This window comes from Nelumbo lutea, chromosome 2 (genome assembly GCF_056320005.1).
Source record: "Nelumbo lutea isolate HS-2025 chromosome 2, American lotus-T2T, whole genome shotgun sequence".
Taxonomy (NCBI): domain Eukaryota; kingdom Viridiplantae; phylum Streptophyta; class Magnoliopsida; order Proteales; family Nelumbonaceae; genus Nelumbo; species Nelumbo lutea.
The window spans coordinates 83188707-83332885 of NC_142685.1; the positions used below are offsets into that span (position 1 = coordinate 83188707).

The window sequence follows — 144179 nt, forward strand, 5'->3', positions numbered from 1 at the left end:
CTCTACTATTCTCCCTCAAGCTCTTTCCATCTCTCTCATTATCATCCTCCACCATGAAACCCCCATGAAAAACCAAATGAACGTACCAACACTCATCTCCTCCCTCTCATCTTCTTCCTCCTCTAATCCCCTAACCTCCATGATGGAGAGCTTCCTCCTCTTCCCTCTCACATTTTTAACTTGAACCCAATAAGCATCAAACTCCGGCCATCCTCCATCCCATTCAATCTCCAACCCAAAAATTAAAGAGAAAAGAAGACAAACAAGAAGAAGAAAGAAGAAGAACAAAGAAGAATGAGGGAAGACACTCTAAGGTCTCCACCATATTCAGCCAAGAAGGAAGAGGGGACGTCCTACCTCAGTCCGTCCATCAAAAGCATTCTCATAAAAGTCCTAGTAGCAGGAGAGAAAAGCCACAAATAAAAGGTATTCGGTCCTAACCTCTCTAACTAGTTTTATAATAGTATTTTCTACATTATATTTTTTTTTCATATTTACACATAGATGAAATGCTAGAATGAACTTCTGCGATCTATGTTTTCTTTTTTTTTTTTAATTTTTTTGTTGTTCTCTATTTTGTTCCAGGATGGATGAAGTTGATAGGTAGAATTCGGTTTTCCTATATTTGTTTAGTGTGGATTCTTTTTGTTTTTTTTATTTATCAAATTAATGCTTGTTGAGTGGAGTTAGTTCTAATTGGATTTTGTTGGGTTTCTTGTGGGTAGTTATGGTTAGCTTTTGTTTAAGTAATGATAGCATTGTCTTAAATCTGATTTAGAGGGAAGCTTGTGGAGTTTTGTGCTCCTCATAGTCCCTTCTCTCTCTACCTCAAGTAGGATTGTAGGAGGCCTTGGATAAAGAGGGGGAAGGTGTGTGGACACCCGCCCCTTTGCTTCTCTGAGGGCTTCTCACACCTAGAATGAGGGAAAGAAGAGATTGAACCATGTGAGAGAACACTATCTCCATGTTAACATTCTTGTTGAATTAGAGGAAGCCTTTTGTATATTGATTTAGTTATGAATTTTATCATTGATGTTTTGGAATTGGCATTCACAAGACAAAAGTGAGAGAGGGGTGCTTCATACCTTCCCTCTCCCTCCCTTGCATGTCTAGAATCATGTCTTAATCCTGGTTTAGGAGTCAAATAACTCATTATCTTTTGTTTCTACTTGGGAGGTCCATCACTCCCCTGTTTAAGTTGTTAATGGGTGGCGGCTCCTTTCATAGCCATGAAGTGACACCCAATTTCAATGGAATTTTCACAACAACTAATTAGCACGCAGGGAGAAAAATATGAGAAAAATTAGCACCCAATTTCAATTCAGTAAAGGCTTAGCCGTCAGCTCCAGAAATCTCCTAGATCTTCAACTATTCTATGGAAAAAGATAGAGAACATGAAGGAAAAGAAAACAAACCAGAGTAAAGCATAGTGAAAATACAATTTACCTTAGTTGGATGTGGCCTAAACTTGACTGATGCAGCAAGGGAGAACCAGAATACCTGTCATTCCTAGTTGCCCTCTTCGAATGACAACAATGACTCATGTTGGGGGTTTTGCCTAAGACTGAGAAGTATATAACCTTTGGCAATGGCTATTGCCATGATTTTTGCTCAACTGATGTAGAAGACACCCGGATTTTGCCTGAAAAGAAGATGATAACCTCAAGTGATGACCACTGCTGCTAGCTTCATTCAATCACTAAAGAGAACAAAAATCGGAGGTCGACTAATGGTTACGGGAGCTGAAAATGACGAAGAGTAAAAATGAATGATGGGGGAACTAAAGGATGTCAAGAAACCATGAAATGGTTTGCTGGAGATGGAAGTAAATGGAAAACGATGGCTGCTGCAGTGACTCCCCTGTTTTCATTGAGAAGACAATGAACTGAGGTTAGAATCCGATCTTTTATTCGATAAGTGAGAGAGGTAGATAGTGAGTCCGGATCTCCTACCCACACAAACTCTACCCACGTTTATCTCAGCCACACATGGAGAACATCTCATCCTCTGCATAATCTTATACAGGGGGAGATGTTCCCAATTCATGGGGGTAGTATGTTGTGGGTAGGCGTGAGCAAGATTCTCGTAGGCAGGAGATCCGGACTCATAGATAGTAGGGATCAATCGGAGGGAGGAGGAATAAGAAGAGAGGGACGGTAAGTTGCGGCGCGATGACCAAAAACGAACAAAGGATGATTCCAAAGAAGAAGAAGAAGAAGAAAGAGAGGAGAGAGAGAGAGAGTGTGTGTGTGTGTGTGTGTGTGTTTAAGAGATTTGCCCAGGAAGATGATCGAAGATGAAGGGGGTCACCACCTCTCTTCTAATGAAAGAAAAAATGAACAATGCCTTTTTTTCTTAGGTCCCGTTCGTTTTTCGTTAAGTTACTTACCTGGGTAAATGCAATTACCTAGGTAAGTTTTTCTTGGGAAACACTTACCCAGGTAAGTGCATTTACCCATATTCTTTTATTTCCTAGGTAAATAAGGCAATGGCCATTTTAGCCATTGAAATTCATTATTAAAAGGGGTATTTTTGTCCCATTCAAGTATTGGCAACTTTTTCCCTATGTGGGAAAGTTATTTACCTACCTAGAAGATGGGTATCACTTTCTTGGGTAAGTGATACCTAGGAAAATCAACTTTCCCTGGTTCCCACATAAAGCTGAAAAAAGAACATGGGATTCTTGGTCAATGGGAATCAAAATCCCATTGACCAACTTCCCTCCCCCCTCCAAATCCAAAAAAAGAACACCCCCTTAATTTGAAACATTTTGTATTTATAATAGGGCTAATGGCATTTTCGTAATTTTGGGGTTTTGAGGGGTATTTTGTAATTTTAGGAAAAAATGGTCAAACCGGGTTTGGGAGTTAAACCGGGATTCAGAATGAATGGTTAAGATTCTGGGTCAAAATGTGAAGGGTTGAAATGGGTTTAAATGCAAAGAGTGATTTTGCGTGTGGGGCCATCGAGATTTGTCGAAATGGAATCTTTTTAACAGTGATGGATAAATAGGGGTATTTCTTTTACTAAAATTTGGTTGGGTGATTTTTTGGACATTCTGAGTTGATTGGCAGTGTCAGATTGGGTCAAATGGCCATGGATCAGGCAGATCTGGAAAGGGCTTGATTTGGTCAATCTTGAGTTTCAAAATGAAATCTATGTGTAATCGAGGGGTAAACAAGGGTATTTTGGGCTGAAATTTTACAAGTGGGTATTTTAGAATATATAGGATCCGATGGTAATGTCTGATTAGTCTAGGGGGATCAAGATCATAAGAACTTGGGTCAACAAGAGGATTTAGAATGGAATTTTGGTTTGATGGAAGGATAAATTGAAGAGTCTTGAGTTGAAACTTCATGGTCATGTATTTTAGTATGTCTAGGGCTCAATAGTATGGTTTGATTGGTTTAAATGTATTTGGATCAAGGGGATCTATTTGTAGGTGTTTGGGCCAGTGATATGGCTTATAATGGAATCTTTACTTGATAAGAGAGTAAATGGAGGAATCTTGATCTGAAATTTTGTGGGTAGGTATTTTGGGTTGTTTGGGGTTTAATGGTGGTGTCTTATCTATGAATTAAGGTGTATATGGATGTTGATCGGGGCCATCAAATTGGTATTGGACTAATTTGATAGTGGATTTGAGGGTTTTTAAGCTAAGTGGTTTGGAGTGATCGAGCGCTTAGGGTAAATTAAGGGTTTAGGCGGCAAATTGAACAAAATTTGGGTGCTGACACTCCTTTAACATCCAATAAAACTTTATGCCCTCCTATTAAACCCTAAGGTTACTTTTATTCCACCATTCCTTAACTTACTCTACAAAACCTAGATGAAGCTAGGGGTGTCAATTAGACTGGATTTGGTCCAATCCAATGTGAGTCCATTATAAATGGACCAGGTACAGTCCAATCTAATGAATGTTTAGGACCAATTTGGACCGATTTAATTCAATGTTTGGGCCGTCAAATCTATTGAAATTCATTTTGATTTAGATGGGTTTCAACCCAAAACCTGGTTCATTAGCACATATTTTCTTATCTTATATCAATGGACTAGATATTGGCTTAACCCAACCTAATCCAATATAAATTTGTTACAAACGGACTAGGTCCAAACCAATCTAATAAATATTTTGGACTGGATTGGTCCAATCCAATATGTCTTGTTGGTTCATCCAATCCATCCAAATTGATTTTGGACTGGATGGGGTCCAATCCAAGACCGATCCATTGACACCCTTAGATGAAGCCATATGCTTTCAAGTCTAAATGGAGTTAGGCATCTACCACCAAAATCTTCCTTACTTAGGGATATTGGACAATGATAAGAAGTTACTCTTAGGAGAGCCTTAGAAATTATATCACTCCAATGCTCTTCCTAATCTATTTTTAATAGAAAAATATATTTAGCTTTGAACAAATTGGGTTGTCTTGGAGGTTGGACAAAATAAATTTACTTTGTAATAGACTCAACTCTTTCAGCTCATAAGTATTATTAATAAATTAATTGAACTTCCTCATTATTATAATAAACCTTGAGCTAGTTGTCTCCTCAATGAATCTTTACATTGAAATCACCCTTAAATATGAGTGAGAATGGGCCTGTTTGATTCCATGGCAGAACTTGGAACCTATTGGTTCCAGGTTTTTGGAACCAGAACCTACCCTGTGAAGGTTGGTTCCAATGTTGGTTCTGGCTTTGGTGGATTTCCATGGGTCGGTTCCAAGGTCTACCCATAGAACTTGCACTTTCTTTACTCTCCCCCTTCACAAAAAAAAGCATGTTCTTTAAAAATTTGATTTTATATAGTTTAAAACTAATATTACCTTTATTGATTAAATTGGATAACTTAATATGTAGATTCTCATTACATGGTCAAAAACTTATAAATTAAATTTAAATTTTTTAAGCATACTTTTTACACTACTTTTCATACACATTCAAATATTAAAATGAAAACAAATGATCAAATCATTTGAGTAACTCAATGGTCGAGTGAGACCATGGCCTTTCTAACTATGGATGCTTGGGTTCAAATCTTAACATTCCCAAACGTATTATGGGGTTTATTTCAAGGAAAGTTCAGTTCCAAAGCAATTTCTATCAAGGTCAGTTCCACCAAGGCCAATCAAGGTTGGTTCATTGGGTCGGTTCAAGTAGGGTAAACCCCTAGATCCTAGAATTGGTTGGGTGGGGGTTGGTTCTAAGAATTTGGAATCAGACCCTATCCTATAATAGATTGGGTAGGGTCATTTCAAGGTGGTCGGTTCTAGGTAGAACCTACCCATTTGCTCACCCCTACCCCTAATACTTGTCAACACCCATTCAAATTCATCATCTATTTGTTTGAATTTGATAAAACTTGTAAATCTATCGACTAATTCTTCAATTCCTTCCATCATCTCATATTTTCATATGGCCACAATGCCTCCTAATGATCCCCAAGGGGAACTAGTTTCCTAGCTAACTCCCTACTCCTCTAGACACTTTTAGGTTATCTTTTGTAAAAAAATTACTAGTTTTGATTCCTACAGGATAACTATGCATGGGTTTTCTTTCCTAAGCATCTCCTTAATTATGTATCCCTTTCTTGCACCCATAATCCTCTCATGCTCTAGCTTATAATCTTCACTCCCACTTCCTTTTATTACCCTTTTCTTCTCTCATCTACTTGCTCCCTCTTCTCCTCCCCTTCCTCTTACTTAACTCCTTGTCTCCTTTTACATGTAACTTTAATCTCTCCACTTTACTTAATTTTCTTTTTATCATCTTCCTTATTGTTTCCTTCTCCCTCATATATACATTCAAAACATTTGGATCTTTTAATTTACATCCAATCCTTTCAACAAATACAGCCACTAAATCTTCCTTTTCCTCTTCTCTTTCAATGCCCCTCCACTCTCTCCTCTTTTCCCTCACCAATTCCTTGGACTATCCCTCCCCTCCATATTTTAGAATCACCACTTGCTTTACCTTCTTCATTCATCCCTTTCATTCAAAGAAACTATCTCCACCTTCCAAATCATAAAGAAGCGGCATAGAATTTAACTAGGGCCATGAAGGATAGGACAATAGACATAGAAAGTCGATTAATAATCAAAACCATATTCACTATCATATCCGAGTAAGGTTCAATCCCTAACACTATAACTAGCCGAGAGGTATCTAAACACTTGTCTATTACATGACTTTGGAGTTTATTGATATTCTTAGGGAGGCTTGCTGTAAGGAGTTAACTAGACTCAAACTCAATTCATATTCATTTCCCCCCCCCCCCCACAAATTTGTGGTTTATTCACTCTTGAGTTCTCTTTGTAAGTCCGAGTGTGATAAACTACTATTGGCTTATGGACACCCTACCCACAACCTTGCAATCGGTCTTGTTCTCCCCCATTTAGTCTTTGAGTGTCCTCCCTCCCTACCAAATTAGACTCAATATTGTTTGGCCTCCCTTGTTCTGTAGAAAGTTGCAGAACAAAGGTATCATCCTCTTTCTTTCCCTCTTATTGTTCTCTAATAAAAAGTATAATTGTATTTATCTTCTATATCTTCCTTGCTTCCTCATCCTCCCCCAAGCTGTCAGTCTTGAACTCAATATAAGACCCATCCTAGAGATGGCAATGTGACCCATCCTTGTGGGGCCTTGTCCTGCCCCACCCTGGTTGGGGCAGATTTTTTACCACTAATCAGGATTCAAGGAAACCCGGAACTCTGGGGATCAGAGATGGGGTAGGGATGGTATTTGTCCACCACACCCCGACCTTGGCCCTGAACCTGCCTCGACTATCTTATATATAACTATTAATATATGTTATATTATATTATACTTTATTCTATTACATAATATAAAATAGTTTTAGGTAGGTTTAAAAAAAAATTGTAAGTATACAAGTAGGAATGATTGAGGCAGGGTGGGGCAAATTCTGGGATCCCCATTCCCTCAAGGACAAGGATGGGGTTAGGATTTCTAGCCCTGCCAAGGTTTGGAGCAGGGACAAAGGTGGGGCAGGCAAAACCCAGCCCTGCCCTGCCCTATTGCCATTCCTAACCCATCCTTGTCATCTTTTGATGTATCACAGTCCATCAAACCTCCATCTTCCTCCTCAAACTCCTCTGATCTCCTAGAGTATCTTGGATTTGGCTGATCTTCTACTTGATTACCAGACTCCTAATTACCCATTGGAGTGTTTATTTGTGACCTTTATATAGTCTCCTACCATATCTTTTGGGAAGAGGATAGACTAATATTTTGGTCACCCACTGGTGACAAAGATACTCAACTTATGTGACTACATAATGTATCACATGAGTCAATTTGCTTAAGCCCATCTTCAAGTTATTATGTGGACCCCACCCCAATTAAGAGCTTTTCCCTTTCTTAACCAATTTGGTATAGTACAATTTTGCCTGCATTTTCTCTTTTAATTTAATTTTTTTTTGAATAAATTTCTTTTTGAAGGCTGATAGTGAACATCTTCTTGGAAGATGATTGTTGAGCTTCCAATGCAAGGTTAACACTTACTCTTCCACCTTCAACCACTCCCTTTCCTCCGTGTTTACTTGAGATTGAAAGCTCATCAATCATCATCGTTTCCTTCCTTGAAACAAGCTTCCCACATTGCAGCCACACCCTCCTCCATAGACTGTTAGAGAAGATTTGCACTAACCTAGGGATGTTTTCTAGTTGTACCCCCACTATCTTCACCTTCACCGCTCATAGGTCCTACAAGTCTAAACTTTCCATGATTCCTCCTAGATTTTGAACAATCCTTTTAATGACTATAGCTTTCTAGAGGTTGAAAGAAAGTCCTAACATATTTATTACGGAGCTTTCGACATTCACTTCAACTTCATTGTAGGACATGCGCCACTGTTCGATCACGATTTGACCATCCTCTGTTCCACAGATGTCATCTCCACACTCTCATCTACCACTTCGATAACTGATCTTGTCTCACTAACTTAATCCTTAGTTTTTCCATCACAACTTTTGCCACAACTTTACAATTTCGAATCATATTCCTTGTTATACAATCCTCTTCTCTTGAGAACCTTTCTCCATTTCCATCTCCATTTTTAGTATATTTTGGGCACTAAAGATTTCAACCTCCCATTTTCCTTAATTCCATATTCTACTTTTGAAACCTTAGCTTTTCATCCTCTATCTAAAGTCGATAAGCCTATATTTAATTCACAACTCCCTACCAACCTATACTTTCTTCCCTTTCTAGGATACAAACCATATGTTTCTTGCCTTCCCCAAAAAACTTTGTAGTTGCTCTTCAAGAATAAACACTTATTTGGACTTATTTCCCAAATGCAAATAAGCATTTATTCGTGTGGTCTCAACCCAAAATAAGGGGAAACAGCCTCGACTATTTGAACTCTCCCTCCTTATGACATGTTTACAGTCCCACACAATTAACAGCGGAATAGTTAAAAATTCAAATGTATTATTTAAAAAATTAATTTTCTTTTCAGATTTGCTTATTGTTTGCCTCCAAAAGTGACAAAACCTCCTACCTGCCCCCTTCGTTTACCACTCTCTTTGTCGTTTCCCTGATCTCGTTCCATGCTCATCATTTCTCACTCCCGTTACTCCTACTTATCACCACTGCCACTATAATCGACAGGTTAGCCGTAGCCGCAGGTATCTCTTGCCTTTCTCACCTCTTACGTCTCTCTCTCTCTCTCATGCTTCTCATCACTCACCACTGCCGCTCATCACCATTACCACTTACTCACAGGTGAATCTTGCCTCTCTCACCACTTACGTCCCTCTTGTGTCTCACCTCCGACACCTCTATTCTTCCACCACTATTGCTCACCACCACTGTTGTTCTCACTTGCCATTGTTCAAGCTAGCATTGGTAGGAATTGGTAGTTCATCCTCCTGAGAACACCTTGTTGATCTAATTAAAGCCATTATGCCAATACAATCTATGATTCAACCTGGTTTGGTGATTGAATCTCGATTCCACTAGGTTGCAGAATTGTGATAGCAGCCTCAAAAGCCAAAAGTTTGATGGTTCAATACTTTTTGCTTTTTCAACGGTTTAATAGGATAGCTCATATAAGCCCTTCATGGCTTACATAATTGACAAATAAACAATTTATCATTGGGAAATTTTACTCAATCTACTGAGTACTGAGGTCGAGTGTGCGTTAATGAAGTTAAACCCCTGACTCATTTGCAACACCATGGAATGCCTTAACCTTAATCTAACTAGTCCTTCCATTGTGCTTCAGGTTACGTTTAGATATCGATGGAATGGGAATACACAAATGCAACAACAGGTTGCTTGGGACCAGAGTGTTACATTTACATATCGATGGAATGGGAATATACAAATGCAACAACAGGTTGCTTGGGACCAGAGTGTTTCACGACCGTTCCGTTTCTACTGATGTGTCATGCATGCCACATCAGCAAATAAATGGAATCAATAAGAAAACGGAAATTAGTAGTCCTGTCTTTTAAGAAAACGTTTTTGTAATATTTAGTTTTGAGATTTGAGAAAAGAGGGGTTTCTTGAAACGTTAAATTTTCATTTCTTGAATCACCTTAGCGATCCTGAATCATCTTGGTGGCATGGCAGATTGGAATTTGAAAAAGTTGACCACTTTTTGAGATTGCAAACAATTGTCATTATAAATATATTATAATATTAAGCCAAATCACTTTAAACGTCCAATCAACCTATATTCTGTTGTAAGTACATAGTGCTTGCTCAGTCCTTCAGAGTACAGAAGACTAAATTGATACCATACGGACGCTTGCGATTAGTTTGTAGTTCATCGGTCACCTGCAATGAACTTATAATGCATCACACGCTTATAATGAATACACGGTAAGTCGCATGTTCATGATGGATTTGTGCCTAGTACGAGCCCAAAACAGGTTTTCAGTTAAATCCATGATGAATTTTATACGCGTGTGTTTCTGCAATGAACCTTGGATGTGCACGACTTTGCAATAAACCTCAAACACACATGGTTCTACAATGAACTTTGGAGGAGCGCGGTCTTGCAATAAACCCTAAAGTATTATAGAGCCACGAGTCATTGAGAACCGAATTTAAGTATCGATTGCACGTGCAATTTTAAGTTGCACACATGATAAAGTGCCACTTAGGCTCAATAAAAAGGCTGCCCGCTACACAATGACGTCACTGACACCACGTCAGTTAAGTAGGATGCAAAAGGAAATAGTACACATGGATTATGAAAATTCTCGGGTGAAAAAATCAACCTTTTAGAGATCTCATAAGACATGTGGCGAAACCCTAGTATTAATGACCGACAACGAATCCAACATTCTCTTTCCCGTTAGGAATTGAGCACTTTCAGCTCCTTCCTTTTGGGACCTCGGGATCCCTTCTTATAAATGGGGATCTTCCCCATAACGAAGACTATTAATTTGAGCATAGATTCACTCAATCATTGGATTCCCTGTTCAACTGTCTCATCATTCTCATTTTTTGCTTTAGCCTTCCCGGTTGATTCTCTACTCCCAATCTTCCTTTGTCCTTCAAGGAGACCATCCCCACCTAGCCTAACCACCTCTTATTTACACCTGTTTTTTTTTTTTGTTTCTCAAAAAAAAAAAAAAAACTAATCACTTGTAAATCATGGCCCACTTGTGAAATAGAACGGTCGTGAAATGCATTGGTCCCAAACGTCCTCCCCATAAAAGGGGAAAAGTGTTACTCCAACTTGTTATGGGGTCTCTCTCGTGACATAGAAAGGAGGGGTGGGGGGAGGGAAGAAGCGGGTTGGAATCTCCTATCAACATTACATGTTCCAACACCCTGCCAATACATCTAACATTCATTATGAGACTTAAGACCCACCATAAAAATGGGACACATCATGTGTGTGATGTCAGGTTGGTAGAGTGTGGGAAGGTGATCCGAACAGCCATAGTTTTCCCCAAATCAGATTTTAGAACAGGTGACGCATTCTTTATTTCTTTTGGATAGTTACGGATCCACGAAATTGGTAACTAGCAGACCCGAACCGGATCAACTGGGGTAGCGTTTGGTTCGTTATAAGGCAACCGACTTCTGGTCGTCTTGAAGTTCGAGTTCCAAAAAATTGACTGCTACCATCACCCAAAGATCCAGAGCAGAACGGTTGATTGATAAAACCCAGTGGCTTCGTTGCCTTTTTTTTTTTTTTTCCAATGGACAAACTTCACAAAAAGAAAATAAATCGAACCATTTTGAATGGAGAAAGACTTAAGAGCTTGATTAATCTTCTCCTGAAATGAGAACCAAAGATATCTGATTCTGATCCAGATTTCCACATGTTTGATCTCTGCTTCTCGTCTTCATCGCCATGGATTTCTCCAACCTCCAATCTAGAGCTTCTTCTGCCTATATTCCTCCTCACAGAACACAGCTCCACCCTCGAATGCATTCCTTCTCTTCTTTCGCTTCGCCGAATCCAAAACCATCTCAACCGCGGGATAGATGGTGGGTTCTCCTTGCAGCTGTCTTAATAGTTCCGTTTTTGTTTTACCTGTTTGCAATTGCTAGGGGAATCCATAAGTCGTCGAAATTTGACGAATGGAGACCCAAGGGCTTTGGAGTGATCATCAATGCCGGTAGCACTGGATCGACAATCCACGTATTTGAATTTCTTAATGAGGGGAGGATTCCGTTTGTTGGATACGATGGGAAGGGTTCCAATTCGATGAAGGTTCACCCGGGGTTGTCGGAATTCAGAGATGATCCTGGTAGAGCTGGGAGTTCAATTTTGAGTCTTGTGGAGTTTGCGAAGGCGAGGGTTCCGAAGTCGGAGTGGAAGAAAACGAAGGTGAGGTTGATGGGTACCGGAGATTTGGGAAGGCTCGACATGGATGTAAGGAAGGCGATCTTGGAGTCTTGCAGGCTGGTTCTGCGATCTTCCGGGTTTTTATTCAAAGACGAATGGGCGTCTGTAGTTACAGGTGTTTCTCTCTCTCTCTCTCTTTTTTTTTTTTTTTTAATTTCCCTTCTCATGTAGAGAAGAAACTGCATGCTCGTTATTGCTATAGTTACCATCAGGGTTAAGTGAATTAGGCACCGGCTTATAGTTGCTAATATCTTTAATGGTGGATAATCCGACCATACGTAGAATTAAATTGCTAGAAAAAATTTCAATTATCTTTACCATATAAAGAACTTAATAAGTTACAGTTATCACTTTGAATCAATTTGATTTGGACTAATAAGCCTGAACCATGTTTGTTTTAGTGTTGAAGCTAGTCATGGAGTTCAACCTACATCTGTGGAGTTAATTGTAAGGGTTAGAGCCATGAACTGATTAACAAACTGATATCATCTTCATGCAGGCTTTCATTGGGAACCACTAGAATTCAAATTGACTATTGACTGGGTTACTAGAATTCAGTCAATGATGGGCTAAACTAGTTCTGTATATATTAATCCAAAATTTGATACATAATAGATATACAAAAAGAATAGATTAGGAAAACAGTAGAACCTTATGTTCTTGATACATGATAGATATACAAAAAGGAATGCATGAAAATAAACTAAACTTGATTGATATGTCATAATGGTACTACTTCATGAAAATGAGTTTGTGCTTCCACACTCCTATTCTGCGTCAGTGCTTGCACTCTTGATTCTGGGACTTGGGTTCAGAGTGGAGTCAGCTAGGCTCCCTTTTCTGGCAGCACAGTTTGGCATCTTTGATAATTATAGTTTATCAGTCTTGAATCCTTGAAATTGTTTCTTTTCAAGGAATTACTGAAGTCTTGGCGGAAGCAGACAAGAGCTTCAAAAGTTAGCAAATCATGAATTAGTGAGATGATCAGATGAGTGGTTTAAATTCCTGCAAGGTACAAACCACAAAGTGGGGTTGTTGTAACTTTGTATTTGAGATTTAACATGAGATCAAAGTAGCCAAGGCACAGTTTAACAGTGCTTTGGACAACTTGACATGTCTTTAATGCTGAAAACTATTTTAAGTGAAGGGATGAGAGATCTATCATATGTATGGCCGAACCCTACAGGTAGGTTGGACAAAATTTAAAAAATTTCTCTCTCTCCCAACAAAGGTGTTCACGCCCATGGAAAACGCCAAAGACTGCTCCCACTGAAGATGACACAGCGTAGGGTGGAGCAGAATCAACAGGTGGTTCTTCAGCAAGAATTCGATGGAGGGTGAGTGAGCATGACTTCAGATCAGTTTTTTCACAAAAAACTGATATCAAGAACATTTCTTGATCGCTCCTACAGGTGGAGATCGAACTGGCTATGGCGGCAGCAATAGAAAGAGGCAAGACCAGAAGATGGCATCAGTCTAACTGGAGCTGTCTTCTCTCTTGAATCAGTAATCTGATTGGGGTGTTGTAGGGTTCGCCCTCCTCCTCTATTTATAGCCTTAAAGAGAGATTCTCCTAATCCCATTAGGAGTTTCCTAATCCAAATTTTGTATTTGGATCTGGACTCTCTTTAAGAGATAAGGATAATCTCTTATCTTATCTGCAGATAAAGATCAACCCTCCTAATCTGATTATGAGTTTCCTGATCCAAATCTCTATTTGGATCTAGACTCTCTAAGTGGATAGGGATAATCCCTTATGCTATCTACTGATCTAAATCCCAAAACCACCATTCTTTAATTAATCAAATTAAACCAGTTCGATTTGGGCTTTAGGCCCATTAAGTCCATGTGCTCACTTAACCTCCAAACTGTTGCCCAGTTGGGTATCCTTGTATGGCGTGGGACCCAAGCATTGATCTACACATCAGCCACATGGGTTCAGTCCAGCCACTGTTACAAGGCCTGGCTGAATTCACTGTAGGAAACAATGAACTCTTGAGTCCATCACCATGGGCTTTTAATGGGCCCAACATTTACACTAAATGGTCCCTGGGTTAAACTTCCTTATAAAACCCAAGGACTGTGGGCAGATGCAAAATTAGCCCATCAGGTATTACCCTCAATGGTCTTACACTTAACTTCTCAGCCCATAATGATCAAACATTGCTTGACAAGAGAGGACCTCTCCCTCGGCTGCAAGGAACAATGCTGCACTATCTACTCACATGGATCCCAGGAATTAAAACCTTTTGCAAATAGTTTGAAACCATAATTATATATATATATCTCTATATAAATATATTTTGCAAAACAAATTTCAATGGTTGAAATCGGCTGCCGGCAGCTTTGGTTTCCATTAGAGAGAGTGCATCTTTGATCATTCATTTTGTTCGACAAAGGGGCTGATCCTGTCAATATGATCACCTACTCAGATGAATTCTCGGACTGTCCCAACATACTTAGGTTTTGACTCCCTCTAAGGATCTCACTGATTGGCATATCAAAGACAGCCCAATCCGACACCTAGTGCAGTATCATAATCGAGTCTAGGGGTCAGGTGTAACGTTCCAGTTTTGCCTATCTATCTCCAAGGGCAATACTGGAATTTTGGTCCGGTTTAGGGTTTAAGAAAACCCACACTGCATGTACCTCAAGTCTCACCCTGGCAGCTGAGACAAGCCACCGCAACCAACTTGGCGGCACATCAGTGTCAGTCTTGGCAGGATAAATCTCCCAGATCTATTCAACGGCTGTGAAGATTTTAAACTAACACAAGTCTCATATGTGTCTAGTTTAAGGGTATTACACAGAAACACACCATAATAAAATGAATCAAATATGTACTTTATTCATTTACATTAAATGTCATAAGGTACATCATTCTGATTGGAGGTAAGGGCATACACTGTCTAACATTAAGGTCTCCTAGATAAGTGGAGATTCAAGTGAGGGGGGGGGGTTGGAGATTTTTTGCTCACAGCTTATGGATTTCCAAATGACTTTTATTAGTTTCCTCTTGTCTTGGTAAATTGCATCTAATTAAGGTAAAACCTATCATATTCTCTTATTGGTACTGAATACTCATTTCCCAAATGATAGTGGTTTTGTTCTTGCCTTTTCCTTTCTTGTGTGAAAGGAACATTGTATTTCTTCTATATATTGTCAATTTCTCATTGCCTTAAAACCCTTGAGAAAGTTGCATGTATTTATTTATGCTGTAGAGCTTTAGGAAGATATTCATACATAAATTTGTATTTTCATCATCTATGGCAGGGCTTATTTGCCCAACTTATGACATTTGATTAGAGATAGTCTAGCAATGTTGATCATGGAGTTGATTCAGTTGCTATCAATAATCTCTAGAAAAAAATGACTCATATCTTAGGAAGATATCATAGTAAAGTAAGGACTCTGAATCTAAAGAGTGATAATATTCTATTTGTGGTAGTCTGAGTTGATGGACTCGTTGCAACTTAAGAAGAAGTGTTTGATGAGCTGCAGTCCCATGTTAATCACAAAACAATTTTGAGACATTATTTACAATATTGTGAAGTTAGAAGATTCATAGCATCAAAATTTGTTCAAACAACTCAATTTTAAAGTTCTAGTTCCATCCATTACCAATTTGGAATCCCCCTCTATCTCAATCTCCTGTAGCCCCAATTGTTTGGCCAGTTTTACTCTTTGATATAGTGCCAAGATTTCCGCTCTTAAGCAGTGTCCAACTCCAACTGACCTGAATGCAGAGCCATTATCTTGCCTTTGTTATCACTGAAGACACCTCCTATACCAAATGGGCCCGAATTACCTATAGAGCTTCCATCAAAGTTCAGTTTTACCCTTTGTTGTATTGGTGGAGACCAAACTTCCTGTACCACAGCTTTGAAAGAAGTTGTAGCTGCCACAGTACCCCAATTTCTATAAATGTCTTCAGCTGAGAAGTCCTTAAACAGATCACAAGATTTCAACCAATGGATAACCTTAGTGGTTACTCCTTCCACAACCTCTTCCTTGGATCTACAACTACGTTTGAAGATCCTATTATTTCTTTCCTCCCACATTGACTACAATACAACAGCTCTAGTGGCTCTCCACATAACCCTTCTACATACCTTTGGTTGCCTACAAAAAGATGGATCATAGAGGTTCAACACAAAGGGACATGAGATTAGTAAGTGTGAGATTGTCTCACTAGAACTCAAGAAGAGACTACAAACATGGGGGGAGATGCACATATTTGGTCTCTTTTTTGCAATGAACCCAATGTATTAATTTTTTGGAGTAACACTTCCCAGCAAAAGGCCTGAATTTTTGGAGGTACAGGGCTACCCCACACCTCTTTTGAACGAAAGTTCCTTGCAAGGTTAGAGATTTGAAACAAAATGTTGTAGAAAGAAGAGCAATTGAAAAATCAGAAGAGGAAGGTTTGCAAATTCTGTTATCCTTACAAGACTGATCTAGAAGGACTTCCTCTAACTAAGTGATTAAATCATCAACCATCCCCATTTCAGAATCCCTTAACCTCTTCTCAAGCCCAAATCTTAGGAGTTATCAACAAACATTGAAGATATCACTTTTCTTTTGTTTTTTGACAAGGAGTAAACGGAAGGGAATCTATCTCAAAGGGAGTTTTCACTAACCCAAACATCTTCCCAAAACAAGACTTAATTTCCTGCGCGACATCATATTTGAAATAAGGGAGCACAAGAGGCACAATAACTTGAATAGCTTTCCAAGGAGAACTTTGAGAAGCCCTAGGATTAAGTCCTGCATCCCAGCCATTATCTGCCAATCCATGAATACTAACAATCACTCTTGACCAAAGTCTGTCCTATTCCATTGGTAGCCTCCAAATCCATTTCCCTAGCAAAGCCATATTTCTAAATCTTATATTTCCTAACCCAAGGCCTCCATCATTCCTACTCTCAGAAACCACCTTCCACTTCACTAAGTGATCCTTCTTAGTGTCCCCCGGTTTCCACAAGAAATCCCTTATCTTCTCTAACTGGTTTGCTACTTTCATTGGTACTCTAAAGGTAGATAGGAAATAAACTGGCTAGTTGGCCAAGGTTGACGTAATTAAGGTTATCCTACCCCCTAAAGAGATGTAATTCCTCTTCCAATTTGCTAACCTCTTGGAAAATCTTTCAATCACAGGGTACCAAAAGCTCTCAACCATTAGGTTCCCCCCTAGTGGTAGCCCCAAATATTGTAATGGCCAGTCTCCCATTTCGCACCCCAAAATCCTAGTTAGGGAATCCACCTCCTCTCCCCCTAAATTGAGTCTTGCCACACAACTTTTTCCCTAGTTCACTTTAAGATTGAACTTCCTTTCAAATTGAAGCACTAGTCTCTTTAAGTTCCATAATTCCCCCCCCCTTTAGGGATGTCGGGTCGGGTTAAATGGTAAATATGGCTTGATCTGACCTTATAGGGTCGGGTTAGGGTTTTGATTATTCAACCCGAGTCGGAGAAGGAATCAATAAAAAAATCAAGATAGGAAAGAACTCAAATATCAAATATTCAAATATAATTCAAAATGATAATTTTTTTTAATTATTCAAATATTCAAATATGGCTTGACCTGACCTTATAGGGTCGGGTTAGGGTTTTGATTATTCAACCCGAGTCGGGTTCGGGTCGGAGAAGGAATCAATAAAAAAATCAAGATAGGAAAGAACTCAAATATCAAATATTCAAATATAATTCAAAATGATAATTTTTTTTAATTCCTTCCCAACATTTCAAATATTCAAATCAATAAGTTACAATTGATCTAATGATATAACCAAGTCAATAGTGAAAAGTTACTAAGTCGTTGTTAGAGTTAGCCGAATGAGGGGTAGATTAGTCTTTTCAGTCCGTTTAAGTTATGTGCTTATGTGGCAGTTCTAATTAGACTTCCTATTCCATACTTAAGTGAGGGTAGTTTAGTCATTGTACTTAATTAAACCCCTAATCCATATTATGGTCGACTGGTAGGGTTTAGGCTACCAAGTTCGACTGATTTCTTCCTTTTCTTCTTCTTCTTCTTCTTCTTCTTCTTCTACTCTTCCTCCTTCACTTTCTTCTGGTTCAAACTATTGAAGCTGTAGAGAAGATGGGCTGAATGGCCCATAGGTTGTTTATTATTCATGTTATTTTGGGCCCATCTTGTCAATATTAAGTTCTTTGTAAATTCTTGCTCAACTAAGGGTCTCCTTGTAATTATTCAAATATATCTAATAAAACAGTGTTAGGGGGCTGAGATAGGGTGAGTTCGAAATCCTTTTCTCAAACCCTCATTGCAGAACACTCAACTCTCCTCTCTTCAATTTCAACATGCTATCAGAGTGTATCTAAACTTGAATATCCTAGGGCTAGAGGCTTAGTCACGTACTGCCTGATTCTTGGAGGTCATTGGACGAGCCCAAGACTAGAATCTCTTGGAGAAGGGGTTCGGTAACCAGGAAGAATCAGAGAAGAAGAAAAAGGGGGGGGGGGGGGGAAGGGGAATAGCTCGGTTATGTTTTTGAAGCTCGACTGTGTTTGGACTGTTGAAGCTTGAACAATAAGTTGTGCTCAGTTTTCTGGTTCTGTTTTGAAGCTCGACTGTGTTTGGACTGTTGAAGTTCAAACTGTAAGTTGTGCTCAGTTTTCTAGTTCTGTTTTGTATTACCTTCGACTGTGTTTGGATTGTTGAAGTGTCCGAAAATCCTAGCTGTTTTGTACTACCTTCAACTGCATTAAATCTGGTTTAACCCATAAATTTCTAGGCTGTTTTTTCTCTTCTTGGACTGTTAAAACCTGCCGAAACATCCTTGTAACAAGGCTGTGTATTGTTACTCTTGTTCGGCTGTTTTAGGGGGCTGTACGAACTATTTTTTGGGGTCTTTTCTCTTCCTTGACAGTGGGGTTGTCTCTATTGCCCACACTGTGTTTGTGAAAAGGCCTATTCAGCAATACCGATTGGTACTTACTCTTCTTGGCTGAGTGTACAACTCTGAAAATGTACTTTGGCTGAGTGCACAGTGCCTAGGAGTTTCTGATTACTTCTTGAAGCCTGAACTCAGTGTATTGTCTTCTTGTGGTCGGCTGAACTCAGTGTGTTGCCTCCTTGTGGTCGGCTGAACTCAGTTATTGCTTGTCCTTATTCAATATACTTGTAGAAGTCATCTGCAGTCATATTTGGAGTGTTTACATGATGTACTCCTCAGAGTTTGAAAACAAAAGTGGTGTTGAATATGGACTGGTTTAGGGGACTCCAAGTGATTCCTTATTGACTGTGACCACAGTTAAACTAGATGGAACTAATTATCTGGCATGGTCACAATCAGTAAAGATTCATGTATGTAGTAGAGGAAAGTGGGGGTTCATTTCCGGGAGTAAAAAGGCTCCCCCAGAAGATGATCCATCCTACGAGAAGTGGATGCAAGAAAATTACACTGTCATTGGGTGGCTTGTAAACTCAATGCAACCACAAATCAGTCAACACTACCTATGGATGAATTCAGCAAAAGAAATTTGGGACAGTGTTGCAAAAACCTATTCCCAAAAACTCAATGTGGCCCGGGCATATAAATTGAGAAGTGATGTAAAGAATTTAAGGCAAGGAGAGAAACCTCTTGCTGTATATTTCTCAACCCTGAAATCCCTATGGCAAGAGATTGACCTAATAGAAGCTGTAACTTGGGACACCACCAATGATGCAGAGACCTACAGGAAATTGGTTGAAAGGAACAGGGTTTTTGAGTTCTTAACTGGACTAAACCCAGAATATGATATCACAAAACAGAATATTCTTTCCAAGGAGTGTGTCTCTTTGTCACAAGCTTATGCATTGGTGAGTAATGAAGAGAGCAGAAGGGCTGTCTAGGTTCAAGGGGCTGATATTAATGATCACTTTGCCAATATGGGGATTAAACCTAAAGGGAATGTTGGAACTTCTAGTGGCACAAGAAAGAAAGAAGTTATATGTGAATACTGCAAGAAGCCGAAGCACACCAAAGACAAGTGCTGGAAGTTACATCCTAATCTTGTTCCCATTCGGTTTCAGAGAAAACATGATAGTAAAAGATCAGGAAGTGCAAATGTAGCTGCCGGGCCAGATAGTGAAGAGATGTCTGCTTCTGCACAGTTGGCAGCCATGAGAGTAGAATATGAAAAGTTTGGGAAGATGATCAGTTAGCTCAGTGATGTGACCTCTCCTTCCTACCCTTCAGGAAATTCTACTACTTCAGCATTTGCTCATTCAGGTGTAAGGGCTTCTGCTAATCATGCTACCTCTTCAGGTAATCTCAAGATCCCTTGGATTATTGCCCCTATCTCTGGTAAGGGAACCATCAAGGCTACGGATTCCTTGTACCTACCTTCTGCCCTTCATGTACCTAAACTAAATACAAATTTGTTGTCTGTGAGCAGTTTAACCAAGTCACTAAACTGTTGTGTAACATTTTTTCCTTCCTACTGTGCTTTTCAGGATCTGAAGTCTCAGAAGGTGATTGGGAGTGGCCATGAGGCGAACGGAATATACCTGCTTGATACTCCGGGACAATGCACTGATCATCTTGGGAATGTTGCTCTTGGATCTGTCTCTTTAGAGTCTGTTAGTCGGATTATGTTGTGTCATTGTCGTTTTGGTCATCTATCTTTTTCCGCCTTAAGTCATCTATTCCGTGAACTGTTTAAGGGAATTAGTCTGTCCAGTCTTCATTGTGAGTCTTGTGAATTGTCAAAGCATTGTAGAAGCAAGTATCCTTTGAGCAATAAAAGATCTTCTATTCCTTTTAATATTGTGCATTCTGATGTGTGGGGACCTTACCACTTACCCTCCATGGGTGGCTACAAATATTTTATCCTGTTTATTGATGACTTTTCACGGTTCACTTGGATATTCCTGATGAAATCCCGTGATGAAGTTCCAAGACTTGTAAAACAATTCCATGAATTTGTTCTAACCCAATTTGATACCAGGATTAAAATCTTCAAATCGGACAATGCAAAAGAATACCTTGAGAAAAACCTATCCTACTATCTTTCTGACATGGGGGTTATTCATCAAAGCTCATGTGCTAGGACCCTAGAACAGAATGGGGTTGCTGAGAGGAAAAACATGCATATTGTTGAGGTTGCAAGAAGTATCTTATTTGCCTCACACATTCTTACCAGGTTTTGGGGTGATGCTGTACTTACTGCTACCTATCTTATAAACCGCATGCCATCCAGAGTTTTGGGGTTTAAGTCTCCCTTCACTCTTCTTCATCCGGACAAAGACCTTTTTCCTGTTCCTATTCGTGTCTTTGGCTGCACCTGTTATGTACATGTCCCAAGTGTCCAAAGGCATAAGTTTGAACCCAAAGCTCACAAATGTATCTTCCTTGGTTATTCCCCCACACAGAAGGGTTGTTGTTGTTTTGATCCAAAGTCAGGCAATCGGTATGTCTCAATGGATGTCACCTTTGATGAGTTTTCCCCTTTTTATGGTTCCTCTCCAGGACATTGTCCACAGGGGGAGGATTTGACACAGGTGTTTGCTCTTCCTCTTCCTGTCCCTGTTGAGTCCCTTGATGTGTCTGCCTCTCCTTCAAATGAATCAAGGGTGGATTAGTCGTTCCATTCTCCTTGTCCCAGTACTCTACCTCCTCGTCCTATCCTCAATCCCAAGGTGTATCAAAGGCAAAGATCCAGAAATGTGCAGGTTGTTTCTCCTACAACACATGAGCCTCATACACTTCCAGTCACAGAAGAGACAACAGGTACTGGTTCAGCACCTTTGGATTCATCCTTCCCTGACCTTGATATTCCCATTGCTGTTAGAAAAGGAAAACGGAAGTGCACTGCACACTGCATTTCCAAGAACCTTTCTTACAGTTTGCTTTCACCTTCATATTTTGCCTATCTCTCTTCTGTTGCTTCTCATCCTATTCCTAGGTCTGTGTCAGAAGCTCTTAAGATTCCAGAATGGAGGGATGCTGCGAAATCTGAAATCGATGCCCTACACAAGAATGACACATGGGAAGTGGTGGATTTGCCTGAAGGGAAGGATCCTATTGGTTGCAAGTGGGTCTTTACTATCAAATACAGAGCTGATGGCACCATTGAAAGGTACAAGGCCAGGCTGGTTGCAAAAGGCTATACACAGACATATGGGATTGATTATTTAGAGACTTTTGCACCTGTTGCCAAGATGACATCTGTGAGGGTTCTTCTATCTTTAGCTACTCACTTTGACTGGCCCCTTTATCAATTGGATGTGAAGAATGCTTTTCTGAATGGTGAATTACATGAGGAGGTTTACATGTCTCTTCCTCCAGGGATGTATGGAACTGATATGAAAGGGAATGTATGTAGGCTGAAGAAATCTCTTTATGGACTAAAACAGTCCCCTGGAGCATGGTTTGAGAGATTTAGAGCAGCACTTGTTAACTTTGGTTATGTGCAGACACAGTCCGATCATACTCTTTTTGTGAAGAGGAGTGGATCTCTGGCAGTATACCTCATTGTGTATGTAGATGATATTGTAGTGACGGGTAATGATGCCTCAGGAATTCATGATCTAAAATCTTTTCTCTATACAGAGTTTGAGATTAAAGATTTGGGGGAATTGAGATACTTTCTTGGCATAGAAGTGGCTCGATCCAAGGATGGGATTCTTATCTCCCAAAGGAAGTATGTTCTTGACTTGCTCTCCAAAACTAGAAAGATGGGTGCTAGACCAGTTTCTACTCCTATTGATATGAGTCATAAACTCTCAGCCTCAGAAGGGACATTGTTAGTAGACAAAGGAATCTTTCAGAGACTTCTTGGGAAACATTTGTATCTATGCATGACTCGGCCAGATATTGCATATGTAGTCAGTTGCATTAGCCAATTCATGCATGCTCCTCGAGACACTCATTTGGCAGTTGTAGAGAGAATCCTATGTTATTTGAAGGGCTCCCTAGGAAAGGGTATTTTGTTTGCCAAGCATGGTCATGTGAAACTTGAAGCTTACACCAATGCTGACTGGGTCGGGAACATTGATGATAGAAGATCTACCTCAGGGTATTGCAGCTTGGTAGCTGGTAATGTTGTTTCTTGGAGAAGCAAGAAGCAATCGGTTGTTGCTCGGTCTTCTGTTGAAGCAGAATACATGGCCATGGCACATGGGGTTTCTGAATTATTATGGCTAAAATCTTTGATGGAAGAACTTGGAGTTGAATATGACAAGCCAATGATGTTGTACTGTGATAATCAGGCTGCCATCAACATTGCTCACAACCCAGTGCAACATGATAGAACCAAGCATATTGAAGTTGATCGACACTTCATTAGGGAAAGGGTCTCTTCGGGTGAAGTGTGTCTTCCTTTCATCACATCTGAAGGACATTTGGCAGATTTTCTTACCAAAGGCATTCCCAAGGCAAAACTTCAGCATGATACCAACAAGTTTGGCATGATTGACATCTATGCTCAGCTTGAGGGGGAGTGTAGAGAAGATGGGCCGAGTGGCCCATAGGTTGTTTATTCTTCTTGTTATTTTGGGCCCATCCTGTCAATATTAAGTTCTTTGTAAATTCTTGCCCAACTAAGGGTCTCCTTGTAATTATTCAATTATATCTAATAAAACAGTGTTAGGGGGCTGAGATAGGGCGAGTTCGAAATCCTCTTCTCAAACCCTCATTGCAGAACACTCAACTCTCCTCTCTTCAGTTTCAACAGAAGCCACTGAACAAACATGGTATTAGAGTAGGACGTTGCTCTCTAAGTCTGCTCCTCACTGATCATGACTTTTTTTTCTAGATTGAGGATGGAGAACACAGACTCGACCTAGGTCTGAGAACACTTCGGTGCTTCTTCCTCTGCTCAGAACTTGATTGCTTTTCAAGAAAATAACTTCAGAATTAAGTGGATGGTTGACTGAAGCTCTCCATCGAGGTTGGTTACTTTTTTTTTTGTGCTGTTGGTATTTCTGGGTTGAAAAACTTCAAAATCTGCTCGGACTGATAAGAACCTAAAGAACTAGGTTGTTTGTAGCCTTGGTTCTTGGCAAAAAGGTCCAAGAACAGGCTGTTTTTACAGTGATCGAATGGTGTAAGGGTATGTTTGCCCTTTTGTGTGGGTCTATAGATTCAAATCTGTAAGGTTTTGAAACCTTTGTTGGTCACGAGTGACCTGAATTGATTGATAGAGTACTGCAGTGATAGTAGTTGATAGTTTTTTACTTGTATTGCCTTTGAAAAGGTCAGATTGACCTGTACTATGTGTGACAGCTATGGTTGTGTGGTGGTGCTTGTGATGCTCACCCTCTATTGAGCAGCTTCAAGAGGGCTCGTATGTGGTTAGTGAGTTGCTGAGTTACTGTTAGTGTGATTTATGGTTCTGTGTAATTAGTAGTGGTGTGAACAAAAACAAAAGTTTGTGTTTTTGTGCTAGAAGGAATGGCCGAATTGTCTACATCAATTTTCTGCCTCGTTGCTGTCTGAGTGCTGGTTTACCTTTTGTTCTTTAATATGAATGGTAGTTTACATAGTGGTGATTGATTGTGACTGGTTGTAAACCTATTATTTGTGTTTGGGGACTGCTGTAGTGTCTGGAACATCAAACTCCTGACAGCAGTACTCGGTTGGTGGATGGGGATTCAACATCAAAAGTAGCATTAGGAGGGCATCATGGCAGCAACTGGAGATGGTTGTAGCGATCAAAAACCTAGTGCGGTGATTCCCTCTAAACTTAATGGTGAGAATTATGTGCCATGAGCCAAGTCAGTGGAAGTTTTTCTCAAGGTAAAGAGGAAAGTGAAGCGTGCGAAGGAAGATAAACCATCAGCTGACTCTTCAGGGTTTGATGACTGGGAACAGGAAGATGCCCAAATCATGACATGGTATGGAATAGTATGGAACCCAAAATAAGTGCTAACTTTATGTTCTTAGATACAACTAAGGACATATGGGAACATGCCAAGAAGCTTTAATTTGAGCAGGATAATACTACGAGGGTATATTAGCTCTATCAGGAGTATTTTGATCTGCAACAAGGGAATAAAACCCTAGAAGAGTACTATGCCAGTATGAAAAACCTCAGAAGTGAACTAAACATCTATCATCTCTTAACTCTGGATGTTAAGGTTCAGCAACAACAGAGGGAGCAACTGGATGTCACTAGGTTCTTAGTGGGGTTGAAATCAGAGTACGAACCAGTTAGGGCCCAAATATTGAGTGGCTCCCTTCTTCCTACACTTGAGGAAGTATTTGCAAGGTTTCGCAAGATCTCTTTGGGTTCTACAGAGAGTACCACACCATTTGACAGATCAGGATTTGTGGCAGCTAGAGGAGGTGGACATGGTACTAGAGGGGGAAGACATGGATCTCGAGGAGGTCGTGGTGGTTCCATGTTTGGCCATGGTGGTGGTCATAACTCAGGGGGAGGCCTTGGTAAAGGAAAAGGTAACTCTACTAGGAAGTGTACCCACTGTGACAGGGAATGACATTCAGTGAATTTTTGTTATGATCTCGATGACCCACTTTCTACATGGGCTAATCATGCAGTAGCTGGTAGTGTTGATGTCAGTGATGACCAGTAGCCAGATCCCACGCTTTCTACATCTACATCTGTTTCCGGGAAGGAGATGATGAGTGTACCGCGCGATGAGTATGAGAGGTTCCTTCAGGCTACTTCACAACATACTACATCCACCCTTACTCAGGTATATTTTGTCTGGTATCCAAACTCCTTGGGTTATTGACTCTGGAGCCTCTGATCAAATGATCGAGACTCTAGGTGTGTTCTCTTCTCTCTGTGAAGTTTCCACATCTCAAACCGTTACCTTTGCCAATGGTTCATCTTCTCCCATTTGTGGTGTTGGTAATGTTGACACGACCTCTCTTTCATTATCATCTGTTCTATATGTATCTAAATTTCCATTCAATCTTTTGTCAGTTAGTAAATTAACTAAGACCCTTAATTGCTCTATTACATTTTTCCCTTCATTTTGTGTTTTTTAGGATCTCAAGACTGGGAAGAAGATTGGTGGAGGGCATGAAGCCGGTGGATTGTATTATCTTGATGGTGGTGGATCGTCAGTTGCACTTCAGACTTCCCTCACTCCTTTACAATGGCATTGCCGGCTGGGACATCCATCCCTCAAGGCACTCAAGATACTGGTTTTGTCTTTGAGTCATTTGTTGTCTCGTGTCAATATGGGAAATACCATCGGGTTTCCTTCAGTCCTAGAGTTGATAGTCGTATGTTGAGTCCATTTGCTTTAGTTCATTCAGATGTTTGGGGTCCGATTAAAATAGTCTTATAATGGTTACAAGTATTTTGTCATTTTTATCGATGATTGTTCAAGAATGACATGGATTTATTTAATGAAAGAAATGAGTGAATTACTTTACTTTTTTCAAAAATTCCATGCTGAAATGCATACACAATTTGGTGTTCCAATCAAAGTTCTTCATTCAGATAATGATCGTGAATATTTTCTCACTTCTTTTCAACAATAGTTAGAACAACATGGCATCATTCATCAAACTTCATGTGCATCCACCCCTCAGCAAAATGGGGCGGTTGAACGAAAGAACCGTCATCTCCTTGAAACTGCTTGGTCTATTCTTCATCATATGAATGTTCCTAAACGATTTTGGAGTGACGTTGTGCTTACTGCTTGTTTCCTTGTTAATCGGATGCCCTCCTTCGTCCTTCATGGTCGGTCTCTTTTTTCTATTTTGTTCCCCACATTGTCTCCCTTTCCATTAACACCCCGGGTCTTTGGCTGTGTGTGTTTTGTTCATAATCTGAGTCCTGGGTTAGACAAGTTGGATGTATGTTCTATTAAGTGTATCTTTCTTGGCTACTCTCGGACCAAGAAAGGGTATAAGTGTTACAATCCCATTATTTGGATGTTCTATGTCTGTCCTAATGTCACTTTTTTCGAGTCCGTTTTGTTCTTCTCGGGACTTGAAGTTTCGTTATTTCCACCTTCGCTTCCTCTCCCTCTTCCGGTACGTGTATACTCGTCGATAGACACCGACACCTCCTCCGACTTCTACCTTGTCTACGAATCTTGTTGCTCCTGTCCCAGAATCTTTCGAGCTTGATCTTCCCATTGCTTTACGGAAAGGTAAACATAGTTGTACCCTACATTTCATTTCTAGTTTTGTTTGTCTCTTACTTTTCCACTTAACATCGCCGGTTTGTTTCTCTATTGTCATCTATCTCTATACCTAAGGATATTCAGGAGGCCCTTACTTCACCTAGGTGGCGTCAAGCAATGGAGGAGGAACTCTCTGCTCTTTAGCATACTCACACATGGGAACTCACTACTCTTTCTCCAGGTAAGCATGTTGTGGGTTGTAAATGGGTGTATACTGTTAAATACTTGTTGGATGGCAGTGTGGAGCGTTTGAAGGCCTAACTTGTTGCTAAAGGTTATTCTCAGTTGTATGGGGTGGACTATATGGAGACCTTCTCTCCAGTGGCAAAGATTAGCTCAGTCCGTGTCTTAATTTCCTTAGCAGTTATGTATGGTTGGCCCTTGTTTCATTTTGACATTAAAAATGCCTTCCTTCATGATGACCTCATGGAAGAGGTATATATGGAGCAACCACCTGGGTTTGTTGCTCAGGGGGAGGATGGTAAGGTGTATAGACTGAAAAGGCAGTTTATGGGTTGAAACAATCTTCTCGTGCTTGGTTTGGAAAGTCTAGTGAAGTGGTGAAGAATTTTGGAATGAAACAATGCTTGGTTGACCATTCAGTGTTCAACTATGATTCAAAAGTCGGAAAGATTTTATTAGTAGTCTATGTGGATGACATTGTCATAATTGGCAGTGACAAATTGGGGATGATAAACTAAAGGCCTTCTTGCAAGAACATTTTCAAACAAAAAACCTTGGGAAGTTGAAGTACTTCTTGGGTATAGAAGTTGCCAGATCAAAACAAGGTGTAAATCTGTGCCAAAGAAAATTTGTTCTTGATCTGTTGGAAGAAATAGGACTGTTAGGTGTGAAACCGGCCGAAACTCCCGTTGAACCAAATGCTAAGTTAAGCAGTGATACATGTGAAATATTTGATGATTCTGGAAGATACAAACGGTTAGTGGGGAAGCTGAACTATATGACTATCACAAGACCAGACATCTCCTTCGCAGTCAGCGTGGTGAGCCAATTTATGTAGAATCCTCAGATATCTCACTGGGATGTAGTTCTTAGAATTGTAAGGTACCTGAAGGGAGCTCCAGGCCATGGGTTATTGTACAAACCAGGAAGAAGACTTGAGGTAGTTGGGTATACAGATGCAGATTGGGCAGACTCAGTGTCGGATAGAAGATCTACTATAGGTTATTGCACATTCCTTGTAGGCAATCTAGTCACATGGAAGAGTAAGAAGTAGACCATTGTGGCAAGGAGTAGTGCTGAAGCCGAATATAGAGTCATGACACACACTACATGTGAATTAGTATGGCTGAGAAACCTCCTACAAGAAATTGGATTCTCAATGGACAGACCTATGAGATTGTATTGTGATAATCAAGCTGCAATTCACATCTCATCTAATCCTGTTTTTCATGAGAGAACAAAGCACATAGAGATTGATTGCCACTTTGTGAGGGAGAAAGTTCTTACTGGGATTATGACATATATTCTTTATCTTGAGGGAGAAAGTTCTTATTGAGATTGATTGCCATTCAGTGGGCAGATTTGTTTACAAAAGGTTTAAACTTGGGGAGAGTGAACTATATATGTAACAAGCTAGGATTATGACATATATTCTTTAGCTTGAGGGGGAGTGTTAGAATTAGCCGAATGAGGGGTAGATTAGTCTTTTCAGTCTGTTTAAGTTATGTGCTTATGTGGCAGTTCTAATTAGACTTTCTGTCTCATACTTAAGTGGCGGTAGTTTAGTCATTGTACTTAATTAAACCCCTAATCTATATTATGGTCGACTGGTAGGGTTTAGGCTACCAAGTTCGACTAGTTTGTTATTCTTCTGCTGCTCTTACTCCTTCACTTTCTTCTGGTTCGAATTGTTGAAGCCACTGAACAAACAATTATTAACAAAGATATTCATATAAATACAGAATAGGATGTGTGAGCTTGAGAGCAGTACTTGAAGTAGAGGAGAGGAGAAGAACACCACTGGTGTGCTGTGAATGTCGAAATGAACTACCCAGTCGACCATGCTATTATTTATATTTGAATGTAGTACAATGATACAAGTAATTATTGGAATGCCCCTGATTAGTGATGGGACACCCAATTAACTTAAAACATTAAACATGCTTAGGCCCATTAACACAGGCCCAGTTACAGGATAACTTAAACTTAAGTATGGGCTAATAAGAACTCTAATCGGCCGAACACTCGTATAAAGAGACTTCATTCTAACATTCTAACACTCCCCCTCAAGCTAAGCATGGATATCAATCATGTTTAGCTTGCCAAGTATGTCCCTGAACTTTGTTGCTGCTAGCCCTTTAGTCAATACATCTGCAATTTGCATCTTAGATGGAGTATAAGGAACACAGATCCCGAGACAATTCTCTCTCTGACAAAGTGTCGATCAATTTCAATATGTTTTGTCTTGTCATGCTGCACGGGATTGTTGGCAATGTTGATAGCAACTTTATTATCACAATACAGTCTGAGAGGACCCTCAGCTTTAATACCAAGCTCATTAAAAAGAGTTCTGAGCCATAAGAGTTCAGCAACCCCGTGTGCTATAGCTCGGTATTCTGCTTCTACACTTGATCTAGCCACTACATTTTGCTTCGTACTGTGCCATGTGACCAGGTTTCCTCCCAAGAATGTACAATAACCTGAGGTTGATTTTCTGTCTCCAACAGACCCAGCCCAATCTGCACTAGTGTAGGCTTCAATTTCAAGTCTGCTGTTTTTCCTGAATAGAATTCCTTTCCCTTGGCAAGTCTTCAAGTACTTGAGAATTCTTTCCACTGCTCTCATATGAGGGATATTTGGTGAGTGCATGAATTGACTGACAACATGCACCGCATAGGCAATGTCTGGCCGAGTAAGGGATAAGTATATCAGCTTTCCTACCAATTTTTGGTACCTCTCTTTATCACAGTATTCCTCACCCATTGATTCTTGTAATCCGTGGTTCGGGTCTATTGGAGTGTCTGCTGGCCTGCACCCCATCATGCCTGTTTCCTCTAGGAGATCTAGCACATATTTCCGCTTACATATGTAGATTCCTTCTCTTGATCTAGCAATTTCAATCCCAAGAAAATATTTCAGATTTCCCAGGTCTTTGATCTCAAATTCTGAAGCTAAGAACTCCTTCAGCCTCTTCATCTCTTCCAAGTCATTTCCAGTAATCACCATATCATCCACATAAACAATGAGTGCCGTAAGTTTGTCATCCTGTCTCCTTGTAAACAATGTTTGATCTGCACTGCTCTGAGTGTACCCCACTTTCTTCATGGCCATACAAAGTCTCTTGAACCATGCCCAGGGAGACTGCTTCAAACCATATAATGTTTTCCTTAGTTTACACACCTTCTTTCCAACATCATAGCCTGGTGGAGGTTCCATGAATACCTCTTCATGAAGATCACCATTTAGGAAGACATTCTTCACATCCAGCTGATGGAGTTCCCAAGAGAAATTTGTTGTTAGTGACAGTAGAACCCAGATTGTGTTGAGCTTTGCTACTGGGGCAAAGGTTTCTTTGTAGTCAATTCTTTCTTTTTGTGTAAATCCCTTTGCCACAAGTCTGGCCTTGTACCTCTCGATTGACCCATCTTCCCTGTGCTTTACTATGAATACCCACTTGCACCCAACAGTGCCTTTCCCCTCTGGCAGGTCCACTAATTCCCACGTTCTTGCTTTCATTAGGGCTTTCATCACTTCATTCATGGCTTCTTTCCACCTTGGATCAGGTGCCACCTCTGAGTACCTGGAAGGGACACATACAGAGGAAAGAGCAGACACAAAGGAGTGATAGGCAGGAGATAAGTGTGAGTAAGAAACAAAATCAGCTATGGGATGCCGGGTGGTACAAGAATGAACAGGTTTACGGAAAGCAATAGGAAGATCCAAATCCAAAGTGTGTGAGTCAGAATTACCTTGGATTGCAGAGACAGATTGATCTGAGTTCAATTGGTTGCAATCATGAGGTTGAGGGCCCCTCTTCCTTCTGTTGTATGTAAGTATCTCTTTCTTTTGCCTACTGGAACCTTCAGGAGCATTTGCTGTATCAGGAGAAGTAACTGGCACAGTGGGATCCTCACTAGGTTGACCCGGAATGTCACAGGTAGGAGTAGTGGAAGGTGATGAAAGGGGAACAAAAAAGAAGGGAGAATGAGAATCCTCTTCCAACCCATTAGTCTCCCCCTGAAGAGGATTCTGAAAAGACTGGAAATAGGGTTGAGACACAAAAAAGACTACATCTCTGGTGACATACTTTTTCTTGGAGACAGGATTATAACACCTGTACCCCTTTTGTGTAGGAAAGTGCTCCAAAAATATTTCCTTTGTAGCCTTGGGATCCAGCTTGGTTTTCTTTGGCATCCGATTTATCAGGTATGATGTAGTGAGTATAGCTTGAGACCAATATTGCTTGGGCACTTTGTGCTGGAATAGTAGGGCTCGAGCTGTCACCAATAGGTGCCTGTTCTTGCGCTCAACAACCCCATTTTGCTAAGGGGTGTTAGCACGGGATGATTGGTCTAACATGCCTGCATCTTCCATGAATGAGTTCAGGGATCTTTCAAAGTATTCAGCCGCATTGTCTGACCGGAATTGCTTAATCTTCTTGTCAAATTGTATTTCAATCATCTTGCAAAAAGCCATAGTTATCCGTGGTACTTCATCTTGTCCTTTTAACAGATAAATCCATGTGCACAGAGAATAATGGTCAATAAAATTGATAAAGTAACAAAAGCCATCAATGGAAACAATGGGTGAAGGTCCCCAAACATCAGAATGAACCAAATCAAAAGGAGCTCGAATTTCATTACTAGAAGTTGGATACACTGCTCTACATTGTTTTGACATTTGACATACATCACAAATTAAACTCTGACTTGGAATTCCCTTAAACAATTAGGGAAACAACAATGCTAAAGAAGAGAAAGGCACATGACCTAGCCTAGCATGCCATAGGTGCAGCCTAGCTATTGACTCCACACTTTCCGGACTAGTAGTAGTAGAAGCTTGTAGGGCTGAGCCGATATCTGCATCAAAATAGTAGAGGCCCCCATACTCATGACCACTCCCAATCGTTCTCCTCGTCAATCTGTCCTGGAAGACACATGAGTAGGAAAAAAAAGTTATACTACAGTTCAAATTTTTTTGTAAGCTTTGAAACAGACAAAAGATTTGAGGTAAGACTAGGAACATGGAGGATTGATTTAAGAGAGAGGTCCTTGCTTAGGTCAACCACCCCCTTTCTAGAGATGGTGGAGAGAGACCCATCAACCACTCTCATCTTATCCTGGCCAGACAGCAAATGATATGAAGAGAATAAGGAGGACATATGTGTCATATGGTCAGTTGCTCTGGAATCAATCACCCAAGAGGTGGAATCAATGGAACTAGTTGCACTTAAGGTAGAGACTGTACCTGATCTGGCAAGAGAGGTGGAAGCTAAAGAATTGTTCTTTAGACGGGTTAATGCCCAGCTGAGAATCTCTACCTCACTAGCCGTGAAGCCCAAAGTACTTGGTCCAGAGGAGTCGGCAGCTTGTCCTATGGAGGAGAAGAGGACACTGTCGGAGTATTTTGTGAGTTGTCACTACTGTTGTTGGTGGAAAGATTCCCACTTGCTATATGACCCTTATGTTGTCTTTTGTCCTTTCTCAAAGCAGTTGGCTATAGATGAGGATACAAGACTCAACATTTCTCCTTTGTGTGTTTCTCACCACCACAATGGGTACACTTGAGGGACTTCTTGTCTGGATATCTATTTCCCTTAGTGGAGACTAGGGCTGAATGTTCTCTAGATAGTTCGGTTGACTGTGTCTGGGAGTCAATTTGCATCTCCCATCTCCTGACTTCTTCATTCCTCACCAGGTAATAGACATGGTGAAGCTCCGGTAATTCATCTCTCCCTAGAATTTGTGACCTTATACCCTCATATACTGGGTCTAGGCCAGCCGAAACTTGGCTCTTCTCTCTTCAATTTGCTTGTCATGTCTCTCCTTGTCCCTGGCATTTTTCCAATCCAATATCAAGTGATGATCAAGCTCTTCCCAAAGGCCTTCCAGGGTTGCAAAATATGTTGCCACGGACATGTCTCCTTGCCTTAGAGCTGAAATATCTTGGTTCAATTTGTAGATTCTAGCATTGTTCTTTTTCTGGCTGTAGGTCTTGGATACTTTCTCCCAAATCTTAGCGGTTGTGGGGAAATGATGAACAGTTCTAGCCACCTGAGGAGTCATGGAGGCCAGCAACCAAGACATGACTGTGGCATTCTCCTTGCGCCACACGACATGCTCAGGACTGCCAACTTCAGGTTCTTTTTTGTCTCCATCCAGATAGCCTGTGAGATCACGAGAAGTAATGAACAACCTTGCTGAGATGGACCACTCTCTGAAGTTATATTCATCCAGCAACACATTTGTAATATGTAAATTGTGCAGATTAGGGTTTTCTAGGTTAGAGAACCTTGCGGAAGGTCTGTTATCTCTGGAGGAAACTTCTCTGGGTAGTGAGGACATGCTGACTTCAGTCTTAGAGTAGGTTTAGAGCTCGCCGAAATGTTCACAGTGCTGGACAATCTGGAGCTGGCAGCTCCCTAGGTAATCTTCACTTGAGCTGAAGCAGTTCGGGTACAGCAGTGGTGAGAGGTTCCGGACTGATAACCAACCTGAACTTGGAGCTGTTTACCACTGTGCTATGCTGGTTTTGCTGGGGCTTCGAAGCTGCAGTTGTGGTGAAGCTCTCCCCCTTTCGGCTAGGGCTAGGACTGCTCTAGTCAGTCCTCAACTAGGTCTGTCCTATACAGACCTCTCTTAGTAGCCAAATAGCTACTATTTGCTGAAAAAGGAACCTAGTAGGACATCTACTTCTAGGCCTTACCTTTCTTGAGCCCTACAACCAGGGAAACCCTAGGTTCGAATTTGCTTTGTTCTCTTACAACCCTAGTTTTTTCAGCAACCTAGAAAAGAAGAAAGAAGATGGAAAGAACAGCAAGAGAAGAGAGTAGAAGCTGGTGCGCCGGGCTGAAACCAAAGAGAAGCTAGTGCTCTGATACCATGTGAGCTTGAGAGCTGTACTCGAAGTAGAGGAGAGGACAAGAACACCACTGGTATGCTGTGAATGTCGAACTGAACTGCCCAGTCGACCATGCTATTATTTATATTTGAATGTAGTACAATGATACAAGTAATTACTGGAATGCCCCTAATTAGTGATGGGACACCCAGTTAACTTAAAACATTAAACAGACGTAGGTCCATTAACACAGGCCTAGTTACAGGATAACTTAAACTTAAGTATGGGCTAATAAGAACTCTTATCAGCCGAACACTCATACAAAGAGACTTCATTCTAACATTCTAACATGGCAAAATTTCAATCATTCTATTATTACAATAATTTATATCCATAGAGCAAGGATAAAAAATTATACTAAAAAGAGTATGATATAGATCATAGATCTAAGAAATAGTGAGAATTCTTAATCTCTCTCAATATCTCTCTTAGTTCGAAGATCCAGGATTTGAATTGATGTCGTTTCATTGATTCCTCCTAAAGATTTCATTTCAATTAGAATTTGGTTATTCCATCTATCACTTTATTGTGAAAGACCAAATAGGCCCGTTTTGCCATAAGTACCTCCATATTCCGTTGAGTAGGATTCAACAATGGGTTTGAGTAAGTGATTCAAAGACTTCCTTTCCTTGATCTTGATTTGCGTAGAAATTCAGGGTGCATATATACAAAGTATTTTTGTAACTTTTTGACTTCTAACTCTATAGCTTTAAAGTTTAAGATTTATTTACATGTTGGTGTTGATTTTTTTCTTTTTTCTTTTTTCTTTTTTTAAATGGGAAAAGTGACATCTTAGATTCTATAAAACAATTTCCTAAATGGATTTTAGGTCTTCAAAACGTGTTAAAAAAATACAACTGAAATGCTATAGGTCAGGTCAGATCGGGTTTGGGTTGAGGCATTGTAGGGTTGGGTTAAGGTTGAGGCAACCCGTGCCAAACCCAACCCGTTGACATCCCTAGCCCCCTTCAAATTGTAAGTGTGTGATCACCACCTCCTCCCTACTAATGCTCCAACCTCTTATCAAATTGTTAGCATCAATCCTTGAAACCATGGCACTCAGAACATCAGCTACTAGAGTAAAGAGGAATGGTGACAATGGATCTCCTTGCCTTGCAAGGAATAAATCCCTAGCTACACCATTCACCATTATTAAGAAATGACATGAAGATATGCAGCCCTTTACCCATCTGCACCATCTCTCTCCAAACCCTCTATGCTTGAGAACCTCTAGTAAAAAGTCCTAGTCCACCATGGCATATGCCTTCTCAAGATCCAATTTGCAAACCAGCCCCTTTTCCTTTCTCCTCCTCTTCACCTCAACACATTCATTGGCAATAAGTATTTGATCTACAACTTGTCTTCCTTCTACAAAGGCCCCTTGATACGGTGAGATTAGAGATGGGAGAATATTTTTTAATCTTATGGCTAGGACCTTAGAGATGACCTTATACATGCTTCCCACCAGGCTTATAGGTCTGAAATCCTTTGGTTGGAGAGCGTCTTTCTTTCTAGGAATCAAGGCAACAAAAATTTCATTTACTCCCGAATTAAATTTGCCTCTCTCATAGAACTCTTAAAAAAATTCCAACAATCCTCTCCAATGTACATCAATGTACATTAGTGTATAAGAGAGATCTCAAATTGGTACAACCTCCATTGGTGTCAAGAAGGCACCAATCTCCAAAAACAACTTACCTACACACAAGACAAAACAGACACAAATTGAGCAACAATAGGAACCCGAACCCCACATGAAATCGTCCAACTTACCCGAAAAATTGCCCAAAAAAATCCTTGACTTGGACAATTATTCCTCATCAACCTAAAAATCTTCGTCTCCTTCCTCGTTCCAAATTTCTCCCCCGTTCCCTTTTAAGGATTTTGAAAAAATCTTTTCCTTCCTCTTCTTCTCAAACTCCTCAAAAGCCTTTCTAGCGAAAGCCTCACCTCCCAAAAAGAATAATCCCAAAGATTTGCCAAATGCCAAGCTCTACTTTCTATCAACAAGCTTCTTTAGATCCAAGCTTCCTTGCTTCACCTCTTCCCCCTTTGATGCCACCTCTTTCTCTTCCTTATCTTCTGTCCTAGAATCCTCCAACCCTCCACTTTTATATGCTTCCTCTTCTAGAAGGATCACCGAAGGGTTCGACATCCTTTCCAGAACCTTCAAACCCTGGCCATCCTCTCCTTGAAAATCAGATCTTTGCCCTTTGGATTTCATTCTCCTTCTTTTGTAATTTTTTTTTAAAGTTTATTAGTTGGCCCAGCCCCAACGATACCATCTTTAAGATGCAGGAAAACCTTATCGACGTGAACAATATGAGCTTCATTCAAAAATTTTGCCTTCTTCGAATCCAAAGCAACTGACTTGCAAATCTTTAGCTCCTTCCTCCTACATCCCAGATCAACACCTAGCTTTCCAATTAACACCTAATCAACTAAGAGTTTGCCCCTACTTTCAGAAGCTCCTTGTCCAGAACCAATTTGGTACAACCAAAGTCTGAGCCACCACGATTAACAACTATGTCCCCCACCACTCCTTTCCACCTTATCTCCTTTTACCTTACCCATATTATTTCTCTCCACCCCATCCTTGGACCCACCCACCTTCCCCATCTCCGCTCTATGTAAAACATCCCTACCAGAATCGACACCTCCATCCCTACCCTTCTTAATTGGCTTAACTGAATCACCAATGAGGTAGGATTCCCTTGACTTCACAGCTATCTCCTTAGATGAAGCCCCACATTCAACCACCTCATGATCACCAATGGGAGGACTAGCGTAGATCACCATCGATTGATGAGTAACAAAGGAATGAGCAGAGAAAAGCTTACCAGAAACCGCAGACTTCAGCCCCTCAGCTGTTCGATTAATAAGACTGCAATCACATAACTTCTCCATATGGGGGTGACCCCCTCATGACCATCTCATCCCATCAAGATCAGACAAGCGAGTGATGCTACCAACACACAAACAGCTCCCAAACTCTTCTGCTTCTCCCCTCATCAGCTTTGTGACCATATGGCCATCATTAAATAAGACAATTTCCCCCTACTTTCATAATTACTTTATTGCCCCCCAACCTTTCAAGTCCATCGTCTTCAACCTCTGGATGACTCTTCAACTTCCCAACATTGACTGCACCAAGAGAGAATGCCTCATCCCTGTGCACCTACGTCTTCTTTCTAATCTCGAATCAGCATTCCAAGAATGCAGAGCATTTTGTTGCCCTCCAGAACATCTGGTCCTCCCCTTCAAGAAACAAACGCAAGTTGTAACCCTGTGTATAACATTTCTTCAGAGAGGAATTTCCTGCAGATCTTCGATTTCCACTAAGATTCTTGCAAAGTCGATCTTTTCCCAATTTCCATTTCTACCATCAAAGCTTAGGAATTTTCCACATCTGTTTCTGATCATTTTGAAGGTCGTCAGACCTACACATATGAGGGAATACCCACCACACCAATCCACATTGCTCTTATTCTCCTTCCATTAAGAATCGCCCCTGCACTGGGAACCATCACCATAATCTTAAATCAAAGTCCCTTGTTTTCTCCATTTCTGAATCCATCACCCACTCTTCAAACTCCCTGTTCTGAAACATAAACAAAAAAGGACCCCCAACCAACCTTCTGATCGCGCAACTCTTTCTTCTCTCGTTCGCGCTTTACCCAAGCTTCAACCTAATCCTTCTTCACTTCACATCCAGTGAATCTGCCAACAAGACCAGAATTTAAGATTTTCAGCCTCTCGTTCAGGTCTTCACCTTGACTCGCCTCAATCTGAATCCCTAGACTCACAGTCATTCTCGTCCAGGTCATCGCAGTGATTCTCTCAAGATCACTATACTCGTGGCATGCCGAGCAACGGATTGGATGCTAGATGTCTACGTAGGGCTAACTTGGCTGCTCCCTAGAAGGCCATCCTGGTGTTCTCCCTACATTCCTAAATTTTATCAGGTATGACTTGTCTTCTGGTAGAAAAATCAGATTTTGGGAGGATGTGTGGATCGGGGATATTCCTTTGGGTGAGAAATTTCCTTCTCTTTATGACATGTCCAGGTTTAAGGGTAAGCCTATTTCAGAGTTCCTAAGTCAACAATCTCACCTTCCAGGTTTGAATTGGAACTTTGGATTTAACAGGAACCTTAGAGAGTCTGAACTTTTTGCAGTGTCCGAGCTGTTAGGATTGTTAAGTTCAGTATTTTTGGGGAAGGTGGGTCAGATTTTAGAATTTGGGGTCCTAATGCTAAAGGGTCCTTTTCTTGTAAATCCTTTCTACATTCGATGGTTTTCACACAATCTTCTTTTCATTTTCCAGTCAAAGAAATTTGGTGCGATCCTATGATCCTATCCCCCCTAAAATCAGTTTTTTTTTTTTTTTTGTTGGGAAGTTTCTCATGCTTGTATTAACACCTTTGAATGGTGTTTGTTCCCTAATTGGTGCTTGTTCCCTAATTGGTGTGTCCTGTGTAAATTGAATGGTGAGACTGTTTTCACCTTCTTATATCTTGCCCTTTTGTTAGTTTTATTTGGAATTGGTTTACTTTCCTTTTTGGGTGCAGGTGGTCCTCTCCTGATAGGGTGAAGGTTTATTCAACCCTAATGGTATCAGTGGTAAGTCAAGGAGGGGAAGGATTCTTTGGAGGTGTACTAGAGCAGCAATACTTTGGACCATCTGGGAGGAAAGAAACGATAGGATATTTGAAAGTAAAGAAAAATGCAAGGAAGCTTTAGTTGAAACAATAACATTGAGGGTGGCTCGTTGGGTAAAAAGTTTGAAGCTGTTTTCAGCCTTTAAGGTCGAAGATTTCTTCAGGGTTTGGGGACTTATTGCTGCTTCATCATCTATGAGACGATAGTTTGTTGAGACTTGGTTCCCTCCAACAGACGGTTGGAAGAAGATAAACTTTGATGGGAGTTGTGTGGGTGTTGAAGATTAATCAGTTTTATGGTGTTTTTTTGAGTAGATGTTTTATGTTAGTTGTTAGATAGGAGGTGGGGACCATAGTAGTTATGCGAGTCCAAATTTTATTATGTTTTTGAGTCTTATATATGCCGTTTTATGTTTTGCCCCCTATAAGGGCATAGTTGTCTTTGTACTGCTCTATTATTTTTAGTATAAATAATAAGTGAAGGGGACGACCAGATTATTGCTCTCTTTTCTTTTCAAGATCTCTTCTTCTCTTCTTCTCCTTCTCTCTTCCTTCTCTATTCAAGAAACTACCTTTTCTATTCGTATTTTTGAATTCAGCAGATTTCTACTTGGTATCAGAGCCAGGTTAGGGTTTCTTGAAGCATTCTCATGCAGCTCTAGATCGGCCAACTGCATGAAGTAATAAAGGGCTGATCGATCTGCTATAGATTGCCCAGTTCTTGGATTTGTTGGTGGGATATAGTCATCAGGAAGGTGATCTACTGTTCGGCATCAAAATCAAGAAGAATTGGAGTACAGGGAAGAGTTCCAAAAAAGTTGGCCTCTTTGTTTTTGATTTGATCTTGGGCGCCCAGGTATTGTTAGTTTTCTTTTGATTTTTTGAAGAGGGCGGTTAAGTTTCTGGATTTTTTTGAGCCTCCTGGAGTGATCAATTCACTCTTCTTTCTGTTGTTGTGTGATATTAAATTGTTTTTGTGTGTGTGATATTAAATTGTTTTTGGAGGCGTGGGGAGGCGTGGGGAGGAGAGAGGTTTCTCTCTGGATAAGGTTTTCTTCTTCCGGAAGGGTTGGTTTCTGTGTGTGTGATATTAAATTGTTTTTGGAAGGTCTCCAATCTATTTTTTCTTACTGTTGAACTGTTTGAAGTAAGATGGAGACTTGGAATACCGAGATGAAATCCACCGGTACTGTGGGATTGGGTGTTGGAGGTAGTAGTGATATTTTTGGGTCTGGGATCATTACTACAATAAAACTTGATGGTACAAATTATTTAGAGTGGGCACAATCAACCAAGATGGCTATTGGTGGCCGCGGAAAATTAGGGTACATCACTAGGGAGGAGAAGAAACCTGATACAGACTCTTCCTGATGGGTGCAGAAGAATTACACGGTAATGTCTTGGCTGTGTAATTCTATGTTACCTCATATTGCAAAAAATTTCCTATGGGCTAATACTGCTAAGGAGATTTCGGATGGAGTGACTGAAACCTACACTCAGAAGCAAAATGAAGCCAGAGCCTATCAGTTAAGGAATTAGGTGATAAGTATGAAACAGAGAGAAAAACCCCTTGCTATGTATTTCTCCATGCTAAAAACCCTTTAGCAGATTGGTAGAGAGTAATAGGGTTTTTAAGTTCTTGGCAGGGCTGAACCTTGAATTTGACATTGCTAGGCAGCATATTCTTTCTAAGGAGGGTGTAACACTCTCTCAAGCCTATGCCTTTGTGTTTGGAGAGGAGAGTAGGAGGAATGTAATGCTGAGACAGCTTAGGATTAACCAGTCGGCTATGGTTAGTACAATCGAACCTAAGCCGAATGGAGACAAGGGGAGTAGTGAGACTAGAAGGGAAGATAAGAAGGACTTGGTGTGTGATTATTGTAAGAAGTCCAAGCATACCAGGGACACTTGTTGGAAGTTTCATCCAAATCTTATGCTTGCCTAGATAAGGAACAAGAAGGGAAATGCAGATGTTGCCACTACAGGAGACTCTTTGGCCCCTCTTTCCTAAACTGATTTGGAATCCATTGCAATAGCAGCAGTGAGGGCATAATTGGAGATGTTTGGGCATCTTATGAGTAAGAAAGATTCACCTAGCTCTGGTCTTTCAGATGGACAACAGAATGTAGGAGCCAACTACACCACTTCTTTTGCATATACAGGTAGTTTATATGCAACTTCAAATCATGCATCCACTTCAAGTAAGGAGGGATCTTCTTGGGTTATAGACTCAGGAGCATCTGAGCACATAATTAATGCCCCTACCCTTTTCTATTCCTATAAGTTGTATTTTGGTAGAGATAGAGTTTCTACAGTAGATGGTTCACATGTTCCCTTTGCTGGAAAGGGGATAGTTAAAGTGACCAATGATATAACTTCATCTTCAGTTTTACATGTCCCTAAACTTCATACCAACCTACTTTCTATTAGTTATTTGACAAAAGATTTGAACTGTTCCGTGACCTTTCTTCCTGGTAACTTTATCTTCCTGGTCATGAGGTGAATGGAGTCTACCTTCTGGATGAGATTTCGAGACATCAAGGCCATCATGTTAGCAACAACAGTGGTAGTGGGTTAGAGTCAGTGAACTAGATTATGCTTTGGCACAATCTCTTGGGAAGTATTTCTTTTAGTTCTTTGAAATTTCTTTAACCAAAGTTGTTTGAGTCTGTTTAGTTATATACCTTGGAGTGTGAGAGTTGTCAGTTAGGAAAGCATTGCAGACAGTCTTTTAAACCAAGTAATAAAAGTACTTTTGCTTTTAATATTGTTCACACTGATGTATGGGGGCCATATCATATCCCTTCCATGGGATGATACCATTACTTTCTCTTGTTTGTGGATGATTATATATGGTATTCTTGGATATATTTGATGAGATCACGAGATGAGGTTCCTAACTTGGTACAAGAGTTCCACCAGATGGTTCTCACACAATTTGGAGTGAAAACTAAGGCTTTTAGATAAGATAATGCTAGAGAGTACTTTGAGAAGGACCTGACCACTAATTTCTTAGAACATGGTGTAATTCATTAGAGCAGTTGTGCATATACACCGCAATAGAATGGAGTAGTTGAGAGGAAAAACAGACACATTGTAGAGGTAGCAAGGAGTCTTATGGTGAGTGCTTAAGTTTCTGTGCATTTCTAGGGAGATGTAGTCCTTACAGCTGTGCATTTGATTAACCATGTTTCTTCATGGGCTTTGGGGTTTAAGGTGCCATTTAGTCTTCTTTTTCCAGATGGGGAGATATTTCACATACCTCTGAGGGTTTTTGGCTGTGTTTCCTTTGTTCATATTCTTGGCCCCCACTACAAGAAATTGGATCCTAAGGCCAAGAGTTGCCTTTTTCTTAGGTATGCTCAGAACCAAAATGGGTATTGCTGTTATGACTCGGTGTTGAGAAGCAGATTTGTCACTATGGGTGTTACCTTTTTTGAATCCACCTTATTCTTCTCGAGTGGTTCTCTTTGCGGGAGAGTCTTGGGGAGGAGAACTTACAATCTGTTCCTCTTCCTGTTTCTTTGGTGCCTCCATCAGTTCCATCATCAGTTCAGCTAGCACCTCCATCATCAGTTCAGCCAGCACCTCCATCAGTTTAGCCAGTTTCATTACTTGTGCCACTACGGGCAGCCTCACAGAAATATCAGCACCGACAGGCAGTGGTTGACTTCACACATCCTCAACCTACACTACTCCCTATCAGTCCTTTTGAAACTCTAAATTCAATGGATATAGTTACAAGTATTCCTCTTGAGCCCGTACCTGTTATGTTTTCTAATGATAATGTTCCTGTACCTAACACCATTGTTGCATCTATTCCCACTGATCTTAATCTTCCCATTGCACTTTGTAAAGGGAAGAGAAAGTGTACAACCCATTGCATTTCACACCATCTTTCCTACAATGCCTTATCACCCTCCTACCGTGTTTTCCTTTCTTTTTTGGATTCTGTGTCTATACCCAGGAATGTTACTAAGGCCCTCTCCAAACCTGAGTGGAAAATAGCCATGCAAGAAGAGATGGAAGCCTTGGTTAAAAACCAAACTTGGGAAATAGTAGATCTTCCCCTAGACAAGGAGATAGTCGGATGTAGATGGGTATTCATAGTGAAGTATAGGGCCGATGGCAAGATAGAGAGGTACAAGGCAAGGTTGGTAGCAAAAGGGTATACTCAGACCTATGGTGTTGATTATCTAGAAACCTTTGCACCGGTAGCTTAGATGAGTTCGGTTCGTATTCTTTTATCTTTGGCAGCCACCTATTCATGGCCTTTGTTTCTGCTTGATGTCAAAAATGCTTTCCTTAATGGTGATTTACAGGAGGAGGTATATATGGACATTCCAACAGGCTTTTATGAAAATGTTGGTAAAGGAAAAGTGTGCAAACTCAGAAAATCTCTGTATGGGCTGAAACAGTCACCTAGGGCTTGGTTTGACAGGTTCAGAGGGGCACTTATCCATTTTGAATACAAACAAACCCAGTCTGATCACACCCTCTTTGTAAAGAGGAGAGATGCTTTGGCGTCAATTTTGATTGTATATGTGGATGATATAGTGGTTACAGGAAATGATCTGGAGGAGATTGATGATCTCAAAAAATCATTGCAGCAAGAATTTGAGATCAAAGATCTTGGTGAGATCAAATATTTGTTGGGGATTGAAGTTGCAAAATCCAATCATGGGATCTTCATCTCACAGAGAAAGTATGTACTTGTGCTTTTGCGGGAGACTGGGAAGCTGGGACCAAACCAACAGACACTTCTATTAATGTAAATCACAGAATTAATGATGTTGATGGTGGGTTGGTAAAAGATGTGGGGAGATATCAAAGAATCATGGCCGACTACTATATTTGTGCATGACACGACTAGACATTTCTTATGCTGTTAGTGCTGTGAGTCAGTACATGCATGCACCTCGGGTTCAACACTGGGAAGCTATTGAAAGAATACTTGCATATCTGAAAAAGCACCCTGGTAGAGGCATTCTTTTCTCAAATCATGACAATCTGAAGCTAAAATCTTATATAGATGCAGACTGGGAAGATGCTTAGATGACAGGAGGTCTACATCAATAGTGCGTACCTGTGTAGGTGGAAACTTGATCTCCTAGAAGAGTAAGAAGCAAGCGGTTGTGGCAAGGTCAAGTCTTGAGGTTGAGTATAGATCCATGGCTCATGGTGTCTCAGAACTTCTTTGGGTTAGATCTCTTTTGAGTGATATCGGGGTGAAAGCAGAGAAACCTATGATGCTGTATTGTAACAATCAGGCTGCAATCAATATTGCCCATAATCCAATTCAGCATGACAGGACAAAACACATTGAAGTTGATAGACACTTTATGAGAGAAAGGGTAACAACCAGAGAACTCTGTCTGCCTTATGTCTCTTCAGAGTTGCAGCTGACTGATGTTCTCACTAAAGGGGTGGCAAAGAACAAGCTTGAACATGATATGATGCTGTATTGTGACAATAAGGCTGCAATCAATATTGCCCATAATCCAATTCAGCATGATAGGACAAAACACATTGAAGTTGATAGACACTTTATGAGAGAAAGGGTAACAACCGGAGAAGTCTGTCTGCCTTATGTCTCTTCAGAGTTGCAGCTGACTGATGTTCTCACTAAAGGGGTGGCAAAGAACAAGCTTGAACATGATCTATGCAAGTTGAGAATGTGTGATATTTACTCCCAACTTGAGGGGGAGAGTGTTGAAGATTAATCAGTTTTATGGTGTTTTTCTGAGTAGATGTTTTATGTTAGTTGTTAAATAGGAGGTGGGGACCACAGTGGTTATGTGAGTCCAAATTTTATAATGTTTTTGAGTCTTATATATGCTGTTTTATGTTTTGCCACCCTATAAGGGCATAGTTGTCTTTGTACTTTTCTATTATTTTTAGTATAAATAATAAGTGAAGGGGGTGGCCAGATTATTGCTCTCTTTTCTTTTCAAGATCTCTTCTTCTTTTCTTCTCTTCTTCTCCTTCTCTCTTCCTTCTCTCTTCAAGAAACTACCTTTTCTATTCATATTTTTGAATTCAGCAGATTTCTAGTATGGGTAACCCAGGCCCTTCAGGTATTGGGGGGGGGGGGGCATTAGAGACGAAAATGGTTCCATCATTTCCTTGTACTCTGGTCCGGTGGAGGTAGGTGATGTGACAAGGGCAGAGTTTGTAGCTGCAGTATATGGGGTTGAGAAGGCTAAGGAGTTGGGGATCAATAGATTGATCATCGAGGGAGATTCAAAAACTGTGATAAAATGGTTGTAGAAAGGGGAAGGGGTGACATGGCAGTTGAAGAATGATTTCAGAAGATTTAAATGGATGCCAAGGAACATGTATTCAGGTGGGATGGGTAAGGAGATCTGCTAACAGTTTGGCAGATAGCTTAGCAAAGCAAGGGGTTCAAAGAACATATATGTTTTGGGCACATTTATAATTCTGTACTGGGTCAGCTTACTATGCTGATTTCTTTTGTAACTTATTGTTGTATTCTAAAGTATTTTAATCAATAAAAGTTTCAAAGTTATTGATCAAAAAAAAAAAAAGGTTTGACCTCAACTTAACCTAACCTGGCCCAAGTTAACTCCCTGTTGAGTCACTGTCTCCATTGCATTATCAAGGGAATTCTCGCCAAATTAATCTCAACTTGCTAAAACTTTTAATTAGTTTGTTTATAACTTCTTTTGTCAAGAAACCTACTAATTTATTACTAGTAGACTGATATTGTAAGTAGATTTCCTATGCTTCATCCTTTTCCTTGCTATAATGTTGATATACTTCAATGCGCTTGGTACAGTTTTTGATAGCATTGTGGGCAATGTTAATGGCAGCCTTGTTAAAACGATACAACCTCAGGGGCTGATACACACATGCTCCGAAATCAGCCAAGACTCGTTTCAACCTTTATTGTGCAGTAGTTGGATGTCAATCTCTTACATCTGTTGAGCCTTTCCAATTTGTGTTTGTGTAGGCTTCAACACGTAGGTGACCCCTGTTGGTGAATAAAAGACCTTTTATTGGAGTAGACTTCAGGTATCCCAAAATCCTTTCTACTGCTTCAAGATGTGAGCTATGAGGAGCATGTTATATTGATTATTGACCCAGAACCTCAACAACATACAATGCATCAGGCCTTGTCAATGATAAGTAGATCAACTGTCCTACCAATCTCTGAAACTTTTCTGCATTGTTAGTGGTGTTAGTGAAGGGGTATTTTGGTCTTTGTACTTGTTGAGAAGGTTGATGGGTACTGTTATGTTAGTTCGAGTGCTTCTTACTTAAAGTAGGGCACTTAAGTCTTTTCCCTAAAGTTAATAATATAATAACAGGTCTGGCCGAATCTAGGGAGATTATCTTTCTCTAATTCGAACCAGCCTCTCTCTTTCCTCTCCTTTCTCTCTTCTTCTTTCTTCTCCTACTTGCTGTTTACTTTACTTTACAGTCAAAGAACAAGACAGAATTCTAGGGCAGGTCAAACTTCAACATGGTATCAGAGCGAGGTTCAACAAATCAGACTTGCTAGAATTCTGTCTTTTGCGCATTCGAATTAGGGTTTCTCTTGGGTTTCTCAGCTATGAGTTGGAGACTGGGAAAAGGGCTGAAAAGGAGTGATCACCCTCTTCCCTAGGAGGTTCCTATGCCTCCGATTGTGTCGTTGGTGATTGGTTGCTGTGGTTTCTAAGCCCTAGTTAGGGCTGGTACATGTAGTACAGTGGTGTCTCAACCCTTCGTGTGGTTGGCCTTCAGGCGATGAGGTAAAGTTTTTTTTATGCATATTTTCTGTTATGGAATACATGAGAGGTGTAGTGCAGTTCGCATGATGGGTTTCGATTGCAGTGTTCTAGGGTTTATGCTAGGGTTTATTCTGGTTTGTGTGTGATTCAAAGGGCAATAGTGTGGATTAGGGTTTGTGGTGTTACAAGTGTGGTTTTCAGCACTTGATATCGCTGAAATCAGGTTGTAGACTTCGGTGAGTAGGGGCTGTGGTGTTGCAGTTTTTCAGCATTTAATACTGCTAAGATCAATATGTAGATTTCGATGATTAGGGTTTGTGGTGTTGCAGTTCTCAGCATTTATTACTGTTGAAATCAGTGTGCAGATTTCGGTGAAGTGTCTGTGTGTAGTGTGCAGTGTGTAGTGCTCATAATTCAGTGCTCAGAATTCAGTGATAAGGGAGTTCGGCAATGGTAGATAATAGTGATAGTAAACCTAGTGTCATGATCTCTACTGACTACCTGAATGTCCAAATGACCTCCATTAAACTGAATGGAGAGAATTATGTTCCTTGGGCCAAGTCTGTAGAGGTTTGTTTGAAGGCAAAGAAGAAAGTGAAGCATATAAGAGAGGAGAAACCCCCCGCTAATTCTCAAGAGTATGAAGACTGGGAATAGGAAGATGCACAGATCATTACATGGTTGTGGAACAATATGGAATCCAAAATCAGTGTGAACTTCATGTTTCTTGACACAGCCAAAGAGGTGTGGGATCATGCTAAGAAACTGTATTCAGGTCAAGATAATACCACTAGGGTATATCAACTGTATCAGGAATACTTCAATCTGCAACAGGGAAGTCAGAGCCTTGAGGAGTACTATGCCAGTGTGAGGAATATCCGTGATGAGTTAAATGTCTATCATCCTCTCACTTCTGATGTCAAAGTTCAACAACAACAGCGAGAGCAACTTGATGTGACACGGTTTCTGGTGGGGCTGAAGTCTGAGTATGAACCAGTACGAGCTCAGATACTAGGGGGATTTGCTCTTCCATCTTTAGAGGAGGTGTTTGCTCGTCTTCAGAGGGCTTCCATTGGATCTATGGATTCTAATGTCTCCGATAAATCAGCATTTACAGTGTTGAGAGGTCGAGGTGGTAGAAGTGGGGCTCGAGGAGCCCAGCCTGGCAGAAGTGGTAGTGGTGGATCTACACATACCCGTGGTGGTGGTCGTACTGGAGGCAGAGATTCAGGGGGAGCTCATGGTAGAGGACGTGGCTCGGGTCCATGGAAGTGCACTCATTGTGGATTGGATTGACATACCATTAACTACTGCTACGACTTACACGGTCCTCCCTCGACGTGGGCCAACCATGCCATCACTAGTGACACCAGTTTCAGCTCTAGACGGGAGAACCGGTCCGCTGACCCGATGCCTTCTACCCCCTCAGATGGCCCAGGCAAGGAGATGGTGAGTGTTCCTCGGGATGAGTATGAGAGGTTTGTTCAATCCAAGTCGCAGTAGAACACAACTTCCTTTGCACACTCAGGTATGGCTTGTTTGGCATCCACACCCAACCCTTGGATTATTGACTCTGGAGCCTCCGATCGCATGACGGGAACTCCAGGTGTGTTTTCATCTCTCACTCATTGCTCAACATCACAATCTGTTACCCTTGCTAATGGCTCCACATCATCTATCTGTGGTGTTGGTAATGTTGACCTAGACCCTGTATCCCTATCCTCTGTTTTATATGTACTTAAGCTTCCATTTAATCTTATGTCTGTTAGTAAGCTGACCAAGTCCCTTAAGTGCTCCATCACATTTTACCCTTCTATGTGTGTTTTTCAGGATCTCAAGACGGGGATGAAGATTGGTGGAGGGCATGAAGCCGGTGGACTGTATTATCTTGATGGTGGTGGACGAATGTCGACGGCCCTTCAGTCATCCATTTCTCCTCTCCAGTGGCATTGTAGACTTGGTCACCCTTCGCTGAAAGTGTTGCAGTCCTTAGTCCCTTCATTGAGTCAACTTTCTGTTTTAGATTGTGAGTCGTGTCAATTTGGGAAACATCGTATTCCCCTTTCGTTCTAGGGTCAATAACCGTGTGTCGAGTCTTTTTTCTTTAATTCATTCATTTGTTTAGGGTCCTTATAAAGTGATGTCATATAATGGATACCGATATTTTGTTATTTTTGTTGATGACTGTTCAAGAATGACGTGGCTCTATTTAATGAAAGAAAGAAGTGAATTATTTGCCATCTTCTAGAAATTTTATGCTGAGATCCGCAATCAATTTGGCGTTCACATCAAAATTTTCCGTTCTGATAATGGACGTGAATACTTGTCTTCATCTTTTCAAGAATACTTGGACCAACATGGCATTATACACCAAACTTCATGTACTTACACTCCGCAACAAAATGGGGTGGCTGAGAGAAAGAACCGCCATCTTGTAGAAACGGCACGCTCCCTCATGCACCACATGAATGTTCCCAAATCCTTTTGGAGCGATGTAATGCTCACCTCTTGTTTCTTAATTAATCGGATGCCCACGTCTATCCTTGATGGTCGTTCTCCTTTTAGTGTCTTATTCCCCAACATGTCTCTGTTTCCGCTTCCTCCTTGGGTATTTGGGTGTGTCTGCTTCGTTCATAATCTGGGTCCCGGGACTGACAAGTTAGATGCACGTTCCCTGAAGTGTATCTTCCTTGGCTATTCCCGAACTCAGAAAGGGTACAAGTGTTATCATCCCATTTCTCGTCATTCCTTAGTATGTGCTGATGTTACATTCGAGTCTACTCCGTTCTTCGTTGGGTCCAGTGCTGCTGCTTCCTCCTTATCACCACCTCCTCTTCCTCTTCTTGTGGCTGATCCACCTCCTCTGGTTCCAGTCATGCCTACGTCCTTGCCTCCGGTGCCACCGTCGGTTGATTGTCCACCCATCCGTCACGTGTATACACATCGCCCGCGTGTACCGGCTGCAGCTCCTCCAGCTTCATCACCGTCGATAGATCCAGCTCCAACTTCAACACCAGCCTCCGACCTAGATCTTCCTATTGCCTTCCGGAAAGGTAAACATACTTGCACCCTTAACCCCATTTCCAATTTTGTTTCACTTACCCACCTCCGCCTCTCATCGCCAGTTCATCTCTTTGTTATCCTCCGTGGTTGTTCCTAAGGATGTCCAGGAAGCCCTTACCTCTCCAGAGTGGTGCCGTGTTATGGAAGAAGAGCTCTCTGCTCTGCATCATAATCACACTTGGGATCTCACCGCTCTTCCTCTTGGGAAGCAGGCTGTCGGTTGTAAGTGGTGTATAGTGTTAAGTACTTGCCAGATGGTCGTGTTGAGCGCCTGAAGGCGCGGCTGATTGCCAAAGGGTACTCCCAAACCTATGGCATTGACTACACAGAGACATTCTCCCCGATTGCTAAGATAGGGTCAGTTCGTGTCGTCATCTCCCTTGTAGCTATGTATGATTGGCCTCTCCATCAGCTAGATATCAAAAATGCCTTTTTGCATGGTGATTTTCTTGAGGAGGTCTACATGGAGCAACCACCAGGGTTTGTTGCTCAAGGGGAGGATGGTAAGGTATGCAGACTTAAGAAGGCTATTTATGGATTTAAACAGTTCCCTCGAGCATGGTTTGGTAGGTTCAGTGAGGTGGTCAAGAAGTTTGGTATGAAACAGTGCCAAGTTGATCACTCTGTCTTCAGTTTTGACTCTTCAGCAGGCAAAATAATATTGGTGGTGTATGTGGATGATATCGTGGTGACTGGGAATGATAAAATGGGCATTGACAGATTGAAGGCATTCCTACAGGAACACCTTCAGACAAAGGACCTTGGCAAGTTGAAATACTTTTTGGGCATAGAGGTACAAGATCTAAGCATGGCATTAATTTGTGTCGGAGGAAATATGTGCTCGATTTATTGGAAGAAACATGGTTGTTGGGTACTAAACCGGCTGAGACACCTATGGAAACAAATACGAGGCTGAGCAGTGATATAGGTGAAGTATTTGAAGACCCTGGCAGATATCGACGACTTGTAGGCAAACTAAACTATCTAACCATTACTCGGCCAGATATTTCATTTGCGGTTAGTGTGGTGAGTCAGTTCATGCAGAAACCTTTGGTCCCACATTGGAATGCAGTGCTAAGGATTGTGAGGTATCTGAAAGGAGCTCCTGGTTGTGGTTTGCTGTACAGGAGTGGTGGAAAACTAGTAGTAGAAGGATACACCGGTGCTGATTGGGCAGGTTCTATGTCTGATAGACGATCCACCACAGGCTATTGCACCTTTCTAGGGGGTAACCTGGTAACGTGGAAAAGTAAGAAGTAAACAGTTGTGGTAAGAAGCAGTGCAGAAGCAGAATATAGGGCCATGGCACATAATGCTTGTGAATTAGTGTGGCTGAGGAACCTTCTACAGGAGATAGGATATGACATCAGTACTCCAATGAAGCTCTATTGTGACAATCAGGCAGCGGTTCATATCTCTTCCAATCCAGTGTTTCATGAAAGAACCAAACACATCGAAGTTGACTATCATTTTGTGAGAGAGAAGGTGCTGAATAGGGTGATAGAAACTGCATATGTTAGTATGGGAAACCAGTGGGCAGACTTGTTTACAAAAGGTTTGAGTCGGGGGAGAGTGGACTACATATGTAACAAGCTGGGATTATATGATATATACTCACCAGCTTGAGGGGGAGTGTTAGTGGTGTTAGTGAAGGGGTATTTTGGTCTTTGTACTTGTTGAGAAGGTTGATGTTTACTGTTATGTTAGTTCGAGTGCTTCTTACTTAAAGAAGGGCACTTAAGTCTTTTCCCTCAAGTTAATAATATAATAACAGGTCTGGCCGAATCTAGGGAGATTATCTTTCTCTAATTCGAACTAGCCTTTCTCTCTTCTTCTTTCTTCTCCTACTTGCTGTTTACTTTACAGTCAACGAACAAGACAGAATTCTAGGGCAGGTCAAACTTCAACAAGCATTAACTAATAACTCACCATCATTCACATTTATTTTGTGGTTTAAATCGATGGGAGTTTTATCTGGTCTATCCCTAAGCTCTCTTGTTTCTTTCAACAAGTCCAAAGTATACTTATATTCTGAAATGAATATTCCCTTGTTCAGTCTAGCCACTTTAATACCTAAGAAGTATTTTAAATTTCCTTGGGCTATAATTTCAAGTTCAGTGGAAAAATATTGTTTGAGATTCTTAATCTCCACATGAAAATTCCTATTGAGCACAATATATACATAAACAATTAATGCTGTTGTATCCTGTGCATTAGTCTTCACAAATAATCTGTGATCAACTTGGCTTTGCTTGTACGCTGGTCAAACCAAGCCAGAGGCAATTTCTTAAGCCCATATGTTGCCTTCTTCAACAAGCATACTAGTAGCATACAAATTTCTTCTCAAAGATTACCATGTAAGAATGCATTTTTAATACCCAATTGGTAGAAAGGCCAAGAATATTTTACAGCTCTCAAAAGAACTTGAATTTAATTCATTTTCACTACTGGTGCAAAAGTTTCTATTTAGTTGATTCCATACATTAGGGTGTATCCTTTTGCAGTAATCTCTCCTTGCATCTTTCTATTGAGTCATTAGCTTTATACTTGAATGGTAAAAACCCATTTTCACTGTACAGCCTTCAGGTACATCTTTTTTCTAGAGCACATATCTCATCTTCCATAGCCTTCCTCCACTCAAGTTTTGACATTTCTTCTGCAAGATTGCGAGTAATAGAATCAGAATAAATGACATAGAAAACTACAAAAAGAAGTGCTGAAAGAATATGATATAAAATTAGAAATACAGTGTTGAGTGCAACTATGAGACCTTTCCTAATAGCAATTTGAACATTAAAATCATTAGGTATGGGGATAGAAGCAGATGAGTTAGGTATAGTAAATGTACATGGAGACTCTGGTTGATCATGTGTGGTGTCACTAATCTTCTTTGTCTTCTTGCTCCACCTTCTATTTTAAACTTGAAGTTGCTTGCTGGTAGAGATGTCAGTAGTAGGAGAGGAAGAGGATGGAAGAGGAATAGGAGGTGGAACTATAGTGGTAAAACTGATGACCAATGTGAAGAGCTTTGTATCTTGATTTCAACAAATACAACCAAAGTAAATTTGGAGAAATCATCTATGGTGGTAATAAAGTATCAGATATCCCCAAATGTATCATGGGTAAAATACATGCACATCAGTGAACAATGGGAAAAAGTTCTTTTATTACTTGCAAGATGTCACAATTGATACTGAAAAATTTTTCATTTATGAAAAGTTAAAAATCTTCCCTCTACTTGCAAATAATTAATAAATTTTGGGATTTTCCATTTCTTTTCCTATGTTTAGGATCAAAACGAAGGTTTTGATGTCAATGTACTGTTGTATCTTCATATCATTTAATAGAATTTATCTTTTTGTTGCTAAAAATGCCAAGTAATCCAAATGGGACTTTCAATGAAATCTTGATGTAGGTCAGGAAGAAGGTGTTTATGCCTGGGTTGCTGCAAACTATGCTCTTGGAACCTTGGGAGGTGATCCTAAGGAAACCACAGGAATAATTCAACTTGCTGAAGGTTCTATTCAGGTTCTGTTTGCTATCTGTCATCATAAATTGTCATTTTGTTCTGTAATTTACATTCTAGGAATCATTGTATGTTTTCATGACTGGAGAGATTGCCAAGTTTTGAAGTCTTGTGGTTCATAGTTTGCGGCTTTCTATAATCACAACTTACTATTCTAAGTCAATGAATCTGTTACATGAGACTGATCTTCTAGATAAACCCATGGAAACACTCTTTTTAGGAATGAATCAGGCCAAGTGATGCTTCAGGTCCGATTGGCATTGGTGACTCATTGAAAGCAGAAATACTGACATTAATGGAGAGTTCTCTGAAGGAGGTCCACTTGAGATGCTTTTTTGAAGATTGAAGAGAAAAACTTTATGTTCGAGGAGTTCAGAGTCAATGGGAAACTCACAGTGAGGATTAGGGAGAAGGGGATGGCATAGGTTTTTCTGGAGAGATGTACTTGAGTGGTTTAAAAATTTCTTAGAAGTAGCTTTTCAAACTAGAAGAGCATGAAAGAAGTGGAAGGGAGATGATTTGCTGCAGTGAGAAAGAACAACACAAAATGAAGTTTCATCTCTGTTGTCGAGTCTTTTGAGAATGGAAGGAAACAGCTGGTGTGTTTCTCTGCAGGAAAAAGAAACGGGGAGGGATCGACACCTAGACTCAATGCCTCCAACAAGGTTGCCAACCTTCAAGCCTTCACCTATCGGATGACAGGCTTCTTTGGCTGGTGGATGGTTTGGGGGATTTTGATACAACATAGGAGGAACAAAGTCCAAACAATCTTCCACCTACTAACCCCTCTCCTAATAGGACATGGGATCCTAAATCTAATGCAAGATGATGTGCACAGATAGTGTGTGAGTGGACATTCAAAGGAAGAAACAAAATATCAAGCAACTATCAAGCCAATAAAAAGAATAACATCCAACAACATGAAACAAAATAATAATTAGAAGCAGAGGGATTATTCACAATAAAAGCAACTAAGAGAAATGGTTCCCCATGTGGACCCCACCTATGGTCCAAGATCCTCCCCAGTGGAGTCGCCAATCTGGATCGTCAGAAAATGGCTTACTTGGATTGATTTGGAGTCACTATCCATCAAGGAGAATGAATAGGGAGTGATGGGCCTCTTTTTTTTTTTTTGAAACCCCATTTTGGTCTTTATAGTGATTTTGTATAGGAAGGTACTGGCTTAGCAGGTTTGGGTAAGAATTGGATGAGAGAGGGAAGGGGTCAGACACCCCTCTCCCATTTCCCATAGGTGGGGTCTGCATGGGGGATTCTCAAAATAAGCATAAACACAAAGCCTGTAATTCTCAATCAAAAAATGGTTATTCTTTCATAGCCCCTTGTTTGCCCAAAACATTTGCTGTCTCACAGCCCCTTATTTAGCCAAAGAGTCTACCATTCCATTTGCTGTGTTCTTCTCACCCACTTAAAGGCAACATTTAGCTCCCTTGTTAGGCTTACAATCTCTCTGAATTTATACCGGAAGACCCAAGGGATCTGGGAACTGTTTCTGGTGCATGAGACAACTACTTGAGAATCCCCGTCCACCTTTATATTGTGGAAGCCCAATTGTTTTGCAAGCCTTATCCCCTGCAGTAAACTGACCAGTTTTGCTGTCAAAGCATCATCATGGTCCAAGGGTCCTGGATACAACGCCACCACTCTCTACCTTCTGTATCACTGAAAAAACACCCCCTATTACAGCCAATCCCCCTGTTGCCAATAAAGCTTCTATCAAAGAGTTTTATGAAGTTGGGGTCCAGGGGCTTCCACTCCATCACTACCCTCGCCTTGTCTTGAGCCAATAGTACCACCTCTTTCCACATGAATTTTTAAATCATCCAATGTTTTCACCCAGTGTGTAGCTTTTAGTTTAACTAAATCAAGGATTCAAAGATTTCTGCCTGAGTCCTATTCTTATCATTGAAAATTCACTCATTTCTTTCTTCCCCAATTGTTGAAACCATAGCTGCTCTCATTGCTTTCCAAAGTAATCTTCCTCTTTTTGTTTGCTGTCTCAAGAAGTTAAGATCAAAAAGGCCCACCGCATCTTGAGGAGTCCATTTGCACCCAAAAAGAAAACAAAACCGCTCCCAAATACAAAACATAAAGGAATAGGAAATAAAAATATGGGAAATTCTTTCACCACTACTCAAGTAGAGAGAACACATGTGAGAGGATAGGCATTTATTTGGCCTTCTTTCTTGCAGCACATCACAGGTGTTGATCTTCCCAAGAAAGATATCCCAACAGAGGGCCTGAATTTTAGGAGGGAAAGGCTTGCTCTAAATTTCTTTTTACCTCGAAGTTCACCCCAAGGCAGTAAGTTGTGTTAAGAAATTGAAAAAGGAAGCACAAGTGGAAGATCCAACTGGAGATATTGACCACACCTTGTTGTCCTCCAAATTTTGATCCAAATAAATTGACTCAAGTCTAGCCAACAAAAACATAAGAGATTCACATTCAGAATTCCTAAGCCCAACTTTTCTACTTCTTTTATCATTCATTTCCTATTTTATTTTACTTAGTATTATTTTAATATGTTTATTAAGGCCACCTTGGTTAATCTAGAAGAAGCCTACGGTCACACCTACAAAGGAACATTTCATGGTTCAAAACTAAATGAGGACTTTAGCAAATGAAAGTAGGAAAACAAAGAAGAACACTTATTACCCTGTAAGATGTGTGATCAGTTTATGGTTTCAGATTTTTTTTTTCATCCCATCACTTCCTAAAGCCATACAACAAAACACAAGAAGATTTCAACAGTCTGTCCAAACTAAAATGGCAAGGCCACATACCAGATTTAATTCAATCGCTAGACATTAAAATAATAAAAGAGAAAATGACTAACAATCAGATAAATTGGAGATCAATTTGCATTCGAGGTCTAAAGATATGTATATGAAACACAAATGGAGCTAGGGTAAAAGGAAACAACAAATTTATGGAATTTTGGATTTTATAAACTAGGATGCTTGGACAATCTATCATAGGTGATGCACTCACCTGTTAATCCATTAGCAAACAATCTGAATTAGCTGAGTTAGATATAAACTGAAACAATCATTTCTACATAAGGGAAATTAGAGCAAGGAGAACATGGTGCAAATCCCCGAGAGAATTTATTCAAGGAGAATGAGACCCAAAAAGTGAAACTAATGATCAGCCAAACTAAGGAAGTTAAACCATAAACTTGTCATGACTAAATCACAATCTGGAAAGATATTTAAAGGGTAAAGATAAAATATGAATGACAGGGCACTTCCTAGTTAATTACACTAATCTATAGTTAAATACCCAAAAACACCATCAATTCAGTATAGATATAACAGTATAGGATCATTGTTTGACTTGATATTAAGCAAAACAAAGATTGGGAACAAAAGGATAGCAAACAGAATAACAAAATTAAAACACGCCTTATTGAGTTTCAGAATGGCATTAATTAAATAAATGAAGTGCTGGAACTTATTGGGGAATGGAGGCAACCTCTGTAATGGGGGATATCAACCGAATATAAATCCTCGATCAAATAAGTTCAAAGGAACTGAAATTATTCAGCGGATTTGAAAGTAATCCCACCATATCAAGCTAGTACTATGGTTGGTAAGTTAGGAAGCAAGAGAGATTTGTCTTCTCAAATGTAGCCTTCTTGGATATAAGGCGATGCTGCTATTCAAACGATAAGATGCATATGAGGAGCTAAGACAAAGCCCGGTTAATCAAATTATATGGGATAAGATGCCAGTTATGTTGAAGAGGTCGACAATGGTAGATTGAGAAGATTCCATGAAATTCTGATGTAGTTCCAATGGGAGGAAAGGGAAAATAAGATTTGAATTAGTTGATGGTCAGCGATGGTAACAATACCCTGTTTTTTCTTTTGAAAAATTAGCAAAGGAAGAGAAAAAAAGGACTGAAAAACTAAGAAGAAAGGATAGAGAGGAACTGAAAGAAAGATAAGCAAAGAAAGGAAGAGGAGGGTGGCGATACTTTGGTTCGGTTGTAGCGGTGGGGATGTAGGGAAGGAAGGAGAAGAGTAGCCTTTTGAAATGGGGTAGGTTGCCTTTGTGGTCGAGTTTGTTGGTGGGAGAGAAAGCGATGAAGAGTAGCCTTTTGAAAATTTAATTTGAATGAAAACTTTAGGTGAATTATATATTAGGGAAGAAGGGTAGTTTCATGATTTTGTAAGGTTTTAGGGGCATTTTAGCTATTCTTGGGGTAGGTGAGGACAAAAATGGTTACAATTGGGTGGGCTAGATTTTGGGACCAGTTATGGACGATGAAGATGGGTCCTGAGGGTGTAGGAAGGTCTTTAGGTTCTGCGCCAATAGAATAGGAATCTTTTTAGTTAAGGTGGCAAATGAAGGTATTTTTGGGTGAAAATTGTCAGGGTGGGGTTTTTGAGTGTTTTAGACCCAATGGAAGGGCTTGGTTGGTTCAACTATGTTTGGATCAATGGGATTTGAAGGATGAATGAATGGGCCAATGAGAAGGCTCAAAATGGAATCTTTGTCTAAAAGAGGCACCGATGAGGGAATTTTGGGATGAAACTTGACTGGGTAGGGTTTCCAAGGGTCCTGGACGAATTGGCATGGTCTGATTAGTTTAAATGTGTTTGGATTAAGGTAATGTGAGGGAAAAGTGTTCTAACCAATGGAATAGGCTGAAATGGAATCTAGTTTTGGAGGGGTACATAGAGGAATTTTGGGCTGGAATTTGCATGGTCTGATTAGTTTAAATGTGTTTGGATTAAGGTAATGTGAGGGAAAAGTGTTCTAACCAATGGAATAGGCTGAAATGGAATCTAGTTTTGGAGGGGTACATAGAGGAATTTTGGGCTGGAATTTGACTGGGTAGGGTTTTTGAGGGTCTTGGACAATTGGCAGGGTTTGATTGGTCTATAAGGGTTGGTTTCAAGGTGATTTGGAGTATGGGTATTATGATTAATAAGGATGCTTGAAATGGAATCTAGGTTTGATGGAAAGCCAGATGGTGAAGATCAAAGGTGAAAATGCATGATAGGTGTTTGATGGGATCCAACGGAAAAGATAGATTTTCAAATGGATGGGTAGAAATTTTGCATGATGGCTGCATAACGGAAAAGATAGATTTTCAAAATCTGAAAGCATCAAAGGTTGCATCTTGGATTGTTAATGGGTCAAATGTCGAAGTTTTGCTGCAAAAATTTGCATGATGGCTGAGTATGGGCTTTCGGTTAGTGGTAGAGTTTGATGTGATTGGTGAGATGTGTTTGAGCAGTTTTAAACCTTGAAGGTTTCGTTTAATCACAATCGCTAAAATGGAATCTATGGTGGATGGAGGGTGAGGTTATGGAGTTTGGGGCTGGAATTTGATTTGAATTGGTATTTTTAGGTTTTGAAGCAAAAAGTGATTTGATGGTTACTGTCGAACTTGATAGCTAAACCCTATCAGTCGACCTCTTAATAGTGATTAGGCTTCTAATTAAATGTACAAGGACTAAACTGCCCCTACTTAAGTATGGGACAGAGAACCTCTAATAAGACTGCCACATAAGCTCATAACTTAACCAAGGTGAGATGACTAGTCTACCCTTATTCGGCTAACTCTAACACTCCCCCTCAAGCTGGAGAATATATATCATATAATCCCAGCTTGTTACATATATAGTTCACTCTCCCTGAGCTTAAGGCTTTTGTAAACAAATCTGCCCACTGATCACCTGAGCTTACATGTTCTGTGCTTATCTCTCTAGTAAGAACCTTCTCCCTCACAAAGTGGCAATCAATCTCTATGTGCTTTGTTCTCTCATGGAAAACAGGGTTGGATGAGATATGGAGCGCAACTTGATTGTCACAGTACAACTTTATAGGTTTATCCATGTGGAACCCGATTTCTTGTAGGAGATTCCTCAACCACACTAATTCACATGTAGTGCGTGCCATGGCTCTGTACTCGGCTTCAACACTGCTTCTAGCCACATCCGTCTGTTTTTTACTCTTCCACGTCACAAGATTTCCTCCAAGAAATGTGCAGTAACCTGTAGTAGATCTTCTATCAAACACAGAGCCCGCCCAATCTGCATCCGTGTACCCAACTACTTCAAGTTTTCCTCCTGGTTTATACAATAGCCCACGACCTGGAGCTCCCTTCAAATATCTTACAATTCTAAGAACTGCATCCCAGTGAGATATACGAGGGTTCTGCATAAATTGGCTCACCACACTGACTGCAAAGGAGATGTCTGGTCTCGTGATAGTCAAATAGTTCAGCTTCCCCACTAGTCGTCTATACCTTCCAGGATCATCAAATATTCCCCCTATATCACCGCTCAACTTAACATTTGGTTCCATAGGAGTCTCAGCCGGTTTTGCACCTAACAGTCCTGTTTCGTCCAATAGATCGAGAACATATTTTCTTTGCCACAGGTTTACACCTTGTCTTGATCTAGCAACTTCTATACCCAAGAAATACTTCAGTGTCCCAAGGTCTTTTGTTTGAAAATGATTTTGTAGAAAGACCTTGAGTTTGTCGATCCCCAATTTGTCACTGCCAGTTATGACAATATCATCCACATAGACCACTCATAAAATCTTTCCAGCTTCTGAGTCATAGCTGAACACTGAGTGATCAACCTGGCATTGTTTCATTCCAAAATTCTTCACCACTTCACTAAACATCCCGAACCAAGCACGAGGCGATTGTTTCAACCCATAAATTGCCTTTTTCAGTCTGCACACCTTACCAACCTCCCCCTGAGCAACAAACCCAGGTGGTTGCTCCATATATACCTCTTCTATAAGGTCACCATGAAGGAAAGCATTTTTTATGTCAAGTTGAAATAAGGGCCAATCATACATAACTGCCAGGGAAATTAACACACGGACAGAGCTAATCTTAGCCACTGGAGAGAAGGTCTCCATATAGTCCACTCCATACAACTGTGAATACCCTTTAGCAACAAGTTTGGCTTTCAGACGCTCCACACTACCATCTGGCAAGTATTTAACAATATACACCCATTTACAACCTACAACATGCTTACCAGGGGGAAGAGTAGTGAGCTAAGAGCAGAGAGTTCATCCTCCATTGCCTGCCTCCACCCAGGTGAACTAAGAGCCTCTTGGACATTGTTAGGTATGGAAATAGATGACAATAGTGAAACAAACTGGTGATGTGAGGCGAAAAGGCGAGATACTGAAACAAAATTGGAAATGGGATGGAGAGTAGAACTACGTTTACCTTTCCGTAAAGCAATGGGTAGGTCAAGTCTTGAAGGTTCAGCAACAGGAGCAACGACAGGATCCACGGACAAGGTAGAAGCTGGAGGAGGGGCCGGTGTCGTTTGACGTGTATACACTTGCCGAATTGGTGGTCGTTCAGTAGGGATCTGTACTGGATGAAATGACGAGTCAACTCCAACAGGAACACCCGGAACGGGATCACTGACCGGAAGAGGAAGAGGAAGTAAAGGTGGAGAAGGAGATGCTTCAGTTCCTGGGAAGAAGGGAACAGACTCAAAAAAAGGTGACATCAGGACAAACATAGCAATTCCGAGTAATGGGATTGTAACACTTGTACCCTTTTTGAGTCCGAGAGTAGCCAAGAAAGACACACTTAATGGAGCGTGCATCCAATTTGTCTATTCCAGGACTCAAATTGTGAACAAAGCACACACAGCCAAAGATACGAGGTGTTAATGGAAAGGGAGACAAGGTGGGAAACAAGATAGAGAAGGGAGACCGACCATGAAGAATAGGGCATCCGATTAATGAGGAAACACGCAGTAAGTACAGCATCACTCCAAAACCGTTTAGGAACACTCATATGATGAAGATTAGACCGAGCTGTTTCAAGGAGATGACGGTTCTTCCGTTCAGCCACCCCATTTTGTTGTTGAGTGGATGCACAAGACGTTTGATGAATGATGCCATGCTGTTCTAAATACTGTTGAAAAGAAGTTAGAAAATATTCACGACCATTATCTGAACGAAGAACTTTGATTGGAACACCAAATTGTTTACGTATTTCAGCATGGAATTTTTGAAAAATGGAAAATAATTCACTCATTTCTTTCATTAAATAAATCCATGTCATTCTTGAACAATCATCAATAAAAGTGACAAAATACTTGTAACCATTATAAGACTCTATTTTGATCGGGCCCCAAACATCTGAATGAACCAAAGCAAAAAGACTCAACATACGACTTTCAACTCTAGGACTGAAGGAAACACGACAATGTTTCCTAAACTGACACGACTCACATTGTAACACTGACAAATGACTCAAAGACAGAACTAATATCTTGAGTGCCTTGAGAGAAGGATGTCCCAGTCGACAATGCCACTGTAGAGGAGTGAGTGAAGTCTGAAGTGCAATTGACGATCCACCACCGTCAAGGTAATACAATCCACCAGCTTCATGCCCCCCACCAATCTTCTTCCCCATCCTGAGATCCTGAAAAACACAAGAGGAAGGGAAAAAAGTACAGAGCAGTTAAGAGTCTTGGTTAATTTACTAACAGACATAAGATTGAATGGAAACTTAGGAACATATATAACAGATGATAAAGAAAGAGAAGCCATGTCAACATTGCCAACACCACAGATGGGAGAGGAGGAACCATTGGCAAGGGTAACAGTTTGAGATGTGGAAGTTTCAGAGAGAGAAGAGAACACACCTGGAGTCCCGGTCATGTGATCAGAGGCTCTAGAGTCAATAATCCAAGGAGAGGTTTTAGATGATAGGCAAGCTATACCTGAGTGGGCAAGAGTAGCAGTAGTGTGCTATGAAGTGGACTGAAGGAACCGCTCATACTCATCACGCGGTACACTCTCCATCTCCCTTCCGGAAACAGATGTAGATGTGGAAGGAGTTAGGTCTGCCTGTTGATTATCACTGACATCAACCCCACCAGCAATAGCATGATTGGCCCATTTAGAGGGAGGGCGGTCATGAAGATCATAACAGAAATTTACGGAATGTCCTTCCCTGCCACAGTGGGTACACTTCCTTGTAGAGCTGCCTTTTTCTTTGCCACGGCCTCCCCCTGAGTCACGACCACCACCACGGCCAAATATGGAATCAGCACGACCTCCTTGGGAGGCATGTCCTCCCCCTTTCGTACCACGTCCACCTCCTCTGGCTGTTACAAAAGCTGATGTATCAGATTGTGTGGGATTCTCTATCTATCCCAAAGAAATCCTACGGAGCCGAGCAAACACTCCTCAAGTGTAGGAAGGGTAGAGCCCCCCAATATTTGGGCTCTAACTGGTTCATACTCTGATTTCAACCCCACTAAGAACCTTGTGACATCTAGTTGTTCCCCCTGTTGTTGCTGAACTTTAACATCTGGAGTGAGATGATGATAGACATTGAGTTCATTTCTGAGGTTCTTCATACTGTCATAGTACTCTTCTAGGGTTTTATTTCCTTGTTGCAGACCAAAGTACTCCTGATAGAGCTGATATACCCTTGTAGTATTATTTTGCCCAGAGTACAGCTTCTTGGCATGTTCCCATATGTCCTTAACTGTATCTAAGAACATGAAGTTGGCACTTATTTTGGGTTCCATATTGTTCCATAGCCATGTCATGATATGAGCATCCTCGTGTTCCCAATCATCAAACCCTGGAGAGTCAGCCGGTGGTTTATCTTCTTTCACATGCTTCACTTTTCTCTTTGCCTTGAGAAAAACTTCCACCGACTTGGCCCATGGAACATAGTTCTCACCATTCAGTTTAATTGAGGTCATCTGTACACTTAGATAGTCAGAGGAAACCACCACACTAGGTTTCTGATCACTACAACCATCTCCCATTGCTGCCATGATACTCTTTCAATGCTGCCTCTTATCTGATTTCCCAATCACCAACTAAGTGCTACTGTCAAGAGTTTGATGTTCCAGAACCTACAGCAGTCCCTAAACACAATGATAGATACACACGCCTTTGTTCTTATCCACACCACTACTAATTTCACAAAAAAAAAAAAAAAACACAGATTACACCGACATTAACTCAGCACTTACTAACCACATGCAATCTCATTTACAACTACTCAACAAAAACTCAACTAGCTGTCACACCACTACTGCTGTCAAGAGTTTGTGCATTACAAGCACCACCACAACTACTTAGCAAAAACTCAACTAGCTGTCACACCACTACTGCTGTCAAGAGTTCGTGCATTACAAGCACCACCACACAGCCATAGCTGTCACACACAATACAGACCTGCTTTAACGCTTTTAAGAGGGCACCACAAGACCAACAAAAAATAAAAATAAAAACTCAACTGGTACCATTGCATTACACCTTGCACCATTCGGCCACCTACAATAGCAGCCCTTACACCATTTGGTCACTGTAAACACAACCTGTTCTTGGAAAATTTTCCAAGAACCAGGGCAACAACCAACTTAGTTTTCTAGGTTCTAATCAGTCCTCTCTAGTTCTTGAAGATTTTCAACCCAGAAATACCAACAACACACAAAGGAGAGATAACCAACCTTCGTTTGAGAGCTTCAGCCAACCATTCACTGCTGAAGTTGTTTTCTTAGGAAAGAAGGTTCTGAGCATCAGAAAAAAACTGTGATGTTTCAGGCCTGGGACAAATCACTTTTCTCCATTGACAGCCCAGAGAAGAAAAGGAGAGAACTGAAGCACGAACTGAAGTTGTCACGAACTAAAACAGGTCACGAACTGAAGTTGTCACGCTCTGATACCATGTTTTCACTGTAGCTACTGTAGCTACAGTAGTCCGAACCAGTAAGGAGAAGAAGAAAGAGAAGAGAAGAAGAAGAAGATGAAAGAACTGTCGAACTTGATAGCTAAACCCTATCAGTCGACCTCTTAATAGTGATTAGGCTTCTAATTAAATGTACAAGGACTAAACTGCCCCTACTTAAGTATGGGACAGAGAACCTCTAATAAGACTGCCACATAAGCTCATAGCTTAACCAAGGTGAAATGACTAATCTACCCTTATTCGGCTAACTCTAACAGTTACAGTGTGGGTGGGGTTTGAGCAAGGCCATTGGATCAAGTTGGACAGGTTTAACGGTGGATCTTGGGTATTTCTTGCTAATTTTTGGTTCCCTAGGTTTTTTAGGTATTTTGAAAAGATCAGTATGGTCTGATCAGGCATTTGGGGTATGTATTGTGGGTTTAGGAAGGGACCGAACAAAAATTGGGTGCTGACACCAAATAATTAGCTACTCTTTTAGATGCTTTAAGATGCTTCTGCATCAGTTTTTGAGATAGAGCTTTATTTGATTTCCCTTTCATTAAAATAAAGAGCAGGTTTTCTCACTTCCATGAGGATTATACATCTCTATCAAATAACAACTGATGACAAAGAAATAGGTGCTTTTGGTCTATCTTTTCTGTTTCTAAGTTTTTTTTTTTTTTTTTTTTTTGATTGATCTGTTTCTAAGTTTATTTGGTTCATAGTCTTCAATTCTTAATTTGAGTTGTTGGGTCATGCTATGCATTTAGGATGATGCCTTGCCATCCTTTCTACTCTGGAAGCTCCTGTACTCTTGCTACTTATTTGCTAGATCATGGGATTATTCACTAGAGTTTTTGTATTTACACCCCTCAACAAAATGGGGTGGCTGAAAGATTCACCATATTCTTGGTGTGATAAAGAGTATCATATTTATTTCACATATTTCTGTTCGGTTTTATGGGGATGCTATTCTTACTGCAATATATGTAATTAATATTATATCCTAATGATGACTTGTTTCCTATTCCTTTAAAGAGTCTTTGTATGTACATTTTATATGTTCATATTTTAGGTCCTCATAGATCAAAATTTAACCCAAAAGACATTTGTGTATTTCTTTTCATGCTTCTACACAAAAGGGGTAGTTTGTATATGCCCATGGTCTTCAGAAAATATGCAGTTCTCTGCTTGGGCTTAGAACCTTTCCAATCCTTATTTATCATTTAGTCCTAAAATCATCACTTTCTATCCATTACTGCCCTCTTAATCTATTCTTTGAGTGATACCCATCCGTTAATTTGGTATTAGAGTAGTTGTTCCTATATCAAGGTTGTATTAGAGCACAAGAGGAGTGGTTGCAAGAAGGTGGGGAGGGGAATCTTTGAAAGCACTAGAGGCAGTGGTCATGGCGGGAGAAAGTATTAAAGCATTGTTCAATTGTGTTTGAGGTGGTAGAGAGTTGATTGTATGGCTTTGATCTTTTCTTTGCATTTGTTTCAGGGGTTGGTTTGTTTTGTATCTGAGATGGTGTTTTGGTGGTCCTAATGTCTAGATTTAAAATGGCCTTCTCTAGGCATTGCAGACTTCATTTGTTCAAGTGTCTAGGTACAGAGATGGCTGTCAGGTTGGGTGTTGTTTGATTTATATTCCGTAAAGAGTTCTAAGTATACAATTTACATGATGGTTCCTCTATGCATCTTGTAAGTTGTATGCTTTCTCCTTGTTTTAATAAAATTATTATTTACTATGAACAGTAAATAAATAATTTGGTTTCTGAGAAATCTAGAATGCTGTTAACCATTGGGAGATGATATATGTTGAATAGATTTATGCTTGCAAGGTGCCAACCAGCTGATTGGTATGGTCTCCTGCTGGTCATAGCAGAGACTTGGGATTGAATCCTGCCTGCACCTGGGTTGGGGGATGGGCCACCCCCCATTGTGTAGCCCTTCAAAAGATATAAAAAAAAAGAAGAGAAAAACAGATTTATGCTTGATTTTTCACCTTATGTACTTCTGTATGCAGGTAACTTTTTCTCCAAGAGGATCTCTGCCAATTCAATTTTCACGGGTGATTGAACTTCTTGGGGTTACTTACAATCTTTATTCTGAAAGCACTTTTCACTTGGGTCAGGTAGTTCCCTTAATTCATACTGTTTCATCTCACATGTTTGACTTTTAGTTTGTCAAGTAACTCAGAGTTGCCTCCAAATTGATGTGATGAGAGAAAAGCAAAGTTTGAGGAAAGAGGTGTAATAAATTACCATGTGAAAAGACAGAATTATTAATCTTCCAACTCATTGTTTTGTTTTGTTTAATTTCTGGCCATCATGGGTATTTTTTGTAATTTTTCCTGTCCAAATATTTTGTAGTTTTTTTGGTTCTTATAGGGTTCAGTTTAGTTTAGGTTTAGCATTTCTTTGTTATATGGCATAGCTAGTTGAACAAAAGGTCAAAGGGATTACTTACCTATGACGTAATCCTGCAGGATATGACAAGTAGGTGTTGTCACATTCATGATATAAAAGATGTGAAGAGAGTTATTGCTTATTATCTATAAGTCCAGGTACTATGTAAGTACAGTGTTTTTGGTGATCTTTTAGTTGTTTCAAAAATATATAAACCCTAAGAGATTTTGGTGAAGTTCCAGCCAAGCACATCCAACTGGTATATCCCATTTGCCTTATAACCACTCTCAACTGTCCTTTTAGGGTCTAGATCCTAGAATGCACAACAATCAGGGAAGGTTGTCACTAAGAAATTCAAATTCTTAGTTAGGCTAGTAATGAAAAATAAATTTGTACCAAGTTTGGGAACATGAAGAACTGATAGAAGAGTCTAACTATTGGACACTAATATTTCCCTTCCTTGAGATTGGAGCAAGAGAATCATTAGCTGCACACACCTAAAGCTATAGACACCTTTTTATTACTACAACACAAGTGATTAGAGTGGAATTAGGGATTCAAGTCAGGTCATGTTAGGTTAAGTTGAGGTCAACCCAAAGCTAATCTGAGTTGTTGAAGCCCAATCCTATCCCTAACCCAACCTGACATTTTTTGGGTTTGGTTAGGGATTGGGTTGGGCTTGGTTTGGCTTCAGGTTGATCTGGTTTCTTTATTTCATTTTACTGAAATGTTCTTATTTCATAGACTCAAGATTATCAGATTAAAGTTCACTGATTTCATCATTATAATATGTATAAGTACACAGTTATGGTGATTCAGGTGTAATGTACTTATATACACTAAAAAATTTTTGCCTTCAAACTTATAATTGTTGATGTACATGTCTTCATGAACACATAATTCATTGCATGCATGCAGGCATGTATATTTATGTAATATTTATAAATTAAAACATGAAGGCGTGTTAGGTTCAGGTTGGCCAAGGCCTCAAGCCTAACCCAACACAAAGTTTGTATTCTTCAACCCTAATTGTAATCCAAGCTTCAACTACCTGGCCTGACCCAAGTTGCACCCTTAGGTGAAACTTGAGTATGTTAACTCATTCTGAATTCAATGATATGAATAGGGGAACTTCAGGTTATTTTTGGTTCTGGATATTAGGGCATATTCCATTGTGAAAAGAGAGTTTTTATTCATTGTTTTTTCACTATAAAAATCGGTTTGCCTGTGTTGTTTATGTTCTTAATCTTATATTTTCTCTGTATGTATCCAACTATTGATCCTTGTGAATCTTCTAAGGATGTCATTCTAACCTTAATTTGCATGTAGGATGAAGCTTGGGCATCAGTACTTGGATTGCACAGTTCTCAAGATTTGGGATCATGTAAGTGTTGAAATTGATGTTTGGGGTTAGTCATTTTACCTACCGTTATTTTTTGGAAGGTATTATAGTTGCTTAAGTTTACAATTAGTAATTAGTAACCACTTCTAGAAAAAAATATTTTTCTTTCTTCATTTCACACAAGTTTCACTTGATTCTTTGTTCTTCACCTACTTATCTGACTTTCTTTACAAGAACTTTGCAAAGCTTTTTTTTAGGTAGCTTATGAAATTTTGTGACTGTTGTAGATGAAGAACACATTGGCTATCTTTTCTTGTTCTTCACATACACTTGTATTCAACAACTCCAACTACAAATTAAAAAGAATCATTTTCAAAATTAGTATTTTATGAACCAATGGAATAAATAATTTATCAAATCCACATATATATCAAAAAATGATTTAATTTCAGGAAATTTATACAAATAAAAATAAAGATATTAATAATAGAATAATTATTCTAATACTTAAAATTTATAAATTTGCACATGATATGTATCTTAAAATTTTAATAAATTATTAATTAATATTTTAATTTGCATTAAATAACAATGTATTTATTATTTATAAAAATAAAAATATTGTTTACAAAATATTTGAGAATATAATATAAATTGAATTAATCAAATCCACTAATCTACATTTATATAAAAATAATTTTGTATTTTAGAAAATTTACAAAAATAAAAATATTAATAATGTTATAATTATTTTGGTAATTAAAATTTATGAATTTTCATATGATATGTATCTTCAAATTTTAATATATTTGATATCTTTTAAGCTAAGATTATATATTTTTTATAAATTGTTAATTAATATTTTACTTTACATTTTATATAACATATTTATTTATTTTTAAATGAAAATATTGTTTACTGAACATTTGAGAATTAACTTTTTAGTTGATTTTTTTGGTAATGTTAAACTTTAAAAATGGTAAAATAGAAAAGATTGATGTAATAATTCAAATAATAGTTGCATATGTTTTATGCCTTCGACTTTAATAGAAAATAAAATAATAATGGATTTTCGCATGTATTAATTTCTAATAATCTATATAATGTGTCTTGGATTCTTGATTGATGCATTATCAATAAAATATATTTCTTCATATATACCATTAAAATATACAATTCCTATGTATTTATACATTATTTATTGTTACTTTGGCATTAACTTAATATTATTAATATATTTATGGAATTTCTATGCATTTCCCTAGCGTATCCAAGCGTTTCCATATTTTTTGTCCGTATCCATGTGTTTCCCAAGTGTATTCGTATCCTTATCCATATTTGTATCCAAGTTCCCGATACGATACTCGATACCAATACTTTGATCCTTGGGCCCATCTCATCTCTTTATCCCTTCCTCAAATGTCCCTTCCTCTTCCTTGGCATCCATATCCGCATTTTGGTTTATAATCTCTTGTTTCCTCTCTTCAATCCTTCCAAATTGTTGGATGTTCCATTCCTTTATCTTGGCCTTTAATTCCTTTAATTTCCAATGGAACTTTGTTCCTTCCCAATTTACCCTGTCTTCTCATATCCATTTGTGCCATATATATTTGTCAACACCCATCCACTCTGTCTACACTTCATGGAAACTGTAAAGTTTCCAATAAGTTCTTCTGCTCTTTCCATCAACTCCTCATTCCACAAGGCCACCATTCCTCCTGAAGACCCCAAGATGGACACATTGCCCAATTATAGCCCACCTTGCCTTTTATACACTTTAAGCCCACCTTTAGTCAAATCTTGCTAATTTAGATTCCTGGACAAGCACTGCATCTTGATCTTCTTTCCTAAATACTTTATTATAGCCCTATTTCTTACATTCCCCAGCCCTCTCACATTCCATCTTAAGATCATCATTTAACTCACAATCAGTCCCCTTTTACTCTGCCCGGTACTTGTTGTTTCTTCTCCCCTTTCTCTCACTAAATTCATTATCCCCTTTTACATCAAGTTTTAGTCTTCCGGACTAACTTCCTTTTTCCTCACCTTTCCTTCATCCTTTCTTCTTCTTAGAAAGACTTTTAATTCATTTCGGTCTTTCTGGCTACACCCCAGTTTTCCTACAAAATCATCCATAAAATCTTCTCAGTTTCATTAATATTCTTACCTTCTTCCTTCTCCCTACCTCCCTCATCTCCATTCCCTCTACCCCTCATACTGGAAGTTGAATCTCCTCCATCCACCTTGCTGTTATTATAATCCTCCTCCAATTCCTTCCTTTTTAATTCCTCCAAAAGATTTTCTATTAATTCCCAATTTTTCCTTTCCCTTTCCTCATCACTCTCTTTTCCCAACTCCCTACCCACTTTTGTTCCTCCAGGCTTCTAGGCTTTGTGGCTTAACATCTACGTCGGAATTTGGAAGACAGGCTACAGACACAGTACAAGGATTAGTAGTAGTACCAAAATCAGAATCAGAATTCACACCCATACCCAGGATGGGTAAGGAAGACAGCATGGGAACAACACTACAAATAATAATATATATTTATGTTCAACTAAAATTAAAATAGAATAATCTTTAAATTAGTATTTTATAAGCGTTAATGAAATGAATAATCTATCGAATCCACTAATTAACTTTTATATCTAAATATGTTTATTAATTTCAAGAAATTTATAGAAATAAAAGCACTAATAACAGTAGGCGTTATAGAGTTCATTGGACAATGTTCAACAACAAAGAGTGGGCGGGTTCTATGTTTGATGGGTTTAGTTCAGTCAAAGCAAAGACTACCCCTGTTTGTTCTATTGCCAAAAGCATACATTGTCTCCAACATTTAAAGTTGGTTCCGTTGAGAGGTTCAATCTTGGATAAATCTGGAACCATGGACAATATCCGGTTTTCCATTATAGCGGCAGTGGAGATAGGTTCCATATGTGAACGTGGTTTTAAGACCATTGTAAATATAAATAAAGGGAGAGAATGGAACTTATTGTTTTGGCGCAAAACTGAACCGTTACAAGCTGTGAAATATCTAGTCTGAGTTGCAAAACACTATGAAACACTCCTAGTCACTATCCTTTAAAACCACATTCACCTCTATGGTGCAACCAGAATTTATTAATTAGTTTTCAAGATGAAACATCCTACTGGCTTTTGGCAGACATGCACTTGCTTACCATTCCTCCTCGAATCGCTTTGGAAGATGCTTAGATTAGATGAATAGAGATAGGAGTAGAGTTGTCTGTATTGTGTGTGTGTGTGTGCACACGCCGTTTGGTTGTCCAACTCTCTATTTATAGAGAATTTATAGACACATGAGTGGACACAAAAGTGCCCCAATAGAGAGAGAGGTATCTCTCCTGAACACTGGCAAGCACCTATTTGAAGATACATAAAGAAGAAGACAGCAATTTAAACCAAAGAACCGCTTAAATAGATTAAAAAACAGTTAGACAGGTTAAATAGTCGTAACTTAAACATTTAAATCAAAATTCATTTAAAAAGGATATGGTGTGGCTTGTGTACACCCACACCTATGCCCTGATCTGGCTCAGACTGGCTCGATGCATGCACATTGTGAGAAGCACCTGCAATCCCCCACAAACATGTGAGAACAATGTATTGTGTATTCACCTTCAATGGTTCTCTACCCAAAGCAATAACAAGTTAACTTATAAGCTGATGAACACCACCACTTTTCCCAAGCAAGGTTCAAAATTTTGATACGATACACCCCATATCGGGTGTATCGTATTGTATCGGTGGCTTAATGATACGCCCCTACAGGGGTCAGCTTGGGGTCTGACCTGGTTCAGGGGGTAGACCAGCCTTAGACCTGGTTCAGGGCGAGCTTCGATACAGGCCGATACACATCAATATTTTAAACCTTGTTCACAAGCAATGTGGGTCAAGGTGCTTTCACATGCTTCAAGAGGCTAGAATAAGAGGTAAAAATGAAAAACAAATAAGACAAGCATTCTTCATAAAGAGAGGGAAAGAATCATTTATTTTCAATCTTCCCTTGAAAACCAAATAAATACAACATTCTACTTGTGTTTTGCTTAAGACTAGGTGGCACAACAGCTAACCCTATCCCATTCTCCTTAGCATAGTTGTCAAGGCACCGTTTGAGGCTTGCCTTGCCTAATCGCCAAGCAGTTTTGTACCATGTATTGTAAAATACTTTTTTTATTCTTTATTTTTTGACATTATAATTCTACAATAGGCACTGTTAAACTAAAATATTCATTTTGTGTGTTTATATACTAATTTGTTTTTATTATTTTCTTATTTTTTAGGATTTAACCAATACAAACAATGCTAAATGCTGTATTGAACCCTCAAAGACTTTAAAATCTGAACCAATAAGGAAGAACTTAAAATTTTGTCTAATCAACACATTTTCTACTCTACTTTTTCTTTTTCTTCTTTTCCTATAACAAAAATAAGGGTTCAGCCCCTATATTTTTTGAATTTTCTTTTCCTTCTTTTTTTTTTCTTCTCATGAATATGTTGATTTTCCATACTTTAACATGAACTCTATACTTTTCTTATGAAAATTATGAATAATTATTAAGGAAATATGGCTGTGGTAGGAACTACCCTAGGATCTATGCTTTCTATATAAAAAATCCATCGTCTAGGTGATTAGCTGACAAGGCGCCCCCCTAACACCCAGCCTCACCTTGGCGCCTTGAAAACTATGCTCCTTAGTAATACATATGTAGTTATGGGCAATGCGGGCTGCTTAAAACAAATTAGTAAGGATAAGGATATTACAAGTAAATATTCTTACTCCCATTGTCCATATGTGGGATCATTTTCTTGTGGCTCCACTTTTCTTCTTGGAAGGAACCATGGTTTGCCATGTCCTCCATTAGACATCTTAGCTGATTGGAACCACTCCAAAAAGTTGGTCCCTTCAAATTTTTATAGTTGTTATTTGGGCGTTAGAACTCTCTCTGGTTCCTATATAGTAATTAGAATAAGTCTGAAAATCTTTAGAATTTTCTATCTTTCATCAAAATGTTTTAACACCTCTTGCCAACCTCCAACAATCTTCTCATATTTTTGTGAACACTAGAACCCTAATAGGTCTGGTGGCAAAATAGAACCATCAAAAAATTTCAAAAAAAAAAAAAAGATATCTCTGAACATATAAAATTGTAAATTGAATTGCAAAAGATTCAGATATCTGCCATCGATCAAACTAAGCCAACTTCTATAGACAGATCAAGTCTTCATTGAGCCAACAAAGATGTTGAAGATTAATCAGTTTTATGATGTTTTTTATGAGTAGATGTTTTATGTTAGTTGTTAGACAGGAGGTGGGGACCACAGTAGTTATGTGAGTCCAAATTTTATTATGTTTTTGTGTCTTATATATGCTGTTTTATGTCTTGCCACCCTATAAGGGCATAGTTATCTTCGTACTGCTCTATTATTTTTAATATAAATAATAAGTGAAGGGGGTGGCCAGATTATTGCTCTCCTTTCTTTTCAACTTCTCTTCTTCTCTTCTTCTCTTCTTCTCCTTCTCTTCCTTCTTTCTTCAAGAAACTCCTTTTATTTCATATTTTTTAATTCAGTAAGCTTTCTTCTTGGTATTAGAGCAGCGGCTAGGGTTTCTAGAAGCATTCTCATGCAGCCCTAGATCAGCCGACTGCAGGAAGTAATAAAGGGCTGACCGATCTACTGTAGATTGCCCAGTTCTTGGATTTTTTTGTCGGATCTAGTCATCCGGAAGGTGATCTATTCAACATCAAAATCAGGAAGAACTGGAGTACGGGGAAGAGACGTAGAAAAGTTGGACTCTTTGTTTTTTATCTAATCTTAGGTGCTTAGGTATTGTTAGCTTTCTTTTGATTTCCTAAAGAGTGCGGTTTGGTTTTTGGATTTTTCTGAGCCTCCTGGAGTGATCGATTCACTCCTCTCTGTTGGGAGGCGTGGGGAGGAGAGAGATTTCTCTCCAGCCAGTGTTTTCTTCTTCTGGAAGGGTTTGTTTCTGTGTGTGTTATATTAAATTGTTTTTGGAAGGTTTCCATTCTATTTTTTCTTACTATTGAACTATTTGAAGTAAGGTGGAGAGTTGGAATACCGAGATGAAATCTATCGGTACTGTGGGACTGGGTGTTGGAGGTAGTAATTATATTTTTGGGTCTGGGATCATTACTAAAGTAAAACTTGATGCACAATCAACTAAGATGGCTATTGGTGCCCATGGAAAATTAGGGTATCTCACTGGGGAGGAGAAGAAACCTGATACAAACTCTTCCCGATGGGTGTAGGAGAATTACATGGTAATGTCCTGGCTGTGTAATTATATGTTACCTTTTATTGCAAAAAATTTCCTATGGGCTAAACTGCTAAGGAGATTTGGGATGGAGTGACTGAAACCTACTCTCAGAAACAAAATGAAGCTAGAACCTATAAGTTAAGGAATTAGGTGATAAGTATGAAACAGGGAGAAAAACCTCTTGCTGTGTATTTCTCCATGCTGAAAACCCTATGACAGGAAATAGATCGCTTAGAAACTTTGATATGGAAAAGTGTAAATGATGCAACAACCTATCACAAACTAGTAGAAAGGAATAGGGTTTTTGAGTTCTTGGTAGGACTGAACCCTAAATTCGATATTGCTAGGCAGCATATTCTTTCTAGGGAGGGTGTGACACTCTCTCAAGCCTATGCCTTTGTCTTTGGAGAGGGGAGTAGGAGGAATGTAATGCTGAGACAGCCTGGGATTGACTAGTCGGCTATGGTTGGTACAACAAAACCTAAGCTGAATGGAGATAGGGGGAGTAATGAGACTAGAAGAGAAGATAAGAAGGACTTGGTGTGTGATTATTGCAAGAAGCCTAAGCATACCAGGGACACTTGCTGGAATCTTCGTTCAAATCTTATGCCTGCCCAGATAAAGAACAAGAAGGGAAAAAATGCAAATGCAACCATTACAAGAGACTCGCTAGTCCCTCTTTCCCAAACGGATTAGGAATCCATTGCAGTAGCTGTAGTGAGGATAGAATTGGAGAGGTTTTGACAACTTATGAGTAAGAAAGATTTACCCAGCATTAGCCTTCCAGATGGACAGCAGAATGCAGAAGCCAGATACACCTCTTCCTTTGCACATAGAGGTAGTTCATATGCAACTGCAAATCTTGCATCCACTTCAGGTAAGGAGGGACCTTCCTGGATTATAGACTCTGGAGCATCTGAGTACATGACTAATGCTCCTACCTTTTTCAGTTCCTATTAGTCTCTACCGCAGATGGTTCACATATTCCCATTATTGGGAAAGGGACAGTTAGAGTGACCAATGATATAACTCTGTCTTCGGTTTTACATGTCCCTAGACTTCATACCAACCTACTGCCCTTTGGTTCTTAGACAAAGAATTTGAATTGTTCTGTGACCTTTCTTCTTAGTAATTGTGTTTTGCAAGATCTGGAGTCAAAGAAGATGATTGGGAGTGGTCGTGAGGTGAATGGACTCTACCTTCTGGATGAAATTCCGAGACATCAGGGCCATCATGTTAGCAACAATAGTGGTAGTGGGTCAAAGTCAGAGAACCAGATTGTGCTAGAGCACAATCGTTTGGGACACCTTTCTTTTGGTTCTTTGAAATGTCTTTTTCCCAAAGTTGTTTGAGTTTGTTCAGTTATCTACTTTGGAGTGTGAGAGTTGCCAGTTAGGAAAGCATTGTAGATAGTCTTTTAAACCAAGTAATAAAAGAAGTACTTTTGCTTTTAATATTGTTCACACTGATGTACGAGGGCCATATCATATCCCTTCCATAGGAGGATTCCGGTACTTTCTCTTGTTTGTGGATGATTGTACATGATGTTCATGGATATATTTGATGAGATCACGTGATGAGGTTCCTAACTTGGTACGACAGTTCCACCAGATGGTTCTCACACAATTTGGGGTGAGAACTAAGGTTTTTAGATCAGATAATGCCAGAGTACTTTGAAAAGGACCTGACTACATATTTCCTAGAACATGGGGTAATTTATCAGAGCAGTTGTACATATACACCACCACAGAATGGAGTTGCTGAGAGAAAAAACACACACATTGTGGATGGAGGTGGCAAGGAGTCTTATGGTGTATGCTTTAGTTCCTGTGCAGTTCTGGGGAAATGTAGTTCTTATAGCCATGCATTTGATTAACCGTCTTCCTTCACGGGCTTTGGGATTTAAGGTGCCATTTAGTCTGCTTTTTCCAGATGGGGAGATATTTCATATACCTCTAAGGGTTTTTGGGTGTGTTTCCTTTGTTCATATTCTTGGACCTCATCGCAATAAATTGGATTGTAAGGCCAAGAAATGTTTTTTTCTTGGGTATGCTCAGAACCAAAAGGGGTTTTGCTGTTATGACCCAGTGTCAAGGAGTAGATTTGTCACAATAGATGTTACCTTCATTGAATCCACCTTCTTCTTCTTGAATGGTTCTCCTTAGGGTAAGAGTTTTGGGGAGGAGAACTCAAAATTTGTTCCACATCCTGTTTCTTTGGTGCCTTCATCAGTTCAATCAGTACCTTCATCAGTTCAGCCAGCACCTCCATTAGTTCAGCCAACACCTGCACCTCCAGTTTTATTACCTAAGCCACTACGAGCAGCCTCACAAAAATATCCGCGCCGACAGATGATGGTTGACTCCACACCACTCTCTATCAGTCCTTGAAACTCCAGATTCGACGGATATAGTTCCAGGTATTCTTCTTGAGCCTGAGCCTGTTTTGTTTTCTGATGATAATGTTCCTATCCCTAACACCAGTGTTGCAACTAATCCCATTGACCTTGATCTTCCCATTGCACTTCGTAAGGGGAATAGAAAGTGTACAGCCCATTGCATTTCACACCGTCTTTCCTACAATGCCTTGTCACCCTCCTACCGTGCTTTTCTTTCTTCCCTGGATTCTGTGTCTATACCCAAGAATGTTATTGAGGCTCTCTCCAAACCTGAGTGGAAAACAACCTTGCAAGATGAGATGGATATTTTGGTTAAAAACCAAACGTGGCAAGATAGAGAGGAGATAGTCGGATGTAGATGGGTATTCACAGTGAATTATAGAGCTGATGGCAAGATAGAGAGGTACAAGGCAAGGTTGGTAGCAAAAGGGTATACTCAAACCTACGGTGTTGATTATCTAGAAACCTTTGCACTAGTAGCTAAGATGAGTTCAGTTCATATCCTTTTATCTCTAGCAGCCACCTATTCATGGCCCTTGTTCCAACTTTATGTCAAAAATGCTTTTCTCAATGGTGACTTACAGGAGGAGGTATATATGGACATTCCAGCAGGCTTTTATGAAAATATTGGTAAAGGAAAGGTGTGCAGACTCAGAAAATCTCTATATGGACTGAAACAGTCACCTAGGGCTTGGTTTGACAAGTTCAGAGGGGCACTCATCCATTTTGGATACACACAGTTTGATCACACTCTCTTTGTGAAGAGGAGAGATGCTTTGGTGTCAATTTTGATTGTGTATGTGGATGATATAGTGGTGACAGGAAATGATCTGGAGGAGATTATGATCTCAAAAAATCATTGCAGCAAGAATTTGAGATCAAAGATCTTGGTGAGCTCAAATACTTCTTGGGGATTGAAGTTGCATGATCCAAGCATGGGATCTTTATTTCACAGAGGAAGTATGTATTTGACATATTGCGGGAGACTGGGAAGCTAGGGACCAAACTAGCAAACACTCCTATTGATCTAAATCACATAATTAATGGTGTGGATGGTGAGTTGGTAAAAGATGTGGGGAGATATCAAGGAATCGTGGGTCGACTACTATATTTGTCCATGACGCGACTAGACAATTGTTATGCTATCAGTGTTGTGAGTCAATACATACATGCACCTCGGGTTCAGCACTGGGAAGCTATTGAGAGGATACTTGCAAATCTGAAAAAGCACCTGGCAGAGGAATTTTTTTCTCAAATCATGAGAATTTGAAGATAGAGTCCTATACAGATACAGATTGGTCAGGATGCTTTGATGACAAGAGGTCTACATCAGGAGTGTTGTGGCAAGGTCAAGTGCAAAGGCTGAGTATAGATCCATGGCTCATGGTCTCTCAGAACTTCTTTGGGTTAGATCTCTTTTCATTGAGATTGGGGTGGAAACAGCAGAACCTATAATGTTATACTGTGACAATCAGGCTGCAATCAATATTGCTCACAATCCAATTCAGCATGATAGGACAAAACACATTGAAGTTGATAGACACTATAAGAGAAAGGGTAACAACCGGAGAAGTCTGTTTGCCTTATGTCTCTTCAGAGTTGCAGCTGGCTGATGTTCTCACTTAATGGGTGGCAAAGAACAAGCTTGAACATGATCTGCACGAGTTGGGAATGTGTGACATTTACTCCCAACTTGAGGGGTAGTGTTGAAGATTAATCAGTTTTATGATGTTTTTTATGAGTGGATGTTTTATGTTAGTTGTTAGATAGGAGGTGGGGATCACAGTAGTTATGTGAGTCCAAATTTTATATTGTTTTACTGTGTCTTATATATGCTGTTTTATTGCTCTCATTTCTTTTCAACTTCTCTTCTCTTCTTCTCTTTCTCTTTTCCTTCTTTCTTTTCATATTTTCTAATTCAGCAAGCTTTCTACAAAAAAAGTCCAAACCGTATTTTGCTGTATTTTCCAACTGTGAAAGGAAGACAAGTATGAAACCATCAATGATCAACCAAACTACCAGATAATAATCTCAAAGTTAATCTAAAATTGAACTCATCAAAGTCATTCCTGTTCTTGTGCTGGTATGGACCTTACAGCCTGCTTATGTCATCTCATGGCATGCTGACATCAGCAGGTCTGCTTGCAAATGATGATCAGAAGAACTTGAAAAATAGTTTGCTGATTTGAAGAGAAAGATTGGAGGCTGGGGCATGTAATAGGTTTGAGAATTTGTCTTAATTCTTACACCCTCTATTCATTAACTTCTATATTTAAAATTTGAACTACAATAATGCCCCTTAATTAGAGCCTAAATTTGCACCTCCTTGCACGTTAAACATGTTAATACTACCAATTCCTTGAGTTTTAACAAAATCCATGTTTCCAGGAAATTTCCTCGATTTCTTTAGGTTTTCCAAATATAGTGAGACTTCAAATATCCCTGAATTTTCCTATCTCAACATGGTTATATGTTTGTTGATATTGAAATTACAATAGAAAAAGAACAACATATATGTATAGTTTACAAAACTCACCTTTTTGTTGTATTGCCATTTTCTTCTATGTACATTATATTCTTTACTGTCAAGAAAAAAAATCCCATCAAACCATAAATGCTGGCATGCGTTTTTTCTCTTATTTTGATTTTATCTAATACAATTTGATAACTGAGATAATTGTAAAATTCTGTGCTAACTATGCAGTTTTAAGTTCTAGTGAGGGCATTATGGAGAATCCCTGCATCCCAAAAGGGTATAGTCAGAAACTCAATCAAGCTGAGATTAATACAAGTGATGGAAAACAATTGGCATCACAGTCAGCAGGAAACTTTTCTGCATGTAGATCTGAAGCTTTGGCATTATTACAGAAAGGAAAAGGTAAGATCTGTTTTTTGTAATCAAGTATGATGATTTTCTAAATTGTTATGGTGTTTTCCTTTAATCACTTGGTATTGACAATGGTTCCAATAGGAAAAAGCATTTTCATTTTATAGATCTCTTTGCTAGTAATAGATCATGCAAAAGATTTGCTATTGCTTTTTAGGGATAATTGTTGAATGATGATGGCTCTATCAAAAGAAGTGTTATAATTCGGCCTGCCTTTGAGTCCTGTTTGTATGTTAACAGTCACGAAGAAAGAGGAAGAAAGAAGGAAGAAAGAGAGAGAGAGAGGAGAAAAGGCGAGAAGAAAAGTCTGGTTCGAATTAGGGAAAAAATCACTCTCCCATTCGGCCAGACATGTTTTTGTATTATTAATATAATGGAAAAGACACAAGTGCCCTTATTTAAGTAAGGGACACTAGTTCTAACATAATATTACAGATCAACAAACTCAACATAAGTATAAAGACAGAAATACCCTTACGCTAACACTCCCCCTCAAGCTGGTGAGTATATATCATATAATCCCAGCTTGTTACATATGTAGTCCACTCTTCCCTGACTCAACCCTTTTGTAAATAAGTCTGCCCACTGGTTTCCCGTATTAACGTATGCAGTGTCTATCACTCCATTCAGCACCTTCTATCTCACAAAGTGATAGTCAACCTCAATGTGCTTGGTTCTTTCATGAAACACCGGATTAGAAGAAATATGAATTACAGCCTAATTGTCACAATAGAGCTTCATTGGAATACTAATGTCGTACCCTATCTCCTGTAGAAGGTTCTTTAGCCACACTAATTCACAAGTAGTATGTGCCATAGCTCTATATTCTGCCTTTGCACTGCTTCTTGCCACGACTGTTAGCTTCTTACTTTCCCATGTCACTAGATTACCCCCAGAAAAGTGCAATAACCTGTGGTAGATTGCCTATCAGACATAGAACCGGCCCAGTCAGCATCAGTATACCCTTTTATTTCAAGTTTTCCACCACTTTTGTATATCAAACCACGACTAGGGGCTCCTTTTAAATACCTCACAATTCTTAGAACCACATTCCAATGAGGAACTAGAGGTTTCTGCATGAACTGACTTACCACACTAACCGCAAATGAAATGTCTGGCCGAGTAATGGTTAGGTAGTTCAGTTTACCTACAAGTCACCGGTATCTGCCAGGGTCTTCAAACACTTCACCCATATCACTGCTCAGCCTAGTATTTGTTTCCATAGGTGTCTCAGTTGGTTTAACACCTAACAAACCTATTTCTTCCAGCAAATCAAGCACATATTTCCTCTGACACAAATTAATACCATGCTTAGATCTTGCTACCTCTATGCCCAAGAAATATTTCAATTTACCAAGGTCCTTTGTCTGAAAATGTTCCTATAGAAAAGTCTTCAACCTGTCAATGCCCATTTTATCATTCCCGGTAATGACAATATCAACTACATACACCACTATTGTACAGGAAGAAGAGAGGAGAGAAGAGACAAGAGGACTGAGAGCCCCCAAAAGATACTGCAGGCTGGCGCAGTATGTTATATTTATACTAGGGCAACAACAACTAAACATAAAGAGAAGTAAAAGTACAATAGTACCCCTGCGGTACTATACATATGAAAAATAACATCTGTTAACACTTCCCCTCAAGTTGGAGCATAGATATCAATCATGCCCAACTTGTCATATAAATTATGATGCCTTGAGTGGTGTAGTCCTTTTGTAAAGATGTCTACAAGTTGATCCTCAGAGCTGACATAGGGAGTACACACCTCACCTGTGATGACTTTCTCTTTGATAAAATGCTTGTCGACTTCGATGTGTTTTGTTCTATCATGTAGAACTGGGTTAGCAGCAATGTTTATGGCTGCTTTGTTATCACAGAATATGGTCATAGGTCTGTCCACTGGAAAACCCAACTCATTCAACAGATTCTTTATCCACATAATTTCTGCCACACCATGAGCCATTGCTCGATATTCAACTTCAGCACTGGATCTAGCCACCACACTTTGCTTTTTACTTCTCTAGGTAACTAGGTTTCCTCCTATAAAGGTGCAGTAGCCACTAGTAGACTTTCTGTCATTTAGAGACCCAACCCAAACTGCATCAGTATACACTTCAACTTTCAAACGCCCATGCCTTTGAAACAATAAACCAGCACCAGGAAACCTTTTAAGATATCGAAGGATTCTTTCTGCTGCTTCAAGGTGAGTGGACATAGGGGCATGCATGAACTGGCTAAGGACACCAACTGCATAAGCAATGTCTGGGCGGGTCATAGAAAGATATAACAATCTCCCTACAAGTCTCTGAAACTGTTTCACATCCTTGGTAGGTTCACCTTGGCTGTCACCTAATTTATGGTTAGTGAAGGTTGAACCACTGTAGTTGAAGTAGCAGAAAAGAGGAGAAGAAGAAGAGATGTTGTAATGTCGAACTGTACTTGCTAGTCGACCATGCTATTATTTATATTTGAATGTAGTACAAGATACAAGAAAGTACTGGAATGCCCTTGATTAGTGATGGGACACCCAGTTAACTTAAAACATTAAACAGGCTTAGGCCCATTAACACAGGCCCAATTACAGGATAACTTAAACTTAAGTATGGGATAATAAGAACTCTTATCAGCCGAACACTCATACAAAGAGACATCATTCTAACATTCTAATGCTCCCCCTCAGGCTAAGCATGGATATAAATCATGTTTAGCTTGCCAAGTATGTCCCTGAACTTTGTTGTTGCTAGTCCTTTAGTCAATACATCTACAAGTTGCAACTCTGATGGAGTATAAGGCACACAGAGTTCTCTTGAAACAATTCTCTCTCTGACGAAGTGTCGATCAATTTCAATATGTTTTGTCCTGTCATGCTGCACGGGGTTGTTGGCAATGTTGATAGCAGCTTTATTATCACAATACAGCCTGAGAGGACTCTCAGCCTTAATACCAAGCTCATTAAGAAGAGTTCTGAGCCATAACAGTTCTGCAACCCCATGTGCCATAGCTCGGTATTCTGCCTCTGCACTTGATCTAGCCACAACATTCTGCTTCTTACTGCACTACGTGACCAGGTTTCCTCCCAAGAATGTACAGTAACTTGAGGTTGATTTTCTGTCTCCAACAGACCCAGCCCAATTAGCTGTTAGACAGTTTTGTATGCCCTTAGCTTCAATCAAAATTGATGTACTTTATGAGTTTATTATAAATGATTAAAAGTACATATTTGATTCATGTTCCCTTGGTATGTTTCTGTGTATTACCCTTAAACTGGACACTTGTTGAGACTCGTGTTAGTTTTGAATGTTCACAGCCAGTGGGTCGATCTGGGGAGACCTATCCTGACAAGGCTGACACTGTGGTGCCACCAAGTCGGTTGGGGTGGCTTGTCTCAGCTACCGGGGTGAGACCCTAGGCACATACAGTGTGGGATTAATTGAATCTTTGAACTGGACCAGATTTCCAGTATTGCCCTGGACCTTGGAGATTGATGGGCAAAACTGGAAAGTTACACCCGACCCCTAGACTCGATTATGATACTGCACTAGGTGTCGGGTTGGGCTATCTTTGATGTACCAATCAGTGAGATCCTTAGCGGGGGTCAAAACCTGGGTATGTTGGGACAATCCGAGAATTCATCTGAGTGGGTGATCATAGTGACAGGATCAGCCCCTTTGTCGGACAAAGGTAATGATCGGGGATGCACTCTCACTGTTGGAAACCAAGACTGCCGACAGCCGATTTCAGCCGTTGAAATTTGTTTTGCAAAATATATTTTATATGAGATATAAAAGTATATATATTATGGTTTCTAAAATGTTTGCAAAAGGGTTTTAATTCCCGGGATCCATATAAGTGGAGAGTGCAGCACTGTTCCTTGCAGCCGAGGGAGAGGTCCTCTCTTGTCGGGCAGTGTATGATCATTATGGGCTGAGAGGTTAAGTGTAAGACCATTGAGGATAATACCTGATGGGCTAATCTTGCATCTGCCCACAGTCCCTGGGTGTTACAAGGTGGCTTGGCCCAGGGACCACTTAGGGTAAGTGTTGGGCCCATAGAGCCCATTTGATGGGTTTCAGGGGGTGCACTGTCTTTAACAGTGTATTCGACCAAGCCTTATAACAAAGGCTGGGCCGAACCCATGTGGCTGATGTGTAGATCAATGCTTGGGTCCCACGCCATACAAGGAAGCCCAACTGGGCAGCAGTTAGGAAGGTTAAGTGAGCACATAAGCTTAATGGGCCTAAAGCCCATTTCGAACTGCGCTATTAATTTAGTTTATTAAAGGGGCGAATTCTGAGATGGATTAGCAGTTAGGATAGGATCTTAATCCTATCCACTCAGAGAGTCCAGATCTGAATGTGATTCAGATCTAGAAACCTCCTAATAAGATTAGGATAAAGCTAATCTAATCTGCAGATAAGATAAGGGTTTATCCTTATCATTAGAAGAGAAGGCTGATCCAAATATGATTTGGATAAGCACCTCCTAATGGGATTAGGAGCTGATCTTTTCAAGTTAACAAAAGAAGGAAGGGGGCGGTAGCCTTGAGAGAGACTAAGAAACACATCAGATCCTCTTTAGTGTTGAAATCAAGAAGAGAGAATTCTGCACCCTGCGAATACTCTCTTGCTGCCCTGTTTGCCAGTTCGCTCTCCAGCTGTGGGAGAAGTCAAGATTGGATCTTGACATCAATTCTTTGAGAAAGGATTGAAAAGGGAGCTGTGCTCACGTTCCATCCTACTGTTTCTTGCGAAGGACAGAGTTCTTGGGGAAGAACACTGCTGATTCTGCTCCATCCTGCACTGCGCCATCTTCAGTGGGAGCAGTCTTTGGATCCTTCCTTGGGCGTGAACACTTTCGTTGGGAGATATTGCTTCTCCGTATCAGGTATCATTCTCTCCCATTCCTTTTGGTTCAGATCTGGTTCAGTTTAAGGTTCAAGATTTATCTTTGAAAATATGATTTTCTAAATAGGGAATGTGATTCCCAGTTGAAGGGAGAGAAAATTTTTTTAAATTTGCCCTTATTCCGCAATCTTTGGGCGTCCATGTGATGGATCTCTCAACCCTTCATTAGCATCAGTGTAGGCTTCAATTTCAAATCCGTTGTTTTTCCTTAATAGAATTCCTTTCCTTGGGCAAGTCTTCAAGTATCTGAGAATTCTTTCCACTGCTCTCATATGAGGGATCTTTGGTGAGTGCATGAATTGATTGACAACATGCACTGCATAGGCAATGTCTGGCTGAGTAAGGGATAAGTATATCAGTTTTCCTACCAATTTTTGGTACCTCTCTTTATCACAGTATTCCTCACCCATTGATTCTTGTAGTCCATGGTTCGGTTCTATTGGAGTGTCTGCTGGCCTGCACCCCATCATGCCTGTTTCCTCTAGGAGATCTAGCACATATTTTCGCTGACATATGTAGATTCTTTCTCTTGATCTAGCAACTTCAATTCCAAGAAAATATCTCAGTTTTCCCAGATCTTTGATCTCAAATTCTGAAGCTAAGAACTCTTTCAGCCTCTTCATCTCTTCCACATCATTTCTAGTAATCACCATATCATTCACATAAACAATGAGAGCCGTAAGTTTGTCATCCTGTCTCCTTGTAAACAATGTATGATCTGCACTGCTCTGAGTGTACCCCACTTTCTTCATGTCCATACAAAGTCTCTCAAACCATGCCTGGGGAGACTGCTTCAAACCATATAATGTTTTTCATTTACACACCTTTCCAACATCATAGCCAGTTGGAGGTTCCATGAATACCTCTTCATGAAGATCACCATTTAGGAAGGCATTCTTCACATCCAGCTGATGGAGATCCCAAGAGAAATTTGCTACTAGTGACAATAGAACCCTGATTGTGTTGAGCTTTGCTACTGGAGCAAAGGTTTCCTTGTAGCCAATTCCTTCCTTTTGTGTAAATACCTTTGCCACAAGTCTGGCCTTGTACCTCTCGATTGACCCATCTTCTCTGTGCTTTATTGTGAATACCCACTTGCACCCAATAGTGCCTTGCCCCTCTGGTAGGTCCACAAATTCCCACGTTCTTGCTTTCATTAGGGCTTTCATCTCTTCATTCATGGATTCTTTCCACCTTGGATCAGATGCCGCCTTAGAGCACCTAGAAGGGACACATACAGAGGAAAGAGCAGACACAAAGGAGTGATAGGCAGGAGATAAGTGTGAGTAAGAAACATAATCAGCTATGGGATGTCGGGTGGTACAAGAAGGAACAGGCTTACGGAGAGCATAGGAAGATCCAAATCCAAAGTGAGTGAGTCAGAATTACCTTGGATTACCGAGACAGATTGATCTGAGTTCAACTGGTTGCAATCATGAGATTGAGGGCCCTTCTTCCTTTTGTTGTATGTAAGTATCTCTTTCTCTTGCCTATTGGAACCATCCGGAGCATCTGCTGTATCAGGAGAAGTAACTGGCACAATGGGAGCCTCACTAGGTTGACCCGGAATGTCACAACTAGGAGTAGTGGAAGGTGATGAAAGGGGAAGAAAAAGGAAGGGAGAATGAGAATCCTCTTCCAACCCACAAGTCTCCCCCTTAAGAGGATTCTGAGAAGACTGGAAATAGGGTTGAGACTAAAAAAAAAAACTACATCTAACACCTTTCCTATGAGCAATAGGAAGGTCAAGGTCATTAACAACAGAGGTATCAATTGCAATAGAATTAGGCACATCATTGGGAGCCAAGATACCTGAGTGAGTATGATCCACCCCCGCGGGGTTTGATGGCACTGGAGGTACAACTTCTAGATTCTCCACAGCTCTTGAACTTGGTTGGCCTTTGCGACGACGGAAGAAGACACGAAAAGGCGGAGGATCAGGAAGAGGAGGGAGCTGAACCGGTTTCTCCTCATTCCTACACTCCCCCTGAGGAGAAACAGGGAAAAAAGGCTCATTCTCAAAGAAAGAGACATCCATGGAAACATAGAATTTTTGAGAAACATGATCAAAACAACGGTATCCCTTCTGAGTGAAGGAGTACCCTAGGAATATGCAAGGAATAGCACGAGAATCCAATTTTCCACGAGTGGGAGATAGATTTTGGACAAAGCACCGACAACCAAACACGCGAGGAGGAATGGGAAGAAGGGAGGCCTTAGGGAAGAGAAGCTGATGTGGGGCTTTGCACTCTAACCATTGAGAGGGCATATGATTAATGAGGTAGGCAAAACAAAGGACAGCCTCAAGCCAAAAACGTTTGGGGACATTCATATGGAGTAGTAAACCCCGGGCCACTTCAAGAAGAAGTCAGTTCTTTCGTTCAGCAACACCATTTTGTTGTGGTGTTCGGACACAAGAGCTACGATGAAGTGAACCATGCGAAGCAAAGAATTCCGTGAGATGACTATGAAAATACTCTTTCGTATTATCTGACTGAAAAATTTGGATTTCAGTTTGAAATTGAGTAAAGACCATCCGTTGAAAATCTTGAATAATTTTTGGTACTTCCTCCCTGGTTCGCATGAGATATACCCAAGTATATCTAGAATAATCATCAACGATGGTAATAAGATACTTGTAACCACTCTCAGATGGTAAAGAAACAGGGCCCCACACATCAGAATGAACAATGTGAAAAGGAAATTCAGATTTACTATTTTTTTGGAAGAAAATGAGTTCTACAATGTTTACTCAGTTGACACGTTTGACAAGAGAAATCTGAAACAGACACTGACCTAAACAGATCTGGAAGCACCACTTTCAAAGACTCAAAAGATAAATGACCAAGGTGACAATGCCATAAATAAACTTGATTCTTACAGGACTGGCTCTTAGACTCTATGACATGAAGACCAACCTTATTCTCCAGCATGTAAAGTCCATCAATCATACATCCTCTACCAATCGTCCTCCCCGAGGTCAGATCCTGAATCACATAGTAAGAAGGGAAAAAGGTCACTGAGTAGTTTAAGGAATTAGTAACACTACTAACAGAGAACAAATTAATGGAAAATTTTGGGACATGTAAAACATCAGAGAGGGTAAGGCCAAGGGGAAGAGAGATAGTTCCTTGACCAGTAATGGAAGCATATGATCCATCAGCTACTCTCACCTTGTCTCTTCTAGAAAGAAGGTGATAGGTCTGAAAGTAAGAGGACGTACCAGTCGTGTTTTGACGCTCCAGAATCAATGATCCAGGGAGAGTCAAGGGTATGAGAAGCAACATGGAAAGCTGTGGCAGAGTTACTTGATGTAGATGCAAATGAGGTTGAGGGAGGAGCATTCATTTGACGAATTGCTCTACCATAGAGCTCTAAATGGTCACGGAAGGAATTCATAATATCCTCCCTTGGGTCAGATCCAGATGAATGTGTTTGAGTCACAGTATGGATGGGGGGCTGATTCTCTTGAGTAGCCATGTTGGCCATAGTGTGTTTTCTTGTACCTTGCTGCCCCGACTTTTTATTCATATCTGAACTTTGCTTCTTATTCAGATCTTGAGCCCATTTCATCTTTCCATGAAGATCCCAGCATGTGTCTCGGGTATGTCGGGGTGTCTGGCAATGAGTACACCACAATTTATCTTTATCATCCATTTTTTTTTGAAGATCTCCTTTCTTGGAAGAATTTCCCACACTGGTAGTGACACTCCCTTTCGCTGCCAACACAATTGCATCTCCACCAGAACTGTTCATCAAATTCCTTCTGCTTTCTTTAGATTGTACAAGAGCATAAGCTTCCTGAACTGATGGAAGATCCTTAGAACTGAGGATCTAGACTCTGATAGATTCATATGCAGGGTTCAAACCATGTAAGAAAGCAAAAACTCTCTACTAGGAGAGGAGTTTTTTGTACAGTTTTGCACCTTCATCACACTTCCATTCCACACTCCGATAATGGTCCAACTCCTTCTAGACAGAAGTCAAGTTAGAGTAATACACCGATAGACACCTCTACCCTTGTTTACAAGTAGACGATTCTGCCTGTAGTTGGTAGATTTTTGCATAGTGTCGTAGTTCTGAATATGTTGATTTTTCTTGTTCCCAAATCTCATTTGTCGTTTCAGCCCACATGAAATTTCTCCTTATTTGAGGTTGCATAGAGATTAAAAGCCAAGACATAACCATGCTGTTTTCTTGATTCCATTTATCATATTCAGCACTCCCAGAATGTGGTTCTTTTATTCTCCTATTAATATAACCTATCTTCCCCCTTGCAGTGATGTACAACTTGGTCCCTCTTGACCACTCTATATAGTTTAAACTATCAAGAGGGATAACAGCCATGGGAAAGGATAGGTCCACTCCCCCACTCATTCCATTCAGCATTGAGGAAACACCGGATGTAGCAGAATCCTCACTACTCATGATTTTAGATTCAAAAAACCACACTCAAAAGAGGAACACAACCTTAAAAAATTGTTACAGAAGGTGCCAACCACTTTCTGACCTTCAGTTCACCATAAAAGCTGCTGCTGTAGCACATAAACAAGGTCCTTACGGCCTATAGTTTCACAGGGGTCAAATGACCATAAAATCTGTTGTTGCAGCACATAAACAAGGTCCTTACGACCTATAGTTCCACAGGGATCAAACGACCCCACGAAAAAGGAGAAAGAGGTGCAGCTCACCTCACATCCAATCGGCAGACCTAGAACAGGTCCAGCGCTGGCACACGACCAGGAAAAAAGAGAGAAAGTTGCTTCAGTCGAACCTCAGGACAACCGAACAACAGATTATAACCAGTCTAGAAAATAGAGAAAAGAGTTGCTTCAATCGAACATCAAGACAACCGAACAGCAGATGATAACAAGTCTGTCACCCTTGAAACAATGACTTTTACGCGCTGGGATTCTGGTGCGAAGAAGAGGAAAAAACAGATTGCTCTGGGAATCTGGTGCGAAGAAGAGGAAAAGACAGACTGCTTGACATCTCCCTCCAGACTTGGTTGTCCTGCTTTGATACCATATTGTACAGGAAGAAGAGAGGAGAAAAGAGACAAGAGGACTGAGAGCCCCCAAAAGATACTGTAGGCCGACGCAGTATGTTATATTTATACTAGGGAGACAACAACTAAACATAAAGAGAAGTAAAAGTACAATAGTACCCCTGTGGTACTATACATATGAAAAATAACATCTGTTAACAACCACCAATAGTATTTTTCCTGCCTGAGAGTCATGACTGAATACTGAATGATCAACTTGGCACTGTTTCATACCAAACTTCTTTACCACTTCACTGAACCTTCCAAACCATGCTCGAGGAGACTGTTTAAGCCCATATAGAGCCTTCTTTAGTCTGCATTACCTTACCATCCTCCCCCTGAGCAACAACCCTGGTGGTTGCTCCATGTAGACCTCCTCGAGCAAATCACCATGCAAAAAGGCATTTTTGATATCAAGCTGATATAGGGGCCAATCATACATAGCTGCAAGAGAGATCACAACACAAACCGACCCTATCTTAGCAACCGGGGAGAATGTCATTGTGTAGTCAATACCATAGGTTTGGGACTACCCTTTTGCAACCAATCGCGCTTTCAAGCGCTCAACACTACCATCAAGCAAATACTTAACGATATAAACCCACTTACAACCGACAGCCTGCTTCCCAGGAGGAAGAGCAGTGAGGTCCCAAGTATGATTATGACGTAGAGCTGAGAGCTCTTCTTCTATTGCACGACACCACCCTAGAGAGGCAAGGGCTTCCTGGACATCCTTAGGGACAACCACTGAGGATAACAAAGAGATAAACTGGCGATGGGAGGCGGAAAAGTGAGTAAGTGAAGCATGATTAGAAATGGGATGAAAGGTGCAAGTGTGTTTACCTTTCCGCTAGGCAATGGGAAGATCAAGATCAGATATTATGTTCGAGCCTGGAGCCGGATCTGTTGATGGTGATGGAGCAGGAGGAGTAGCAGCAGGTACACGTGGGCGATGTGTATACACCTGACGGATAGGTGGGCATTCAACAGGTGGTGGCACTGGAGGCAAGGACTTGATCACGGTTGGAACAAGGGGAAGAGGACGAGACAATGAGGAGGAAGAAGCATCACCAGACCCCAAGAAGAACAAAGTAGACTCAAAGAAGGTGACATCAGCACACACAAAGGAACGGCGAGAACTAGGATGGTAACACTTATACCCTTTCTAGGTTCGGGAATAGCCAAGGAAGATGCACTTAAGGGATCGTGCATCTAACTTTTCGTTCTCGGGGCCCAGATTATGGACAACGCAGACACACCCAAATACCCGAGGAGTAAGAGGAAACAGAGACAAGGTGGGCAACAAGACATTAAATGGGGAATGACCATCAAAGATAGACATGGGCATCCGATTAGTCAAGAAGCAAAAGGTAAGCATCGCATCACTCCAAAAGGGTTTGGGAACATTCATGTGATGCATGAGGGATCGTGCTGTTTCTAAGAGATGCCGGTTCTTTCTTTCAGCTACCCCATTTTGTTGTGGGGTGTAGGTACATGAGGTTTGATCTATAATGCCATGTTGATCCAAGTATTCTTGAAATGATGAAGATAAATATTCACGGCCATTATCAGAACGAAAAATTTTAATGTGAACACCAAATTGATTGCGAATCTCAACATAAAATTTCTGGAAGATGGTAAACAATTCACTTCTTTCTTTCATTAAATAGAGCCACATCATCCTTGAAAAGTCATCAACAAAAATAACAAAATATCTATATCCATTGTATGACATCACTTTATAAGGACCCCAAACATCAGAGTGAATCAAAGAAAAAGGACTCGACACACGGTTATCAACCCTAGAACTAAAGGGAACACGATGGTGTTTCCCAAACTGACACGACTCACAATCTAAAACAAAAAGTTGACTCAACAAAGGAACCAAAGATTTCAAAACTTTCAGTGAAGGATGACCAAATCGATAGTGCCACTGGAGAGGAGAGATAGATGGCTGGAGAGCTGTGGATGTTCTTCCACCACTGTCAAGATAATACAGTCCATTGTATGACATCACTTTATAAGGACCCCAAACATCAGAGTGAATCAAAGAAAAAGGACTTGACACACGGTTATCAACCCTAGAACTAAAGGGAACACGATGGTGTTTCCCAAACTGACACAACTCACAATCTAAAACAAAAAGTTGACTCAACGAAGGAACCAAAGATTTCAAAACTTTCAGCGAAGGATGACCAAATCGATAGTGCCACTGGAGAGGAGAGATAGATGGCTGGAGAGCTGTGGATGTTCTTCCACCACTGTCAAGATAATATAGTCCACTGGCTTCATGCCCTCCACCAATCTTCATCCCCGTCTTGAGATCCTAAAAAACACACATAGAAGTGCAAAAGTTAATGGAACAAATTAAGTGACTTGGTCAGCTTACTAACAGACATAAGATTAAACAGAAATTTAGGGACATACAAAACTGAGGACAGGGATACAGGGTCCAGGTCAACATTACCAACACCACAAATGGAGGATGTGGAGCCATTAGCAAGGGTAACAGATTGTGATGTTGAGCAATGAGAGAGGGAAGAAAACACACCTGGAGTTCCAGTCATGTGATCGGAGGCTCTAGAGTCTATAATCTAGGGATTGGGTGTGAATGCCAAACAAGCCATACCTGAGTGTGCGAAAGTAGCCGTGTTCTGCTGAGACGTAGATTGGAAAAACCTCTCATACTCATCATGGGGAACACAATCTATCTCTTTCCCGGGACCATCTGTGGATATAGGAGGCATCTGATCAGCTAAACGATTCTCCTGTCTAAAACTGGAACTGGTGTCACTAGTCATGGCATGATTGACCCAGGTTGAGGGTGGACCATGCAAGTCATAGCAATAATTAATGGTATGTCCATCCATACCACAATGACTACACCTCTTTGGGCCCGAGGCACGTCCTCTACCACGGGCTCCCCCTGAATCTCTGCCTCCAATACGACCACCACCACGGTTATATGTAGGTCCACCACTACCACTCCGACCATATACCGGACCATTGCTACCACCACGGTTGGACTGAGCTCCTCGAGCTCCACCTCTAACACGACGGCCTCTCGACACTACAAAGGTTGATCTATCTGAGACATTAGAGTTCTCAGTAGATCCAATAGAAGTCCTCCGAAGTCGAGCAAACACATCTTCTAAAGAAGGAAGAGCTGATCCTCCTAGTATCTGAGCCCGTACTAGTTCATACTCAGATTTTAGCCCCACCAAAAATCGAGTCACATCAAGTTGTTCTCTCTGTTGTTGCTGAATCTTGACATCAGACGTGAGGGGTTGATAAACATTCAACTCATTACGGATGTTTCTCATACTAGCATAGTACTCCTCAAGACTCTGATTGCCTTGTTGCAGATTAAACTATTCCTGATACAGCTGATATACACTGGTTGTATTGTCTTGACCAGAATACAATTTCTTAGCATGGTCCCACACATCTTTGGCAGTGTCAAGAAACATGAAATTTACACTAATCCTGGGTTCCATACTATTCCATAACCACATGATAATCTGTACATCCTCTTGTTCCCAATCTTCATACTCATGAGAATCAGTGGAGGGTTTCTCATCTCATATGTGTTTCACCTTCTTCTTTGCCTTCAGAAAACTTTTACAGATTTAGCCCAAGGGACATAATTCTCCCCATTCAGTTTAATGGAGGTCATTTGAACATTCAGGTAGTCAGTAGGGATCATCACATTAGATTTGCTATCACTGTTATCTTCCATTGCTGAATTCTGTTGTCACTGAATTCTGCACACTTGCTGAAATCTGTTATCACTGAATTCTGCACACTGCACATGACTTGATCTCACTGACCACACTGGTTTCAGCACTTGTTATTGCTGAAAGTTGCACTCGTTACACCACAAACCCTACCCTACGGCTACCTGAAATCTCACCACTATATGAGCACCACTTCTCCTTCAAATCACACAAAAAATAGCATAAACCCTAGCACACTACAGTCTGAAATCCCATCATACGATCTGAAACATACTTCCTATTTGATTCATAACAGAAAATATGCATAAAAATCTCTTACCTCATCACCTGAAAGACAACCACACGAGAAGAAAATCAGTCCACACAAGACACCCACTACACCACACGAATCAGCCCTACATCGATTAGGGGAGGGCTTAGAAACTACAGCAACTGACCACACAAGACACAACTGGAGGCATAGAAACCTCCAAGGGAAGAGGGCGATCACTCCTTTTCAGCCCTTTCCCTGATCTCCAACCGATGGCAGGGAAATCAAGGGAAAACCCTAGATTGAGTGCGCAAAGAATAGAAATCTAGGCAGATCCGAGTTGCTTAGTTGTGCTCTGATACCATGTTATAATTCGGCCTGCCTTTGAGTCCTGTTTGTCTGTTAACAGTCAAGAAGAAAGAGGAAGAAAGAAGGAAGAAAGAGAGAGAGAGAGGAGGAGAAAAGGTGAGAAGAAAAGTCTGGTTCGAATTAGGGAAAAAATCACTCTCCCATTCGGCCAGACATGTTTTTGTATTATTAATATAATGGAAAAGACACAAGTGCCCTTATTTAAGTAAGGGACACTAGTTCTAACATAATATTACAGATCAACAACCTCAATATAAGTATAAAGACAGAAATACCCTTACGCTAACAAGAAGAAAACAAAGTAAAAGGGGGCTATATGCATTGCAATGCTAGTTCCTCTAATTGCATCAAAATATTCCAATATGATAATGCTAAATAAGAAGGCTTTGAGTAGAATCTTGATTTGCATTTGTTGGACCATGATGTTATTCATCAAAGTGTACCTATGTTTATACTCCTTAGTAGAATGGGGTGGCAAAAAGAAAGAATTGACATATACTAAAAGTTTCTTAGGCTATTATATTTAGTTGTCATGTTCCTATTTGTCATTGGGGGGATGCCATCTGTACAACACTATTTCGTATTCTTATAAATAGAGTTCAATCTCAGGTTCTAGGATTCAAAACTCCTTTTGGTATTTTGTATCCTAATGATGATCTGTCACCCTTCTAGGATTTCAAGTACCCAACAAAGATGAAGAAATGTTTTGAGTGTGTGTATCAAATGGATGCCCCCACCCCCAAAGAGCATATTTTATTGTATAAGGCAATGATATGTACAATTACATACCCTATATACATTCCACTATAATATAGTGAGACCTACTAATATAAGAATAAAATAAGAATAAAACAACAATGTTATTATAACTCCCCCTCAGACTAATATGGGGACAACATCAATTTTCCCACAAGGAAACACTATTTTGGGCTGAGCTGTAATTTTGTATTAGTACACGTGTACATTTTGCTTTAGATTCTATATTTTAAAATTTTATGTGTTTCATGTTTGGAGAGGCAGCATCTCACACCTTCCTAAGGGACTGATTATGTAATTTCCTTCTGATTTAATGGAAATGTGATATTTTATCTATCAAAAAAAGAAACGGAACTCAGTGGTGCAAACAAGGCATGGCTTTTATGAAGATATCAGCAAGTTGGGGCTCAGATGAAATGTGTGGAAGAGCGATTATCGTTGCAGCAAACTGATCATGAATGAAATGACAATCAACCTCAATGTGTTTGGTGCGCTCATGAAAAACTAGGTTGGAAGTGATGTGGATCGCACTTGTATTATTAACATATAATGATGTAGGAGCATTGAGGGGAAAATGAAGTTTCTGACAAACACCTTAAACCAAATGATTTCACCACTAACATCAGACGTTGCTTTATATCCAGCTTCAACAGAGGACTTAGACACCATTGTCTACTTACACTTTCATTAGATAAGAGAGTCACCAAGGAAGATACACCACACTATTGTTGACCTGCGTAGATTCTTCATTGTGTAGGAAAAATGGAGCCATAACTTCAGCTGTTGAGTTCCTTGGATATCAGTTCCTATGATAAGATTTTCATGAACATAGACAAGCAAAATGGTGAGACCATGATCACCATAGAAAGGAAGATTGATAGATCATAGGTACTTTGATGATGACTAGTGTTGAGAATGTTTATGCAAGGGTGTTTTTTGTCTTTTCCTCATCTCTTTGTATTTGGGCTCCCAAGTAGAGGCTTCCTTGTAATTTTCCTGTTTCAAACTAAAAAGTGTTTTTGAGGGTGTGAGCACCCCCCCCCACACACACCCCCACACACCTCTTGACACATTCTCCTCCTCTCTTTTCTTTTCTTTTCTTCTACAAACCCTAGCTTTACAACACTAGCTTTACAAACCCTAGAAAGGCACTTTGGAATACCTTTCTTGCTGATCCTCTCCCACGAGATGAACTACTGATGTCAGACTGCCGCTGGATAATGTCAGCAGTCTGTACAGGTGTTGGCGGCATTAAAATATCCTACATGGTTTGATTCACCTTGATTTTAGAGGATTTTTTGTATGACTCTTGTCTTTGTTCAAAGCTTCTATGATTTTTAGTGGTTTTTTCAAGGAGAAAATTGCAGAAATTTCAGATCTGATGTCAAGCCTTGTACAACAAGTTTAACGAATTCTTCTGCTGAAAAACCAAGACCATTCAGGTCGTTTTACACTTTGGGAGTGGCGGGAAGTGGTCTCATAATTTTCTAAGCCCTGTACAATTTTTGGCAGATTTTCTTTTTTTTTTTGATAAATGAGTAATATTTTATTAATCCAGCATATAAGAGTTACAGGCAACGCATGGAAAGGCAGGAGGTGCAACCTTTCCTTTAAGACTAGTTATAGAATTATAAGTACAAAAGAAATTACATAGAAGCCCAAAATAAAGTAGCTCGAAGAACCCCCTGTTTTGCAAGTGAATCAGCCATTGAGTTTGCTAATCTGCCTCTCTACTGAACTTTGATTGTCATATTCCTTGTTACCCATTTAACCTTGTTAGAGTTAGCCGAATAAGGGTAGATTAGTCAACTCACCTTGGTTAAGTTATGAGCTTATGTGGCAGTCTTATTAGAGGTTCTCTGTCCCATACTTAAGTAGGGGCAGTTTAGTCCTTGTACATTTAATTAGAAGCCTAATCACTATTAAGAGGTTGACTGATAGGGTTTAGCTATCAGGTTCGACAGTTCTTTCATCTTCTTCTTCTTCTCTTCTCCTTCTTCTCCTTCGTTCAGACTACTGTAGCTACAGTAGCTACAGTAGAAACATGGTATCAGAGCGTGACAAATTCAGTTCATGACCTGTTTCAGTTCGTGACAACTTCAGTTCGTGCTTCAGTTCTCTCCTTTTCTTCTCTGGGCTGTCAATGGAGAAAAGTGGTTCGTCCCAGGCCTGAAACATCACAGCTCTTTTTATTCTGGTGCACAGAACCTCCTTTCCTAAGAAAACAACTTCAGCAGTGAATGGTTGGCTGAAACTCTCAAATGAAGGTTGGTTATCTCTCCTCTGTGTGCTGTTGGTATTTCTGGGTTGAAAATCTTCAAGAACTTGAGAGGACTGATCAGAACCTAGAGAACTAGGTTGGTTGTTGCCCTGGTTCTTGAAAAAATTCCAAGAACAGGCTGTGTTTACAGTGACCAAATGGTGTAAGGGCTTCTACTGTAGGTGGCCAAATGGTGCAAGGTGTAATGCAATGGTACTAGTTGAGTTTTTGTTGGTCTTGTGGTGCCCTCTTAAAAGCGTTAAAGCAGGTCTGTATTGTGTGTGACAGCTATGGCTGTGTGGTGGTGCTGTGATGCACAAACTCTGTTGAGTAGTTGTAAGAGAGCTTGCATGTGGTTAGTAAGTGCTGAATTAATGTCGGTGTAGTCTGTGTTTTTTTTTTTTGTGAAATCAGTAGTGGTGTGGATAAGAACAAAGGCGCGTGTATCTATCATTGTGTTTAGGGACTGCTGTAGGTTCTGGAACATCAAACTCTTGACAGCAGCACTTAGTTGGTGATTGGGAATTCAGATTAGAGGCAGCATTGAAAGATTATCATGGCAGCAACGGGAGATGGCTGTAGTGATCAGAAACCTAGTGTGGTGGTTTCCTCTAACTATCTAGGTGTACAGATGACCTCAATTAAACCGAATGGTGAGAATATGTTCCATGGGCCAAGTCGGTGGAAGTTTTTCTCAAAGCAGAGAGAAAAGTGAAGCATGTGAAAGAAGATAAACTACCGGCTGACTCTCCAGGGTTTGATGATTCGGAACAGGAGGATGCTCAAATCATGACATGGCTATGGAACAGTATGGACCCCCAAATAAGTGCCAACTTCATGTTCTTAGATACAGCTAAAGACACATGGGAACATGCCAAGAAGCTGTATTCTAGGCATGATAATACTACAAGGGTATATCAGCTCTATCAGGAGTACTTTGGTCTGCAACAAGGAAATAAAACCCTAGAAGAGTACTATGCCAGTATGAAGAACCTCAGAAATGAACTCAATGTCTATCATCCTCTCACTCTAGATGTTAAGGTTCAGCAACAACAGAGGGAACAACTAGATGTCACAAGGTTCTTTGGGACAGATAGAGAATCCCACACAGTTTGATAGATCAGCTTTTGTGACAGCCAGAGGAGGTGGACGTGGTACGAAAGGGGGAGGACATGCCTCCTGAGGAGGTCGTGGTGGTGGTTGTGACTCAGGGGGAAGCCGTGGCAAAGAAAAAGGCAGCTCTACAACGAAGTGTACCCACTGTGGTAGGGAAGGACATTCCGTAAATTTCTGTTATGATCTTCATGGCCGCCCTCCCTCTAAATGGGCCAATCATGCTTTTGCTGGTGGGGTTGATGTCAGTGATAATCAACAGGCAGACCTAACTCCTTCCACATCTACATTTGTTTCCGGAAGGGAGATGGTGAGTGTACCGCGTGATGAGTATGAGCGGTTCCTTCAATCCACTTCACAGCACACTACTGCTACTCTTGCCCACTCAGGTATAGCTTGCTTGTCATCTAAAACCTCTCATTGGATTATTGACTCTGGTGCCTCTGATCACATGACCGGGACTCCAGGTGTGTTTTCTTCTCTCTGAAACTTCCACATCTCAAACTGTTACCCTTGCCAATGGTTCCTCCTCTCCCATCTGTGGTGTTGGCAATGTTAGACATGGCTTCTCTTTCTTTATCATCTGTTCTATATGTCCCTAGGTTTCCATTCAATCTTATGTCTGTTAGTAAATTAACCAAGACTCTTAACTGCTCTGTTACTTTTTCTCCTTCCTCTTGTGTTTTTCAGGATCTCGGGACGGGGAAGAAGATTGGTGGGGGGCATGAAGCTGGTGGATTGTATTACCTTGACGGTGGTGGATCGTCAGTTGCACTTCAGACTTCACTCACTCCTCTACAGTGGCATTGTCGACTGGGACATCCTTCTCTCAAGGCACTCAAAATACTAGTTCCGCCTTTGAGTCATTTGTCAGTGTTACAGTGTGAGTCATGTCAGTTTGGGAAATATCGTCGTGTTTCCTTCAGTCCTAGAGTTGAAAGTCGTATGTTGAGTCATTTTTCTTTGGTTCATTCAGATGTTTGGGGCCCGATCAAAATAGAGTCTTATAATGGTTATAAGTATTTTGTCACTTTTATTGATGATTGTTCAAGAATGACATGGATTTATTTAATGAAAGAAAGGAGTGAATTATTTTCCATTTTTCAAAAATTCCATGCTAAAATACGTACACAATTTGGTGTTCCAATCAAAGTTCTTCGTTCAGATAATGGTCGTGATAATTTTCTAACTTCCTTTCAACAGTATTTAGAACAGTATGGCATCATTCATCAAACTTCTTGTGCATCCACTCCTCAACAAAATGGGGTGGCTGAACGGAAGAACCGTCATCTCCTTGAAACAGCTCGGTCTATTCTTCATCATATGAGTGTTCCTAAACGGTTTTGGAGTGATGCTATACTTACTGCGTGTTTCCTCATTAATCGGATGCCCTCCTTTATTCTTCATGGTTGGTCTCCCTTCTCTATCTTGTTCCCCACCTTGTCTCCCTTTCCATTAACACCTCGTATATTTGGCTGTGTGTGCTTTGTTCACAATCTGAGTCCTGGAATAGACAAGTTGGATGCACGCTCCATTAAGTGTGTCTTTCTTGGCTACTCTCGGACTCAAAAAGGGTACAAGTGTTACAATCCCATTACTCGGAAGTGCTATGTTTGTCCTGATATCACATTTTTTGAGTCTGTTCCCTTCTTCTCAAAAACTGAAGCATCTTCGTCTCCACCTTTACTTCCTCTTCCTTTTCTAGTCAGTGTTCCCATTCCGGGTGTTCCTGTTGGAGTTGACTCGTCACCTCATCCAGTGCAGATCCCTACTGAACGACCACCAATTCGACAAGTGTATACACGTCGAACGACACCGGCCCCTCCTCCAGCTTCTACCTTGTCCGCGGATCCTGTCGTTGCTCTTGTTGCTGAACCATCAGGACTTGACCTACCCATTGCCTTACGGAAAGGTAAACGTAGTTCTCTCCATCGCATTTCCAATTTTGTTTCAGTACCTCGCCTTTCTGCCAAACATCGGCAGTTTGTTTCACTATTGTCATCTATTTCCATACCTAACAATGTCCAAGAGGCTCTTAGTTCACCTGGGTAGAGGCAGGCAATGAAGGAGGAACTCTCTGCTCTTCAGCATACTCACACGTGGGAGCTCACTACTCTTCCTCCTGGTAAGCATGTTGTGGGTTGTAAATGGGTGTATACTGTTAAATACTTGCTAGATGGTAGTGTGGAGCGTCTGAAAGCCAGACTTGTTGCTAAAGGGTATTCACAGTTGTATGGAGTGGACTATATGGAGACCTTCTCTCCAGTGGGTAAGATTAGCTCTGTCCGTGTGTTAAATTCCTCTGGCAGTTATGTATGATTGACCCTTATTTCAACTTGACATAAAAAATGCCTTCCTTCATGGTGACCTTATAGAGGAGGTATATATGGAACAACCACCTGGGTTTGTTGCTCAGGGGGAGGCTGGTAAGGTGTGTAGACTGAAAAAGGCAATTTATGGGTTGAAACAATCGCCTCGTGCTTGGTTCGGGAAGTTTAGTGAAGTGGTGAAGAATTTTGGAATGAAACAATGCCAGGTTGATCACTTAGTGTTCAGCAAATTGGGGATCGACAAACTCAAGGTCTTTCTGCAAAATCATTTTCAAACAAAAGACCTTGGGACATTGAAGTATTTCTTGGGTATAGAAGTTGTTGGATCAAGACAAGGTGTAAACCTGTGCCAAAGAAAATATGTTCTCGATCTATTGGACAAAACAAGACTGTTAGGTGCAAAACCGGCTGAAACTCCTATGGAACCAAATGTTAAGTTGAGCAGTGATACAGGGGAAATATTTGATGATCCTGGAAGGTATAGACGAGTAGTGAGGAAGCTGAACTATTTGATTATCACGAGACCAGACATCTCCTTTGCAATCCGTGTGGTGAGCCAATTTATGCCGAACCCTCGTATATCTCACTGGGATGCAGTTCTTAGAATTGTAAGATATTTGAAGGGAGCTCCGAGCCGCGGGCTATTGGATAAACCAGGAGGAAAACTTGAAGTAGTTGGGTACACGGATGCAGATTGGGCGGGCTCTGTGTCTGATAGAAGATCTACTACAGGTTACTGCACATTTCTTGGAGGAAATCTTGTGACGTGGAAGAGTAAAAAGCAGACGGTTGTCGCTAGAAGCAGTGCTGAAGCCGAGTACAGAGCCATGGCACACACTACATGTGAATTAATGTGGTTGAGGAATCTCCTACAAGAAATCGGGTTCCACATGGATAAGCCTATGAGGTTGTACTGTGACAATCAAGCTGCGCTCCATATCTCATCCAACCCTATTTTTCATGAGAGAACAAAGCACATTGAGATTGATTGCCACTTTGTGAGGGAGAAGGTTTTTATTGGAGAGATAAGCACAGAACATGTAAGCTCAAGTGATCCGTGGGCATATTTGTTTACAAAAGCCTTAAGCTTAGGGAGAGTGAACTATATATATGTAACAAGCTGGGATTATATGACATATATTCTCCAGCTTGAGGGGGAGTGTTAGAGTTAGCCGAATAAGGGTAGATTAGTCAACTCACCTTGGTTAAGTTATGAGCTTATGTGGTAGTCTTATTAGAGGTTCTCTGTCCCATACTTAAGTAGGGGCAGTTTAGTCCTTGTACATTTAATTAGAAGCCTAATCACTATTAAGAGGTCGACTAATAGGGTTTAGCTATTAGGTTCGACAGTTCTTTCATCTTCCTCTTCTCTTCTCCTTCTTCTTCTCCTTCTCTTTCTTCTTCTCCTTACTAGTTCGAACTACTGTAGCTACAGTAGCTTCAATAATCAAGTGTTCTATTCTTAGCTAATTGAGAGGACTCAGAGGAGGCCTTTCACCATCCCAATGCTGCTCATCTAGATGAATGAAAGATGATGCTAACATTAATTATTATCTCGACAGTCGACACCTCTCTCCTCCCATGTTGTTGCAATGGATTGGTTCGAGCCAATAATCCAAAGATCATTTGACCCATTAGAACATCTCACCACTAAAATAATCGGAGAAACTAATTCAGCTTTTTCTACTCCTCCCCTTTTCCACGTCCTTCCAAAACACATTTCCTACATTGGGAACAGAATAGCAGTGTTTAAACTTTCATCCTCCCACAAGTCCTTCGAATCTTGCTGATTTACGCTTCCTATACTAATTGTGTTGTCTGTGTCTGAATCTGAGTCTCTTTCAGCTTTAGTTGATAGATCTACTTCACAGTTTTCACGGTCACTTCATCGAACTGATCTCGGATTGTGCCGGTCTTTGGATAGTCACAATAGCATCTTTAGTGAACCCACTGTAATGACCTTGAAATCTGGTTCAACATCTCTGCACCCGAGGAAGACCATTATGGGGACGATGCTAGACGATTTGTTTTGTCTAACATTGATCCCTCCTCAGTCATGTGCCTTTCTCAAAGAAACATGCGAGGACTTAAAACATGGGCCAGCTTCCTTTGGCCCAATAAGAGACTCAGAGGGCTCAATTGAAATAATAGGCCCAACCCCACTTAAATGCTCAGTCACATGATTTTTTAAATAGCCACCGCCTTCGACTTGACCCGACAGTTCAACTCTCTCAAGAGCCAATCTGGTTTTTCCTTTTAAAACTAATTGATCTAACTCATTTGAACTTTTGGCGCTAGAAATTAACACTTGAGCAAAAGCTCTTTTTACTATCAAGCCTGTTGACAGTTGTTTATGTATTCAGGTTTAGTACCATAAGGGTACTGTTGTAATTTCTCCTTTGTTTATATTGTTCGAATGTACTAGTATAAATAATAGTCATTCTTTCGCCCCCTATGTTCTGGAGGGCTTTCAGTCACTCGACTCGCCTCTCTTCTCTCTTCTCCTCTCCTCTCTTCACTTGCTCTTGCTCAACATGGTATCAGAGCAAGTCGTCCAGGCCTGAAGGGTGGTGTCAAGCTAACTACTATTGCATCCAGTGCTGTCTCCAATCGAACTCTTGATCTGGTGAAGTTAGTTCGACCCAGAAGTTATAGAGTCTTTTCGTCTTCCAGCCCAGAAATTGCTCCTCCTGTCTGCTCGACTGTAGAGAGACTATTGTTTGCAGTTCGTAGAGGGTGTTTTGTCTTCAGAAAGGCTAGCATCTGAAACTAAAAGAAGTATTGCTCATCTTCTGTTCGGCTGCCTATTGTTTGAGGATTGGTAGAAGGAGCTCCGGTTTACAGTCAAGGAGTTCTGGTTTACCATAAGGGAGACTATCATCTGAAACTAAAAGAGGTACTATCATCCTTGTCTGTTCAGATGCCTATTGTTTGCTGAACTGTTTGATGACTGTTCGGCTACCCAACTGTTGTCTGTTCAACTGATGAACTGTTCGGCTGCCCTACTGTTAAGCGACTGTATTCCTTAACACAGTAACTGTATTTAAACCTTTTTTTGTTGGTATTGTGGACTGTTGATGGTCTGTTTTAGCCGACTAATTGTCTGCTCAACATTAATCTTATTAATTGACTGTTCGGCTACTCTATTGATCTCCTTGACTGGTTAGCTATCAGCCTTACTAAGTAGGTCATTCAGACCTGTTCTTGTACTGCAATAGCAGTGTGCAGACTTGTTTCAGTGAAACCGTAGGTCAGAACGACCTGTTTCAGTACTGCAACAACAGTGTTCAGTTTGTTGTTTGTTCTCAGTGGAACTATAGGTCAGAAGGACCTGTTGTACTGCAACAGCAGTGTTCTGTTTGTTATTTGTTCTCAGTGAAACTGTAGGTCAGAAGGACCTATTCTTGTACTGCAACAGCAATGCTCTTTCTTTTGTTCTCAGTGAAACCGGTGGTCAGAAGGACCTATATCTGAAAGTCTTGTACGGCTGTACCTTTTTTATTGCTATTTCAACTTTTTATTCAGATATCATGGGCAGTGAAGATTCAGCCACATCTGGAGTTTCCTCAATGCTGAGTGGAATGGGTGGGGGTGACCTATCCTTTCCCATGGCTGTTGTCCCTCTTGATGGTTCAAATTACCTGGGGTGGTCAAGAGGGATCAAATTATACATCACTGCAAGGGGGAAGATAGGCTATATTAATGGGAGGATAAAAGAACCATCCTCCAGGAGTGCTAAATATGATAGATGGAATCAGGAGAACAATATTGTTATGTCCTGGCTCTTGGTTTCCATGCAACCTCAAATAAGGAAGAATTTCATGTGGGTTGAAACTGCGAATGAAATCTGGGAACAAGCAAAGTCTACATATTCAGAATTACGACACTATGCCAAAATTTATCAACTGCAGGCAGCATCTTCTACTTGTAGACAGGGGGAGTGGTGTTTATCGGTCTATTACTCTGACTTAACATCTGTCTTGAAGGAGTTGGATCACTACCAGAGTGTGGATTGGAAGTGTGATGAGGATGCTAAGAAGTACAAATAGCTTGTCTCCCAGCAAAGGGTGTTTGCATTCTTACATGGTCTGAATCCTATGTATGAATCTATCAGGGTTAAGATTCTCAGTTCTAAGGATCTCCCTTCTGTTCAGGAAGTCTATGCTCTTGTACAATTTGAAGAAAGCAGGAGAAATTTGATGAACAGCCCTGGTGGGGATGCTGTTGTGTTAGTTGCAAAAGGGGGTGTATCTACTAGTGTGGGATCTTCTTCCCGGAAAGGAGATCTCTAGAAAAAAAACAGAAGATAAGGAAAAATGTGGTGCACTCATTGCCAGAAACCCCGACACACCAAAGATACCTGTTGGGATCTTCATGGGAAACCAAAATGGGCTCAAGATCTGACTAAGAAGCAAGGTTCAGAGGTGAATAAGAAGTATGGACAGCAAAGTACAGAGAAACATCACATGGCCAACATGGCTTCTCGGGAGAATCAGCCCCTCATTTCTACTGTGACTCAGACACATCTCACTGGACTTGACCCGAGGGAGGACATTATGTATTCCTTCCATGACCATTTAGAGCTCTATGGTAGAGCAATTCGTCAGATGGATAGTCCTCCCTCAACCTCATTTGCATCTACGTCAGGTAACCCTGCCACTGCTTCCCATGTTGCTTCTCACACCCTTGACTCTCCATGGATCATTGATTCTGGAGCATCAAAACATATGACTGGTACGTCCTCTTACTTTCAAACCTATCACCCTCTTTCTGGAAGAGACAAGGTGAGACTAGCCGATGGATCATACTCTTCCATAGCTGGTCAAGGAACTCTCTCTCTTCCTCTTGGCCTTACCCTTTCTGATGTTCTTTCCAAATTTTCCCATTAATTTGTTCTCTGTTAGTAGTGTTACTAATTCCTTGAATTGCCCAGTGACCTTCTTTCCAAATCTTCATGTTACAGGGTCTATGAGTCAGTCTATGAGTCAGTCCTGTAAGAAAAAAGTCTATTTATGGCATTGTTGTTTTGGTCATTTGTCTTTTGAGTCTTTGAAAGTTGTATTCCCATAACTGTTTAAGTCAATGTTTGTTTCTGATTTTTCTTGTCAAACGTGTCAGTTGAGTAAGCATTGTAGAACTCATTTTCTTCAAAGAAATAGCAAATCTGAATCTCTGTTTCACATTGTTCATTCTGATGTGTGGGGCCCTGTTACTTTACCATCTGAGAGTGGCTACAAGTATTTCATTACCCTCATTGATAATTATTCTAGATATACTTGGGTATACCCGATGCGAACTAGGGAAGAAGTACCAAAAATCATTCAAGATTTCTAGCGGATGGTCTTCACTCAATTTTAAACTGAAATCCAAATTTTCCAATCAGATAATGCAAAAGAATTTTTTCATAGTGACCTCACGGAATTTTTTGCTTCGCATGGTTCCCTTCATCGTAGCTCTTGTGCCCGCACACCACAACAAAATGGTGTGGCCGAACGGAAGAACCGACATCTCCTTGAAACTCGAGGTTAACTACTTCATATGAATGTTCCCAAATGGTTTTGGCTTGAAGTTGTTCTTTGTTCCACTTACCTTATAAATCGTATGCCTTTTCGTCGGTTAGAGTACAAAGCCCCACATCAACTTCTCTTTCCTAAGGCTCCCCTTCTTTCTATTCCTCGTGCCTTTGTTTATCGGTGTTTTGTCCAAAATCTGTCTCCCATCCCGTGGGAAATTGGATTCTCGTGCTATCCCTTGCATGTTTCTTGGTTACTCCTTCACTCAAAAGGGATACCGTTGTTTTGATCCTATTTCTCGTAAATTCTATGTCTCCATGCATGTTTCTTTCTTTGAAGATGAGCCTTTCTATCCTGTTTCTCCTCAGGGGGAGTGTAAGCATGAGGAGAAACTGGTTCAGCTTCCCTCTCTCCCTGACCCTCCACCTTTTCGTGTTTTTTCTTGTCGTCGCAAAGGCCAACCAAATTCAAGAGCTGTAGAGAATCCAGAAGCTGTACCTCCAGTGCCACCAGACTCCTCGGGGGAGGATCATACTCACTCAAGTATTTTGGCTCCCAATGATGTCCTTGAATCTATTGAAAATGATTCCTCTACTGCTAATGGTCTTGACCGTCCTATTTCTCACAGGAAGGGTGTTAGATTGTGCACCACTAAACATCCCATTTCCAACTTTGTCTCCTGTGAGAACATTTCATCCTCATTCCGTGCCTTCCTTACCTCTATTGACAGTGTCCCCATCCCTAAGAATGTGGCAGAAGCTCTTTCAGTTACTGAATGGACAAATGCCATGAGGGAAAAAATTAATGCCCTTCACAAAAATGGCATAAGGAAACTTGTTGATCTTCCTAAGGGAAAGGTTCCAGTTGGATATAAATGGGTGTTCATAGTCAAGCATAAGGTTGATGGAACAGTGGAAAGGTATAAAACTCGCTTAGTGGCAAAGGGATTTACTCAAGTGTATGGAGTTGATTATGCAGAAACTTTTGCCCCCGTTGCCAAGATGAATTCCATTAGAATCCTTTTCTCTCTTGTGGCTAATCTGGATTGGGTTTTACACCAGCTGGACATCAAGAATGGATTCTTGAATGGTGACCTTGAAGAGGAAGTGTACATGATTCAACCTCCTGGTTTTCTAGCCCAAGGCAATGAACATAAAGTGTGCAAGTTGAAGAAGTCCTTATATGGGCTGAAACAATCATCAAGAGCTTGGTTCAGCAGATTCCATGTGGCAGTTCTGCAGAAAGGATACATGCAATGTCAATCAGATCACACACTGTTTGTGAAAAAATGAGAAGGTAAAATTGTTGCTCTAATTGTATATGTGGATGACATAATTGTTATTGGTGATTGGGAGGATGAAATTCAGAAATTGAAACTTTTCTTGCCACTCAGTTTGAAGTGAAGGATCTAGGACCTGCCAGATACTTCCTTGGAATTGAGGTTGCCCGATCAAAGAAGGGTATCTTCATTTCTCAAAGGAAATATGTCCTAGATTTACTTCAGGACACTGGAAAGATGGGGGTGAAGCCAGTTGACTCTCCCATTGACCCCAACCATAAATTAGGTGACAACTGTGGTGAATCGCTCAAGGATGTGAAACGGTTTCAAAGGATTGTAGGGAGATTGTTATACCTTCCTATGACTCGCCCAGACATTGCATATGCTGTTGGTGTCCTCAGTCAGTTCATGCATGCTCCTAGGTCTTCTCATCTTGAAGCAACAGAGAGAATTCTCCGATATCTAAAGAAGTATCCAGGTATTGGTTTGTTATTTCAAAAGCACGGACATTTGAAAGTTGAAATTTATACAGATGCAGATTGAGCTGAATCCCAAAGTGACAGAAAGTCTACCAATGGCTACTGCACCTTTATAGGAGGGAACCTTATTACATGGAGGAGTAAAAAGCAAAATGTGGTAGCTAGATCCAGTGTTGAAGCTGAATATCGTGCTATGGCCCACAGGGTTGCTGAAGGCATGTGGATAAAGAATTTGTTGGGGGAGTTGGGTTTCCCAGTGACCAAACCTATAACTCTATTTTGTGATAACAAAGCAGCTATAAGCATTGCTGCCAATCCGGTGCTACATGATAGAACAAAGCACATCGAAGTTGACAAGCATTTTATCAAAGAGAAAGTTATCACAGGCGAAGTGTGTACCCCTTATGTCACTTCTGAGAACCAACTTGCAGACATCTTTATAAAGGGTTTAAACCTTTCCAGACATCATGATCTTTGTGACAAGTTGGGCATGATTGATATCTATGCTCCAACTTGAGGGGGAGTGTTGACAGTTGTTTATCCTGCTGAAGATGACACAGCTGTATGTGAAACGGAACCAGCAGAGTGCATCCTACACACTGGATCATTCTCAAGAATCCTCTGGAAACTCTAATCACCAAATCTTTTTCAGTCTTTTCTGCAAGACTGATGTCAAGAATTGATTTCTTGATTTCTTTCTTCTGGAAAGATCGAATCTTGCCAGAAGGAATGGCGGCGGTTGGAGGAGAACTCCTGGGACGAAGATGGCTGAATTGCTTCTCTTCTCTCTGGAGTGTGTATGAGATCTAATCTCAGTTTGCAGGATGAGTTCTCTACATGCAACCCTAAGTTCGAAATCTGATTATGATCTCTTTGGGTTTCTCCTCTTTTCTTCTTGATTAAGAAACCTCCTGATTAGGAGCTATCCCAATCCAAATCAGCATTTGGATAGGGGATGATCTTAATCCTATCTGCAGATTAAGTTAGCTTACTCCTGATCTTATCAGGAGGTTACCAGATTCAAATCTAATTTGAATTTGGTCTCCCAGAGTGGATAAGGTTAAAGGCCCAATCCTTTTGCTAACTTTAATCCCAGATTCGCCCCATAGATGGGTGATCACATCAGCCCAGCTCGAAATGGGCTTTTGGCCCATTAAGTGTTAATCGCTTAACTAGTTTCCAATCTGTTGCCCAGTTAGGCTTCTTTGTATGGCATGGGACCCAAGCATTGATCTACACACCAGCCACATGGGTTCGGCCCAACCCTTATTACAAGGCCCAGACGAATTCACTGAAAAGCTCAGTGAACCCCTGAGCGCATCACATGGACCCTACGGGCCCAACACTTGCATTAAGTGATCCCTGGGTCAAGCCATCTTATAAAAACCCAAGAACTGTGGGTAGGTGCAAGATTAGCCCATTAGGTATTATCCTAAATGGTCTTACACTTAACCTCTCAGCCCTTAATGATCAAGCATTGCTCGACAAGAGAGGACCTCTCCCTTGGCTACAAGGAACAGTGCCGCACTCTCCACTCACATGGATCCCGGGAATTAAAACAGTTTGCAAACATTTTGAAACCATACAACTATATATATGTATATTAATTTTGCAAAACAAAATTCCAACGATTGAAATCAACTATCGGCAGTTTGGTTTCCATCAGAGAGTGCCTTCTCGATCATTACCTTTGTCCGACAAAGGGGCTAATCCTGTCACTATGATCACCCACTCATATGAATTCTCAGACTGTCCCAACATACCCAGGTTTTGATCCCCGCTAAGGATCTCACTGATTGGCATATCAAAGACAGCCCGATCCAACACCTAGTGAATTGTCATAATCGAGTCTAGGGGTCAGGTGTAACTTTCCAGTTTTGCCCATCTGTCTCCAAGGTCTAGGGCAATACTGGCAATCTGGTCCGATTCAAGGATTCGAATAATCCCATACTACATGTGCCTTGGGTCTTACCCTGGTGGCCGAGACAGGCCATCCCAACACTTGGTGGCACACCAGTATCAGCTTTGGCAGGATAAATCTCCCCAGACTTATCCAATGGCTGTGAACATTTAAAACTAACACGAGTCTCTATAAGTGTCCAGTCTTAGGGTCTTACACAGAATTATACCAAACAACATGAATCAAACATGCACTTTATTTATTTACATTAAAAATCAAAAGTACATCAAATCGGATTGAAGCTAAGGGCATACAAAACTGTCTAACACTTCTAATGTTCCTTACTCCTTTGATGTAATGGACAAACTTAGGAATATACTATTGCAATTGGAAAATGGCGGTACATCCTCCTCATCAAGTTATGGACCTAGTGATCCATCTAATTCATATGCCATGACAAGTACTGCACTTGTTTGTTCCACATCTTTTAGCCCATGGATTGTAGACTTTGGGGCTAGTGTCCATATGACTGGTATGCATTCACATTTTGCTTCATATAAATTAACCCCAAGGAAGGGCAAGATTTACTGTTGTTGATGGATCTCAAACCCCTATTTCAGGTTTGGGTGAAGTCAAAATCACTCATAACCTTTCTCTTTGATCTATTCTTCATGTTCCCTAGTTACATCAAAATTTGTTGTCTGTTAGTTCTCTTACAAAATCCCATAGTTGCTTAGTGACCTTTTTTCCCTACCCGTTGTGTTTATCAAGACTTGAGCACAGGGAAGATAATTGGAAGTGGACATGAAGTTGATGAAGTCTACCTCTTTGATGGACCTTTAGAGCATGGATTATCGAGTCAGACTGAGTTTTGTTCAAATGAGAAAATGAGTATTTTGAAATTATGGCATTGTCGTCTTGGTCATATCTTTTGATTCTGTAAAACTTTTGTTTCCAAACTTATTTGACTCGGTGTCAAAGTTGAACCTTAAATGTGAAGTTTATCATCTATCCAAACAATGTAGAACCACATATTTTGCAAGTAGTAAAAGAAGTAATGTTGCTTTCCATTTGATCCATATTGTTTTTGGGGCCCATATGCTATCCCTTGCATGAGTAGGTATAAATACTTCATCCTCTTCATTGATGACTACAATCAGTATATATGGCTCTACTTGATGAAAAGTCGAGATGAAGTTCCTATGATTGTTCAAAACTCCATGAATATGGTAGAGAGGATCAACATAGCATCCAAGTGGAATAGAAGGGGCTTCTCGATCAAGTATAGTAGCATCAAGAGGAAGAGACAACATATCTCATGTATCATTCTCAATCAAGGAACACATCTTAGTATACTTATTTTCCTTCCAACAAGGAATAGAAAGGACTTCTCAATAATATATCTAGACAGTATCAGGTCGAATCTGAAATTTTTGCCTATTGTCAGGGGATAGAAAGTTATGGGAATATCATGCTGAATTCTTGGAAGAGTGCCCCTACTTAATATTGGACCCGATTATCTTAGATTTCGGTCCAAGTCTGATCAGGAATTGATTTACCTTTCTCTTGTCAAATTGCTTTTGAAGGTATTTCATGCATTCTGCTGTCAGAAGGGTCAATATGAACCAACTCCTATTCAGCCCGCAAATCAAGGAAATCAGCATAGCATTCTTGAATCTTCCTATCCCTTTGATGGTAAGCAAAAATTTCTGATTCAATTTGACACTTTTTTCAGGTAGGAATACATTTCATAGGAAGTCTTTATCCTCCTCATAGGTACAGCAGTATGGGATTCTATAGAGCTAAGAATCCAAGAAACAATTTTTCCGTTATCTAGTTTCCATTGCTGAAATGCCTAAGTATCAATCTCAGCTGGTTTAGTAACAGTTCCATTTAGATACCCTTCCAAGCTTTTCCCTTCAACATTGAAATGAAAATGGAACTTCCACATTCCGAAGTTTAATCCATTTAGTTTTATGAGGATAATGCCTACTCTGTCAGAGGCCATTTCTGCAAAGAGACAGTAAATAAACCACAAGCAAGAATAAGAAATGAAACAAAGTTCAGCAAGAGAAATAAGTAATGACCACCAACCACATCGGTCCAAGGAGCAATAGATGATTTTCAGCACTAAGAGAAACTAAAATACTCCAGAAGAAACCACACCAGCTTCAACAAACGGAACCTTAGAGTTGACAGTCCAAAAAATGGCAAGTTCCAGGACTGTCAAACCAAAAGTGGGATGAAAAACTCTCCTGAAATCTGAACCAGGTAAATGAAGCAAGATAATCCTAGGGCGACACCAAATCTAGGGTTATAGGTTGATTGGATCAAGCAATTGAGAGAAATAGGTGATTTACCAACCTGCTAGGCGTCCTTTCCAGGAAAACTGAAAAATCTTGTGCTGATCAAAACAGCTCACACAGTAACTCCAAAGAACTCAAACACGGATTTTGAATGCCCTGTTATTGCTCTTCAATCTTAACTAGAAAATAAACCTGAGATTATAAGTTGGTGCAGAGGACCTGCTCTGATACCATGTTAACCTTCTCAACCAAAGCAGGAGAAGAACAAAGAACAAGTTATAGGGGTGTCCAGAATGAATCGATCCTCACCCCCAAAAAGCCCTCTTAACATTAATGGAGAATAAAATTACAAGAATTCCCAAACAGGGCTGAAATAGAAAAAGAAAAGAAATAAGACATACAAGAAAAAAAATGAACAACAGGGACTGCACTAATAAGGTACATCAAGTAACAGATTCTCCACAGATTGATGTAGGGTAACACTGTGCAGATGTTGGGATTACAACAACCTGTTGTTTGAGTTCACATCTACGCCCCACAAGGGGCTGCCTCACAACGTCCCACAGCACATTCCCGCCGTGTATTGGGAACATCTGAAAGAATGGTAAGATCCATCATATGGACGCCAAAAAGGTTGCGTAATGGGTGGGCGAATTTCAAAAATTTCTTGCCATTCTTCCAACTGGGAATCATATTCCCTGGATTTTCCAGGATTTATCTTGAACCAAAACCGAACCAGTTCTGAACCAAAAGAGAAGGGAAGGGATATACCTGATCCTGAGAAGCAGTATCTCCCAACGTCAGTGTTCACGCCCAAAGAAAATCCCAAGAACTACTCCCATTGAAGATGACACAGTGATGATGGAACAGAACTAGCAGTGTTCGTCCCACGAACCAAGTTCTTCTGAAGAACTCGATGGAAGCAGTGAGCACCACACACAATCAAGAACTTTTCTTGATCTTCCCTTACAGAGAACTCGAACTGGCAGTAGATGGCAGTGGCTACTGGAGGAGAAGGCTAGAGAAGAAGATGGTGAACTGCTTTCTTTTCTCTAGGGTTTCTTTGAGATCCAATCTCTAAGTTGCAGAGTGTTCTCTGCGAAATCCCTTAAGGTTTGAATTCTTGTAATTCGAATTAGGGTTTTTTCCTCTTTCTTTGTGATTAAGAAACCTCCTAATCTCATTATGAGTTATCCTAATCCAAATCTGTATTTGGATAAGGAGTCTTCTTAATCTTATCTGTAGATTAGATCAGCCCACTCTTGATCTTATCAGGAGGTTACCAGATTCAAATCCTAATTTGAATTTGGTCTCCATGAGTGGATAGGGTTAAGACCCAATCCTTTTTGGCTTGACCTAACCTCAGATCCGCCCCTTTAAGTGACTGATCAAATCAGCCCAGTTCGAAATGGGCTTTAGGCCCAATATGTATTAAGTGCTCAATAGGCTTCCAAACTGCTGCCCAGTTGGGCTTCTTTGTATGGCGTGGGACCCAAGCATTGATCTACACATCAGCCACATGGATTCGGCCCAGCCTTTGTTACAAGGCCTAGCCGAATTCACTGGAAAGCCCAGTGAACCCCTTGAGCCCATCACATGGACTCTGTGGGCCCAACACTTACACCAAGTGGTCCCTAGGTCAAGCCATCTTATAAGAACCCAGGGACTGTGGGCAGATGCAAGATTAGCCCATCAGGTATAACCCTAAATGGCCTTACACTCAACCTCTCAGCCCATAATGATCAAACACTACCCGACAAGAGAGGACCTCTCCCTCGGCTGCAAGGAACAGTGCTGCACTCTCTACTCACATGGATCCCGGGAATTAAAACCATTTGCAAACATTTTGAAAACCGTATATATCTATTTATCTTATATATATAAATTTTGCAAAACAAAATTCCAACAATTGAAATCAACTGCCGGCAGTTTGGTTTCCATCATAGAGAGTGCATCCCTGATCATTACCTTTGTCCAACAAAGGGGCTAATCCTATCACTATAATCACCCACTCAGATGAATTCTCAGACTGTCCCAACATACCCAGGTTTTGACCCCCATTGAAGATCTCACCGATTGGCATATCAAAGACAGTCCAATCCGACACCTAGTGCAGTATCATAATCGAGTCTAGGGGTCAGGTGTAACTTTTCAGTTTTGCCCATCAATCTCCAAGGTCTAGGGCAATACTGGAAATCTGGTCCAGTTCAAAGATTTAAGTAATCCTACACTGCATGTGCCTTGGGTCTCACCCTGGCGGCTGAGACAGGCCACCCCAACATTTTGCAGCATACCAGTGTCAGCCTTGGCAGGATAAATCTCCCCAGACTTATCCAATGGCTGTGAACATTCTAAACTAACACAAGTCTCATTGTCTAGTTTAAGGGTCTTACACAGAAACATACCACACAACATGAATCAAACATATACTTTATTCATTTACACTAAATGTCAAAAGTTCATCAAAACTGATTTGGAGCTAAGGGCATACAAAACTGTCTAACAACATCTCCCGATGATAGTACCAGAACCGATGATGTCCTCATCGGGAGATGTTCCCAATACACGACGGAGATGTGTTGTGGGACATTGTGGGGCGCAGATCTGAACTCCTGTTGTTCAAAAAGCCACTCATAATCTACCTAAACCCTATTCACCAATCCTATCACCTGAATCAAACACTATTCAATTACTGATCCTATCACATACTGTACACTGCATGTTTGCTTTCTAAGTATATTTTATTGCTTATTGATAAAGTTTTCATTAATAAAGAAGGCTATTCTATATAATGTCCAGTGGCTCTTATTTTTATATCATCTCATAGAGACATTACGCTTTATTGGTGGTTGCTCATTTTTGTGCAGATGAATGCTTTCATCCACCTTGCAAAATAGTCTCATCTTTCTTGCCTAAGATACTAGGCAATACTGTTCCTCCTGATACCTTTTACTATACCTCAGAGGTTTGTAAGAAGCAACAAAATTTGGAATTCCTTATTTATTTTGTTGGTTAACAGTTCATTTTAGAAACTAGATAGTACAGTACCTTTTTAGTCCATGGAGTCATCTTTTTCATGTCTATATATCCATTTTACAATTGCATGGAACACGTGTCACTGTCTGACATCAGAAGTAGGTGTTTGGACATGGCAATTTCCAAATGCAGACATCTAGAAGCAACTGTACAGGCAGGAGATTATTTAAAAATAAATAAATAATTTTTTGGATTGTCCTTGCTACATAGTATTCTAATACTGCCACTCAAGATGGAGTGTATATATCATACATCTCCAGCTTGTAAATTTCCCTTTTCTCCATTAACCTGATTGTTGCCCCCCCCCCCCCCCAAACGTCTACAGCTCTTTGGGATGGTTCCGAGGGCTTCTCTGTCAGAATTGGAGGCAGCTGGACGGCATTACTGTGAAGATGATTGGCATAAACTAAGAGATGAACATGAGGGCATCGATGAGATTGATTTGTTGAAATACTGCTTCTCTTCTGCATACATTGTAGCACTGGTGCATGATAGCCTTGGAATCTCTATGGATGATAAGAGGTATGCTAGCTAAGATTTTGTTGCTTGTGAATATATGACTTGTATCTCCTGTTTAAGAATTTTGGAACTAATATTTTTTCTGCAGCACTTAAATAGAATGCAGTATTTCACAAATTTGTAAGCTTTACTCATTAGATAAAGATATCCATACCATGACAAGTCATCAATAAAGGTGATGAAGTAGACATCCACTTCCTACCTTTACATTCATGGAATACATCTATATGTAGCAAGTCTAATGTTAACTTGGATCTTTAGGATTTTCCTATAAATGGCCTCTTTGCCATCTTGCATTGTATGCAAGGTACACAATCTAGCAGATCTTCTATGATTAGAAAATCTAAAGGACCAGTGTTTACCAATCTTGTGATTCTTTCTATGCTAACATGGCCAAGTCTGAAGTGCCACAGGTAACTAGGATTAATGGTTCCACAAGTTCTCTTCATGGGAAGGGTACTTGAAGAATGTTTAGTAATATTCATCTTTGAGGATGAGGAACATAGAGACCATTGTCCATATCCCTAGATGCAATGAACTTGTTATTCAATCTAATAGTAATCTTATCACCACTATCACTATCTAACTTTGACACTAAAATCAAATTTGTCCTAAGTTGCAGAATGAAAATATATTCTTTTAGAATTAAAACTCCTTGAAAACTAATTCTATAGTTCCTATAGTTACAGCTACAACGGTTGCAAACGTTCCCATGTAGAGCACCACTTTGCCCTCAACGGTTGCAACGGTTGCTTTCCTTTAGAAGGCTTGTTCTTTCTGGATTCTAGGTACTATGGGCAGTCCCTCTTCCCTTGTCCTGTCTGCTTGCAAAAATAATACCAGTTTAACAATTTGTCTCTCTGTTTCTTGGGTTTAGGTAAGGACCTCCCTTGCTTTTTCTTCTTATTTTCGTATGACTTCTTGCCACCTGCAACAAGCATGGTTGCAGGCTTTTCCTTCGTAATCAGTTCCTCGATTCTTTGCAAAATATTGTTGAGCTCATATAAGGTGAATTTCATCTTATTATTTTTCTTAAACTTGAAAATTTACTCCCAGTGGATGGGTGGCCACCATTAATTTATTAGTAAAGAATTATAATAATCCTAAGAAGGGGCGACATAAAAACCTTATCCCTCTAAAAAGCTATACACCAGGGTTCAGCTCAGAATATGTACATAAAAATAATGTATGAAGCTCCTAAAAGGCTGAAACATCAACAACGTAAATGAAGAAAAGGCATACTTGTACCATCATCTCTCTATTTCTTTCTAACAATCATTGGAGGTCCTCAAGACAGTAGTTATAAAAGGTCTCTCCATCACCATATTTTCTCTATTCTGTGATCAATCTTTAAGTTATTGATTTCTTAAACTATCGCTTAAGTTCTTAAATATGTTTTGTAATACCAAATTCAGGATGCCTGTTTGGTTTGGCCATGTCAACGGCACTCTCCAATTTATTTACGCTCGCTATAAATAGCTTGCAATTTTGTCACTTCTATCTCTAATATATATGCTGTTGGACGCTAGTCTTTTTTTCATATATGAATTAAGATTATCTTGGCCATAGGTTTACTTGGTGGTGACACTCTACTTCCAAGTTAAATAGGGTAAACATGCCTACTGTATTTATGTTTAAACCTTTTGTTTAATGGATTGACTGAACCTTGCATTAAGAGTAAAAAGAGGAAAAATGAAGATCTTAATTAGAAAGCCTTATCAAAGAGTTGTTGTTTTCCTTTTAAAAATTAAATTGAAGAAGAAACTTTGCAGGATTGGATTTGCAAATCATGGTGGAAGTATCCCTCTTGACTGGACCCTCGGTGCTTTCATCCTCCAGACGGTGGTTGAGCCCCTTGAGCTAGAACCAGAAAATCTAGGACAAGTTGTTGGGAATGATTCAGTTGCGTACCTCACATTGTTTATCGTTCTGTTCTTAGCTATCCTTGCAGCATTCTATGCAACAAAATGGCAGAAACCACAATTGAAAACAGTATATGACCTGGAGAAAGGGCACTACATTATAACTCGTGTGCCCAGGTGATTTGTTGTTTTAATTTTTTTCTTTGTTTTTTTTTTTTTTTTTACAGTTAAGTACATGTAAATGTAATAGTTAATAGATTAGTTGAAGAATCCTCTCTGGAAATATGGAAGAGGGGAAAAAAGGAAGGGAAATCCCATTTTTTAAGCTCTTGCGGTTGCATTACTTGTCTGAAATTTTGCTCCCTCGTAAGAACTTAATGTGAGTACGCTGGAGTTTGGCAAACAATCGCTATTCATGGGTTTAAGTTCTAGTATTGGCAAACAATCGCTACCCCGGCCACTCCCTGCGTTCTATATTTCTTGCCATGATTGGAATGACAGGTTTCAGAAGATTTCAGGGGAGAATACTGGAAATGATGGCTCTCTGTTATTATATTTAATGATACAACATTATCTTCTGCAAGAGATCGGCTTCCATCAGGACCAACCCTACACCGTTCTAAGTTCTAACAGCCTTTTGCAATGTTGCATTGGGAATATCTCTCCATGAAATAAAGCAAGATCTTCTCAAAGCAAGGCAGTAAGGGCTGCTCGAATGGGCTTTGCCCTGACTAAAGCCGAAGTCCTGCAAACACCCAGTTTGTAAAACCTATATATACACAATTTTTTGAAAGTTCGCACGTTCAAGGTATCGATTCTCTGTATATGCAAAAATTGCGTACCCAGAGTTTTCAAGAATCATCGATAGCAAAATTGATGCTCATTATTTATTTATTATTTTTTATTTTTGCGGTAAGATAATTCATAGGCATTAATGTTTATAGTTATTATACATGATACCGGAAAAACTATATAAACAGGTATCATGAAATCCAATCAGGTGATAATGTATCAAAAAAGAAAATAAAATAAACCAGGAGGGTTTTGACTGGTCAAACCCTTCCAATATAGATACTTAGAACCATTTGTCAATATATATATATATATATATATATATGTCAAATCCAATCACGTTAGATGGCCTTTTCATGCTCTATTACCCCAATAGAGCAATTCCAGAGGAGTGTAAGATTCCCTCTAGAAGATCATGGAGTTGCCACTTGGCATGGCAATCTCCCCCTTTTTGCCCCATTAACTTGAGAAGAAAATCCACCAACTTTATTTTAGTAAAAAACCCATTTACTTAGGAAATCTTTTCCTATGATCTCTCTTAAAATCACTCTCTCTCTCTCTAGCTCTAATCTTTTTTGTGAAATATTTTTTATATTTTCAATAATTATTGATATTATTTAATATTATTTAGTAAATATCAACACCTAAACTATAATTTTTTTTAATTTTGGTACATTGAAATTTTTAATTACTAAAATTTACATGCTGAAATTTACTGATTTTGATAATTTAATTTCAGAATTTTTTGAAAATTAATTAGTGAAATCAATAATTACTGAAATTTTGATGATTAATTAAATATTAATAAATAAAAATTTATCCATTAAAAATTATTGGTAAATTTTCATTGAAAATTTTATTTCAATAAATACAATTTTTTTTTTTTTACATTTCAGTAATTTTGATATTATCAGTAATTTTTTATTAATATTTTTAGTATTTTTAGTCAATTTATTAATATTTAATGATATTATCAGATAATAATTAAAAATTTTCAGTAGTTTATTTTATAGTGGAATTAATTTCATTAAATATAAATCTATTTTTTATATTTTTTGTAATTTTGATATTTACTATAACTTTTTGAGCAATAATTAGTGATTTTGGTAATTTAGTTTAGTGATAGTTAAATTCTAAAACTTCCAATGATTCAAATATATAATTAGAAAATTCTAATAATTTCCATAAGTATTGGATACTACATGTATGATTACCATAATTATTGGAACTATATTTATGGGTTTGGGGGATGACCCCCTAGATAGGAATGCCTAGAGGTGTAAATCAGGTTGTGTTGGGCCAGCACAAAACGTCCCACATGCAGCTTGCACAAAGAGCAGGCTGAGTCGGGTTATACTTTCCTCCCCTAGGGTAAGTTGGTGGGTCGGCCTAGTATGGTCCACAATCCAAGCCGATTGGAAACTAATTAATTTTCATTTAAATTTGAACAATACAATGGTCAAAAAACTACTTAACAATACTACAATGGTCAAAACTACTTAAAAAATGGAATAAAATATAAAAATATATAATACAATTGTTTCTCACTTGGTGTTTTTCCTATGCTTTATTATTCTCTTCTTGCCAGGTTGACTTGTTTCTCACTTGGCAGGTGAACTCCTCCATCCATGCCCTAACTATTCAATCAGAGAGGAACCTGAAACAGGCTCAAGCTGCTAAAGAGGCTTCCCATGCAGTGCGAACTGAGCTGAGGATAGCTCGGGAGTGGATCTATCATCTTGAGGGTGACACTTCGGCTCAGAAGAATGCCATCGAGACCTTGACATCGGAGAAGGTCGCAATGGACCGCGAGTTGGAGAGGCTTCGGAGGGAGAACATGGCCTTGAGGCTTGTTGTAAAGCACCTCGCGAACTCAAAAAGGGTCTTGGAGCACGAGGTGGAATACCTTAAGGCCGATATCAAGGAAAAGTTTGAGATCTTCTTCCAAGCCATTGAGGACACTAAAGTGAAGGCCATCGAAGAATATATCGAGTTGGAGCACTTTGAGGACTTGATGGTGGGCTCGTATCGAAGGAGTTTCAAGTTGAGCAGGTGGGTGATAAGGCATATGTACCCCGAACTTGACACCCGTGCCATAACCACCTCACGCATTACTCCGGAGATGGCTCTCGCGGCTGACAATGACCTAGACTCCGAAGATGAAGCAGACACCCCGAATGTCATCGAAGTTCTTTCTGATGTCTTGGGCGAGGGAGGTGTGCCTCCGAAGTGATATGTACCGAGCCTGCAAGCTCGTTTTTTCTTTTTGTCTTTGCATTAAATTGATTGTAATTGAAACATTGGTAATGAAATACCCTTTTTAGTTAAGTGTTGTGCACTGTCATTCTTTCTTTTTGCCAAAGTGACTATATTGCCAAACTGTTAGAATTAGGTCCCCAAGGCGAGGGGGTTTCTCGAGGGGATTTCGTAATGAGGGGATTTCGATTTCGGCTGGAATGACTGTCTCTGTGCCATAGGTGAGGTGGAAGGGAGTTTCTTCGGTGGCAGTCTTCTCTGTAGTTCGATAGGCCCATAGGACGCTGGGTAGCTCATCCGCCAATAGTCCTTTAGCTCAGTCTAGCCTGGCCTTTAATCCACAGAGGACAGCTTTGTTCGTGACTTCTACTTGACCGTTTGCTTGCGGGTGCACGACTGACGTGAAGTTCTGCCGAATCCTCATGTCTTGGCACCATTCCTAGAATTTGATAACCCGAAGCAGTACACTATGTTCTTCCAAAAGAAGTTCTGTACATTTCGACTTGTGATTGTCACAAGAGGTTTAGCCTCTACCCACTTTGTGAAGTAATCTACCGCCACTACTAGGAACTTACTCCCACCTGTTGCTGGCGGGAATTGCCCAAGTAGGTCGATGCCCCATTGCACAAAGGGCCATGGACTGGTGAGATACTTGAGATCAGTGGCGGGCTAATGGTGGATATTGGCATGCTTCTGGCACTTATCGCATTTTCTAACTAACTCAATGGCATCTGCTTTCATTGTTGGCCAATAGTACCCTTGTCGTAGTGCTTTCTGAGCAAAGGCCCTACCCCCCAGGTGTCTGCCGCACAGGCCCTCATGAATGTCATGGAGGACAAGCTCGGTTTCGGGAGACCGCAAGCAGCGCAGGTAGGGGAGCGTATAGGATCTTTGGTATAACCGTCCATCTATTAATGTATTTGGCTGTTTGGTGCTCTACCCTCCTGGCGGCATTGCGATCTACAGGGAGGGTCCCATGTAGCAGGAATCTCGCGAGTGGATCGATCCAGCTCGGCTCTGCTTGGACGACTGGAGCTACCTCCTCTGCCCCCCCCCCCCCCCCCGAGAATGCTAGGCCGAGGTAAATCTTCTATATACACGGTCCTCATAGTATTATCATTGGTGCTGGCTAACCAAGACAAGGCATCGGCCTCAGTATTCTCCGACCTCGGGATTTGCCTGATGAAGTGTGACTGGAAGTAAACAGAGCCTCCTTTACTTTGGCTAAGTAGGCGATCATAGTCGGTTCACGGGCTTCGTATTCTCCTGTAACCTGATTGACCACAAGATGGGAGTCGTTGCAGATGACGATGTGTTTAGATCTTACTTGTTGGGCCAGGGCTAGCTCAACTATCAACGCTTCATACTCCGCCTCATTGTTGGATGCTGAGAACTCGAAGCGTAGTGCGTACTCCAATTTTGTGCCACTCGGACCGTGCAGAACTATTCTGGCTCCACTGCCCTACTAATTCGAGGAGCCATCTACGTGAAAGATCCAAGGCTCTTCATCCCAGTTCGTGCTTGGCCTAACCTGAAGAGATACTGAACTGGGTGCAACCTCATGGTTTTCGGACTCAACCGGCATGGGAGCACCGAGCTCGCCCGAATTGGGGGCTTCGGGCTCAATCGAGCTAGGGACTTCGGAGCTGAATGTGCACTCTACAACAAAATCCGCCAAGGCTTGGGCCTTGATAGCAGACTGCGACATGTACTGGAGGTTGTACTCACTAAGCTCGATGGCCCACTTCATAAGTTGAGTAGAAATCTCAGGCCTAACACTTGCCTCAGAGGTTTGTCAGTGAGGACGATAATGGTAGGGGATTGGAAGTACAGGCGGAGCTTGCAGGTTGCAATGACCAATGCGTAGGCTACTTTTTCTATCTCCGGATATCTCGTCTCCGCTCCCTGCAATACTTTACTAACATAGTAGATGGGTCATTGGACCCGATCTACTACCTTTATTAGTACCAAGTTGACCACTTTGTCACTTGCTGAGAGATATAGCTCTAGAACATCGCCCTCTTCGGGCCGGGTCAAAACTAGGATACTGGTGAGGTATCTTTTGAGTTCGTCAAACACAAGCTGGCAACCTGGGGTCCATTCGAACCCTTTGCTTTTCATTGCCTTAAAGAAAGGCAAGCAGTGGTCTGCCGACTTGGACATAAAACGACTCAGAGCGGCTATTCTGTCGTTCAACCTTTGAATCTCTTTTACTTTTCGGGGTGGTCTCATATCTAGGATGGCCTTTATTTTGTTCGGGTTATTCTCAATACCGCGTCAGTTGACGATGTACCCTAGGAATTTACCCGAGGTGACACTGAAGACACACTTGGTTGGGTTTAGCTTCATGTTAAATTGGTGCAGAATTTGAAAGACAGAATGCAAATCTTGTATTAACTCATGTGAAAATTGGGTTTTGATGACCATGTCGTCTACATAACATTCTTAGTGCCAAGTAAGGGTTTAAATAGCTTATTCACAAGTCTTTGAAAGGTTTCCCCAGCATTTTTTAGTTTGAAAGGCATAACCTTGTAGCAGTATAGGCCAAACTCGGTTATGAAAGCGGTCTTTTCCTTGTCGATCGGGTCCATCCTGATCTGATTGTAGCCCAAGTAGGCATCCAGGAAGCTTAGCAACTCGTGCCCCGAGGTCGCGTCCACTAGGCGGTCGATCCTGGGGAGGGGGAAGCAATCTTTCGGGCAAGCTTGGTTCAGGCTAGTGTAGTCGATGCACATGCACCACTTGCTGTTAGCCTTTTTCACCAGAACGGGGTTGGCCACCCAGCTCGGGTAATGAACTTCCCTTATGAAGTCTGCTGTGATGAGCTTCCTGACCTCCTCGTCGACTGCCCTCCATTGCTCTGGGGTTAGGTTGCGTTTCTTCTGTCTAATGGGCCTAACTACAAGATCAGTATTGAGTTTGTGACTTAGGAGGTTAGGGTCTATGCCGGGCATTTCTGCTACGGACCAAGAAAAAACATCTAAGTTATCGAGTAAGAAGCGTACAAGTTCGGATCGCAAGGGCTCCTCCAGGGGAAGCGCGAATCTGAAGTGTTCGGGTTGGGTCCTTTCTCAAGACAGGGATGGGAATGGTCTCCTCCATGGGCGCAGCTCACTCCTTGTTCTATTCCACGGGTTGCTCCGACTTGAGGTCGCTGGCCACCTTGGCTTTTCCCTTGAGGGCGGAAACGTAGCATTTGCGGGACTCAAGCTAGTCGCCCCGCACTACCCTAATGCCGAAGTCTATGGGGAACTTCATGGCTAAATAGTAGGTGGACACCACAGCCCTTAAAGCATGGGTGATCAGCTGACCTACTATGGCATTGTATGGGGAGGGTATTGCAACCAACAAGAAGTCGTGTTTGAGCCTCACTGTGCTAGACTTTGCGGGACTCAAGCTGGTCGCCCCGCACTACCCTAATGCCGAAGTCCGTGGGGAACTTCATGGCTAAATAGTAGGTGGACACCACAGCCCTTAAAGCATGGGTGATCAGCTGACCTACTATGGCATTGTATGGGGAGGGGATTGCAACCAACAAGAAGTCGTGTTTGAGCCTCACCGTGCTAGGCCACGTGCCGACTTCCATAGGTATTGTAACCTTTCCCAGGGGCCTTACTTCCTCTCAGCTGAAGCTGACCAGTGGGGTGTTCGCGGGCTTCAAGTCACTTTCTTGGAACTGGAGTTGGTCGAAAGCCACTTTGAAAAGGATATCTGCCAAACTGTCTGAATCGACAAGGACGTGCCAAACTTCAAAATCATTGATCTTTACCTTTATGATGAGCGCGTCATCGTGGGGGTAGTGAACTCCACGCGCGTCGTCCTTAGTGAAGAGTATGAGGTCTTCTATCCTTGGCCATTTCGGGGGACTCTGCTCTTCTCTAGCGGCCTTACGGGTTGATGCCCAAGCTGCTGCTGAGGTGCAACCTGCTACAATCAACCCTCCAACGATCACATGGATCGTTTCCCGAATTGGCCTTTCCTCCGGGGGTTGCTTCTGCGACTGCACTGCTGGCCTGTTGCGGGACTCAGGGGCATCCCTACTGTGCTCCCCTTGCCGGCCTGCCTCATTGTTATTATTATTACCATTATTCTGTACAAAATTCCTTAGGTATCTGCGATGAATGAGTTCCTCTATCTCATCGCGGAGATTCTTACAGAGCTCGGTACTATGACCGTGGTCTCTATGAAAGCTGCAATATAAATTTTTATTCCTTTCATTCGGGTTCCCTCTCAAATGGGGTGGCCACTTTATGTATGGGGCATCCTTGATCGCCATCAGGATCTCAGCCCGCTTCGCATTCAAGGGTGTATAGTCTGTTCGATCTGCCACAGGAGCTCGGAACAACTGACTTGGCTTCGCCCCTCGAGCTAAGTCTTTCTTCCTCATGTCCTCTTGGTTGGAAGGTTCGCTTTTCCTCCTTCTTTTTTCAAACCCGCCCTCAACTCTTTGATTGATCTCCTCCTCTGTTCTTATGAACCTGCCCGCGAGCTTGAGGAACTCAGCTATGGTTGTGGGATGGTTGACCACCATGTGCCATTTGAATTCCTTGTGTGTCACACCCCTCTTGGCCATTGCAAGTTGTACTACGGGGTCTAGGCGTGGTATCTGTAAGCACGCATCATTGAATCGCTTGATATAGCTCCAGATGGACTCCCCTTCCTTCTAAACTATACCGAGGAGGCTCTCCTCAATTCGGGGGCACTGCTTGCTGGTGACGAAGTGCGCGGTGAAGACTTGCACAAATGGGTCCAGCTCCTTATCGACCTGGGGGTCATGTTCCTATAATAGGTGCGGGCCACTCCTTTGAAGGTGGTAGTGAAGGCCACACACATGCAGGACTTGCTGGCCCTCGTCAAGTGCATCTGGGACTGAAAAGCATTAACATGATCACTTGGGTCAAAGAAACCATCATATTTGTCTAGCGGGGGGAGTTTGAAATCTTTGGGCATGGAGACAGCGAGGAGTTCTGATGACAGGGGGGAAGGGACTGAAAGAATAGGAGTAACCTTTACCTCGTCTGAGCTCGCTTCCTCTTTACCTCCACGGCTGCTTGGAAGGCTCAGTATTGGCGCTGCTTGCTTCGGTGTTGTCGAGCTCAATGAGCCCGGACTACTGGTGGTAGTCCGCGGCTAAGGCGCCAAACTGGTTTTCTGCGAGTGAGAGCCCGAACTGAGAGTGCCGAGGTGATGCTGACTTGATAGGTCGGGAGGTCCCCGATCTGTCGGCATACTACAAAGCAGTAGTTGGTGTTTCCCTCCTGCCAAGGGATGGGGCTTGGCTTCTGGAGGGGTTCTGAGCTTGGGAAGCTTCTCCCTGGTGAGGGCGCCCGCCCTGAGGAGAGGGCTTGACTTGCTTGACAGTAGGGTGTCGAGGTGGGAGCTGTGGCTGGCTCTGAGGCACTTGGGGGAACTGCTGTTGGTAGTGGTACTGAGAGACGTGATGTAGCACCTGCTGCTAGTAGAGTTGGTGTTGCTGAAGCTGCTGCATTTGGGCTTGCATGGCCCACATGCATTGCATCAAATCATCGAGTTGGTTCTAGAGGGACAACGGTTGGTTCAACGAAGGTTGTCTCAATAGAGGGGGGAAGGGGAACATTCACAGGCACCACTGTTTGTGGCACATTCAAGCTAGCGACTCCGTCCACCGAGAGGGGGATGGTGAACTGTCCGATGTAGACAGTGGAGGGCTAAGGGTGTTCTCCAACGGCATTGAGGTCGGCATTACGTCTATCACTGCCGGAGGAGGCCATGAATGCTAAGTTTTCTTTCTTTAGAAAAGAGCTAGAGGTTGAGGCTTTTTGAAGCGTTTCCCACAAACGGCACTAATGATGACGCACAATCCCTAGTTGCCGGTAACCTTGCCTATGACGTAGCGGGAGATACCTGAAACAAGGAGGAAACAAGAGATTCCCGGGGGAGGAACCCAATGGGAATGCAAGGAAGATGAGAAATTCTCTTAGACCAGAAGGCGCAAAGTATCACTTACCTTTACTATGGGGGGAACAGGGCCTTTTATAACTGCCCTGGTGCACTCACTCTCAAGCCTCTGCCAGATCAAGTGTAATCGCCTCTGCATGGGGCAGACATAACCGCCATTGTCTTCCCTATCGGAGCCATCTCTGCAACGATTGAGATGGCGGTAGCAGGTGGTCGTTGGAGTGCGACTATCACGTGTCAAATCCCTGATCAGTCAAGTGCGCCGCCTCAGAGTACGAACTTCTTTGGTGTCAAGTACGGTCGTTCAATCATGTGACCTAGAGGCGAGGTACCGAAGTGGTGCACGAGGTGAAGTCTTGAGCTTAGACAGGAGTGTGGCCCGGACTTACCCAAGGTGGATTACTTCGGGCTTTGCCTTTCGTTGTGTTCCTTGCAGGGCTCGGGATTTCTAAGGAAAGCTCGAGTTGCGGGTTCTACCTCCCGGGAAGCGCGGGCTCTCTTTTGGAGAGCTCAGGGCCTCTCCTTGGGGAGCTCGGGCCTCTTCTTGGGCTATGGCTATGTCACTGTGCCGAGCTGACACTCTTGCCAGGTCATACCCAATTGCCTCCACGTGTCGCACGGCCAAGGGGTCGGGCAAAATCTCCCTCCATCAGAGACCAAACTCTATTTTTTCCACTATTGGAACTAGTTGTTTCAACATTAGAAGTTGCACTTCTACAAGTTGTAGATTTTTTATGCCCTATACATGTAAGTTATGCATTTCAAATAATAAATTATTTTTTTATTTCCAATTTCAATATTCATATTTTCACAATATGATTCAAGTAAAATATCTAAACCATCTTTCCTAATCCTAGGATCTAATATTATAGTTAAATAGTAAAGAGGAGATATATTCTACCAATATTTTTTTAATTTATCTTCCATTACTTTAACAATTCTTGTGAATTATGGATTTTTTTCTATATTTTGCAAAACATTCACTGATTATGAATAATTAATTAACTAAAAGACAACTAGTTAGGTAATAAACACCCGAAAATTCATTAGTTGTGTCATATAAATTGTGTAAAAAATATCTTATACAAATTAGAATTTGTATTATAAAAATTCATTAGTTGTGTCATGTGTCATTTTTGCATTATAAAAATCAATAAGAATTTGTTTGTAAGAAATACAACTTTGTAATATAAAATAGGTAGAATTTTATCTATGTTGAACATCCAACATAAAATGTTTATATTTTAAACCATAATTTGACATAAATATTTAAATTCTTGTTTTCTTCCTCCTAAACTTTTAATATATATAATACAATTTCTTATTTTAGAAATATGATGAGAAATAATATTTAAAGCATCTTGAATACATAAATTTAAGATGTGATGTGCACATCTAATATGAAATAATTTACCATTTAAACATTGTTTTAATTGATATTTTAAAATATTTATTATTGAATAATTATTATTATAATTTTCAAAACAAATAGAAAGTTTATTGTCAATTCCATTAGCATGTAAAGTATTTAAACTAATTGCAGCAATAGCTAGGCCAATATGTGGCAATTTAAGACAAGTAAGACTTAAAATTCTTTTTTATAAAAACCAGTTTTCATCAATAAAATGGTTGGTAATACAAATATAACTTAATATTAAATTTAGAGGCCCAAATATCAAAAGTAATTGCAACTTTAGAATTAAGACTTGATAAAATAGAAAATAAATTTTGTTTATATTAAAAAAATTCAAAGCATCTACTCTATTAGTATTTCTAGAAACTTTTTTAAATTGTAGATTTATAGAATTATATAAAAACAAATTTCAAGTTTAGTGTCCTTAGCTAATAAAAATGGTTGTTCAGAATATATTTTGCTAACTCTTGCCTCATTTATTCTTGTAAATATTTAAAAGTACCAAAACCCCCATACCCAATTTGTGTTTATGATTTTTCTTTAAAAATACCAATACCACCCTTGCCAAAGTAGCTAAAGTCACTCCTACAGTTTTGTCAAACAACCCTTTTTCCCTTCCCCTCAACCTCCTCTATTTTAATTAATTTCCAAACCGAGTTAGTGAACTTAATGCTCTTCTTTTTCTTTCCCCCAGTAGCAATACTAGGGGTGGGAACTCCGACAATGTCAATAGCATCCATATTGATGCTAACACTATCATGTTGCGGCTGAACATCGTCGGCATTGAACATGTTTGGGAACTGGTTTTGAGAGGAGTCAACCATTTTTTTAATTCTAAAAAAATAAAAAATAATTTAATTGAACTTACTTGGATTACCAATTCAGAATCTCAACTTGATTTCAATGGTTGAATTCTCCAAGCCTCCCAAATTGCTAACTTGAGATACTTGAGCAAGCCTTCTCTTATTGAAATTTGAATAAAGTCGAGACTTGAGAATTGGAGAGAGTAAGAGAGAGAATTGTAGAATTGGTGAAATGAGAATGGTGGTTGATAGGGCTATTTATAGGATTTGAAAATAATTCAATTGCCAAAATACCCTAAAAATTAGTTGTTTTTTAGTTGTTGGGAGGGGTATTTTGTCATTATAAAGTCATTTATCACTAACCAAAATTCTCTCCAAACTAGTTGTTATATAGTTGCTAAGGGCATTTTTATCATTTTTTCTCCCCCCAAAGCCAAAATACATAAATATCCCCCTTATATGTCTGTTTATAGTTGTTGGGGGTATTTCTATAGCGTCCCCCCCCCAAAAAAAAAAGAAGCCATTGGGGGGTACCCTAATGGCTAATTTCTCAGGCGGGCCATGCCATGCCGTGCCGACATAGGGACCACGGGCGGCATAGGCATGGCATGCACAATTGTGTCGTGTCATGCTGGCATATGGACTTGAAACCCTTGGCCCAGCATGACCCCTACGGTCATGTCATGCCTGGTATGACCCCTGTGCTATCGTGTCAGACCGCAGACAAAACAACCCGATTTACACCTTTAGGAATGACAATGGGTAGGTTTGGAGAGAGGATCACTCCCCGTTGGGGAAAAATTTAGATTGCATCCCCAATCCCCGATGAAGACAGTTTCCTCATCGAGGACCTAAATCGCCAAATTTTTTAATTAAAAGTTTGTTTTTAGAAAGTTATTTAAAATAAAGGAAAATTAAAATGTAAATAATGTTAAATTTATTTAGACATTTAATATAAATAATATATTATTTATAAATAAAATTATATATTTAATATATATAATCAGGTTAGGGTGGGGCTCCCCATCCCTATCCTAGCCCCCAGTCGATTGTTCCTATTAATCTTATCCCCACCCCATTCCCATTAAAGCATTCTCCATCCCCGTCCCTACTTGGTCCAGGATGTCAATACACGAGATGGGGAAAATTACCATCCGTACCTTTGAATTGTATAACCCATAACAAATAAGTTTTAAGCCCAACAAACCTTAATTAACATCTTTTTTCCCGTGCACCACGAGGGCCACTAGTAGCACATTAAAAGAATAAGGCTGCATTTCTTTGAGGTGTAAATTCAAATACGGCTTTAGTGATGGATGGAAATTAGGACGGATTGATTTTGAAAATTACATTGATCACGTTTGGATTTCTATGGTGTAAATTTTCAAACTGGGTTTCGAGAATAGTTGGGTCTCGACCGAAAGTTCTGATTCCGTTGAAACCGATCAGTTTGTCCGGAATCGGGCTGAAAAACAAATTGCAAGACAAGTTAAGCAATTTTAGAGACGAAAGTTTTCTTATCTGGTTAGGAATCCGTCCGAAGAAGCTATTTCCCTAAAGCTCGGGAAACTCTAGTAGAAACTCTACCAGATTTCTGCGCCTGAAGCAAGACAACCACTGTCAAGGATGTTACCTGAAGCAAGACAACCACTGTCAAGGATGTTACCAGATTTTGCTTCGAGAAACTCTAGCAGAAATATCATCGGAACTCTGGAACTTTGGAACTCTTCCTCAAGGTGGATTTTGCTTCGATCGGGAAAATCATAAGCAAGAACTGGAAGAGAGAGAAAAATAAAAGTTCTAGCCTATTGCGAACCTGCTCTTCATCTCCGTCAACCTGCTCTTCATCTCCGGCTCCGGGTGTCCCACTGTCCTCTGGCTCCGACTCCGTGAGGTCCCACTGTCCCATTGTCCTCTGGCTCTGGCTCCGTGAGGTCCCACCATGGGTGCTCTGAGATGGTGGAAACGCCGGTCGAACCCAGTTTACCATTGCAGCGCTGAGTAGAGGTGCGAGCTCCGATTCATTGTCGTTTACCTGGGTGAAGGAACAGATGGAAATTTCTTACGCCGGTGAAGAATCTTGCGGCATGGAGGCTAAGCGGAGAAGAGATACAGATTGGGAACAAACGAGAGTGAAACCAGGGAGGAAGAAGAACAAGGAGAGAGAGTCCATCGAATTTTGAAAAGATGGAGTTTTACATCGATTTTATATAAAATTTACCTAAAGTAAAATTTTACACTCATCTAAGATGTAACGTATATAAAATCAATTTTCCACCTCAAACAAATACGCCTAATGGAAAATTATTGATATGAAGTCCTGGACATGTTATAAAATGCAATTGTCACCTAAGGCAAAGCTGGTTTGAAGAAGAATAATGGTGAAAAGTGGAAATGCTGCCTCATGGTGAGAGGGTGTATTTTTATGTTGCCTCTTACTAGGCCAATGGGGCTGGAGAAAACAACAGAAGGAATTTTTATGTTTTTTTTTTTCTTATTTCCTTTTGATACATCAGAAAAGCAAAAAGGTTGTAGAGGGTGTATTTCTTTTTGATACAATATATGCTGTTTGTTTGATCTACGAATGGCAACAGGGCGGGGCGGGTCGGGCTTTGCCTGTACCGTCCCCGACCCTGAACTCAAATGTTTCGAATTCTAGTGAGTCTAAAAATCCGAACCCCATCTCTATTCCTGGGATCCCCGATTTTGCTCCATCCCGTTCGGATCATTCCTATTTGTATAGTTACAAATTTATTTCTAATATAATATATAATATAGTCGGGTCAGGATGGGGTGGACAAATACTATTCCCGCCTGTTTCCGATTCCCAGAGTTTTGAGTTTTTCCAAACCTACCCTAGCCCCAACCAGTGGTCAAAAAACCCACCCTGATTGGGACAGTTTGATCAAGGGCCATGGGCAGTGTATTGGCAGTTACAGATTCTTAAGAGATGGCAGCCATGAGTTGTTTTAGAGAGACTTTCAACGACTGCAGTCACCATCCAAATTCATCAACTTCCCGGTGCGTTCTATCACAACCACTCAAGAAGGTTCTAGTGAATGATATCTCTGGAGAAATTTTGTTGGTTTTGTGCTAGTACAACCAATGTTTTCGAGATCCAGACGGTGGGACTGTTTGGCCTGGGAATAGTCCAGGCAATCAGTTCCGTTTTTTCCCAAACCCAGTCCTTGGCCAAAAAATCGTTAAATTGGTCAATAACCTTTTGAACTCATTTAACGGTTTTTTATTTTAATTATCATTTTTAATTTTTTTATCAGAATGGGCTCTCTCTTCGAACCAAATGGTCGAACTATCAATTCAGAAACTGATGCCTAGAACGATTTTAGTTTAAGATCGTTTTTTAAAACATTGGGTACAAACCATTCCTAGATCGAGCCTTCGAGGATGTTGTTATGCAATTTTTCCCTCTACGAAGAAATGGCTTGTGCCTTTTTACGTTGCCCTTGAGCTATGGTGAACGGTAGAGATCCACTACTCACTTAAGGAAAAAGATGAATCTCGAAGGGAGATTGTACATACAAGGGAAAGCCTTAATCCATGTGTTATTTCATTCATTGTATTTCTTTATAGGGAGAATGACTGTTCAGTCTAACTCAGAATTCTTAACCCCACCATGCAGTTGGAATGAAATCTGACCATGGATTGATGATAAATCCATGGACAGGATGTGGTTTATAGGGGGGCTACTAGTATACTATGGCGGACTGTAATTTCAGAATTCTAGTGTGGGCTGCAGTGTACTTTTCCGTTTCTTTATAGAAGAGTACATTTTGACGGTTTTATTTGATAGATGGCATAAATGATAGAAGAGGAAACAATTTTAATTGATTACGCTACTAGAGACGCGTGCATAGAAGACATGCATGGTTATCATCCTCCCCATGTGTATAGCTTGCCCTCGAGATGAACATCAGGAAACTAAAACTGAATATCTTCAAACCACTTCCACATAGCATCTGATGGTGAATACAGTATCGTTTCCCAAGTGCACTAGTTGCTCAAGTAATAGAGTGATGAATAGAGTATCGTTTCTCACGAGGACTTATGTACCAACTATTAGTAATATATCAGCCTACCATTATCTGATTAGCCGAATTGTATATCTAATGCAAATCTGAAATACTAATTACAAAACTATCTCTAAAACATTAGATCAAACACCTTGCATGCAAGTTGAGAAGACAAGCTAAGTATGCACAGAAATTGATTCAACAATTAATTCTCTAGGCCATTCGATCAGATTAGGATTTAGCATTGGTTTGGTGAAACCCAAAGCAATGAACAACATCTCTCAAGCGCATGTTCATTCTATGCATGAGTAATGGTTCTTCTATCTCTAGAAAGAATCTAATCTCCATGCATGCATTAAGATCTATGCATTCTAAGGCATCATTCAGCTTGAATGAACACCAACCGAATTTTGCAAGTTTTCTCTAACCATGCACTCAATTCGGTTCTTGATTAGCAGATCCAAAGTTCTAGAGTCTTTCTCAAGCACTCTAGAACTTCCAAGAATCAAGAACAGTTCAGCCAAACTGAATTTATGTTGTCTGAATTCTTTCTCAAGCAATTCAAGCATGACAAAATCAAGATTTGAAATTACAGATCTGAATTTGCAGAACAACAATTCAGCTAGCAGTTCTAACAAACAAATTCCTAATCAACAAACATCAAGATAATCTAATCCATTCGAATGAACCTAGAAAGCTAAATACAGATAAGAAATTAAAGAAACCATGCTTCAATTACAGTAACAAAAGAAAAATTAATGGAGAATTGAACATGAAACCCTAGCTGAATTCGATTACCAAATGTGCAGAAATCAAGGAAGAGACAACCTAGATCTCCAATTTCTTTTTTTCCTTTCGACTTTAGCTTCTTCTCCTCTTGAAGTTGCTTGAATCTCCTCTCTTCTCCTCTCTTCGCCTATCTTTCTCTTCTCCCAAAAAGAATTCGAACTCAAGGAGTTTTCTCCCCAAAGGGCTGAAGTCTCCAAGTGTTTGACCCACAAGATGTTGAACATCTTTTTCCTCGAAGAGACATCCTTAAATAGACTTTCCTTTAGCTCTCTAAGAATTCTAGAAGCTGCCGCCCTCTAGCCTCTCTTGAACCTTCTAGAATTTGCTTCCCCTAGCTTCTCTTGAACTTTCTAGAAGTTGCCGCCCCTACCTTCTCTTGGGCTACAATTTGGGCTGCTCTTGAGTTGCAAATAGGTCTCCTCCTTGCTGGGCCGAATAGGCTCCCTTGGAAGGCTGCGGCTAGGCTCTCTCTTTGGGCATCTCCCAAAGAGTGCAGAATGGGCTGCATGGGCCGAATGACCCTCTCAGTTGGGCCTTTGTTCCAATTGGGCTGATTTTCCTCTACTTTGGCCTCTTTTCCTTGGTTTTGTGCTCTCTTTTCTCTAAACTTGCCTCCTTAGATAATTTCCTGAAATCAAGCTGAATTAGGGTAAAACTTTATACAAATCAGCACAAAAACCATGTATAAACACCAGAATTTTATATGTAAATTGTGCACACATCAAACACCCCCACACTTAAGCTTTTGTTTGTCCTCAAGCAAAGACTTCAACCATAAACTGATCATCCCCCCTTATTCTCACCATTTACCGGATGGATTTTTAGGAGGAGAATGCATTGAGTGGTCGGGAAACTTGTGTAAGTATTCTGCTCCATTCGTATGAACTACCATTCTTATCACATACATAAGAGCCAAGGAATGAGAGAATATGAGTTTCTTCAAGTTCCAACTTTCACTCCCATTCAATATATAGATCTTCTCCTTGACCATCAAAATTAACCATCACTTTGAACTAGGTCTCAAATCCGTAACTACACCTCATTGAGTGTTCAACTGCATTTTATCCATTTTTCTTTTCTTTCCCCAATTTTTTTGGTGTGAATGCATTTTATGCTCCACCTCACACGGGGTATTTTCTTCTTTCTTCTTTTTCTTTTTTTTTCTTTTTGGTGTGAGTGCATGTTATGCTCCATCTCACACTTTTCTCTTTTGCAGTTGTTGAACTTCATGCATTAACAATTCAGATGTGGACTAGCTTGAGTGATCATTAATAATTCAATCAAGTGCATCATACACATGAAGGTAGTTAGGGCTAGTCATGATGAAAGTCATATTCAGTTCCCTTAAACTCATGCATTGTGCTAAGTTGGATCATTCACAAAAATAAATGCAAACACATACAGTAGTCTCCTTCAACTCATTGTATTCCCTCTTTGAATTCACCTAATAAACAACAATGATCTTAAGGGGATTTTCAGTTTATTGTATTCTCTCTTTGAATTCACCTAATAAACAACAATGATCTTAAGGGGATTTTCAGTTTTGCATGTATATAAGTGTTGGGCTGATTGAGGTGCACAGCCCCAGTCTAACTCCCCCACACTTAAGATGAACATTGTCCTCAATGTTCCTACTGTTAGAGAGTAACAAAAATATAGCTATGAAGGTAAATGCATGAAGAGCATTATCAATCAATGAGAGGGATTAGAGGACTTCCCTGAAGTTCCTTCTGAATTCTACAATAGCTCTTGTGATGGGAATCCTCTAGCTGTTAAGAATCACATAAGACTAAAGAGAGAAATCAACAACTTATTTAATTAACATCTTACATAAATACTAACTAAACTCAACTAATATGAATAAGAAAAGAAGAAAACAAAAACAAGAGAGTTTATGACTAAAAATCTGAATTGGGTTGCCTCCCAACAAGCGCTTATTTTTGTTCTAAAGCTCAACCTTCTAGTGAGGTACTAACCGCTGGCTTAAAAACATCCACCAACCTCATCATCAATGACACCTTCTGAGCTAAAGCAGTCATGTGTTCCTGAGACACCCTCAACAGTTTTTCTCTTTGCAAATGGCTCAAATCTGCTAATATGATTACTGGTAGTGCTGATGGAGCCTTTGAGAAAGCATACTCTAGATGTGGAGGGGGTTACTTCAGCTCAAGGGAGGGTGGCTCTTGGGTTGAAGGCTTGCTTATTGGTATTGGTAGGGTATCCAAGCCATCCAACTTGAGACACTCTTTACCTTGAAAATGTGGATTGGCATTCAGGTATGCTGTCATGCCTTGCATCTCTTCATTCTTTTCCCTTGCGGCTCCTCCCTCTTGTATGCCAAGCTCAAGGGTGTCGGCCAACATGCTAACCTTGTTTTTAGCCCTTGCCTTCTCCACCTCTGGCAACTCCTCACCACCTCTTGGATTAAATTCAGTATTACCTGGTAGAGTGCCCGGTATTCTTGCTGAAATCATTTGTGCCAACTACCCGACTTGCTTCTCCAATTCTTTATTATTGCTTCTTGAATCTGAAATCTTATTTCAGCACTAGCTATAAACTTGGTCATCAGCTCCTCTAGGTTAGATTTCTTTTTTGGCTGGTAGAAGTTTTGGGGGAAGGGCTTCGGCACATGCTGATTTGGCCATGACTGATTCGAGTATCCACCCCATCCAAGGTTAAAGGCACAAGGGTATTAACTATATTGCTGCCTTAGAAAGTGGTCAACAAAGTTTACCTATTCTGGAGGCTGCATAAACTGATTGCCAACTTGGCATGCAATGCTGATATGGCCTACCCCACTCCAATCACAAGTCACGGACTGCACATGCATGGCTGCCATCTATATCTCATCTATTTTCTTGCTAATTGCACCTATTTGTGCAGATAGAGCTGTATAGGTGTCTATATTGTGAAGACCTTGCTACCTTCTAAGTTGTGCTCTTTCGGAATGCCATTGATAGTTGGTTGCTACCATCTCCTCTGTCAAAGTATTAAAGAAACTAATGTATACTAATCAAAGAAAGCAATCTAACAAACAATCAGCAATCCTAAGAAAGATGTACTGTTAAAAACTAATATAGTATCAATTTACAAGGCAAAGACAACTGAATGCTATCTCAAAAGAAAAGCTTCAAGAAAAAGGACAATCAGCAAGCTGAAAGTTAATACAGACAGATCTGAAATGTACTATACAAGATTGAAAGCAGATAGGTAACTTATCAAATCAAGAAGGCTACACACTACCGAAACAAGAACAACAGCCTAAAGATTTCTTATTTCTTATTTCAGCAATGAAGGTTAATGCACACATATCTGAACTATAAGAAATTAAGGTATAAGATTTTTTTTTCTTTTTGTATGCTCATATCTGATTTATGAACTCAGCACTAAAAGCTAATGTGTACAGATCTGAACTCCACTATTTTTATGAGATATACAGAACCAAAAATCAGGTAAACTAGCAATACTAGAATAGTAATAAAAAACTAAGCAAATCAGCAATAGAAAGGGAAAAAAACTACTGATATCAGTAATGCAGAATACTATATACAGATCTGAATCCTACTACAACTCAAAAATCTATCAAGTCAAAAATCTGTCAAATCTGAAATGAAATCTACAACCTATGTTCTACAAAAGCTATATTCTATACTATTGAATCAAGTCAAAAATGAATTTAGTAATCTATTAAATCAGCAATAGAATCAAGAAGATACATTACTAAACTAGATGCATTCGACAAGAAGAAAGAAATCTGAAATACTAAAACTAGCTACACTACTAAAATTAGAACAACAGACTAAATAAAGACAATTAACACTAGGCAAGAAAACTACTCATATCAGCAAGGGAAGTTACTCTATCTACAGATCTGAACCTAATTGGAAAAAAAATTAGATTACCTAATACAGAATTAGAAGCATTCGACAATAAGAAGAGATTACCTAAATCAGTAATGTGGGTTAGTGTGTTAGATCTGAACTGTAATGTATAGAACTAAAAATCAGCTACACTACTGAACTAGAATAACTATATTAGTTTTTTTTTTTTTTTCTTTCTGTGTGCTCAGATCTGAATTCTGATTTCAATAATGACAGTAATGTATATAGATCTGAATCATACTATTTTTATAAAATATGCAAAACTAAAATGCATCTACACTACTAAGACTAAAACAACAATTAAAGATGAAGCAAATTAGCAATAGAAAAGAAAACTACTTATATCATCAATGAAGGCTACAAAAAACAGATCTAAATCCTAATATGAAGAATTAGAAATCAGATTAACAGTGGCTAATATTTCCTAATATTGCTACAATAAGTCCTCGACAACGACGCCAAAAACTTGATGCTATTTGCTACACTAGCAAGTGCATTAGTCGCTCAAGTAATAGAGTGATGAATAGAGTATCGTTTCCCATGAGGACTTATGTAGCAACTACTATTAATATATCAGCCTACCATTATTTGATTAGTCGAATTGTACATCTAATGCAAATCTGAAATCCTAACTACAAAACTATCTCTAAAACATTGGATCAAACACCTTGCATGCAAGTTGAGAAGACAAGCTAAGTATGCACAAAAATTGATTCAACAATTAATTCTCTAGGCCATTCGATTAGATTAGGATTTATCCTTGGTTTGGGGAAACTCCAAGGCAATGAACAGCCTCTCTCAAGCACATGATCATTCTATGCATGAGTGATGGTTCTTCTATCTCTAGCAAGAGTCTAATCTCCATGCATGCATTAAGATCTAGGCATTCTAGGGCATCATTCAGCTTGAATGAACACCAACTGAATTGTGCAAGTTATCTCTAACCTTGCACTCAATTCGGTTCTTGATTAACATATCCAAATTTCTAGAGTCTTTCTCAAGCACTCTATAACTTCCAAAAATTAAGAACAGCTCGGCCAAACTGAAATAATGTTGCCTGAATTCTTTCTCAAGCAATTCAGACATGACAAAATTAAGATCTAAAATTACATATCTGAATTTGCAAAACAACAATTCGGCTAGCAGTTCTAACAATCAAATTCCTAATCAACAAACATCAAGATAATCTAATCCATTCGAAATGCCCATTTATTGGAAGATGATTACATCATGAACAATCATCGTCAATAAATTATTCTTGATGAGGAGAGCTTAGGGGTAGTGGGAGATGTCCCACAAGCTCCAGGTAATGACCAACCTAGAATATCTACCCAGGTTTCCAGGCCTCCAGTTCGTTTCCGCTATGACCAGGATAGTTACTTGGTGGAAGTCATGACCAGTGAGGAGGATCCCGTGACTTATACGGAAACTATGTTGGACATAAATTCCTTGAAGTGGGTAGGTGCCATGAGAGCTGAGATGGACTGAACGGAGACCAATGGAATCTAGACTCTGATAGATCCACCCCTGGGGTAAAAGCAATTGGTTGCAAATGGATCTGTAAGAGGAAGAAGGACCCCGATGGTAAGGTTGAGACCTACAAGGCTCGTCTTGTGGCTAAAGGGTACACTCAGAAAGAAAGAATCGATTATGAGGAAACCTTTTCACCGGTGGCCATGCTTAAATCCATTAGGATCCTGCTAGCTGTAGCAGCGTACCATGATTATGAGATTTGGCAAATGGATGTCAAAACTACGTTCCTGAATGGAGATCTTAGTGAAGATATCTATGTGCAGCAACCACAAGGTTTTATAGTTGCAGGTTAGGAACACGTGGTATGTAAATTAAACCGATCCGTATATGGACTTAAGCAAGTTTCTAGGAGTTGGAACATCCGGTTTCTCTACCATCAAAAAGTTTGACTTTGAGCAAAATCCGGATGAACCCTGTGTTTACAGGAAATCTAGTGGGGATAAGGTTACGTTCCTGGTTCTGTATGTAGATGAATTCTACTCATTGGGAATGATGTAGGAATGTTGACTAGGGCGAAAGTATGGCTTTCATAGCAATTCTCCATGAAAGATCTTGGAGAAGCTCCTACGTACTAGGTCTTCGGCTCTATAGAGATAGATCGAAGAGGATAATAGGATTATCACAATCTGCTTACATTGACAAGATAGTCAAGAGATACAGAATGGAGAACTTCAAGAAAGGAAATGTTCCTTTCAGGCATGGAGTCACTCTCTCTAAGGGAATGTATCCCAAGACTCCCGAAGAGATTGAGGGCATGAAGGACGTTCCCTATGCCTCAGCCATAGGGAGCATCATGTATGCTATGTTGTGCACTCGACCTGACATCGCTCAAGTAGTGAGTGTGGTAAGCAGATTTCAGTCAAACCCAGGGTAGGAGCATTGGACTGTTGTGAAAAACATACTCAAGTACCTTCGAAGGACAAAAGAGTTTTGTCTGGTATTCAGTGGTAGTTCACTACAAATCCAGGGGTATACTGATGTTGACTTCCAGTCAGATCCGGATGATAGAAAGTCTACATCTATATACGTTTTCACGATAGGATCATGTGTTGTTTGCTAGAAAAGCAGGAAATAGGGGTCCTGAGTAGTAAGAATAATAGTCAATAACCCAAGCCGAACACATTGCCATAAGTGAGGTTGCCTGTTGAATGAAGGTGTTCATTCTAGAATTTGGAATTTAGCACATCAGCCATTCCACTGTTGTGTGACAACATTGGATCTACGGGAGATTGATGTTAAAAGGTAGCATCAACGGAGAGTGTGGCAGACCCATTGACTAAGCCACTGACACAGAAAGTGTTTGAGAAACACGTGGAAAGTCTAGGACTCCAACTTGTACCTGATTGGACCTAAGTGCAAGTGGGAGTTGTTAGACAGTGTATGCCTTTAGGTCCAATCAGAATGATGTACATTATGACATTTAATGTAATTGAATAAAGTACATATTTGATTCATGTTATTATGGTGTGTTTCTGTGTAATACCATTAAACTGGACACTTATGAGACTCGTGTTAGTTTAGAATCTTCACAGTCATTGGATAGATCTGAGGAGATTTATCCTGCCAAGGCTGACACTAATGTGCCGTCAAGTTGGTTGGGGTGACTTGTCTCAGCTCCCAGGGTGAGACCTAAGGTACATGCATTGTGGGTTTTCTTGAAACCTTGAACCGGACTAGAATTTCAGTATTGCCCTGGACCTTGGAGATGGATGGGCAAAATTGGAATGTTACACCTGACCCCTAGACTCGATTATGATATCGCACTAGGAGTCGGATTGGGTTGTATTTGATATGCCAATCAGTGAGATCCTTAGAGGGGGTCAAAATCTGGGTATGTTGGGACAATCTGAGAATTCATCTGAGAGGGTGATCATAGTGATAGGATCAGCCCCTTTGTTGGACAAAGTGAATGATCAGGGATGCACTCTCTTTGATGGAAACCAAAGCTGCCGGCAACCGATTTCAACTGTTGAAATTTGTTTTGTATATATATATATATATATATATATATATATATATATATATATATATATATATATATATAATGGTTTCAAAATGTTTGCAAAAGGTTTTAATTCCCAGGATCCATGTGAGTAGAGAGTGCAACACTGTACCTTACAACCGAGGGACAGGTCCTCTCTTGTCAGGTAGTGTTTGATCATTATGGGTTGAGAAGTTAAGTGTAAGACCATTGAGGGTAATACCTGATGGGTTAATTTTGCATCTGCCTACAGTCCTTGGGTTTTTATAAGGGGCTTGACCCAAAGACCATTTAATGTAAATGTTGGGCCCATTAAGAGCCCATGGTGATGGACTCAGAGGTTCATTGTCTCCTACAATGAATTCGGCCAGGCCTTGTAACAAAAGTTGGACTGAACCCATGTGGCTGATGTGTAGATCAATGTTTGAGTCCCATACAATACAAGGACATCCAACTGGGTAGTAGTTTGGAGGATAAGTAAGCACATAGACTTAATGGGCCTAAAGCCCAATTTGAACTGGCTTAATTAGATTAATTAAAGAGGGGCGGTTCTAGGATTTAGATCAACAGATAGGATAAGGGATTGTCCCTATCCACCCAGAGAGTCCAGATCCAAATAAAGATTTGGATCATGAAACTCCTAATTTGATTAGGAGGGCTAATCTTTATCTGCAGATAAGATAAGGGATTATCCTTATCTATTAATGAGAGTCCAGATCCAAATACAAGATTTGTATTAGGAAATTCCTAATGGGATTAGGAGATGCTCTCTTTAAGGCTATAAATAGAGGAGCAGGGCGAACCTCCAGTTCATCATTTAGTCTTACTGATTCAAGAGAGAAGACAACATATAGTTAGACTTATGCCATCTTCTACTCTTGTAGTTTTCTAAAATAGAGAATGTGATTCCCACATGGGAGAGAGAGAAATTTTTGAAATTTCGCCCAAACTACCTACTTGGTTTGGCCATCCATATGATGGATCTCTCATCCATCATTGGGACTTAAATTAGATAGTTTAAGCCTTATTGGGAGTTGAATGAAAAGTGTCTTAAGCTGAAATGTGTTCAAGATTCAAGATAAAAAAAAGTGTAAAAACAAAAAAAAAAAAGAAAGAATGGAAAATCAAATCAAAATAGAGAGTAATGTTAATGCTTAGGATAGGAGAATAAAAGAGGGGGTTTGCATTTAATAATTTCACATTCCAAATAAATATTTGCAAAACATGAGGAGGCCTTAAGAACCCACGTGAATTAAATAGTTTAGGCCTTATTAAGAGTTGAATGAAGAGTGTCTTAAGCTGAAATGTGTTCAAGATTCAAGACAAAAAAGTGAAAAACAAAAAAAATAAAAGAATGGAAAATCAAATCAAAATAAAGAGTAAATGTTAATGTTTAGGCTAGGAGAATAAAAGAGGGGGTTTGCATTTAATAATTTCACATTCCAAATAAGTATACTATCCTAAATTGAAAGTTCAAAGTATGTGAATATCTCTCTAGTGTAATTTGTTTTTAGTGGGTGTGTTATTTTACTTGATGCTTAGTTTTGTTAATCATGCTATTTACATTTGCATATGATGATGTTATTCAATTGTTGTTTTCCATGCTTTAATTTTTGCATGCTTGACATCACTTAGTATTTGCACACACCATTTGCATTAGATTTTACTGTCCTATTTCCTATAGGGAAGGGGGCCAATAGGTGCTAGGTCATTTGGACCGCATCGACAACCCACAAACTAGCCACCAACCTGAGAAGCCCGCTATTTTGGCGGGTGCAGGTATGAAGGCTGACTACCTTGTTGGAGCCTTGTGTCTAGAAACAAACTGTGTCGACCCATGCATCTGCACTTAGAACCCAATTTTGAGTCTAGAATGAAGTAGGAGAAGCTACCATAGTTTCCAGGATAGGCCACGTATGTTGTGCACTTTAGAATAAGAAAAAAGAAAAATAACTAAAAATAAAAAATAAGAAACAACAAAAAGGGGGGAAAGCCCAAAAATTATGATGAAAAGGAAAAAAAAAGTAAAAAAAAAATTGGAAAGGGGTACAAATGGTAACAAAAAAGGGGCAAAAAATAAAAATAAACAAAAAAAGATTAGCAACAAAAACAAACAAACAAATAAATAAATGAGGCAAAGTGAAGATAGAGAAAGGCAATCGGTTAGACAAATGAATTTCAAAAGTAGATAAAATTTTGCTCTTATATGCAATAATGGACTATTCTATTTGACTCTCTTGGTGTAATCAGGGATGGAGTCTAAACTCTTTGAATACCTGGGGTGAGCTCCAAGAAGCTCATGGCCGGCTCAAAGAGATGGAGTCGCCACCCATTTTCTAAAGGAAATGAACCCTCATTTTTAGATTTGAAAAGCTTGATTTAAGTCTTTGATAGTGACTCCGTCCTCCATGGAAAAGCCACACAACCGAGAGATTTCGGGTCCCGAGGATTGGGAGAGGGAAGGTATTTGACACCCCTCTTTCCAAGCTGTTGTAGCAGCCCAATATGGGAGTTGTTCAAGCTCATTTTCTTTCGAGAAAAAACAGAAATTGTTGCAAGAATTTCTTAAATCCAGAGGAACATACTTTTAGCTTCTCCTAAAAACGATTTTGAGGTGATGTTATCGGGTCTTAGGTATTGATTTCCCTAAGATCCTCACCTCTCTACCTCTATTCTCAGTCAAGAAGAATTTGCAAGCAATGGTTCTCCAACATTTTAGAACTTCAAGCAACCCAGAAAAACTAAAAAAAAAAAGACTTACCTTTTGTATGTACCTTGTCAAAAGATTTCTAGTAGCTAAAAGGACTTCAAACGAAACTTGAGTAAGGCACGAAACTATGTTGAGCTTTCTGGTGTTAAGTTTGGAAGAAGGAGATGAGGCTTGAGCTTGGCTTCAGGGACTTTGGGATTTCAAATAGAATGGGTGTATCACAGAAGTAGGGAAAACTGCCCTCTCTCTCTCTCTATCTCTCTCTCTTTCTAGGGACCTATCTTGGGTTTCCTCTTTCTCCCCTTTTTGAACTCAAATTATATCAGTATTAATAGAGAAAGGGAGGGGGTTTGGTCTGAATTTGCTCAGTTATAGTGCTTGGGATTTAATAGAGATTTTTCACAAGAAAAGGTAAAGATTCTTCAAAGAAATAGATGCCCAGTCAAACTTATCTATTTGGTGGAATATTTTCATTGATTTTGGGGTGACTTTCATGTGTTTTGTGTGTCCAATGGGAGTTTGGGGCGTGCCAAAGATTGCAGCGCCGTATTTGGGGCTGACAGTGGCAAAAAATATAAATTTGAAGAACTTTTAAATGATGTATTGTCTTTTCTTAGTTTTAAGTGGGGTTATCTTTAGGTTTTGAGCTTTTTGGGTCTATTAGGCTCTGTTTCATTGGTCCAAGTATTCTAGTGGGTCAAGAATGGGTTTGACATCAGCCATCACCCATTTGGGACTTTAGGTTAGGACAAATGACATGGCAATTTAATCTAGTATGTTGAAATGGTTTCTTTCTAGCTTCACGGTCAAACGGATGAATCTGGTGATGAAATTTGACACATTGGGTTTTTTGGGTTTCTAAACATATTGGTGATGTTTGAATGGTCAAGTAGGCTCGGGATGATTGAGATCTATGGCTGACAAGTTTGGGTCAACGAAATTTACTAAAATAGAATCTTTGTTTGATGAAAGGTCAAATGAGGGAATTTTGGGATGAAATTTGGTGGGTTGGCATTTTTAAACATCCTGAATCTAATGGAAGTGATGGATATTTGGTCAAAGTTGTAGATTGATAGATTTAGTTCAGATCATGGTCTTAGCTTATGGTTTTTAATCAACGAGAGGGTCCAAATTGGAATCTTACTTTTTCAACGGTCAAATGGAGGAGTTTGGTCATGAAATTTGACATGGTGGAGTTTTCTGGCTCTGAATACAATGGTAAGTTCTGATTGGTCATATGAAGTTGGGATGACAGATGGTAAGTTCTAATTAATGAGATTTTTTGGAATAGGATCTAAGCTTAATGAGTGGTCAAAT

The 144179-nt window shown here is 40.2% G+C and overlaps 1 protein-coding gene across 1 annotated transcript; it reads left to right on the forward strand.

Annotated features, from left to right (window-relative positions):
- Window positions 1–11077: 11077 nt before the first annotated feature.
- Window positions 11078–117060, forward strand: LOC148871653 (putative apyrase 6). The gene is made up of 8 exons (XM_088973810.1): window positions 11078–11953; window positions 52908–53020; window positions 65763–65870; window positions 67474–67528; window positions 78890–79063; window positions 114186–114283; window positions 114680–114876; window positions 116646–117060. Exons 1-8 carry the CDS (start codon window positions 11341–11343, stop codon window positions 116914–116916), a joined length of 1629 nt encoding a protein of 542 aa, XP_088829936.1. The 5' UTR covers window positions 11078–11340; the 3' UTR covers window positions 116917–117060.
- Window positions 117061–144179: the final 27119 nt, after the last annotated feature.

Coding starts and splice junctions, on each gene's coding strand:
- LOC148871653 (XM_088973810.1), top strand. CDS start 11,341: ATGGATTTCTCCAACCTCCAATCTAGAGCTTCTTCTGCCTATATTCCT. Junction 65,871..67,473: donor GCACTTTTCACTTGGGTCAG/GTAGTTCCCTTA, acceptor ATTTGCATGTAG/GATGAAGCTTGGGCATCAGT. Junction 114,284..114,679: donor CCTTTTACTATACCTCAGAG/GTTTGTAAGAAG, acceptor AAACGTCTACAG/CTCTTTGGGATGGTTCCGAG.